The 106,143-nt window shown below is 37.3% G+C and overlaps 6 protein-coding genes and 1 long non-coding RNA gene across 7 annotated transcripts; 4 read left to right on the forward strand and 3 right to left on the reverse strand.

Moving 5' to 3' along the window:
* Nucleotides 1-8,471: 8,471 nt before the first annotated feature.
* LOC133847009 (uncharacterized) lies at nucleotides 8,472-22,141 on the reverse strand. The gene is given in 11 exon segments (XM_062281709.1): nucleotides 8,472-9,207; nucleotides 11,283-11,402; nucleotides 11,484-11,849; nucleotides 16,453-16,497; nucleotides 16,500-16,640; nucleotides 16,917-17,001; nucleotides 17,803-18,126; nucleotides 18,212-18,304; nucleotides 20,600-20,646; nucleotides 21,979-22,046; nucleotides 22,126-22,141. Coding segments are annotated over 9 exon segments (1,389 nt in total). The 5' UTR covers nucleotides 20,618-20,646; nucleotides 21,979-22,046; nucleotides 22,126-22,141; the 3' UTR covers nucleotides 8,472-9,010.
* Nucleotides 22,142-22,861: 720 nt separating this feature from the next.
* Nucleotides 22,862-24,605, forward strand: LOC133846941 (ADP-ribosylation factor-like protein 4C; the record flags this gene model as incomplete). The annotated part of the gene is made up of 5 exons (XM_062281653.1): nucleotides 22,862-22,924; nucleotides 22,987-23,106; nucleotides 23,168-23,265; nucleotides 23,521-23,623; nucleotides 24,287-24,605. Coding segments are annotated over 5 exons (633 nt in total), but the record flags the coding sequence as incomplete, so codon positions are not given.
* A 13-nt stretch (nucleotides 24,606-24,618) lies between these two features.
* Nucleotides 24,619-37,686, reverse strand: LOC133847010 (glutamate receptor ionotropic, kainate 2). Its single transcript, XM_062281711.1, is given in 18 exon segments — nucleotides 24,619-25,389; nucleotides 25,462-25,830; nucleotides 25,833-25,879; nucleotides 25,911-26,025; nucleotides 26,028-26,066; nucleotides 26,069-26,105; nucleotides 26,804-26,832; nucleotides 26,835-27,060; nucleotides 28,007-28,111; nucleotides 28,170-28,373; nucleotides 28,432-28,635; nucleotides 28,724-28,876; nucleotides 28,938-29,102; nucleotides 34,156-34,211; nucleotides 34,874-34,969; nucleotides 34,972-35,046; nucleotides 35,102-35,514; nucleotides 37,304-37,686. Coding segments are annotated over 17 exon segments (2,325 nt in total). The 5' UTR covers nucleotides 35,226-35,514; nucleotides 37,304-37,686; the 3' UTR covers nucleotides 24,619-25,108.
* A 1,823-nt stretch (nucleotides 37,687-39,509) lies between these two features.
* Nucleotides 39,510-52,950, forward strand: LOC133847008 (osmotic avoidance abnormal protein 3). The gene is given in 11 exon segments (XM_062281708.1): nucleotides 39,510-39,975; nucleotides 40,047-40,221; nucleotides 40,224-40,270; nucleotides 40,340-40,972; nucleotides 45,852-45,867; nucleotides 45,870-46,252; nucleotides 46,255-46,360; nucleotides 46,363-46,668; nucleotides 52,303-52,492; nucleotides 52,541-52,664; nucleotides 52,726-52,950. Coding segments are annotated over 9 exon segments (1,785 nt in total). The 5' UTR covers nucleotides 39,510-39,903; the 3' UTR covers nucleotides 52,350-52,492; nucleotides 52,541-52,664; nucleotides 52,726-52,950.
* An 8,266-nt stretch (nucleotides 52,951-61,216) lies between these two features.
* Nucleotides 61,217-63,513, reverse strand: LOC133846950 (polycomb protein PHO). Its single transcript, XM_062281659.1, has 6 exons — nucleotides 63,249-63,513; nucleotides 62,954-63,119; nucleotides 62,160-62,893; nucleotides 61,792-62,089; nucleotides 61,611-61,730; nucleotides 61,217-61,544 (listed from the first exon to the last, which is right to left on the reverse strand). The coding sequence occupies exons 2-6, from the start codon at nucleotides 63,082-63,084 to the stop codon at nucleotides 61,397-61,399; spliced, it is 1,431 nt and encodes a 476-aa protein (XP_062137643.1). The 5' UTR covers nucleotides 63,085-63,119; nucleotides 63,249-63,513; the 3' UTR covers nucleotides 61,217-61,396.
* A 3,597-nt stretch (nucleotides 63,514-67,110) lies between these two features.
* On the forward strand, nucleotides 67,111-68,090 carry LOC133846900 (small ribosomal subunit protein eS1). Its single transcript, XM_062281612.1, has 2 exons — nucleotides 67,111-67,485; nucleotides 67,558-68,090. Exons 1-2 carry the CDS (start codon nucleotides 67,145-67,147, stop codon nucleotides 68,021-68,023), a joined length of 807 nt encoding a protein of 268 aa, XP_062137596.1. The 5' UTR covers nucleotides 67,111-67,144; the 3' UTR covers nucleotides 68,024-68,090.
* Nucleotides 68,091-73,023: 4,933 nt separating this feature from the next.
* LOC133846966 (uncharacterized) lies at nucleotides 73,024-76,608 on the forward strand. Its single transcript, XR_009895099.1, has 3 exons — nucleotides 73,024-73,097; nucleotides 75,835-76,011; nucleotides 76,304-76,608. It is a non-coding gene; the product is annotated as an uncharacterized LOC133846966 (long non-coding RNA).
* Nucleotides 76,609-106,143: the final 29,535 nt, after the last annotated feature.

Here is a 106,143-nt window from a genome sequence, read left to right on the forward strand (position 1 = left end):
CGCCTTCGGCATGGACGGAATATTATTCCTGTCCACCATGTCCAGCTTGGCCCCTCCCACAGTCCTTCCAGTTTGGGTGCGGTCGCTTGCAGCCACTGCAATGTTGGGTCGTCCTTGCACGTCAGGATCTTGACACCATTCATCCAGCCAGTGCCTTCGAATGTAGGCATTGGACTGTCTGGGACATTCTCCATCCTGTCAAACAGTGCGTCGACCAGCTTACTATGGGTCAACCGCCACCGCTCTGCAGACATTTTCCCGTTAGGGTCCCCTCAGTCTATGAAAGCAACGGCGAGATGCCGCCTGGCAGTTTCAGCAACCGTTGCTCTCTGTCTCGTTTTGTTCGTGTTCGTGTTGGTGGAGCCAGGTGCTCGCAGCCTCTTGCTCACTGGGGCCCCTTGCTTGGGGCTCTCAGCGGACCGTTGGCGCTTGCTTGCCATGGACTCCACCTTATTGTTGGCAGGGCCGGTAGAACCGGTCTGCACTTTAGTGTCTTTTGAAAGGGGCTAATTTGGTTTTCTCGCATCCACGTGTTGGCCCAGGCAAGCCTTTCCTGATCCTTGACGGACAGGTTTGCTACGCCACTGAGTCTTGCGTGAATACGGGTCGTCGCCTTATTTTTGGCCTTCTCCTTCAGCCCCCCCCCGTGCCCCGCTGCACAACCATGGAGGTTCTGGCGATAGGCTGAGGTGACTGAAGAGGAAGACGTTCCCCTCCACCGTAGAGATTGGCGCAGCGCTCTTTTGGTCTGAATCGGTTAAGACCACAGCACCCGCGTGCACCAACCTCGAGTTTTTGTTGGTGGCAGTGTTGTTACAACTGATTCGGCCTGCTCCCAGAGGTGTGACCGCTGGCGACACGCAGAGAGGATCTCTCCCCCCCCGTGCCCACCGGTGGTAGCAGTCACGTCTTCCACCGACGTTTAAGCTGACATCCCAGCTCGAGTTGAATTTGTTATATGCTCCATTCTGAGACATATTGGCTAATTTTATTCATGGAAGCCCCCCATAGCGTTTTCAGTCTGACCGCCAGACACCTCGTACCATGGATTCTGCTACATACTTATCCCTAGACAAATGCCCGAAAGATAAGGAGCAGAGTCCGCAGCTAGGATCTGCAGTACCTGAAACATCGACGTATAGTAGAGATCTGCAACCCGTTGACAATGTGGTAATACAGATCCTACCCAGCCAGCACCCTCGGGGAGGGTTCAGTAGAGGATTTTGCCAGCCCTTGTATAACTTCTAATGAAATTTTGAATGTTGTATCTAGTCTAAGATATATCAATGTATTTATCATTCTGGAAACACACAACTTGAATTCTTGGATGTCTACAATATGGGTTAAGGTTCTATGGTTCTGTGTTATATGAGCATTTCCCAGATGGCTTAGTATGAGAGGAGGATCCGTTGAGTTTCTCCAAGGAGAAAAACTGTGTGGTAGAATGGGTTGTTCTGGAATGAAGTAGGTTTATTGGACGTAATTGTTTTTCCTGATTAACTTATTTGTTCTATTCTATTTGGTTCCCTTTCTTGGTTTAACTTGGGTAACCTTTGTTCTGTTTTATTACCTAGTTGTTCTTGGATTTGGGGGTACAGTTTCCTTCTAAATTCGTTCAATTTGGTTAAGTCGTCGTGGTGATTTTCAAACTTCACTGTTTTTCGAATTTTTGAGTTCTACCACGTTGTTGTATGTTGTCAATACTTCCGAAAGTATATCTGCATGGTCGCATTGGAGATGGAGTTCCTCCTTGGGGTTAAAAATTATTCTGTACAGTTTTGAGATTGTTGAATGGAGTCTTTCAACAGGTGCATTTTCTGATGATTGTTGGAATGATGTCGTATGGGTGATAATGCTATACTGACTCAGAAAGTCGCTGAAAAGGTTTCCTGAAAAGTCTGCGCCTTGGTCAAAGACCGATTTCTTTAGTAAGCCGAAGATACTAAAAAAATTTTGACAGTGCTGCGATGACTCTGATTGAATTCCTATTGGCTGATGGATATGGTTGTGCAAATTTTGAGAACTTATCGATGACTGTTAATTGTTCGTATTGTCGATTGTATAAATGTCAATGTGAATAACATCTAAAGGTTCTGCTGGTGAAGGTGGGCTTGCATGAAAGGTTTGTAGGGTTGTCTATCGTATTTAAGTGTTAAACATATGTATGTCGCAGTCGTTTATTATTTGTATGATAATCATTTTCATGGGTGGGAAGTAGACATCTCTATTGAGATGGTTAAGGGTCTCGTCGATTCCTCTGTGATTGCTATTAAGATGGTACGATTTTTTGTAATGTTTTTTGTTAGTCAGGTCGACTAAAAGTGATTTGTAACGACAGACGTTATATAAGTTGTTCTCTGTGAAGTAATTGTTGAATGCTTCTTCGATTATACAAAAGTGCCAGAATGGCATGCGTTTTGTTTGGTTTGAGAATGGTCTGGAGTATATTGGTGAGTCAAAACTAGGGTTCTGGAGTATATTGGTAATCGAGTTAAAAGTGTACACAGGTTCTGAGAAGATACGCCTTATTTTACGAGGCAATGGTGTTATTAACTGCACTGGGGCCGTTGGCTCGATTTGAAAAATCGATTGGATATTAAAATGATTCAGTGGTTTCTGAACAAGTGTTATTATTGTGGATCTTCATTTACATTTAAAGTTGGTTTTGGGTTTTGACCCTTCACGTTTTCAAACCAGATTAAATGTTTGTGATGTGTGACTATTTTAAATCTGCGGCCAAAAACATATGGTCTAAAGTGACCTACGGACCGGATGATCGCTAACATTTCTTTCTCTATAGTCGAATCTGACTTTCGTGTCTGAGAGTGTTCGGCTGGCGAACGAAATAGGCCTGTCGATGGTGTTCGGTCCTTGCCATAGTACCGCAACAATAATGAAATACTTGCGTCTGTGGCAGGGTTGCCAATGCAAATTTATACATTTCCCCAAAAATCGGGATAAAATTCCCCAAATTTGGGGACAAAACTCCGCTGATTCCCCATATAGTTTTTTTTAAATGAAACCATAAAACGCTGAGTATAACTCATATTAGTATTCTTAATTAATTAAAATAAAAACTCAAACAGTTAACATTCATATTCTTTTCCATATTTTTGTGGATAGCATTTTGTTTGACGGTTTGAACTTGACGCTGCCGCCTAGTTTTTTAATTCCTTCTCTTGCAGCCATAAATGATACAACAGTATCTGTATTCAGTCGATTACGGTTTTCAGTTTTCAAATTCTTAAGAACACTAAATTTGCGCTCGGCCGATGCATTTGAAAAAGGCAGTATCAGCAACAACGAAATAACAATTTTTATATTTGGAAACAGGTATTCTCCCGCAGCGTTTTTCAGACGAAATACTTTACCCCAGTAACATTCAGCATCAATGTTATTTTGAACTTCAAGCCCATGTTGACAAAAATCCAGAATTGCGTGATCTCGCCATTCATCGTCTAATTTTGTGCTGTCACAAATTTATAAAGGACAGGAAATCAAAAATGTAAAATCCCAGCATTTTCCCCACATAATGCCAATCCCCAATAAATCCCCAATCAACTTAAAATTCCCCGCAATTTGGGGAATTCCCCAAAGTTCGAAAGCTTTTTCTATAGACTCTGGGTTTCGGGATCTGATAATATTTTGCGTTTTGATTACGTGGTCCCGGTATCTTGTCAATGACTGATGGACACATACACGGTCTTGAATCCTTGAATCTTTGTTCTTTTATTTTAAAGATTTTATATTTGCGTTTTGATTACGTGGTCCCGGTGTCTTATCAACGATTGATGGACACATACATATACGGTCACATACTTGCAATTTCAGTTATTCTTTTAGAGGTTTAAATGCATACTCCAGTTGCGCGGTACACTATCAGCGATTGATGTGCACAGTCAAGTCATTGCTAATTCACCCGAGCAACGTAAACACAGTGATGGAGTAGCTACGGTTTTGGTATGACCGACCTGAACAGCCAGTTGCAAAGCGTGCGAGATCTGTTCTCACTAGCAGCACTTGGCATAGCACGTGGCCAGCCATGTGAGTAACCTGGCAGCATTTGCACAATCCTTACCAAATGGAGAAATGCATTTGAGGAGAGGTGCTTGACACGCAATTGCACATATTTGTGAATGTGAGTTAATCTGCCTTTGTCGGCGCGGCAGGCAAAGACAATGATTTTGTACATTTTGCGTGAGCAAATATAAAATGTGCTTCGATGTGCACGAAGTCCATACCATTCCGTCTGGAGCTACAAACATCTGTTCTGGGTACGAATTTGATGAACACTGTCAGGCAAAAGCACAGCATCGCCACAAGTGAGACCATTCTCAGATCCGATTACAAAACAATGCTGCATTGGATAAGCAGCGCAAACCGCCGATGCAACCAATTTGTCGGTAAGCGTGTGGCAGAGATTTTGAGTCCCTCAATGGTGCTGGTTACCAACGGCCGACAAAACTGCTGTCGACGCAACGCGGGCGCAATCAAACGTGGACTTAAGTCAGTGGTTGAACGCAAATTCCTGCGAGATCCCATTGTTCTTCACATTTCCCGAACTTGTTTTGCGCAACGAAAATGAAGACGACAACAATTGTTCGTGTCTTAGATGTTTGCAATTAAATGCAGTGTTGGCATCCCTTTGTGGTCATTTATAGTAGTAACTTTGAAATTAATCTCTAATCTGAAACAAACTTGATCCGTATACCGTTTATATTCACTCATATTCTTAGATAAAACGCCAGTTTTATAATTAAATATTATTATTTAAAAGACGCTTATAAACAATAACAAACAATCATGTATCTGCACCTGTTTATGTTCAAAAAAAGTACATTTTAAAAATAGAATATAGGAGATTAACGTATCGCAAATCAAAATCGTGTAACAAATTGTATAGGTTTTTAATATTACTAAACTGTTTAAAAGTCAGAATACGGAATGCGGAAACTTGACCTTTTGGACTGAATACCAAATTTTGTTGATCGCCAGAGCTTACGCTCCAGCCACGTGCACAGTTGTTAAAGCTTTGACTTGGGAAGCTTGTTACTAGTGCATTGTGCACTCGCTTATTTTTGTAAACCGATGATTGTGGAGGATAATTGCGATTCTCAAGCTCTGTCCCGAATGGAGCGGGTGTTACATTCCGTACGTTATTATATCCGTTCAGTTCAGTTGCAAAGCGTGCGAGATCTGTTCTCAATAGCAGCACTTGGCAAAGCACGTGGCCAGCCATGTGAGTAACCTGGCAGCATTTGCACAATTCTTACCAAATGGAGAAATGCATTTGAGCAACCCGACGCTAATGGAGGAACTGGTCGCAAAGCTGAAGGTGAGTCGAGTGGGCAAGGTATGCCAGCACTCTGCAAGTTTATCCAACTGCTACGTATTTCAGAAGATGGCTCATTGAATTTTCAAATGTTGTGTGCACAATAACTGACGTCGAGATAAAGGACACGAAACATCGGCTGCTTCATGTAAATACAGACCGACAGGAGCAACGTTGGAGCAAGCAATGCTCAATATGCGATGGGCAACATGAAGTTTCAAATTGTAAGGAATTCTAGAAGGCCTCTTCATCGACTCAATGGATTGTAAAAGTGCATCGTCTATGTTTCTCGCCCCAAAGGGATGACGTCATGACCAAGAGTTGCCGTGCAGACAACAAGTGTCAGGTGGAGAACACCGCCACCAGTGAAGGAAAACAGAATTGAGAATGAGCCGCGGCCAGCGAGCTCAAGCAGGAATACGGCTCATACTGTCCAAGAGGCCATGGAGCGGATTCTGAGCTGCGTCGACCCAAAGCAGCAAAGATTACTCTTTGGTATACTGTCAGTCACGCTATACGGAGTCGGCAGTCGAAGGGTAAATACGTATGCACTTTTCGACGAAGGTTCATCCGTCTCGATGATCGACCACGAATTAAGGAGAGAGATGAACCTAACTGGAGAGCGACGGCAGCTAAATAAATAAATAGTGGGGAGCAAAAGTGAGTACATGTTTGCATTAAGCGCATACAGATGTGAATAAAACAGAAAGTAGTAAAGCAAACACAATAATGTGTTTACACCCCTTACCCATAGGGTAGAAGGGTATTATAACTTTGTGCCGGCAGGAAATGTATGTAACAGGTGGAAGAGGCATCTCCGACTCTATAAAATATAAAGCACACTCGACTGTAGCTTTCTTTCTTGATTTCACTCATTCTACATTTAATATACTACAAAATAACATAAAGCAATTAACGGTTAGAATAGCAGAAAAAAACAAGTAAGAAAGTTACAGTCGAGTGTGCTCGACTGTGAGATACCCGCTACCCATTTTAATAAAGGCAAAATATTGCGGTATCATTTTCAAAATATACTGAAAATACTAAAAAATACTAAAAATATACCAAATGATATGTTTGGTATATCGATATAGTACACCATTCAAAATATACCATAGACGGCACAATGTACCAGATTGTCGGCCAAAGCTACTCAGACCCATAGGCGTTTTTGCCCATACAAAAGTATTTCTTTAATAACTTCCACAATTTTTATCTTATCGCAACCAAATTTTCAGGAAGCATAACTACTATAGTAATTATTGTATATCCCCAAAATTTGCTTGTTATTCGATTTTTGATTTGCGGGGCCGAAGTGGGCGTGGCAAAAATTTGAAACAAACTTGATCTGCGTGCAAACATAACAAATGTTGTCGTTATAGCTCTATCTCTCTTATAGTCTCTGAGATCCAGTGTTTCATACGGACGGACGGACAAACACACAGACGGACATGGCTATATCGTCTCGGTTGTTGACGCTGATCAAGAATATATATACTTTATAGGGTCGGAGATGCCTCCTTCTACCTGTTACATACATTTCCTGCCGGCACAAAGTTATAATACCCTTTTACACTATGGGTAGCGGGTATAAAAACGTAAAAACAAAAAAAAAAACCTTTGGCACTTCAATTTCCTTTTCAAATTTTAATTTTACAATTCACAATAACATTAATATGTAGTCCCCTAGAATCCTATTTTATATGAGCTTTTCGACTCGTTTTGGCATATTTTCAAACAAATTTGTTTAAATTTGATTGGGTATGAGGTTCTATTCATTTGTATCCCTTGTGTCAAATCTTCCATGTCCATGCCGTCTTTTCACAATTGACCATAAATTCCCAACTGGATTGAGGTGGTCATTGAGCTGGTCACTTCATTATGTTACAATTTTAAACAGCACGATTTTTGAGGTGCATTGGATCTCAATCCCGCTGAGATACTATTTCAGTTTATTTAAGGAAAAATTCAAAATCGGTCAAATTTTAAATATTGAAAAAAATTAAAAATGCGCTAAAATTTTCAAATAAAAAATTAAAAATCGTCAAAAATTTTAATATTTAAAATATCAAAAATGTGCCAAAACTTTAAAAATAAGTTATTTTAAAAATCTGCAAAAATGTTAAGTATTGAAAAAACCTAAAAATCTATCGAAACTTAAAAATACAAAAATTGTAAAAATCGTCCATTTGCATCCACTTTGCCAGCCGTAGCCGTTGAGAAGATACTCGGCATATACTGGCAGCCAGCAACGGGCGACTTCAAGTTCAACGCAAGATTCCACAAGGTTCCGAAGAGCGTGATGACTGGCAAAAGAACTCCTACAAAATGGGAGTTTCTCTGAATGCTTATGTCAACATTCGATCCTGTGTGTTTCCTGCGCTTCTTTATGATTACCGCCACTTGGATGAATGTCTACCGGATGGAATCAACGTCGCCTTTGAGAAGTGCAAGATATCGCAATCATGAAGCAATTTCGATGTCCACGATACTACTTTGAACCAGGAGAGGTGCTTGACACGCAATTGCACATATTTGTGAATGTGAGTTAATCTGCCTTTGTCGGCGCGGCAGGCAAAGACAATGATTTTGTACATTTTGCGTGAGCAAATATAAAATGTGCACGAAGTCCATACCATTCCGTCTGGAGCTACAAACATCTGTTCTGGGTACGAATTTGATGAACCCTGTCAGGCAAGGGCACAGCATCGCCACAAGTGAGACCATTCTCAGATCCGATTACAAAACAATGCTGCATTGGATAAGCAGCGCAAACCGCAGATACAACCAATTTGTCGGTAACCGTGTGGCAGAGATTTTGGGTCCCTCAATGGTGCTGGGTACCAACGGCCGACAAAACTGCTGTCGACGCAACGCGGGCGCAATCAAACGTGGACTTAAGTCAGTGGTTGAACGCAAATTCCTGCGAGATCCCATTGTTCTTCACATTTCCCGAACTTGTCCAACAACAAATTTTCATTTGGATTTTCATTCTTAATTATGTTTTGCGCAACGAAAATGAAGACGACAACAATTGTTCGTGTCTTAGATGTTTGCAATTAAATGCAGTGTTGGCATCTGAAACAAACTTGATCCGTATACCGTTTATATTCACTCATATTCTTAGATAAAACGCCAGTTTTATAATTAAATATTATTATTTAAAAGACGCATATAAACAATAACAAACAATCATGTATCTGCACCTGTTTACGTTCAAAAAGTACATTTTAAAAATAGAATATAGGAGATTAACGTATCGCAAATCAAAATCGTGTAACAAATTGTATAGGTTTTTAATATTACTAAACTGTTTAAAAGTCAGAATACGGCAGTCTATTTGCGGAAACTTGACCTTTGGACTGAATACCAAATTTTGTTGATCGCCAGAGCTTACGCTCCAGCCACGTGCACAGTTGTTAAAGCTTTGACTTGGGAAGCTTGTTACTAGTGTATTGTGCACTCGCTTATTTTTGTAAACCGATGATTGTGGAGGATAATTGCGATTCTCAAGCTCTGTCCCGAATGGAGCGGGTGTTACATTCCGTACGTTATTATATCCGTTCAGTTTATCAACGTTTATAAAGCTTTGGTTTGATGATCTTTGATTAGACGTCTCCTCAAACTTTGACAACTTTTCGTATGGTATTGGTGAGGGATTAAAACTGGTGGGCCCCTTCACGTAACTCTGTTGCCCATAAAGTTGTTGTTTAGGGGCTGTGGTGAATATAATCCTGTATTGCTTATTGGAAACCCTTTGAGTGTTTCCCCAATTCCAGTTGAACATCCTTTAGCATAATTAGCTATTGATGAACCTTGTTGAACCGGAGGTGGTGCGTAGCTAGTCAGCGAAATCTCCTTAGGTACATAAAGACCTAAAGGAAAATATGTAAATAATTAAAAATATTACTTATCATCATAATAATACAATTGTCTAGTACTCGCATAAAACATGTATATTCAAATTAATCAAGTAGGTTGATGCAGTTGCTTAAATTAAATTCACCATATTTTTATAAAAGGGCAAAAGACGACTTAACATAAAAGACTGCACACGCAGTATCTGCCTGCTAAGCTTATATTCTAGTCTGAATCTAAGTTGATATGTGATGGATATGTGATATGTACATATATGATGTAAGACAAATGTGGTATAATAGTTAGTATGTATAGTCGTAATTTGGATTAGATAACCGGTATCAGTATGTAAATTGAAACGAAAATAGTCCTAAAAATTAAAATAAATTGGAAACTGAAAAAATCGTTATATTTAATTTTATGTCGAAAAAATCATACCAAATTGAACGCGACAATTAAATTGATGTAGTTTTGTATCCACTACATATAGGATAAATGGCTAAATGAGTTTTGATTAGCAGGAAATGTATATAACAGCGAGAAAAAATATATCCGACACTATGAATGAAGTGTATATTTGCTATATTTACATTAACACTTATTTACCGCAGCACACTCAGCTATAGTTTAATTTAATAATTTTCTAAATTTGTCAATATGGTCGTTTCGCCATATAAAAAAAATTTATATACAAAAAAATATATATATATATATATATATATATATTTATATATTTTTAGATTTTTAATATCTCCTCCCAATTTTATAATACTCCATAATAGTAATTCTGCATTTCTGGATTCAAACCATTAGTTTTGCTGTATAAACATGTAGGACAATTTTCTGGTTTTCATATTCATTTTAGCACGCGCATATCCGACCCGAAAATCGACAAAAAAAGCGTGGAAGTTGTGATATTTGGAAGATACAATAATAACTACAGTTTTATGATTCCTGAAAATTTGGTTGCGGACAGATAAAAAAAGTTATTTATTACTATTATTACTGCAAATATTTCTTGTTTTGTCGACAGCGGCTTTCTTACTTGATTTAGCTGCAGTAATTCGAAATAAATTAAATGCTTTAGTCTATGTATGTATTTGAGAAATTGATTATAAAATTGATTCAAGAATATTCATTAATTCCTACGTAAATACAGTGAAAACCAGTTTTCCGTAAACAAATAAGATGTACAATCTCATGGTTATTTACTGACAGCGGACTAAATGGAAAAAAACTACAAACACACACATATAGGGATTTATTTATTTATCTAAGTAGTAACAATTCAAATACATTTAAATTGAATCAAAAGTAACTAAATAAAAATAAAAAAATAACATGCCTTCGATTACAGAAGTGTCGCCCATTTCCAATACTGATACGTTTTTATTAGCTGTTAATTCGTAATTGCCATTTATAATTGATTTGAAATTCTTCGCATCATGATCTCGTAATGATTGTTTCTCAAATGAGCAAATTAACTCCCGTACATTAGCAAATTCACTATTTTCTTCATAGTTTTTGCTAATTCACAGTTTTACTCTCTGCTGGAATATTTGACATAATTGTACTCATATTTTGAGAGAAATTATGTTGGCCTGAGTTTTTATTGACACTGTCTGTTGTGACGACTAATTTTTGACTACCAGACAACATTTTAGATTGTATTTTATTATTTTCAAGTTCAAGCCCAAATCCAAGAGTTAATCTTTTCTGGAATAACTCCAATTGGTAGAGTCGTTGTAGCACTTCATCATTTGAATCGATAAAAACGGGATTTGTAGTATTATTTGTGTACAAATTATTTGAATTATGTTGTTGACTATTCGTATGATTAAGATTTAGATTTTAAGCACCAAAATATTATTCCTGCCACTAAGATAGTTCGTCAGATCGTCACTATTATTATTGTACCCAATTTTTTCATCAAAATATTCTGAAATATTTAATTAATTATTTAATGACAGAGGAACGAATATTCATTCGTTGAATATTGAAAACGATATACATATATATTTACATATATTAACATATTAATTAAAAAATTTTCTTTCTGTAGAAAATAATTTCTTATTTCAAAAACACTTACCTTTTGGCAACTCAACATTGCGACCTCCCCAGCCTTGAGCCACACTTGGTTTATAAGCTAGTTCTCTTTGAGGATTGCATGGCAAATTGCGTTGATTGAGAAGACGAGTATCATTGATCTTGTAAATATTTGTAAATATACAATATACTTGTTATTATTTAAATTTTTTAAATCTTTAATTTAAACGGTAAAGTACATACCTTTTATTCGATTCTTCGACAATAGTATTTGATAAAATGCTATTAGAAAAGGTTGGTGGTCGTGAATATGAATGAGTCAGTTCAGAGCAATCATTTACATCTTGTTTAAAATGTACTGGGGATCCAAATGAAGAAGTGGCCGTCTGTTTGTTACTATATGTTGGATCTTGCAGAAATGCTGTGCTTGCTGATCCAGTTTGAAGAGCAGCTTCCCAAGGCGATTTAACAACGGTAACGCCAGGCTTTGAGTATTTCTCAATTAGATGATCCTGATGTAAATTCAGTTGAACCCGATGCTTACCAGCATCGGAATATGCTGGTAAAATACTTGGTGATAAAGGTGGTTTTGCAGGGTATTGTTGAAAATCTGGAATACCAGATGGACTGTGAGTACCGGCATTAGTCTCGTCGACTACCCAATTATCAGCCTTTCGACGACGTTTTGCAAAGAGCTCAGCTCCTTTTTAGGCGATAGTAGTAGTAGGCAAGCGCAAAGCAATTTTGTTGTTGATTGTCCATGTTTGAAAAAGAAATGGTTAATTATTTTATGTAATATTATTATCTGTGTAGTTACTGTACTGTATAAAAAGTATAAAACAGTATTCAATTTTATTGGTTTGACTCATTAAAAAACAATAAACAAACCCTAAAAAGGCTTTTAATAAATTTGAAAAAAATTTTTAAATTAAAATTTCGTTTATTTCAAAAATTATAACGCCTAAGGTTTTTGCTTGAATGTAATCCAAATAACGCGAACGACATTTATTTTTCAAAGTCGCGGTTTGAAGTATTGAAAACAAATAAGAAAATTAAAAACTTTTGTTATCGATTTTTTATATTAAGTGTAAAGAAAAAATAACAAATAAATTTTTTTTATCAAATACATGTGCAAAAAAATAATATTTACTGATTCTTATACATGAAATACACAAATATATATAACATAAGCGAATAAATGATTACCTCGACCTTTATGCAGTTGTAACGCGGTTATTAGCTCAGCACAATTTTCAGGTGATAAAAGCCCTGTTTCAATATTTATAGAATCTTTTAGTGAATTATAGTCGCGCATTTGACCACGCGGATTCATAATAAGTTTTAATGGTAATTTGTCCAACTGGGTTAGTTCCTTGCTCGTGGTTACTTCAGCATTTTCTTTAATTGCAATGTCGCCTTCCCCTATTCAGATAACACAGGCATATTACATTTTGTTTTAATATTATTATAAATTAATTTTAATGAATTGTAAATTGAAATACTATAATATAACAATAAACAATAGTAGGTATTTATATTTTCGAAATATCAACCTCGTCTAAGTTAGATTGGCGATTTAATATGTATGTACATATGTCTGTGCCGTCTTGCATTTTATTTTATTTCGAATAAAAATTGATAACAATATAAATATTCATACTTAAAAGAGACAGTAGCATTAGTATTTGCTGATTTAAGTATTAAAGGCACTGGTCACATGCTTTTAGGAAGTGGTGAAATATTAAACATTAATGTTAAAAACTAATTAACCCCAAACCAACAGTTTTGTGTGCTAATTGTGGAAGCTGCAAGCATAAAGTATTTATGTTGAAATTGTGATGTAGTTAATAAATCTATATATATAGTGATAAAAATGTCGATTTTAAATCTATATACAGTAGAATCTAGTTATACCGACTCCGCTTATAGTTTCCGTCCGGTTATTGCGACGAAAACTCGCTGGTTGGTCCCCATACAAACTTATATGTAAGGACCTCCACATAGTACGTTTCCGCTTTTAGCAACAAACCGCTTGCTTATACCGACGAAATTTTTCACAATTCAACCGGATATTATTGCGACGAAAAAAATACAGCGTATTAATACCAACAAATTTAAGCATCAAAAGGCCCTGATAGTAATGTATGTATTTCTCAGTAATCCGGCAAGTTTTCTTTTTCAAATGTTTTCCACGCCCACTTCCGCCCCGCAAATCGACAAAAATCGTATAACAATTTTAATTGTAATTTTAGAGCTAGAATTTTGATAATCACAATAATAACTACAGTAATTGTGATTCTTAAAAATTTGGTTGCGATCAGATTAAAATTGTCGAAGTCATTAAATAAATACTTATGTATAGGCAAAAACGCCTACTTATTAGTGGTCTTAGTTGCTTTGGCTGACAATCTGGTATATTGTGCCGTCTATGGTATGTTTTGAATGCGGTACTATATCGATATACCACATATACCATTTGGTATATTTGTAGTATTTATGCAGTATATTTGGTATAATTTGAGAATACCGCAAAATATATTGTTTTTATTCAAAATGGGTAGTGGGTATCTCACAGTCGAGTACACTCGACTGTAGCTTTCTTACTTGTTTTATATAAAATATACATATATTCTTGATTAAAGCGAAAAGTTGGGGTTATGGGGACATGGGGTTAATTTCTCCGCACTTAGATTTGAGAAATTATAACGAAGACAAATTATTGAAGACTTTTTTCGGTGACTTTTTCAGTCAATCGGTCTGTTAATGAGTCTCTCTGAAAACCAAAACAAAAGAAACAAAGTCAAAGCTCAGAGAGAAACCGAAACGGCATGCTTTTTATACCCGCTACCCATAAAGCAGAAGGGTATTATAACTTTGTGCCGGCAGGAAATGTATGTAACAGGTAGAAGGAGGCATCTCCGACCCTATAAGGTATATATATTCTTGATCAGCGTCAACAGCCGAGACGATCTAGCCATGTCCGTCGGTCTGTCTGCCCGTCCGACCGTATGAAACACTGGATCTCACAGACTATTAGAGATAGAGCTTTATTTTTTCGACAGCATTTGTTATGTTTGCACGCAGATCAAGTTTGTTTTAAATTTTTGCCACGACCTCTCCGCCCCCGCAAATCGACAAAAATCGAATAACAAGCGTAATTTTAAAGCTAGAGCTTTCGGTATATACCACAAAAACAATAGTAATTATGATTCCTGAAAATTTGAATGCGATCAGATAAAAATTGTGGAAGTTATTAAAGAATTACTTTTGTATGAGAAAAACGCCTACTTACTAGGGTCTTAGTTGCTTTGGCTGACAATCTTGTATATTGTATCGTCTATGGTATATTTTGAATGTGGTACTATATCGATATACCAAAAATACCATTTGGTATATTTTTAGTATTTTGTAGTTTTCTTTCGCAATATTTTGCTTTTATTCAAAATGGGTAGCGGGTATCTCACAGTCGAGCACACTCGATTGTAGCTTTCTTACTTGTTTCGGTTGTTCTCGCGAACAGAGCGTAAGGAAAAAAGCGGTTAACAGTTATTTTTAAGTTATGATTATAAGGCATCATTTGTGATTGTTGCTCGCAGATCAAAAAATTATAACAACAGTCGTAAAGTTTACTGAAATTTTTCCAGTTTTATAGCTAATTATGGAAGAATAATATTTTGAACTCTGCGGTATACAGTTAAATTAATGGTATTTCATTACATCAAGGCCAACTACACTCGATTGAAGCTTTCTTACTTACTTACATTAATATACCACAAAAATACTTAATTATACCGGCTATATTTGGTATATTGATATAGTACTAGCACTACTCATATAATACATAGATACTTCATCTCTTGAAGCACTATCGCAACTTTGAGCTTTCTGTGCTTTCGTTTGTATGCATGCGTCTACGTATATACATGCTCGCTTATATGTGTATGCATGTGAAGTTTTGCAACGCGCATTTACCGCGCAGACTAGCAGCTCGTGTGCGTCAATTTTAATTTGTCGCGACGAAAGAAGCCTCAAAAATGGCTTGCTTTTTATTTTGGATTCTCGGGGCGGACGTGGGCGTGGCAAAAATTGAACACAAACTTTATCTGTGTGCACCTAGCTCTTGTTCATATCACATCAGCTATCGTATAAAAAGTTCTGTTATATGATAATATTAATTGTGTTGACTTGCATATGCGAATTCAATTCTCGATTAAATCTATTGGGAGACTGAAAAACTGCAGCGGGAGCTACATTGATTACTCAATCATACCCGCTTAATTAACGGATTCTGGGAATGCCACAGAAATCTTTAGACAAATCGCCTTAGGGAGATTTGTTAGTCTCGCAATATTTATCGTCAATGTTCGAAGTTTTTGAGGCAAGAAAAATATAAATAAATAATAAATATTTGCCTTTGCTTTTAGTGCAATATCCAGCCATAAGCGTTATATTTTATAAATTGGAATATAATAAACACTTTTATAAAAAGCGCTCGTTGTTTAAATAATGAAAAATTAATTAGTTTGCTCTTTAACTAAAGTTTAATATTTGTCAAGCTCTATCAGCTTTTTGTACATTTTTGATTGATTTTATGTGTGATTTGTGTTTGTATTCAAATCAAATAAATTATTTAAAATCGATTATGCGTTTTGCGAGACTGCTGGAAATTTATATCTTTCGTTAGTTTGAATTTTAGAAACGCATCGGATCCACTAGTTACTTTTATAGTATATGAAGCCATATGTAGTATGCACATTGTTCATTCATATGTGTGTTTTATTTCGTTATTCTTTTTATTTACGGGTGTTCCTTGTTTTAATAGATTTCGGTAAAAGTAATAATAATTATAATTAGTTAATTATTACCAAACTAGAATCAATATAAAGTATTGAAGATTTTAAGTCATCTCGGCTTTGTGTTGGTTATCGGCTTTAATTTGCTCAGTTTGGATTTCTCTAGAACCCTTTATTGATCGTAATTATTATGTTTTATATTTAAGGAACGCAAATAAATCTCTGGATCAATCTGACTAGTATAAATAAAGTCTATGTAAGAATATTCTTGGGTAGGCTGTTCAAAGTTTTTTACTAATTCAATTTGCATATAAAACATTAGCAAGTATCGAAAAGTCATTGCAGGTCCGTATGAATATTATTTAACACAACAAAAATGTAGATAATTTCCTTATTAATGGAAATCGAGAAATCTGTTACCTTGGAAGGAACCTTCGTGAACCCATTTGACTGAACGTTTTTTCGATTGACAAACATTGATTGTCCTTTAGACTTTTGATTGCTTATATCACTCAATGAATGTGAGATTCGGCGGGCAAGCTCAACCTGGTCCTCCACAGTAGGATGCAATGTTGGAGAATAAAATGCTGATGAGGCATATAGCTTTCCTATATAGTGTTTAACGAAGTTTATGTCAATTTTATTATATTGCCAAGTAATATATATTTAAGAAAAAGGCGATACGTAATTGAAATTCAGCAATCTTAACTTAATACAAAAAATTATTAATTGTTATCAGTAAGCAGAAAAATCAGGGTGATAATAATAACACATGGACATGCACGCAAAGCAATGTGTAGGCATTTTGATATTGGGCGGTCACCGAAAGATTTGAAATAATTATTTTACGTATCACCTTTTACACAATGGGGAGCATTACTTACGATTCTTGGGTAATATTTGAGGAGCATCTGTAGCTGGAGTAAATATTTTGCGCAAATCAACTGTCCTTGATAGATTTGAAGATTCCTATTTTAATTTATACACAAAATAATTTGATACTTATTCGGAAGCTAAGTACATACGTACATTTCTGCTTTGCCATATTTTTGAACTCAATTCAAGTAAAATTTTCTTTTTACGTTCATCGTAACGATCGGTAGGGCGAAAGCCTCGTTTTCTTTCTATTGTGCAAGTCTCTTGCATATTAATTTAAACTAACTACTTTATTATACAAACATATAGATTTTGAACTATTTTACAGAAATCGTAAAGTCTATTGCTTAAGACAGATACGAATTCATTAACATGCTCACATAAATATTGCATGAGTTTCTCTATAAATACAGCATTCACACATGTGTACAAATTTATATTCGAGAGAGCTCTCTTTTCAATGCTAATTATAGTGGTATTCACAGAGAACGGAGCAAAGCACAGAACAAGAGAGTTTCATATAACTGAAAATATGAGTGAAAGTAGTATATCTATATCCATATATATCTATATACATATATATATATATATATAGATATACATATATATCTATATACGCATCAATTTGTGAAAGGAAATTATTTTGGTAAATGATGAAGAACGTATACATGTATCAGTATAATTGAATACAAACTTAAACATAAAATGTATATATTATTTATATATCAATAAGTACAGAGCAAAAAATCAAATTAGTAAGGGTAATTGATATAAATCATATATTCAATTTTATCCTTGTTCAAGAAGCATAACGGATCACACCAGCTTTTAAAACAAATACTTAATTTTGATAATTTAAAATTGATCATAGTTATAATAATATTCCGTACTTACTTTTGTCTTGTAGATGTCATCCTGTATTTGATTATAATTATTTGCATATGTTTCTAACACTGATTCATCCCTATATTGGTTGAGGTTTTCGTTTTGCACTTTTTGTTGTTGAATCTCTTGTGAGCGTTTGAGTTCATTCTCTTTAATTTGATTTTGTGCAATTAGTTTTTGTGCTAATAACTGCTGTTGATGAATTTGGTTAGTTAATTGCTTTTGTTTCTCAATTAGTTCAAGCTCTTGCTCCTTAAGGTGTGCGATTTTTTCTTGTGCCTTTATATTTATATCAATATCAGATATAATGTTCTCAATCTGGTTGCTAATATCCTTTAAAAATGAAAATATTAATCGAAGGATTTTAAAGCTTGAGGTGCTGTGAAATCGTTATCAAAGTAATATAAATAGTACTTACGTTTGTGTTGACATTTTTTACCTCCTCTTTAGCTTCCTCGTTCTGCACAACATTTCCAGAGTCTGAAGGCTTTGAAATATTAGAATCCTCCACCTAATAAAAGATTTAAACGACTTACATATGTACATTTTCCATAAAATAATTTTCAATGATAATGCAGTCATTCTGAGATTTTTATAGAGTTAAAACATATAGTCCGTCTGTCAAGCTTAACAGTAACTTTTTATGAAAATATAGAAACACTAAACCAAATTCCATTAACATTTTCATGCAGTATTTTCAATAGGAAATATATTTTGTATACTTTTTCTGTTTTTATTGGTGTCTGCTACTGGCATTTCATCTTCAGAAGAAGTTTCACTATCTTCCGAGTCTTCTTCCTCTACGTCTTCCTCTATATCTTGTGTAGATATTTCAGTTGTAGCGCATTTTGGTTCAATCTGTTCATTGTTGGATGTAACTGGACTATCAACGATATCTGCCTTAACTAAACTTTCAGTATTTTTTTTTGTTCGTTTTCGTCTGAAACTTCGCGACTCTCGGTTACTTCAATTGACAGTACCGTATCGATTTTCTTCTCTTCTGAACTTTCGACATTTTAATATCGTCGACAATGACAGCACTTATGGCGTCCGCTTCAGTTTCGACATGTCTCTTTTCGTTTTTCTTGTCAGTACAAATTATATTGATTTTTTCAGGAGTTTCATTTTCCTTGTCATCTGCGAAATTATCTTTACTTATTGATGATTGGTCAGTAGCAGTAGCGGTATCCTGGATATCCTTTTTAATTTCAGCACCTTCTTCATCCTTGCTCGTTATATCAGCCGTGGATGGGACATTTTCATTTGAGTTTGAAATTTCAGTTTCATGAATTTCGGTCTTAACAAAAAAAAATAAGAATTGAATAATTAAGTATAGTCTTAAATTGTGCTTATGTATCGAAGCAATCATTAAGCGATTGAACATATACCAGTAGAAGCGAATATTCTATCCAGTTGCTATTTTTTAATATGTTGTGACATTTGTTTTACGTTTGTTTGTTATATTATACTTAAACTATTATTTCCATTTCACTCATTTTTTTTTCGTTATCCATATTTTATTAATATTTATAGCCGCTACCTTTACCATATACAATGCCAAAAGTAACAATCAGAAGAAATGCGATTTATATATGCATATAGACCGTATGTTTATAGATGCGAACTTGTCGAATAGGATTAAAACTATATATCGACATAATATTAGCAAAGGGCGCTATCGTTATTCATAAGTCAACTCATAGGCACGTATATACAAGTTGTCAAGTGGCCTGCACGTTGCTATGTCTGGATGTTCGCCGAAACAGGTCACCAACAATTGAATAATTGAGGAGTTTAAAATGGTAGTGCATGTTAAAATGCTGGAGCTATGGAGATCGAGTGCCAACAAAACTTGCTCCGGATCAGTAATTGGACTAGGATTCGTGGTGGCTGTGGTTATGTCCAAGCAGACAACCTATTTAAACGCAGTTCAAACAATTGGATTTAACTGCGAAAAGGTACAACACACACTAAATTTTTTGATTGGTTGACAATCTGAATTAATTTTAATTGCATCGTTATTTCAAATATATGGTACAATTTAAGATTTTCCTGTATATCAGAAAGGATACCGGGTAACTCACATGTCAAAGATTGTTAAGTTTTACTTCGGTATATTAATTGGGTATATTTTATTGAAAATGGTTAGCGGGTATCGAGCACACTCAACTGTAGCTTTCTTATCTCGTTTAATTTTCCCATTACTAATTCAATTAAAAATTGTAAGTCATAATATCATTAAATAATTTAAGCAATACAAGATTTTTGTTCTGTTGCTGGATGTACTTTTAAAATAAAATAATGTTTTTGAGTTAGTGTTAGTGTGTCGAAAATACTCTACGCCACACACTGCGTTCTTCATTGATTTGATATCATAACTTTCACAGTACAAAGTGTGTACCACTGTAAATATTATTTCTACTGCTTAGGTAAAGTAAGAGAAAAATGTAAGTTATTCAAATTTGAATATATGTTATTAAATTAATTAGTACTTATGTTATCATTATCCTTGAGATCGAAGAACTTACAAGAACCGAGAGTTTTTACTTTTGTTGCTATCAAGCAAACACTCCGTTCATTAATTATTTATATATTTATATATGAAATTACAATTCTTACAATCTTATTATATTACTACAATTGTATTTTCCTTTAAATATTCGTAAGTACTATGTTTGCTAAATATTAAAACCCTTCAATGTATTGTTAAATAGCCTGTTTATATAAATAATTTACTGCGCAAGCCAGTAATGCAATGTTATTTTTGCATAAATGTCATACTAATGTCCTGGTCTTGAATTCTTACCATAATTTCGGAATCCATAATTAATTGTATTCAGAATGCTCCACAGGCTAAAAAAACATATTAATTAATACTATTGAAGAAACAGAAATACAGGCTAAATCAAATTATCTCAGTTCTAAATATGTGACCTATAAACGTCAAGACCATGAAACAATTCGCGCAATAGGCTAATCTTAATACACCTGGCCCTCGCTTAACTCGGACTCTTTTAGCACGAACTCGGTCTTACACGGTTACAAATTTGTTCCCATCCCCTTTTAACACGCTAAAAACCTCGTTCTTACACGATTTTTTGATAAGGAGCCACCAAAATGAGAAAACATTTTGAAGCAAACTGGCTTAAGCTATAAATGCCACCAAATGCATTTCAAATTTGATATGAATTGAAACATATGATCTCCTTACTTTTTACCATTTTTAAGTTTCTATAAAGATTAACCTGTTAAATTATTATAAGCAACTTTTTCAACTAAATGCCAGCTTTTAGTTTTGAAAATACTAATGTTATGCATTTATTAAAGGCATATGCATAATAACTTTTGGTTAATTTTGAACAAATTTGAACAATAAAACAATTTTTTTGCTGCCAATTTTGAATTTTGCGAAAGGTAACCCCTTATTTTGTACTGAATCCATGTTTCGCTTAACACGAAGATTTCTACGAACGTAACCCCAGTGTTAAGCGAGGGCCAGGGTATTACAAATTTTGCATTATCTAATTTATGTACATACATATGTACATATGTACATATGCTTATATGCATTTGCATAAGTCTACACATTACGCTTATAAAGACATAATACCGTTTATCGACTGTAAGCTGAAGAAGTAATTACACTCGATAATTACACAAAGCATAATGAGGTTATCTTCTATAAGCAATTAAAATAAATAGTTTTGGTTTATTTTTATTTTAAACGGATGCACACCTACAAGTGTACGTAAGTATATATGTATATCAGCATGTACATATGTGTATATGACAGTTACAACAATATTTTTGCTGGAGGGATAACATGCTTCTAAAATTATGCATTTATGTGTATATTGAAGACAAAAACTTCGTTCAGTGAACTACATTTTACACTTATTTTGAATATACAGTGTAATGTAGAAGCAATTATATTGTGTATGTACATATACATATGTATATGTACACGTTAGTATGTCCTCAAAATTCATAGTAGAATATCATATGTACATACATATTTTTAAGCTGTTCATTGGGTTTGAATACAAACACATTATATAATTTATAGTTAAAGGTAGATATATATGTACATATGTATGTGTATATAAAAATACTTTTATTATGTACATTATTTTTTCCCAATTTTTGAATTATTTTGTAGAAACTTATAACAATCTTAACACTCACCAACTTTATCGAATTTTTAATAATTACAACCGAAGAAAGCTGTACGATCAATCTTAGAATAACGGACTCTACTTGTGAAAGATAACAAAAAATTAAATGCCAACTGAGCTAGAAAAATGACCTCGAAGGAAAGAAATATATACATACATATGTGGTTGAAATCCATATACATAAATATGTATATATGTAGATATATATACAAATGTATATATGTGTGTGTGGGTCTCGTTTGAATTATAGTATGCGAGTGCACATGGGACACAGCATCCACACTGTCCACATTCTATTTATTTACTATAAAACAAGCCGCACAACCACATTATAGAATGGATGCATACATACATATATACACATGTGCAGATACCTATTTGTATCGTTTGTGTTTTGTATAACGTAAATTTATATGTACATACATACATATGTATGTATAAATGTTTTAACGGAAACGCAAATCTCTCTCTATAACGAACAGTTCATAGTCTTATTTAAAATATAGTTTTATTAAAAAATTAAAACCGAAATAAAATAAATAAAAAAAAGGCATGCATACCTACAAATTTTCATACCTAGATACACAAATGTTTTACTAATTAAACAAATTACCAAAACAGATAGATATATCCATTAATTCCGAGGAAAAATTAAAAAATGTTTCTAGAATCAGTTACAACTAGAACAGTTAAATAATTCAAATCACAAATTTAAAAAGTCATTGAAGTCATCATATACTTTTAAGTCGATAATTATAATTTTTATTATCGGAGACACTGAAAATATCAAGTTTGTTATCGATTTGTCAAGAATATCGATATTGTATGAGCATCCCTAAATGCAATTATAGAAAACTAAAATGTAAGAAAAACAAAACTAAATATAAAACGTCACAAATATAAAATGGGGCTACAATGACAAAAATGGAAATCTATTGGAGTCCTTACCATCACAGGTGACTTTATTTAAAGGTCAATATGCTTAAATGTAATAATTATGTGCTACCCTTAATTATAGGGAACTCTTCATGTAGTTATGCTAGGCTTGGATTCTGCTGGAAAAACAACAGCGCTTTATAGACTTAAGTTTGATCAGTATTTAAACACAGTTCCAACAATTGGATTTAACTGCGAAAAGGTACAACATTAGTATTAAATGTAAATTGCAATAATATAAATTTTGTCTTTGGATTTTGTAGGTACAAGGGACGATAGGAAAGGCAAAGGGTGTTCATTTTCTTGTCTGGGACGTAGGAGGACAAGAAAAACTTCGGCCGTTGTGGCGAAGTTACACTCGGTAAGTTCATACTCTCATATCTACCTACATAGGTAAAAAGACATATTTATATAAATGAAAGGATGTAATGAATGAATGTAAATAATACGGACATAAAATTAAGTCTTTAAATTATGTTCATGCATATACAAGTTTATATACACATTAATTGATCGAGAAGCGAGCGAGATTACCTTTTTAGTTTTTTTACGATTTGCTACTATTCGGACAAAGGTTTCATATATTATCGTGTTTCAAAAATTTTCTTATTTTCAGATGTACAGATGGAATTTTATTCGTTGTAGATTCTGTAGACACTGAACGCATGGAAGAAGCCAAAATGGAATTAATGCGAACAGCGAAATGTCCAGATAATCAGGTGTGCTGTCCCGCAAGAGTTAAACTCTTGTGTTTTTAAAATTGTTTCAGCATTTTTATACCCGCTACCCATAGGGTAGAAGGGTATTATAACTTTGTGCCTCCAGGAAATGAATGTCTGATTCTATAAAGTGTATATATTCTTGATCATGGTCAACCGCCATGTCCGTCCATCCGTCCGTATGAACACCTAGATCTCAGAGACTATAAAAGATGGAGGTATTATGCACGCAAATTATGTTTTTTTTAATTTTTCACCCCCACTTTCGCCCCTGGAATAACAGGCCTAATTTTTAATCTAGAGTCGCGAAAATTTGGTTCAAACAATAATAACTATATTCTTTATGATTCATGAAATTTCTGAATTTGCTTGCGATCAGATATAAAATGTAGGAGTTACTTAAGAAATTATTTTCTATGAGAAAAACGCTTAGTTACTAAGGGGCTTAATTGCTTTCGCATTCTGGTATATTTTCAATATAGTACGATATCAATATTCCAATTTTAGCATTTTGTATATTTTTGCGGTACATTTGATATACATATATTAAGAATAATACCGCACAGTTTCAAATGGGTAGCAGGTATCTATTTCACAGTCGAGCACACTCGGCTGTAGCTTTCTTACATTTTATAATATCATATTTATATCTATGTCTTTTAGGGTGTCCCTGTACTTATTTTAGCTAATAAACAAGATTTACCTAACGCATGTTGTCCTAAAGAGCTTGAAAAGCTATTAGGACTACATGAATTGCAAAATCCAATAGGGAATGTATTGAGCCCAACAGGTACAGGGAGCACTGCCTGTCATAGCAAACCGCAAGACAAAAGTTCTATGGATAATGATGCATTAAACCAATTCAATTTACACCATGTCAATATGATAACTGATCTTGACAAAAAAACATGAATACAAAGCAAATAAGACATTTTCTGAAAATTTACAGGATGAATCACGAAGTAAAACTAAAGGTCCAAGCTTGCAAGTTTCAATATCGCCTAAAACAGAAAACACCAGCTCGCAATTTGTAATAAATCACAATAGATTAAATCCATCTTCTGCGTCAATTTATCTAAAAGGATGGTACATTCAGCCCGCATGTGCTATAACCGGTGAAGGTCTACAAGAAGGGTTAAATGCATTATACGATATGATTTTAAAACGTCGTAAAATCAATAAGTCGCATAAAAAAAATAAACGGTAATATTTACATTTAAACACACAATTTAGAAAATAAAAACTTAGAAAAATTAAAAAAATGCTTTATGCTTTATAAAATGCATTAAATTAAATATATCTATACTTAAATTTTTACCACTTTACTTCGATTTTCCGCCAATACAATTTATTATTCTTTTTTTTTGCATTTTTTAAAGTTGGGATACAAAAATATGTTGTAGGTATTTAAGAACAATTTTTTTTTTCATTACATATATATGTATATATATATATATATATTGCTTCAAGTTTTCGGCAGCAATCTTAATTAAAGTAGTTGTAATGTACGCCCAAATTTTGTAAATTTACATTAGTCGGAACATATGTCGAAGGTGGAACACACTTTAAACAATCACGTTTTAGTGATGGCTTTTGTTTGGACTTGGACCCTTGGCAGTGCATAGCGAAACGCAGTTCTTCGGCCATTTCCGAACATAGAGATTGATTATCGGTATGTAAGTTTTTCTTCGAGTTCCAACAAAATTCAAATATAGCAACAACAACAGCAAGTGCAAGACCACAGAGAAGAACAACAAACACACCACCTTTAATATAATAATATATATATATATAATTAGTATTTGATATATATTTTTTTGTAAAAGATGTCCACATACCAATATTTTCAACACCCAAAGCATTTGCTTTAGATTCTTTACTTTTGTCATCTCTATTACATACATCTCCAGTATTTTTCCACCATTTATCGTATAGGATTTGAATAATACCCTTCTCTTGAAGTTCCAAAATAGCTAATGAAATTTTATCCCTCCATGGCGACCCTTTAGGTGTTGCAATACCATAACCTTTAGAATCGAGTAGTCCTCCAATCTGTGTCAAATTACAATCCCGCTGCACAGCATAATCTAACATTGTTGACTCCATAAGAAAAGCATAATTGCCCTCCATAACGCGTTTGATTCCATCTTCATATGTTTTTACAAACACAGATGATTTTCTGTTTTCCATATATCTCCACATTTTTGATAAATACCAATTTTAGAATCCTTAAGCAAAATAAAAATTTGTATGGCGCTTTAAAGACAACAAGCAACGGCATAATTACCCGAAAAATGTCATTGTAGATCCACCTTCCAAGGTTCCATATGATATTTCAGTTTGATCTGCTAAGTCAGATGCACTCTCTATTGGAGTTATCATCCGTTCAACTGTTAAAAAGCTGCCAAGTTGGCTGTATAGGACGATATAATAATCAAACAAAGAAAAACCAACATCCGCCGACAATTCGTGTTGATGTCGCCTGCAAAAATTGTTTATATTTTTACATAATAGTTCAGATACTTTATGTTAGTAATATGAAAGAATATAAAATATATATATATAAAGTTGTCTTATACTACCCTTGGATATAAATCGGCCCCTTGTTGCATAAGAGCACCAATAGCAAACCAAAAGCTGTTTTTCAAAGTAAAATCATTTTGGACGCTTACTAACTCCAAAGTATCGTCGGCCTCAATTCCATCTTCACCACTATATAGAGTACTAATATTATTACAATCTGAAGCAAAATTTTCCAACGTGATGACATCTATATTGTCTTGAATAAAATCTCGATTTCTTAAGGATTCAAGTCCCAATGGTTCTTTGATATAATTCGACATTCGAATTCGTTGATCACATGCCATAGAACAAGATGGTTTTGAGTGAACCCATTCGAATGGTGACACTCTGGCTACTATCCAAATACATATCGATACAAGAACGTAGCCAAAAGCTATATAAAACCATATTTCAATTGCAAGTGGATTCATGAAAGAGAAAACTTCGATTGAGCCCGATCTGATATCTGAAAGTCAATACAACTTCAATTTTAAAATACTTAACATTTGTTTTAAAAAAATAAAAATAGTTAATGGTCATTTAGAGGTAGTTTTCAATTGATAACACTTAGCATCATACATATATATATATATCATCAATATAAAGACTTATACATACCTTTGGGTTCAGCCCAGATCCTTGTCGTAAAAAGTGCCAGTTATAAACCAAAAACTGTTTGATATTGAAAACTGATTTTCAACAATATCAGTTTCTTTATAGCATGGATGTGGGTTTTTCCATTCATAAGGCGAAAATCGAGCCATCACAAATAGGGCAAATGATACTAATATGTAAGCAGCTAGCACATAAAGCCATATCTCAATTGCCAATGGGTTCATAAAAGAAAACAGGCGTGTCGGTTGACTTGTAGGAACCTAAACGATTTAGCAATATAAAATTTTTGATTAAAGCGAACATGTACATATAAACTATCCAATCAGTGAGTTTATTCTTAAAGGTGTGGCAATACTCTAATGGGATCTGTTTGCAATTGTTTTGAAATGCAGTCCTATTACACTCAAATATCATGATTTTTTTAATGGGTGGAAAAAGCAATGGCAGACTACAAATTTAGTGGAACACACTCGGTACTTTGCGTCTGTTCTGGTACATGTCTTACATGGGGCGTGTCTGTTGAAGTTGAATCACGTCGGAGAAAATTATAAGAAAATATTTCCTTTAAACTTAAAAGAAGAAACAGTTCTTATAGAAATTATTTTAAGAAACTGCAAATATACCTATTTACACACAAATTTTTAGTCTTTTCAAAGAAGAGACTTTCAAGTGTAAAATAAAATCAATCCGCGAACCGAGTTGACAGAAATAGTTTCCATCAAGAAAAGAGGTAAGCAGCAACAGCATTCACCCGGGTGATTTTAAGAGTTAAACGCAAACACTTTCAAGGCACAAGCGATCATGGATATACGAAATACAATCACCCGGACCCCAACATCAAGAATATTTACTTGCCGAATGTGAAAATGATCCGAGACTTGTAGCACGACAAGTACTAATGATATAGTCATAGAGGTCTGATATTTTCAAAAGCAAACTTCAATCAAACATTTGGTTATTTCGTTTTTGGCTCACTAGTGCTAATTGAAATGGTTAGGCTATAAGCTTTAGAAACTATGAATTGCAAGTCTTAGTGTTTGCCACTTAAGTAAATAATATGTTCGACTAAACAATTAAAAACTCATTCTACTAGCAATACTGTTGTTTCTTTTTTTTTTTTTTTTATATAATCTATAAAAGAATCGAAGTTCTCATGAAATTATATTCCGTTTTTATGATTTAACAAAATTTAATAAAAATGTGTACCTTGAAAAGAATTCCTATTCCCAAATTCATAAATGGTTTAGTAAAGTCAATTACACTTTCACGGGCATAGTTAATTGTCATGGAGGCGACAGCTAAGTCAGCGCGCTAAATTAAAAATAAATGTAATTTAAATTGTGAACACATTTTTTTTTGTTATACTTGCCCTTTCCATTAACTCTTGTACAATCCCATTCCACGAATTTGTTTCCGGTATGTACACACCATACATGTTATCGGGAACTAATTCAATTTTATATTGAAAACCAACCTGCTGTGCTATCGCTTTTAGTAAATCTATGCAAAATCCCTCGAATCGAGCATTTCCTGTTAAATTTGCATCATCTTTAACCATTACATATGGACGTTCCTGAATGTAAACAATTTACATATATAGTCATGTCCTGTTATTCGTAGCTTAAACAAACCTCTCGTGTCATGACTATCAAAGTAATGTTTGCAATATTCGAGTCATAAAATGCTGTTGGATCTGAAATGTTTACTCCGACATCTGGTTGCCAATAACCAACCTTTTGTATTATTTCTTGCTTTAATTTAAGTATATCAATTTTAAATTTATTCCGTCGACCTTCCATAAAATTGACTTTTCCTGTTAGGCCATCAACTGCAGCCTGTAAACAAAAATGTATTTTATATATATGTATACAAACGTTATGAATTAGTATATGTATTGATATATATATATATATATATTCTTACCGAATTAATATAATTATATAGCGAAAGTCCATCACCCCAAGTCGTATCAGAGTTGCATGAAATATTTGTGAAAGTTAACGTGTGACTGCTATCCAATCTTTTCAAGCCGTAGGCAAACGCATATACTGAATCGAACATTAGTGCGGAGTCCGCCTGCGATTATAGTGAAAAGCACTTTGTATTGTCTATGAATCCGTAGAAAATGCTCTTTTACTTGAATATACGGCATCCCATTGATCACGTTTAATCCACTATGCTGAATATTTTGCATTTGATTTATAACCTCCTGATAGCGTTTGCTTCCCACGTCAACTAAGCGGAAAGCTGTAATATTGACACTGTTATATCTGAAATCCTCAAGGTCATATGTCTCCAAGTCCTAAAATAAATAAATGATTTTTGTATATTATACTCTGGAGGAAACGAAATTTAACCGAGATCTTTTTCATCCTCAATCGTTAATTACAATTGTCTTAGTAGTAAAATGCAAATGTGAAACAATTTTATTTATATATATATAAACAAAAGTAATATTTAATAGTAATATTTTAAATAATAAAAGGAAATGATAAGAATAGTAAGAAACTGGAAATAAATAAAAAAATAATAATAAAAATATAACTTAAAGCAAAAAAGATCAATGTTGTGCAAAGTATTATCGCATTAGCTATATTTTAAAGAAGTTTAAAAGTTTACATCAAGGACTATTCAAGGACTATATCAATAACCGTCGTCGCATGCAGACGTGTATTTATTGTGCTCCGGGAAAAATATTCAATAAGATCACATAAGTGCAGTGACTGGTTTAAAAATCTACAATATCGCGAAAAGACGCTCTTTGCGATGAAATCGCTAATGTTTATATTGATTGATTAATTAATTAATATAAATCATAACAATTAAAACTCTTATTAATCAATCTCGATTACAATGAGTCAAAACGACATTCGTGCACAACGTCACCGTGAGCAAGACGAGAGACGGCTCTCACAACAACGAAACAACGCGTACTTCTCTTTTAAAGCGACCGAATATAATGCAAGCTCTGATCAAGTGCGGTCAATTACCCCAACTCGACCGAATTCTTAAACGTAGAGAGTAATAGAGCGCGCTCATGCTCTCCCTCGCTACCATCGATGTCTCTGCAGCCTAAGAGCGCAGTAACCAGCACCGCAATTTCGCTGACAACGTCAACCGTAACAACAACAACAACCGCAACTGTATCGACAGCGCGTTTAACGACATCATCAGCTAGCAGCGCAAACATTACTACGTCTGTCGCTGCGCTGCCCGAAAAAGAACAAAACAATGAACCTATTAAGCCGGCTGTGCAGACTGGTATGGATCGCTACATTCAAATTAAAAGAAAGATGAGCCCTCTAAATTCTCAACGCAAAATAACCCGTGGCAATGCTAGCCTAGCTGCAATAGAAACGGACATGAACTCGAACCGATTCAAAATCTTGGCAGACGCCTATGAGGTTGAGGCGGCCGAATCTACTGAAGTCGAGAAAAGGAAGCCTAAGCCTCCGCCTATTTATATACGAGAAAAAGTTCCAATGTTCTCGTCAACAAAATTATTGAGCTTATTGGCAAGGATAACTTCCACATAATACCCCTTGTAAAGGGCAACATTCACGAAACAAAAGTTCAAATGAAGTCTGAAGATAATTACAGAGTATTATCGAAATATCTTACCGATAATAAAAAGAACTTTTACACGTATCAGCTTAAAAGCAGCAAGGGTTTGCAAGTCGTACTCAAGGGTATAGAATCTGAAGTAACGCCTGCAGAGATAACAAAGGCACTACAAGAGAAGGGATTTAGCGCAAAGACAGTCTTCAATATCCTTAACAGGGATAGAAAGCCGCAGCCACTCTTTAAGGTTGAGCTCGAGCCAGACAATAAGCCCCTGAAGAAATACGAAGTGCACCCTATATACAATCTTCAGTTCCTGCTGCATCGCCGAATTACAGTTGAGGAACCGCACAAACGCAATGGTCCGGTACAATGTGCGAACTGCCAAGAATATGGTCATACAAGGTCATACTGTAAACTGCGCCCGGTGTGTGTAGTTTGTGGAGAGCTTCATGACTCCGCACACTGCCCAGCGAGCAAAGATGACTGCAACTCGAAAAGTGCGGCAACTGCGGTGGCAATCACACTGCTAACTATAGAGGTTGCCCAGTTTATAAGGATCTGAAAAGCCGCATTCATCAAAAGGAATTACCGCCCGCACCCAAAATAAAACGTTGAAAGTCTCCAGATCAAACCCTGAAGTCTTCTTCTCGACTGCAGCCAGATCCTCACTAGGACCTATTAACTCTGACAAAAGTGTGACATACGCAAGCGCTTTAAAATCAGGACCGGCTATCCCTGCCTCAAAAAGTTCATTTCTGCAATCAGCATACCAAGAACCAAACATGGCTCAGCAACATCAATCGCCGGAGCAGTCAAAAGCAACTTCGAAGCTATGATATGCAGCTTACAACAAAGCCTTACAGAATTTATGTCATTTATGCGCACAACTATGCAAGATTTAATGCGAAACCAAAATCTATTGATTGAAATGCTGGTTTCACAACAATCCAAATAATGACTCCCCTACGGATCTCTACGTGGAACGCTAACGGCGTTTCACAGCATAAACTTGAGTTAGCTCAATTCCTACTCGACAATCAAATCGACGTAATGCTGCTTTCAGAAACACACCTTACAAACAAATACAATTTTCATCTTCGAGGATATACTTTCTACGGAACAAATCATCCAGACGGTAAAGCACATGGTGGGACTGGAATTCTAATCAGAAGCCGTATTAAGCACTACTATCATAACAAATTTGCTAAAACTACCTACAGGCCACATCTATAAATATAAAACTAAATACCGGCAACGAACTTACACTAGCCGCCGTATACTGCCCCCTCGCTTCACTATAGCTGAAGATGAGTTTATGCAGTTTTTCAACTCACTAGGAGACCACTTCATAGCAGCAGGAGACTACAATGCCAAGCACACACACTGGGGATCTCGTCTCGTGACTCCAAAAGGAAAGCAGCTCTACAATGCCATTATCAACGCCAAGAACAAGCTCGACTATGTATCTCCTGGCACACCAACATACTGGCCGGCAGACCCAAAGAAACTGCCCGATTTAATAGACTTTGCGATTACCAAAAACATTCCAAAAATCTGATAAGCGCCGAATGCCTTTCGGATCTTTCATCTGACCACTCGCCTATACTGTTTATTCTACTCCGGCATCCAGGAACATTGGAACAATCACTAAAATTGACCTCACAGAAAACTAATTGGATTAAGTACAGAAAGTATATAAGCTCACACATTGAGCTAAGTCCCCATCTCAATAATGAAGCCGACGTAGACAGCTTTGTTAATTCACTGGAGTCTGTACTTGTCTCTGCAGCCCAAGCTTCAACACCTCAAACCATAAATACACAAAGCAATCGAAAGAAGACAAATCTACAAATCGAGCAGCTCGTCCTCGAAAAGCGACGCTTACGTCGAGAGTGGCAATTCCACAGATCGCCATCTTCTAAGCAACGTTTAAGACATGCCTCACGTGAACTTACTAAAGCTCTACAGCAAGAAGAAGCATATGTCCAACGCCACTACATAGAGCAATTGTGTACTTCTAGTACGAAAAACTCACTATGGAGAGCTCACCCTACTCTGAGCTCACCGAAAGAAGCCGTGATGCCTATAAGAAATCCCACAGGAGGCTGGGCGCGTAGCGATGCAGACAGAGCCAGCACGTTTGCCAACCACCTTAAAAATGTATTCCAACCAAATCCTGCCACGAGTGCGTTTACTCTGCCGACTTTATCAAATGAGCCTCAGCTTCAACGTGAGCCAATCGAATTTCGCCCAAATGAAATCGTTAGCATCATCAAAAATCAACTGAATCCGAAAAAATCCCCGGGATGCGACCTCATAACTCCCAAAATGATCATCGAGCTCCCATATTGCGCCGTTTGCACTATCACCCAGCTTTTCAACACCATCGCAAAACTTGGCTACTATCCAATGAGATGGAAGAAGTCAATTATAATAATGATAGCAAAGCCGGGAAAAGACCACACAGTCCCCACGTCGTATAGACCTATAAGCCTACTTTCATGCTTATCTAAACTCTTTGAAAAATGCGTTTTGATTCGGATAAACACGTACCTAAGACTCCAGGAAGGAATCCCGTCACATCAATTTGGGTTTCGTGAAAAGCACGGAACAATTGAGCAGGTCAACCGGATAACATCAGAAATTCGGAACGCGTTCGAAAAACGAGAGTACTGTACTGCCATATTTTTAGATGTCTCTCAAGCATTTGACAGAGTCTGGCTAGAAGGTCTAATGTACAAGATCAAGACAATGCTCCCCAGCAACACCCATAAGCTTTTAGAGTCTTACCTTTACGACAGAAAATTTGTTGTGAGATGCAACTCTGCTATATCTGATGTTTTCACTGTTGGAGCTGGAGTTCCTCAAGGTAGTGTGCTAGGGCCAACACTATACGTCCTCTACACAGCAGACATCCCGACAAGCACACGAATAACAACATCTACGTTTGCTGATGATACAGCTATTCTTAGCCGCTCAAAATGCCCGAGGCAAGCAACTGCGCAGCTAGCTCTTCATATGGTCGATGTTGAAAAATGGCTATCAGATTGGCGAATTAGAGTGAACGAACAAAAATGCAAGCACGTTACATTCACCCTGAACAGACAAAACTGCCCGCCGCTAACGTTAAACAACACTCCACTCCCGCAAGCAAACGAAGTGACATATCTAGGAGTACACCTCGACAGAAGACTCACATGGCGCCGGCACATTGAAGCCAAAAGAACACACCTAAAGCTAAAAGCCAGCAGCCTTCATTGGCTTATCAACGCTCGGTCTCCCCTTAGCCTTGAATATAAAGTCCTGCTGTATAACTCGGTACTAAAACCTATATGGATGTACGGCTCCCAATTATGGGGAGTGCCAGCAATAGTAATATTGACATAGTCCAGCGAGCTCAGTCGAAGATCTTGAGAACCATCACCGGGGCACCGTGGTACGTTCGCAACGAAAACATACAACGCGACTTAAACATCCTACCAGTCAAAGAAGTGATCGCAGAACAGAAGGAAAAGTACTTTACCAAGCTACTGTTGCACCTAACCACCTGGCGAGAGGTCTAACAAGGTTGAGCAACCAATCACGTCTTCGTCGTAATGACTTACCTACCCAGCGACCGACCTGAGGGACGCGCAACCAGAATGCAGTTTTAACACACTGTTAGCTAAATTTTAATGTTAAGATTCGTAAACTTATTGTTAGTCTCAAAATCTAGAGAAGATTCAATAAATAAAAGCAAAGTCCTCAAAAAAAAAACTATTCGTAGCCAAATCAAAATTTGTTATACTTACAAAGGTTGTAAACATATAATGATATCGATGATCGTTCATTTGCAGCTGTAATATCTATAAAAAATCACGAGTAATGATATTGTGTTCGGCATTAGACTTTGTAAGAAGTAATATACATATATGGTCGGCGAAATTGTGTGAAGTAACAAATTAGATTCATAGGCATAAACATTTAATTTCACTCACGTATGGATTCTAATAATTTAAAAACCAATTTGTGGATCTTTCGATGATCTATTCTTTTAAATTTGTCTTGAAATAGACGACCGATCATTTATTCAGGTTTAAAAAATTCTAGGTCCTCTTTGTGATGTATTTAAATGGCAGAGATAGGGAGTTGTCAAAGAAATCATCGAAGATATACATATACATATACATATACATATACATATACATATACATATACATATACATATACATATACATATACATATACATATACATATACATATACATATACATATACATATACATATACATATACATATACATATACATATACATATACATATACATATACATATACATATACATATACATATACATATACATATACACATACATATGCAACACATATACATATATGTACATATAATAACTGTTCTCCGACATATTTTTCAGTCCCTATGGGTAGTGCACCGATAATTGTATAATTACAATACAACATATAAATAATAGTAATGCAAATAATAGTAAGTATATAGTCATCGCTCGTACTGATCGAAAAAAGTTTTGATATTAGTTGGATTTGTATCAACAACGATTTTATAAATTTCCTTTTGTCGAATTGCCCGTAGGACTTGGCGATAGGTCTCGGATTTGCTTGCCTTATATACATTTCCGTTTTCATCTCTGCAGATGAGTGAATTAGGTCCTGTTGCTTAAAGAGACCTAAAACATATAATGTGATAGGTGAAAATTAGATCAATAATACATTGATATTTACCATAATCGTCTTCATAGATAAGTGCAACTTTTGTCCAGTTTAAATACATCATAAAGTCTCGATAGGCCAAATTCATAATGTGTTGAGATGGATACAAATTAATAGCAAACTCTTTGACGTTCATTTCTAAATCAAGGCGAGCTTCAATATGCGGTATATCAAAAGCTTCACAAATTGATTGCACATGAGCAGCTAGAAGTGGATCTGTTGGTCCAAAAATCGCTTGAACTCCAGTTTCCAAATGTCGGCAAACTTTTTTGTTGTCCTGAAGGAATCATCACGAGGCACATGCTCAATATCATATACGAGTTGAGTATTAGGTAGCAGCGATTTGTCCTTATTGATGCGATAAATTGCATATTTAAAAGCTGATTCAATGTTACTATCGCGTTCATCTTCAGTAAATATAGCGCCTTAGACATGAAAACAACAAAAATAAATAAACAAACGTGTATATATTAACACAAGAAAAACTAAGAAAGCTGCAGTCACTTTTTATAGGTGCTTTCCGTTGTAATGTGGAAGCATCATGTTTTGATTTATAACACATAAAATACTTATATCTAGAAGAATACAATTTACGAGTTGTACTTATTTTTAATATAGATTTCGGAGTAGACATATGTTTGTCTGTACACTATTTTTTCGTATGAGACTATAAGATATAGTTTTATATTTTTGCATTTTTTGATCCCAATTTAGGATCCGGTTATAACTACTCCGCTTATAGTGCCCGTCCGGTTATTGCGACGAAAACACGATGTCTTTGTTGGTTCCCATACAAACTTATATAAAAGGGCCTCCGCTTAGTACGTTTCAGCGAAATAATGCCAACAAATTTAAGCATCAAATAACGCTGTTCGATCATCAGTGATCGGCACCCTTGCTCGTGTGCGTGGCAGCGAAACGAAGATTTTACAATCTCACTGTTCTCTCTGCGCTGTCGCCTTAGCTTGTGCTTATGAATAGGCATGTATACGACTTATTATGAAAAAATCATATTAAATTTATTACATTGTTTGTTTTGATTCAAAAATTAATTCGTTGTATTTTAAAACCTTATTACGAACATAAAAATCATAAAACAAAAACAAAACAATTTTTTGCTCCTTTTGGTACGTCTTCCGAATATAACGACGTAAAATCGTCGATCCCTTGAAAGTCGATATAACTGGATTCTACTGTAGCTCCTTTCAATAGATCAGAGTGCATCACTTAAAACCGAAATGTCTTAGAATCCATTTTATTTCTAATCTTAAAAGTAGTTTCAATTGTATATTCAGATAACTTTTAACAAGTTCTACATAATTTCAGATGCAAATTGGTCCTTGATACAGAAATTTAACAAGTTTAACAAGTAAGAAAGTTACAGTCGAGTGTGCTCGACTGTGATATACCCGCTACCTATTTTGAATAAACGAAAAATATTGCGGTATTTTTTCTAAATAGACAAAAATACTAAAAATATGCCAATTTGTAACATATACCAAAAATATCGATATAGCACCACATTCAAAATATACCATAGACGGCATAATATACCAAATTGTCGGCCAAAGCAACTAAAACCCCTAGTAATTAGGTGTTTTTGCCCATGCAAAAGTATTTCTTTAATAACTTCCGCAATTTTTATCTGATCGCAAACCAAAGTTTCAGGAATCACAATTACTATAGTATTGTATATACCAAAATTCGCAGCTCTAGCTCTAAAGCTAAGCGGGGGCGGAAGTGGGCGTGGCATAAATGTAAAACAAACATAACAAATGCTGTCGAATAAAAGTTATAGCTCTATCTCTTATAGTCTCGGAGATCCAGTGTTTCATACGGTAGGACACACAGACGGACATGGCTAGATCGTCTCGGCTGTTGACGCTGATCAAGAATATATATAGTTTATAGGGTCGGAGATGCCTCGTTCTACCTGTTACATACATTTCCTGCCGGCACAAAGTTATACCCTTCTACCCCATGGGTAGCGGGTATAAAAATGTTCCTGCGGCTAACATACATATGTAGGGGAACAGTACTTCGACGAAATCAGAGTCAACGAACGAATTATCGTGCTTCTATATTAGAGAAAGGGAATCGAAGATGCGTAATAAAAATCAGCTACTTAAAACTATTGGACCTTATTGACAAAAACAATAACGGTAGTCTATAATTAGCGAGTGGAATTTTGGTATTTTTAATTAGTTAACTCACCAACTCGAATAACTGGAGGCAACGCATTGGCTAATAATAACATTGACAGTAAAATAAGATATCCAAAAATCCCGTAGGATGCGTTAAGTTCTAATAAACCTTTTCTCATAAAGTTAGTTCTTTTTTAACGGACGATCGTAGAAGTGACACCAATCATCAATATTACAAAATTGCTAATATGTTGTGGCATTGAATATTTTTATTTATTATTTTTGTTCATGAACATTAAATCCATTGACTTTTTTATTTTATTTCCACTTAAGTATTATCAACTTTTTATAATGTAACCTAATTTAATGTACAGATTGTTATTCATATATTTAATAATTATTTAAAGCGTAGTAGCAGCCACAAAACTGTATGACATGCTTCATTGCAGCTTTTCATTTTAAGCTTTCATCCACATTCCAACGCATGCGCCTTAAAAAGGTGCCTGCTGAGATTACAATTATGTAAAATGTATGTCAACAAAAGTCAATTCCTTTATTAAAATAATTAAGAAATTAAACCATTTATTCAAACCTTATAATATACTTAAAAATTTGCACGAAAAACCCCAGTATCGCCAGTAACCTTTTTGTACCTGTTTACTTTTTAAACAGTGAAAAATGTGTATAGGGCTTTCGATATCAACATGTGCGGCACAAGATTAAAATTTTGATTCTAGATAATTCCATAATTATAATAATAAGAAAATTTTATACCACTCCCCATTTTAATCGAAACAAAACCGAAATTACCATTTTAGCATACAGAAAATATATTAAAATATAACAGCCGATATATTTTATATATCGATATACTACACATAAAAAATACAAAAACATTCAAAATATTTGCGGGGAGAAGTGGCCATATAAAAAAATAAACCAAACGTTATCTGCATGCAACATTATTCTTGCTGTATTAGTCTTACAATATACCAAGTAAATATTCTTAAAAATACTTGAATATACCAAAGGCTATATTTGCTCTATTGGTATGGTACACATTCGAAATATATCATACCATAATACTCTATTTAGACCAAGTGCATCTGCTTCAATGATGTAGTTCTATGATGCAAGTGCTTACACCAAAACTGCATCACGCGAACAGCTGTTTAAGGGTGAAAAAGTAAAGAAACTTAGACAAAAAGAAAAAGAATAAATAAGGCAATAGAAACCGAAAATTCGCAATTCAATATATTTTCTTGTCCTTCTGTCTATTAATTACTTTTTTTTCGACATATTTATTTTTTTTTTAAAGAATTGCTAAAAATTTCAATAATTTGAAGGCGTCAAAATTGAAACTGTAAGTGAAATAATCACCTGATTTCCATTGATATCGCTCTTTTTTCGATGCGGCTCCGTTAGCCGTCCCTTTCTGTTGCGACGGAAGGTTCTTCTTGAATTTCAATGATGCAGTTCACTCTAAGCAGCCTGTAAAATACAAAATACACAGAAAAACTATTCCCATATTTCTTCAAAATAAATAAAAATATGGGAAAAACTTCAAAGACTGTTATACATCTCAAGAGATAGAAATTTAAGAAAAAACTACCAGTTAATTATCAAAGAAAAAAACACAGTTCAATTTTTACCATTGCCACATGTCATGAATACATTGTTTTTCATAAGAAAATGAATTTAATTTGGAAGGACCTGATGGGACTAATTATCATTTTCATGATCTCCGTAAGTGCGTCCATCACTTAAACCGACTGCACAGCCGGGAGTCACAACAATGCTACAATTCAGCCTGATCTGTGCAGACGTGGATAATCTGGAAAATGTCCGAAAAACTATATATTACTAAAGATGAATTAATCGAAGCAATAAAATACGCTTGGTCAACTATTTCTTTAAATTATCTCAATCAACTATTCCCAATCGAATTTATGAAGTGATTTCAAATAGAGGCGGATCCTCACATTATAAATTATTCTTAAGTTTGTTTAAAAACTAGTATTTAAATATTAAGTAGGGTTTCAAATTAACTCATATGGCGGCGCATTAGGTTTCGCCCACGCGTTAGTTAGAGGTGGAGCTAACCTGATGAAGCGCAGTGTACATTGTTGGATATAAAAGCCTTCCACCCTATGGATAGGGAGTATATAAACTGCAGTTTTATCTGTTTTAGTTTTTGACGTGTTTATACGGACAGGCAGACAGACGTTTATGGCTGTGGGTAACGTTATTGAGGTATTTTTAATGAAACATATGTATATTAACTTAACAGACGATTAAACATAATTTATTATATATATGCATCTATGTGATTCTAAACAACATATACGATATTGAATAATAAAAGTCAATTAAGAAATGGATGCATATTATCACCAGGAGCCATGATCTACACATATCAATATCTATGTACATATGCATATATATTTGTGGTCACCTAGGTTTTTTTACAAATTAACTAATAAAAAATTTAAATCATAGGTTGTAATTAAAAGTGATTTTACAACTGATATCTATGAAATTTGAAGATAGTAAACATTCGAGTGTGCGTTCAAGTTCAAGCAATTAGTTAAAAATCAATACACTGAGCAACGGTGCACGACCAACTAAAAAGTTAGTTTAGTGAAAGTAGTTTTTAAATTATAATACATCATGGGTGAACATGTGAAGGTTATTATACGCTGTCGACCAATGAATCTAAAAGAAATTCATGAAAAATGTGATGTAAGTGTTTAATAAAAGAAAATTCGCACCATCATGTATCTTATTTCGTTGACAATGCCTTTATTTTCAAGAACATTGTGGAAACTTCTGATTACGATGTTTCTGTGTTAAATCCCTCGGCACGATGTGCACCAAGAAAATCGTTTAGATTTGATAGCGTCTATAATACATTTTCGAAGACCGAGACTATCTACAATGATATGTGTTATGCATTGGTGGAGAGCACATTAGAAGGGTATAATGGAACCATTTTGCTTATGGCCAAACAGGTTGCGGCAAAACTCATACAATGCAGGTAATTACTTACAATTTATATATATAATATAACCACGATGACTTTAATGATAAGTTGTTATTTCTTAAGGGCGATGGATCGATAAAGGATGCGCCAAATAAGGGCATCATACCAAGATGCTTTGATCACATATTTGAGAAAATTTCGATAGCAAACAACGTCAGGTACCTCGCATTAGTAAGCTATTTGGAGATTTACAACGAGACTATCAAAGATCTTTTGAGTGAATCGGACTCATCATCGCACACAATTAATCATTCATTAAAGGATGTACCAGGTATCGGCGTTACAGTTCCTTCCTTAACTACACAGCCGGTGAAAAATGCAGAAGAATGTTATAATTGGTTGAAGTTGGGTAATAAGAATCGGATTACAGCAGCCACATTGATGAACGAGACAAGTTCACGATCACATACTATATTTACAATAAGTTTGGAGCAGATTGAAAGTTCTGTTACCCAATCATCAGATTTGAATAATATGTCGCCCATAATTGGATGCATTCGAAGAGGCAAATTGAATCTTGTCGACCTTGCCGGCTCTGAAAGACAATCCAAGACAGGAGCTATTGGAGAACGTCTAAAAGAAGCTACAAAAATTAACTTATCGCTTTCGGCTTTGGGTAATGTTATATCAGCGTTAGTTGATGGCAAAACAAAGCATGTACCGTATAGGGATTCAAAACTGACGAGATTGCTTCAGGTAGATATAAAATCCCCATGTACTAACTTGTTAATTATCGTTCAAAGTCTAAGTTTTTGCACTGGTAAACAAACAATTTACAATTGAAATGAGAAAACAAATATGAAATTTTTTGTTTTGTCCGCGCGTCGACAAGCCAAGTGATTGGTATCGCTGAGCGGCTTGTTGATACGTCAATATGTCAACGTCCAACAAAAAATCTTTAGTCAAACCTTTTTGTCATACCGAAACCCATTTTCAATAAAATCGTTGTTGAGCTACTAAGCTTTTTAGTAGCTTTATTTGCACGTCTATTGTTAATAAATAAAACACGCGAATTTCAAACTAATTGTTTATTGAATGGTACATATGTACATATATGTAACCACTTTATATTCTTTTGGCTGTGACTTGCGTAGGTACAAGCTTCGCCACCGATACGATTGCAAGCGTTTTTACAATTCAATATTTCAAACAAGAGTGAAAAGCAATTAGCCGATCGAACTGCAAGCGATCGCTAACAGAGAGCATACAGCGCTGCTGGCAGACGCTGTCACAGCATTGCATTAACATGCGCTGTCTGCTGCTCCTGACATATTCCCGCCGTTGAAAGCCTATCTTTCAACATCATCCTTCAGGGGCAGTAGACAGAGTTTGTTTATGGCTCTCCGGGTGCTGCCACACGTCGTCTTTAACTAGGCAACTCGACACTCGCCGTCCTTGCCAGGGATGAGCGCCATGACACGGGCTAGCGGCCACCGAAGAGGAGGCAAATTTTCGTCCTTCACCAAGACCACGTCGTTGACTTGGAGACGACGATCAGGAGTGCGCCACTTGGATCTTTGCTGGAGAAGAGTGAGATGCTCCTCACGCCATCTAATCCAGAAGACCTGCTGCAGCTGAGTGACACGCTGCCAACCATCCAACCGATTGTAGTCCAGCGTAGTTAGATCGGGCTCAAGAATCACGGTTGGAGAACCACCAAACAGTATATGAGCGGGAGTCAGCGCGTCCAAATCGTCAGGATTCTCTGAAAATGATAGCAATGAATGATTATTAAGTATTGCCGCTATTTGGCAAATCAACGTGCGAAGCTCATCGTAATTGAGAAAGAAGCGATCAACAGAGCGATACAGATGGTGCAGAAGAGTGACACGATAGCGTTCTCACGCTGCAGCTCTGCGTTCTGCTTGGACAGCGTCGGGATATCGGCCTGTTTCAGCTCCAGCACACAGCGCAAACTCTCCATATCGGTGGTCATACGGCCCAGCTCACCGCTGCTATCGTTGAGACTGTTGCTGTGGTTGCCGGGACTGCGACGTTGCGACGAAGTGCGCATCGCGCTGACCTCATCCTGGAACAACGCAAGACGATCGCGCAGATCACGCTCCTTCATCTCGGTGCTGGTACGCAGCGATTTCAGCTCCTTGCCTAGCTCCTTTATCCGCTCCAACGCTTCCTGATCGCGAATGCGTGTCTGCAGCTGCAGCACTTGCTGCTCGGCGGCATTCAGCTGATCCTGCTTGTGACGCAAATGATGCTCCAACTCCTGCTGACGCTGCGTCCATTCCACATCCCTGTCGTGCAACTGCTGTTGCAGCTCTTCGTAATTGCGCTGCATCTGCTGCAGCACGGCATTTGTCTCGGAAGCGTTGTCTGTGACTTCTCCTGACAGCTCAACTTGTCCATCTGCTTGGACATGCACCGCACAACACTGGCGAGTCCCATCCGTTGGCATTGCTGCTGCTCGTCACTATCATCAGAAACCTTTTCCGCTGCCATCAATGCTGTCTGCTGTCTGCTGTCTCCACCACCAGCAACGATCCAACCAAGGCGGGTCTTCTGAAGGATAGGCAATCCATCTCCAAGGTCAATCTGTCCGTCACATAACAAGCCGTAGAATAGACTTGCACCAATCAGCAGGTCCACGCGCTGCGGACGATTGAAGGCTGGATCAGCTAACTGAATGTTAGATGGAATCGCCCAACCGTCGATGTCAATGGCAAAATTCGGATGGCTGTTAGTGATTGTAGACGTCACAACAGCTTGAAGATTGACAGAATAGTCGGAGATGCAAGAACGCATACAAACATTGACTGTGCATCCTTCAACAGAAACGTCTGTATCCCCGAGCCCAGAAACTATAGCATCTGATCGTGTCCGCTTTAACTCTAGCTGTTGGGCTAAATGGGACGTCATCATGTGGATTTGCGAGCCAGAATCCAACAGAGCACGACAATGAATGAACGACCCAGCACGACTCTTAAGCAAAACACCAACAGTACCCACGAGTGCAGCATAAAACAACGAGATTGGGCAGCAAGAGACGTAGAAGCTGGAGGCTGCAGAGCGGCAGACGAATCAGCTGACGAGGCTCGTTGCGATGTCTCGAAATGCAACAACGAATGATGCCGTCCACCACAGTTACGGCAAGCGCCAGATGTGCAGGATCGAGTTTGGTGTCCTTTCTTTAGACAATTTAAGCAGAGAGCGAGCTTCTTCACTTCTTTCTGCCTCAAGAAGGGAGACAAATTTGCAAAGATGGGACAGGAATATATGCCGTGACCAGGCGCGTCACAAAACACACAAACATTTGCCCTGCTGGGGCTAGTTTGGGCCACAAACGCCTTCCTGCTGCCGTTATGGCTAAAGTTCCTTCCCACCTGTGAGCCTGCTGTGTGACTACCCATAGCGTATTGCACAGTATCGAGCTTCCGGCATCTTTCGTCCAGAAACGTGAAGAACTCATTAGCTGTCGGCACTTTATCGGCGGCAGGGTTGTCCAATGCCCTGCTATCCTCCCACGCCGCCTGGGTTTCCACATCCAGCTTTTGCAGCAGCACGTAAATAAGAATGCTGTTCGCAATTTCCTCTGGACGGCCAAGAGTCTTTAATGCCCCCATGTGAACATTTATCTTATCGCTAAACTCACGAAGTTTAGTAGCCACGGATGCTCCTGCCTCCACCTTCTTGGTACCGAAAAGATCCTTGATGTGAGACTGGAACATAAGCCGGTTCTTGTTGAACGGATTATCCAATATATCCAGAGCCACACGATAATTGGGCCTCGATATCTCCAACGACCGAACTGCATCCAGCGCTGGACCAGTTAAACACGATAGCAGATGCTGAAACTTTTCAACATCCTCTAAGTCGTTGTCCTTGTCAATGACAGACTCGAACATTGACCAAAAACTCGCGTACTCCGTATAACCTCCACCGAACGTGGGAAGTTTGAGCTCGGGTAGTCGACGTCTATTAGCGCGGGCACCGGGCCATTAGCCGAAGGATCGATGGTCTCATCACGCCGCAATGTGGACGACCGAATCAACTGACGCTCACGACTGTCAAAATGCGCCCGAACACGCGATTTCACTTCAAGAAACCGTTCATCAAAATTGTCTCGCGTTTCACTACCGATCTCATTATAGTCGATCTCCTCTATCGCATTCTGGGCTAAGTCAAATGAAGCTTGAGCACGTTCTAATAGCTCCAACCGTACTGCTAATTCAGAAGAATTAAATGCAGCTAGCTTAACTTCGGAAAGCGACGCATCGAGTCTCACAAGGCTATCATAAAGCGATAAAACCTTCCGCTTGAAAAACCGCGCGCGATTTTCGACAGGAGTCGCTTGCTCGTTTATCGAGTTTTCCATTGTTAGCAGTTAACCGCACTTTTGCTAACTGGCAATTGCTCACTTTGTATGCCAAATTTACTGTGCAGCGCAGCAAGAAAAACGCGTCAAACCGCGATTATAAACGCGCGTGGTTTGCTTAAGCACAGCAGCAGTTCAAAGCAAGAGAAAACGCACCAAAATCGCGATCACAGACGCGCGCTAGTTGCTTAAGCACAGCAGTAACTTAAAGTGAAGCGCACCACGGAAAACGCGTCCAAACCTCGATCACAAACGCGCGCGAGTTGCTTACGCACAGCAGCTGTTCAAAGTTAATCAGTTGATTAGCTGATTTAGATCACACAAACCGAGAGCATAAGAGAGCAGCAAGATTGAAGGGCAATGCACGCAGCTGCGACAGCGGAGTAGCGGAGAGCATAGACAACCGACGGAGAGCGGAGAGGGTGCGCAAGCCACGGAGCAACGGCGAACATGCGCAAACAACGGAGAATGCAAGAATAGAAATGCACCGCTTGTTAAATATATATGTATATAGTATGTACATATATATATCTCTTCGCACTTGCACTTTGAATGTTTTACTAATAGTTATTGTTTAGTAGACACTTCACTAATTATTTATGCAAATCAATTGCATTCACAACACTTAGCGAGAGTAAATTGAATCTCGCCGGGGCCTCCAAATGTTGAGCTACTAAGCTTTTTAGTAGCTTTATTTGCACGTCTATCGTTAATAAATAAAACACGCGAATTTCAAACTAATTTTTTATTGAATGGTACATATGTACATATATGTAACCACTTTATATTCTTTTGGCTGTGACTTGCGTAGGTACAAGCTTCGCCACCGACACGTTTACAAGCGTTTTACAAATCAATAGCTCAAACAAGAGTGAAAGGCAATTAGCCGATCGAACTGCAAGCGATCGCTAACAGAGAGCATCCAGCGCTGCCGGCAGATGCAGCGCTGCTGGCAGACGCTGTCACAGCATTGCATTAACATGCGCTGTCTGCTGCTCCCGATAATCGTATTCTTACTTAAGCTTTTAAATTACGCTGTCTTATTCTGTCTGTTACATACTTTTCCTGTATAAAAATGAGTATTTAAAAAAAGAAATTAAGCCCCCATTGACAAAGTCTGTTGTACATATGTACATGGGCATATAAAAAATTTGCAAAATAATACATTTTTGTCGCAAAGTGAAAGGGCGTGTAGATTATTTCCAGAGTCGATTGCAATATTGATATTTATTGTCACTTTTATAGGATTCCCTGGGAGGCAATACAAAACCATTATGATATCATGCATTTCGCCAGCTGACAGTAACTATGATGAAACATTGTCAACTTTACGGTACGCGAGCCGAGCGAAAAATATATCCAACATTCCCAAAATCAACGAAGACCCAAAAGATGCCAAACTGCGTCAATATCAAGAGGAGATAGTCAAATTACGAAAAAAGCTTGAAGAAAGTAATCAGACCGAAAATGAAATATTTCAAAAAATTTCTAGGGATAATGAAAAATTGCGAAAATTATGGCTGAATGAGAAAAATCTAAAATGCTTACACAGGAGATGAAGAATAATAAGAGCAATAAGCGAACAGGTCAACCCCTCAATAAAGATGTATCAATTGAATTTCAACCTGATGATGGAGAAGGAAGGGAATGCGTTCAATTAAATGCACGTCGGCATATTGATCTGATTAAGCATGCTCTTATTGGTGGTGAAAAAGTTAATGACATGCAACTTCGAGAACGTCATAGACAACGCAAAAGGAAGCTCAGAAACACTTGAGTGCGATCGCTCAGGCATTAAGCCGCATTGAAAGTAATGATCGTAACCTATTGCAAGTTCATTATGCAAATATTCAACACGAAATTTATACCAAAAATGATCGTATTAAGATGTTCAATCAAAAGATTAGGATGCTTGAGCGGGAGATTGAAGATTTAAATTCGGAGTTTCAATTGGACCGCGAAGATTATTTAGATGAAATTCGACAGCTTGGTCGTCATCTGAAATTCTATCAACTACTGTTTGAAAAAATGTGTCGTATTCTTCGTAAAATGGAAAGAATTGGTAATTTTTGAAGAACCTGCTAGAACTGTTATATAACTATATATATGGTTAATTCCATGTGCGAAATTTGTCCCGTGCGAGACTTCTTACAGTGCACTGCAGTGAAAATAACATAAACTGAAACAATTTTAAAAATAAATTAATGTTATTCTTAAAGCTCTAGATAAGCACTATATTTAGAGCTAAGATTGATTTTAGGAACTTGATCTATTTTCCGATAAAATATATAATTTCGATCATCTTTTGGTTTTGCGTACGAATTGGTTAATTTTTGTAATTATCACAACAGAAAACAAAACAGAACGAAAATTCCAAAACCATTTTTAGCTCTAATTAAAGTACTTATCTAGAGCTATAAAAATAAACTATTCTTATTTTCAAAATTGTTTCAGTTTATGTTATTTTGAATGTAAAGAGTCTCGCACAGGACAAATTCCGTTTTGGTATTACCCATATATGGAATTATTTGTGTGTGTTTTCATCTTATTTGCCAACTCTAAACAATATCCTGTCTTGTTGGTTTGATATTCCTTGCCACTCAGGAGGGTTGCTTCCGGCCTAGTTTTCTTTTTTCTCGAATATAATTGATCATCTGATGCTGGATAACAGAAGCAGTCGAGATTATACACGGTTTTACGTGCGATTAAATTAAACAGGGCTCGACTAACTGTCTAAAACTCGTCCACAACTGTACGTTTCAGCTCAGAGAAGTTTGATCCAGTGAAGTGAGCTATTTAAAAATAAAAATTAGCTTCAATATTACGACAAATTTTTTTTAATATTTGGGAAAACATGTTTTTCAAAAGTTGTTTACGGAAATTGCAAAAAAAATCGTTTAGAATTTTTAAATTGATTGCAAACGATAGTCTACACCACAGAATTTAAAAAGTAAAGCTCTCAGATTCTCAAAATTTTGAAAAATATGAAGTCTATCAGGCATGCTCCGGTTTTCACTTTTGGTTTTCGTTTTCGTTTTGGGACCAAAACCGAGATTTTCGTTTTTAGGTGCTCCGGTTTTCACACGTTTTTGGTCATCGTTTTGCTATCGGAACGTTTCATTTTTACTGCTAAAACAGCTGACTTGTGTTTTGGTTAAAAGTAAACAAAGAGAAAAAATGTCTTTTGTATGTCAATTTCGTGCGTGGATTCATTTTATTTCCCTTGAATGAAATATATTTGCCTTTGGTATTTTTGCAAAGAAAGATTTGAAACTTTCTTTAAAAAATTAGTTGAACGCCAATCAGCTGTTTCCCACAAAAATGGGGATGCCACCTTTTTAATGCATTTCATTCCGGTTATTCCAACAATTTTCTTTATAAAATTTTAACCCATAAGTAATTAAATAACATAAATTAATTTTTAAAAAACATATTTTACCCAACTTCAACAAATTTATCGCCATCCGTTTGATTATACAAGTATTTTTAACTTGCTTTTTATTCTATCAAAAGTATGACAGCTTAGGCGATAACTCATGGCGTCGGACTTATCGGTCGCTCACCAAAACGAAAATTGTTGTTGCCGACGGCAAAATTTGATATCAAATTTGAGGTGGGGTCAGATATTAGTCGTTTTAAAAATAATTACAAGCCTAATTGATCTGCTGGCGGTCTTAAAAGAACGACAATAAACCAATGAGTCAACTACTTTTTTTGCTTTTGCAAATAAGATCCGATTTAATATAGAAAAAGGCATTTACTTTTCATTTCGGCAAGTCAAATTTTCTCGTTTTGCTATTCGAAAAAATCTTGTGAAAGTGAAAACAGGAGCACCAATTTTTCGCTTTCAAAACGAAAACCGAAAGTGAAAACCGGAGCATGCCTGTATGTCCAGTGTTGCAGTTTAGCTTATTATAAGCTAGTTCTAGCATATTTGAAAATTGAAAAGTTTCTAAAATTTGTATCTAGCTATAGCTTGAAATATAGTTTTTTTTTAAATTCATCTAGCAGATTCCAGTTTTAAATGTATTTGCGACATAAACGGTTTGTTTTGTAAAAAATGTGCATTATGGCATTAAAATATAGGAGCTTGTACTTTTTGCCGATGGTTATGTGCATTTCATATGATCGTGAATTTACTTCTAATCGATAGTGTCATCGAGGATCGATAAGTTGCAGCGCTCGCAAATAACTGTCGACCGTTTCTCGTTGTCTGTTTCTTTTCCTGACCTTACGAAAAGACTCAGTGAGCAACCGATTTATGGGTTCTTGAATGAGACCGCTTGCGCTCAGAGCAAGGAATTCAGGAATCATAACTACTATAGATATTATTGTACACACCGAAATTCGAAGCTGTAGGTTGAAAATTCCGATTGTTATTCGAATTTATTGATTTGTCGGCGCGGAGGTGGGCGTGGCAAAATTTGAAACAAACTTGATCTGCATGCAAACATAACAAATGCAGTCGAAAAAGATTATAGCTCTATCTCTTATAGTATCTGAGATCTAGGTGTTCATGCGGACAGACGGACAGACAGTCAGATACACAGACGGACATGGCTAGATCGTTTCGGCTGTTGATGCTGATCAAGAATATATATACTTTATAGGGTCGGAGATGCCTCCTTCTACCTGTTACATACATTTCCTGCCGGCACAAAGTTATAATACCCTTCTACCCTATGGGTAGCGGGTATAAAACTAACATCATCTTTACTTCTTTGCTATCCGAATGCAAGAGGCATTTGCAGTAAACTTGCTGACCTATGTATATTTAAATAGTATATCTTTCCATTTCAATATCATTGCCTTTACTGAAACATGGTTAAAGAATCACATTCTTGATACTGAAATTTTTCTAGTAGATTTTCCTTATACAGACGTGATCGCAAGCTACGTCGTGGTGGTGGGGTTTTAAATGCAGTAGATGCTCAATTTGCTTCAGAATTGATTTATCACACTTCTGATATTAAGCTAGTGGCTGTAAAATTATCCTTTGGTAGTTTTAACATTTTTATTTCTTGCTCGTATATCCCCTTCTTCAGATGATGCTTTGTATTTAGCTAATTTTTCTATAATTAATAACATTTGTAACATGCTTTCTGATCGTGATTACTTTATAGCCCTTGGTGATTTCTATATTGCTGGTATCTCATGGCATTCCGCCAATAGTTTGCATGGACTGTGCCCCTCTACATCCCATGTTATTATTTATAGTCTTTACGGAGTATCATTGTCTCAGATTAATGGTTCTCCAAATTGTTTAAACAGGTCTCTAAACCTTATTTTTGTTCTAGACCCAGATTCCTGTTTTCTATCGAGAACATCGCCTATATCCTCTCCTGAAGACCCTTACCATCCAACTCTAGAAATTATGCTGGAACTCCCATATATTGCGTCAGAGTCTAGTGTACGTTGTGGTGAGCGTTCTCGTTGTTTTCGAAACTTGCCCTGCTTATATGTTAGCTGGCTGGTCGCAACTTTCTTGATGCTTGTGTTCCATCAAGAATTCTAAATTTGTCTGATAAACCCTTATGGTTTATTAAGAAATTATCGAACCTAAAAGTCGTATTCGAGACTTTACAAAAATTCAAGGAAATTGTCTCTTTTCTTGATTTTTCCGCTATTCTGTTGCTCAAGCTGCTTTCCGCAGTCATAACAATGAGTGTTACAATAATTATTTGAGTAGGCACAGAATAAGATTTCAGCGTGATCCAAAACGATTTTACGACTTTGTTAACTCGAATCTACGCGGATCTAGGCGTAACCGAAAGCATTTATGTCTTTGGAGATTATGACAGTATCTAATGGTCCTGATATTCATAAAGCGCTGATCAAAAGAATTCAACGATCCCTACATCACTAAAACTTTATACGTTTCATTGGTTCGCCCCATCCTTGAGTATGGATCTCTTGTCTGGAATACCCAGTATAGGGTTTATCAAGATGGGATTGAGTCGGTGCAGAAACAATTTTTGATAATTGCTCTTTGTGTTTTAAATTGGAACCCTAATATTAGATTACCACCCTATCCCAGTAGACTTTTATTACTAAACCTTCCTTCTATTTCTGACCGTACAACTATGCAAGGTGCTGTTTTCATTCGGAGACTAATTAATGATGAAGCAGTTAGTTTTTCGGTTCCGGTCAGAATCACGAGGAATCTTCTTCCTCTTCTCATTTCACGTAGATCTACTAATTTTGCTTGCCATAATCCCTTCCGTATTCTATGTGTGTATGTAAATCTATTCCTCTGCTCAAAACCTTATTATTAGCATATTTGTCGAGTATGTAATTGTTTTTTATCTTATACATATACCCTAACATATTTTGCTTCCCTATTAATATAGTATTATTATTGTATTTAATTAGCGTCCAGCGTCTTTTAATATTTATTGGCGCCTTTCGATTATTGCGTGCTGTTCACAAATTTATTTTGTTTTGTTCGCGCGTCAAAAAGCCCGTGTATTGTATTGCTGGGCCACTTAATATTAATGCCATTAGTACGTCAACGTCCAAATAAGAATAACAATAGCAGGCATAATACTAAATATAATAACGTAAAAATAATAAACTTAACGAGAGCGGAGGCGACGATGCGGGCTTAACTGTGTAGAATATATATAATCTTCACAGTAACGTGTGGTATGTGTACATATGTTTTATCTAGAACATAAAAACCTAAGTCCTGTCACCACTTGTAGCAAAAATATTTGTGCGTACCTGTCGGAATTATTTAAATTCAGTTGTTCCTTTTATATTTTTTAGCTTTTAAGCCCATTCAATCCAACGAAAAGCTTTCGAAACTGTCGAAAATGTATTAAAAAAGTATCTAAGACACTTAAAAATATAAATATACAGGCGTGGTAAAGTTTTCAATTTCCGTTAGTATGTTTTCGATTTTAGACATACGGACATCGTTTTGAATTTCTTATTTCTTTCTGCTGAAAAAGCTGAATTGTGTTTTGGTCAAAAGTGAAGAACTGCATAGATCTTTCATGATTTCCTTTTCTCTTTTACGCAAATAAAGTCATATAACTTACATTTTCAAGAAACAGTTCAACGGCAATAAACTCATTACCACCTTTTTAACCAATTTCATTGCTGTGATTTAAACTAATTTTTTCATTCACTTCTAGCATTTAGGTAATTAAATTAAACATATTAATTTACAAAATATATATTTACCACAAATTCAACTATATTGATATCATCCATTTCATTATATATCAATTTGTAACTACAGTAGAATCCGGTTATAACGACGCCGCTTATAGCGTCCGTCCGGTTTTGAGACGAAAATTCGATGACTTGGTGGGTCCCCATACAAATTAAATTGATTAAAACATTAATTAGTTGCATTTTAAAAACCAATGGCAACCATAAAATAAACAAAATTTTATTTTTCAACTTTTGGTTTGTAGGTGTTCCGGATATAACGACGGTCCCTTGAAAGTCGCTATAACCGGATTCTACTGTAGTTTTTAATTCCACGAAATATACGGAAGCGATAACTCAGGGAGACAGATATAACAACAGATAATTGTTGTTACCAACGGCAACATTTTATTTCCGAATTCGAGCTGGAGTCAGAAATAAGTTGGTTTAAAAATAATTACAAGTTTCATTGAACTTCTGTCGAACAAGTACTATTCATAATAAGTACAAACTTTTTTTTATAATAAATTTACATTAGGAATCCTGAAGAAATTATGGAAAATTCCGTTTGGAATGATGACTTAAAAACATGGAGATTACCAACCGCATTAGGAAATACTATAAAGTTACCTATAACAAATCCTGGATCATCTTTTCAAATAGCCAAAAACAATATATTCGATGCGAATGATAATAAATTTAATTTGAGGGATTCGGAGGACAGCGATGTGAGTATTGCAAAATACGTTTTTGGCCTCATATAAAATTATAATTAGTTAAGCTTGACCGGATCTCCAGAAAACTATAAAATCAATATATTAAAGAACTATTTTCGGCCAAATCGGAAAAACATAGATCAACATGCTCAAAGGACAAATAAATCACAAGACTATATGCGTGGTAAATAAGATAAAAAATAATTTTGCGAATAATTTGTATATTTATAGAATTCATATTGTAGAATTTACAGCTCATAAAAGGGCATCGATGCCTGTTCGAGAGTTGCAAGCGACAGCTCTAAATAAAATTGAGACTTTTAATCAAACTTTTGAAGAAGTAGACAATTCAAGCGGTTATATGGACAAGAAAAATCCGACACCGATTACTTAAATTTACTACTGACATATGTACAAATTGACAGTGCAGTTATTTTCTCCTTTTTTCATCGCCCCGCTGCTCATTACAAGCGTTTTCGGAATATCCGCTTACAGCCAAACGAACTATGTACGTGCTAAGTACCTGAGAGAGCTCTCAAAATATCAGCTGTGATACAACGTCAATAAGTTCGTTGCCAGCAGCAAACCCCCGATCAGTATCAAAGAGCTTTAGCATCAACAGTGCACGAGGCTCCTTCAAGAATCAAGAGAGCTAGCGACAGCAGACTCAACCTGACAAAAGTAATGTATTCGAAAAATTAGAAACTCAATTACTATACTTTAATATACAAAATATGAGTTAACTGAATTCAACGTTCTCTGAAATATTGAACTGAAAACGACACCAGCAACAAATGCTGGCCGCTATGTTACGATTGCGAAACCATAAGTTTCACATTCGAAGAAGCTTTTATAATCACAAAATTGTATCCCTTAGTTTAGTATTGGAATTGTCTTGCGTATCGCTTTATTTCATTAATAAAAACTAAATTTCAATTCTCAATAGTTCTTTTATTCTCGATCAAAGTTCCAGAGTTTGATCGGTATTCATGTACATAGATTACAGTAAGAAGCTAATTTATATCGTTGTGCATTCTTAACAGCGCATCTACCAAGGAATTGTGTTTAAGGTTGCGACCGACAGATCGCCAAAACTCGGTTCTAATCTTTTGTTTAATTAAATTAATTATCGGTTTTCGTAAATACAACTCTGCTGGTAATCACTACATCTATTTAAATTACTCATGCGCTAACTAAAACTGTCTTTTCCAAGTTAAGCGCTGTTCCCAGATGAGCAAAATTTTCAATATGTGGAAAAGAAATATATTTCGCAAGTTCCACAAATTTTAGAGTGTTCGTTATTGGTAACACCTATGACCCTAAATTTGGCACTGAAATGGTAAAAACAAAAGTTTATGGCCATACCCGTGTGAAATATCTGGACTTGCATCTCGACCCCTTAATTAACATAAAAACCACATTAAAGCAAAATGTCTTAAAACACTAAAAATATCCTGGTTGATAAAGTCGAAAATCAGAAACCACGTTGGGAAACAAAGTTCGCCGCTACAAATCCATAGTGAAGCCTGCTTGGACCTACGCTGTACAGCTCTTTGGGACTGCTAGCAATTCAAATATTAAGATATTTAAGCGTTACCAATCAAAAACTGCTACCAATTATTTGTATCTAATGCAAATATTCACAAAGATCTTAATATTCCAACCAAAAATGAAGAAATAAAAAAATGTAATAAGAAATACATCGATAGACTCCATAGCCATGAAAATAATTTAGTCTTAAATCTAGTATACAACAATTTAACAGTAAGAAGACTGAAAAGATACCACATACTCGATCTCCCCGATACATAAATCCAGCCAACTGAAAATATGTTACATATAATAGCCGGGCTCATTGGAAAACTGCTATTTCTGTTAATTTAATATTAATTATACAATTTACTTATTGTTTAAACAGACAGATTGTAAATAAAAGAAATGGCGAAAAAAAAAACATATTATTGCAACTTGTTGCGATATATTTTTTTATTTTAAGTTAAACTGATTGCAATTCTTAAAAAAGAAACCAAAGTTGAAAAAATAAACGGAAATACATATAGGCATAAGAAAATATTTAAAGAATTGGTAATTGGGTGAAATAGCGGTTTGTTGGCATGTAAGCCTTTTTCATCTATGTTGTATGGCAAAAAGCACTCTTCCTTCAAATTTGTGCTATTACTAAAATCATATTGAAACATAATTATTCGTATTTAAAATCTTCAATTTTAGAATAGTAAAGGTTGTTTTCATCAATTGCAAAATCCGTACCCTGTGGTGGCACGTTAAGAGCTCATTTAGTTCCGCAGTTCCCAGAACAAGCAAATATTTAAGCGTATCGATTCTCTGATACTCGAATGTATGTGGATGCCAATTTAATAGTTCCACATAATATAAAATAAACAACCTATTATTGGACACAAACATAAACCCACGAAGAACAGCGCTTTAATTTAAAAAAAACAATTTTAATTGCGAATTTCGCATTATTCCTTCTAATACCCAAGAGTGCCTCAAGGCACTTATTATATAATTTGTATTATCTAAAAACGAAACACTTTTTAATAATTTGAATTATATTTGTCAGTTCACAATAAAATGTGAGCTTATGAGTGGAAGCTTTGAAAGCTCTCCGAAGCTTTAAAACTGGACTTTTTCCCTGTTGTTTAAATGCATTATGCATTCGCGCGCAAAAATTGCTGTGTGATGCGTAGTGTGTTTGTGTTAATTAATAAAAGTGAAATAACTTCAAAATCAGCCAAATAAAAATTATTGTTCTTGAAGGTAAGAGATTATATTATACAAATCAAGTTGTATATATGCAACTTTATACAAATAATGCGTTGCAGCGGTGAAATTGTGATAAGTGCCTTGAGGCACTGTTGGGATACCACGCGACCTTTTACAAACACCGCTTATTTTACAACTGCATGCAATTTTTGTGTTTGTTTCTGTTTATTAAATGGTTTCTCATTGAAGACAAACCAAAATGGTAGGTCGAATGCGTAGACGGTTTAAATTATCCGAGTTGACCGATGAACAGTTGTTGGATTTGTTCAATGATGTTGAAACAGACGAGGAACTCTTGGGTAACTCTAGTGATGACGGTGAAGACAGCTTGGATTTAGTAGAAGCACTTAACTTTAGAGGACGCCGAAACTATTTCATTTATAGACAATAGCGGTGATAATGACAAAGAAAACATACAGCAGCTGGAAAATTCCCAAAATCCTGTAAAGAGACCTCGTTCATCACTGCCGACAATTGAATACTCAGTGTGTACATCTGAGCCTTCTTCTGGTGGTTTTAATTGTGCCGGTAAGAAATCTAAGTTATAAAGTGGTATTCAAATAAGTAATTATTTTATGAACAGGTGTTGAATTAATAAACAAGGTGCCAACTAAGGTAACATGGAGGCAGCAGTCGATGCAGTTACATGTCAACGACATAGCTTTTCGGGGAGATTCTTCACTTCCAGATTGTATAAAGGAACTTGGAACACCTTTGCAGATTTTCTGTTACTTTTTCGATTCACAGATTATGAATATGATTGTTGAAGAAACCACTCGGTCAACACTAACGCAAAACATAACCAATCAATTCAAATACAGCATTGACGATATCCATCACTACATTGGAATTTTAATTTACATGTCAATTTATTGATACCCGAATATACCCCTACTGGGGTAAAAATGCATTTGGACCTGTAAAACACACCATGTCGCGAAACAAGTTGGAAGAAATAAAAAATACTTCTCACTGCGGGATGAGAGTAAGAATCCAGAAAGGTGAGCCAGGATACGATTCACTGTATCGCACGCGTACGTTTTAGATCACCTTAACCAGAGGTTTGACTCCGTTCCAAGGCAAGCACGACTCTGTATCGATGAACAAATGTGCACCACCTTCTGCAGTAGATGCCCAATAAGCCTCATAAGTGGGGTATTAAGCTGTTTGTGCTGTGCGACTCATTTGGTTATGTCTACCGGTTTGAAATTTATAGTGGTGCAGGTGACAACGTTATTTTGCCTGCTCATCCAGATCTTGGAGCTTCGGCAAACATTGTTGTACGCCTGACAAAAAGGTAGAAAGTTTAAAAACTACATAATTTATTTTGACAACTTTTATACTTCTTTACCGTTGATGGTATCTGCGTGCTAAAGGGATATATAGCCTAGGAACAGTGCGTGTTAATCGCATTCCAAATTGCAAGCTTCTGAATGACATTACGATCAGGAAACAGCCGAGAGGTTTTTCGACTGAGTATGACGGTTCGGGGGTAACGACATATCTCCGCGCGACAGTTAAGTCGCATTAAAACGTCATATCTCCGCGTGGAGATATGTCGTTTTTTGTTCAGCGGAGACATGTCGTTTAAAAGCGACATAACTTCACGCGAAGATGTGACGTTTTGAAAACGTCGACAGTGTGCATATGGATTCTAATTTGTCGGGAATGTCATCTGAAATAAAGGCATCAATATCATCGCTTTCGTCGAGTGACTCAAACACTAGTCAAATATCCGATTCATCTATATTTCAAATGAATCCCTGCAATGTATGTCTCATCGAATGAAAATCGGTTTTATTGCGCCCATGTAATCATGTGAATATTTGTGCAGCATGTTGGGATCAAATTCTGGCTCATAATCAAGAACATCCTGACAGTGGTGAACCAAAATGTCCAACGTGTCAACAAGTTGTTAAAGAAGCTATCCGTAATGTTTATATATATAATTAAAAATTAAAATTATAAACTAAGTTTCATGCACATTAAATAAATGTATGTAATATGGACAATTCTCTGACAGAATTTGTACGACCGTCTTTACAGTGAAAAAACATAAACTAAACCATTTTTTAAAATAAGTGAAGGTTATTCTTACTAATCTAGAGCTATAAAAATAACCTTTCCTTATTTTTAAAATGTGAATAGTTTATGTTTTTCACTGTAATGACGGTCACACAAATTCTGTCAGAGAATTGTCCATATGTATAATATATAAGTTGAACTGATTTATGTAAAAATTAATAAAATAATAATACTATACTAAATAAAGACTTGTGGGAAACTGCGTTTTTAAGGGATTGATTATATTATCGTTAAATTATTAAGATTTTCCATTCAACTTTCTGTATGAAATTACATAATTAAAAACATTAAATATATTCTATTGGAAGATGAGTTGCTAATAAATCTGCGGAGATGTAGCTTTCCATAGCGACATAACTCCGCGCGGAGATATGTCTCTTTTGTTCAGCGGAGATATGTCGTTTTAAAAGCGACATAACTCCGCGCGGAGATGTGTCATTTGAAAACGACATAGCTCCGCCAAAAACGACATAATTCCGCTCGAAAATTGTACCGAGCGGAGATATGTCGTGCGGTTGTCGCTATGCCGAAATCTAAAAGACGCAAGGAAAACAAGAGTACAGACAAATTGTTGGAGCTTCCGGAGTTTCGGGTATCAATTGCTGCTGGTTTAGTGGCATATCAAAGCAAGCGTAAGTGCGGTCGCACATTCCGTGATTATGATCGGAAATTTCCGTCACCATCATCCCCGCGAACTGCACAACCAGGTTGGACAATGCAATCCCCATCCTTGCGGAGATCTTCAAAGCCATCGCTCACAGTTGGTGAAAAGTCAAAGCATCCAGTTTCGGATGTACGGTTTGATGAAGTCAACCATTTTCCTGTTTGGATAAGTCGAGACAGTGGCAAAAGATGGCGTAAGCACTGCAAAAATCCCAAACACAATGTATGTGCACAAAATATAATTTGCACTTATGCTGTACGGCAAATAAAAATTGTTTCTTTGTGTACCATAATCAAAAATTTGAATAAAATCATATATGAAACAAGTAAGAAAGTTACAGTCGAGTGTGCTCGATACCCGCTACCCATTTTAATATAGGCAAAATATTGCGGTATTATTTTCAAAATATACCGAAAATACTAAAAATCGTATATAGTATATCGATATAGCACACCATTCAAAATATACCATAGACGGCACAATATACCAGATTGTCATCTAAAGCAACTAAGACCCCTAGTAAGTAGGCGTGTTTTCCCATACAAAAGTATTTCGCAACTCTAGTTTTAAAAGTACGCATGTTATTCGATTTTTTGATTTGCGAGGGCGGAAGTGGGCGTGGCAAAATTTTAAACAAACTTGATCTGCTTGCAAACATAACAAGTGCTGTCAAAAATTATAGCTCTATCTCTTATAGTCTCTTATCTCTTATAGTCTCTGAGATCCAGTGTTTCATACGGACAGACACACAGACGGATATGGCTATATCGTATCGGCTGTTGACGCTGATCAAGAATATATATACTTTATAGGGTCGGAGATGCCTCCTTCTACCTGTTACGTACATTTCCTGCCGGCACAAAGTTATAATACCCTTCTACCCTATGGTTAGCGGTTATAAAATTGACTTAAAGCCCCAAGAGTGCCTTAAGGCACTTATTTACCTTTGTTCGATTTACAGGTAAACTAAGATTAGTAAACACTTCTTGAGGTCATATTTTAAATTAAAAGCTATCATTTACCCTAAAAAATATTATCCAACATATTTTTTTTAATATTTCTACAATTGGGGCTTAGAGGGTTAAGAGAAGGAATGATTCTGAAAAGGTTGGTATACTTTGTGCGATATCTATGGAAATCATATGATTATTCACTTGCCAATTTTGGCGGCTTAAAAGTATTTCAAACTGCTTTGCAATTCTTTGAAAAAAGTAAAAGTCAAAAATGAAATGAAATAAACAGAGAGATACGAAAATAAATAAAGAAGACCATCCGCGATAAAATATCAAGTGGCAGAGCGAGTTGCTTATTATGATGTAAATCGGAAAGAAGTAGACCCATTTGATGAATAATAAATAAAATGTATATATACTTATACTTTTTGAATGCTCTCAGAAGAGCATAATTTATTTAATAGCCTATTTTCGATGGATTTTTTTTATTGCTATTAATATTCTTCTTTTATCTGGATAAATTTGTTCATGTTTTCACCCATAAGCAGCAGTATTGGTATTAACACTTGCAACGTAGAACTGCGTCATTGAAGCAGATTTCACTTGGTCTAAATAGAGTATTATAGCCTATTTCCAGTGCCACTCAGTTATTTTACGTTTTGAACCAACCTTTTTCCTTATGGGTTTTTACATGGGGCGAACGTAACATTCGACCTGAACGGAAAAGAACCGAGTTTTTTGGTGCAGTGGAAATAGGCTATTGTCTAAATTGATGGTTAAGTCGATCGGGACAATAGAGCTGGGATACTATCGATGGTCGCGCCATTCGATAGTTTCGATGTTTTCAAAGCAAAAATTCGAGTGTATCGATAGTATAGTCATATCTACTTCATTTTTCCCATACATAGGTTTTTGTTTTTAAGCTATATACATTATAAAAAAGAGAAAAAAAGATCAAAATTATTCTATCTTATCATTAACATAAATTATAAGGTAACTTCAACAGAGATCATAAAAAATGCAGGTCATTTTTGATATAAAATTAAAACAAAAAATTATTTTATCCAGGAATTTTTCTGCAAAAATAACAAAATGTCCACATTATTCGCTTTAAGCGAAGCTCTGCCGCTATTTTTGACGAATCCAGCCGCGCTGAACATACGTTCCGACTCAGTCGAGGTTGCGGGAGCCCATAGAAATTTCGGCACAAAGTTTTTTAAATTAGATTCATTATGCTGAAATAAAAGAAACGATATTTATGTTTTTCCTTATGTTTAGTGAAAACTGGAACACTTACCTTCCAGAATTCTAGGGGATCTACATTTTCTTCACAGTGCTTTAACCTTTACCTTTTCTCTTGAGATTCACAAACTTGTCCATGTTTAGAGCCACCACCTCCTTTCAATTTAAGTTAAGCTAAAATGCACTTTTATTAGAAAAGATATAATATCCAATTTTTAATTTCTCTTACCCAAATTCCGCAACCAAACCTCATGTCTTATTGAAATGTCAGTGATGTGAAAAATGCCCAGCACCATCGATAGTGTCAAAAACTATCGATGGTGGCTCAGAAAGTCAAAAATTCGATATATCGATAGTGGCATCGATATTATCCCAGCTCTATGGGACAAATGGTTTTCCATATGGACACTTCCAGACTTTGGAAACTGTATTTTGATTAATTCAGAAGGTGATTTATGGTTTACGTGTACCCAGCAACATTTCACTCAAAATTTTTGTAATATATCACCAAATGAGATACAAAATAATGAATAAGTATAAAGAACTACGGATCTCTCAAATTCATACAAAACAAATGTTAGCCAGTTTGGAATTTAGCGATTTAGCGAGTGAGCGCGAGAAGCCAGCTGCATTACTCTGTACCCTCTGAGTTGAAGCGAGAAAATTGTATGCAAACTGTTTTCTCGCCTTGCAGTCGATCGCTTCGCTCTCACTCTGACATCTCTCGACTCGAGAGTCTCGAGCAATTGCACATGAAAAAATATGCAGTGAGTTATCGCTCTCTCTCGCCCATTATTATGGCATCGCTTCTCGCGCGAAATCAGCCTTACTTTGAATCGATTCACTTAATTTCCACCAAAATATTTTTTAATTTTGTGCATGCGATAGTCGTTATTTTTGTAATATTCTGTCGTAAATAACGTAGCGCCAATTTGGAAATTCCCATATATGTATACATGTTTCTTTTAATTGAATTGTTGGTTCTTAATGAATTAATAATGGAAACTCAATTCACTGATTTTTATTAAATCTATAATTAGTCAAACAGACAAACTACGTGTATAATGTAAATAAAAATATTGGTCTTAAATTACGCTTAAGCACTATTTGAATAACTAAAATGTATTCACCATAAAACGTATATATACATTTGAAATAGTTCTCACACTAAAATATGCATATATTTTAATCAGCATACATTACAAAAGACGCTTGGTTAACCGACATAGTATCACGTAACTCGACTTTAATTACATTTGTAGAACTTTCTTCATTGGTACAAAGCTCATTCGTACTAGGACAGGTGGCAAAACGTGGATTATTTGGGTTTCGTCTGAAAATAGTAGTATCATAATTATTAATACTTTACTTTATTTGGGCTCAAAATAAATTAACATACTTAGCTTTTGCATGTGTTAGAATATGTGACTTCAAGTTTGTAGACTGAGCGAACTTTTTATTGCAGGCATCGAAAGGGCATACAAATGGTCTGTCTCCGGTGTGTATTCTTACATGGGTTCTGTTTGTGAAATTATATTTAATGTTAGTGATAAATAAAATAATAAAACAAGAAAAATTACCTTAAGTTGAAGTCTAATGAAAAACGTTTCCCACAGCCTTCAAAAGTACATTGGAATGGTTTCTCTCCCGTATGAACTAACTGGTGCCTCTTTAGTTTGGAGCTCTCAACAAAAGCTTTTCCGCATTCCGCACAGACATGAACGCGAGGTCCATGTGTATGCAAGTGCTTGCGCATTGCAGATGAATCCCGAAAGAATTTATGACAGCCCTTATGGGGACAGGCAATTTTCTTATCGTTGACGTATAGCGGAAAATCAGAAGCATCTGTATCATTTGCAATATTTTCAACTGGCGTTGCTAAATGAATTAAAAATGCATTCTTTAAGTTTCTATACAATCATCGTTACATATTGGTATATAAGTTTACCTATGGGTAATGATCCCGACATAGCGACTTCTGACAATCGCTCACAGTTCTTATCTCTTTGTTTGACGCCTTGATGTTTATCTATCACGGAAACCGTTTGTTCATTAATAACAAACTCACATTCGTGAGAAATATGTCCATTCGAATTTGAATGCGATTCACTTTCTTCACTTAATTTAGAATTGCGATCGACGATTTTGTCAGTTGTATACGTTGCCAACTGAGCAGCCATCTGTTGGTGCATCTGCAGAAAATTCTCTTGTTGATGTTGATAGAGCAAATGCTCATGTTCATGTAATACTATGTCCTTATTTTCATGAATATTTTCATCGCTTGCTGTTATTTTGTTTGTAGGTGGCATCAGTAATGTTGACACAGCGGTGGTGGAAACATTTTCATTAAGGCTACTGTACTCGTCATCCGACATTCCAGATGCCCACATTGTAACACTAAATTCCCCTTCCATTGTTTTGATTTGTACCAATTTTTGCTCCCAGCGCCGAGACTTGCCATTAACTGATTGTACCAACGCTATATTTTTTCTATTCATTGCTTCTGTACATCTGGTTCGACTTTTTATGCTTTCATGTGCTCGTAATTGATGCATATAATTCATAAGGTCATGCGGAGGAACATCCTCTATTACATCTTCGATAGATGCTTTTGAAGCCTTCAACATCATCATAACTTCATTGTCTTGCATCTGCAAATTACTTTCGCTTGACTTCGATTCCCTATTTTAAAATGGAAACTAATGAAATATTCATAAAAATAATCATTTAAAAGTGACTTACTCTTTTGCTGAGGACAAACAAACATTTGTAGCTATCTTTAATAAGGATTTCTCTCCATAGTTGTTAATAGCATTGTGCTGATCCGACTGAACATACGTGAAAACTTTGTCATTTTGTGATTCAAGAAACATGTTAGCATTCTGACAAATGGCATCTGTACCCAAGACTATTACATTGAAATATGATGAAAACAATTAAATAGGAAGGAAGGAATTTTTGTTTTATTTGCTTTTGTGTATTAATGGATGGACCATAAAGTGTAACGTCAAATGACTATAATAATATTCAAGCTCACCATCGTTTATACTGGAAACGTTGATAGCCTGCTCATCGGGGATTTGGCAACATCATCTTCATCATTATGAACAAGAATCCCGAAATGTTCATACGTAAAGTTACTTGGATCCATTACTTATATATATATATACTTTTTTTCCTAATGTAATTTTAAAAATCACTGCATAAATGTACTTCAATATTTATTTGTTTTAGGCAAATTCCTGAGCGAAATTGAGCGATGATGGTATAAAAGTCCGTTTTTATATATTTTATATATGTATATTTTTCTTATCTGCAATACACAATAAATAAGAGCATTCACATTATTTGTTTATATGTTCACATATTATAAATATGGATATTTTGAACTTATACACCATTGCTTGCCAAAATATCAAGAACAAATAGTAGTAGGCATTGTTCAATCCGTACCCATCAGTAACATTTCAAAATGACGAATACTCTTGTCACTATAAATAATTTAACACGTGGCACTATAAAGTATGTTAAAAGAATGATACCTTTCAAAATAATTGTATTTTTTGTATCCATCGAATTCTATCCATTTTATGTAAAACCTTGTTTGTCTGCAAACACAATTTAAAACGAACCAAGTAAAACTGAAATGGATGCGATTAGTAATCTACAATGTGACCAAACTTTTTAGCACAATATATCAAAATTAATATTACAATAATGAAAATATAGAATGGAACGAAAACAATATTAACCGATGTTACTAAGTTTTAATATAAGGCGCCATTTTGCGATTCCCACTCAAAATAAATATTCTTATTTTGTCTAAAACAAATATTTTTATTGGCCCCTTTCAAGCAATATTTAGAGAACGCAGATAGCCTTTTGTTGCATCATCGAAATTACAATTTATGGCAATGGAAAAGACAGATTTTTATTTTGTTGTAGTTTTCTACTTATTCTTAAAATTTGTGTAATTAAAAAAGGCAATAAATATTTTTAAGCTCTTTTATTTATATTATTGACTTTTTAATATTTAATTCTACAGATATGGCCATGTGAAATGTGTAATAGCCTTTTTCCACTGCATTCAGTTTTTTACGTTCGTCCAAGTCCCGTTTTGGTGTTTCCATTGCACAGTGGTTGGGCTTGTATGGAGCCGCGGCCATAAATATTTCCCGTAGAGATATCGCTATGAAATTTTCCCCAAAAATCTAAAAAATATTTTGTATATATAGTAAAAAATTGTCTAGATCGGAATACTATATCCTATAGCTCCCATACAACCTTAGTATGGCTTATATGCAGATAATGCGCCAAAATACTTCCGGTGGAGTTACAGTGCTAAAATTTGATTATTAGCATCCAAGATATATAAAAGAGTATTTAAATTATCTTTCTGCTTTCTTCTACCAAACTAATTACTCTTCCGAGTTTTTCGGCATTCGTGCCCTCTTCTGCGCACCAAAGATCAAAGATGTACATGCGTAAAAGCTCATAGTTATAAGAAGCGCCAATAAAAATGATAATATAAAAATAAGCGTAAAAAGAATATATAAAATTGTCCACAAACACAAAAAAACATCACAAAGAAAGGCAAAGAAGGAGCAGCAGATTGCGTCGCAAATTTGACCTTGAAAGAGTAAGATAGCTTGAGTTTATTAATGAGTATATATACATAGGCAAAAATCGGCAGCTGAATGTAAAATTTTCTTAAATTGCAAGATTTTGATGAGGATTTTTACGAAGTGGAGGAAGTATAGGCCATTGCCAATAGTAAGTATGTAAGTAGAATTGCGGGCAGCAACGTAAGATTTACATAAATACATTTACTTTTAGCAACGGCATAACTCGAAGAACAAAGCTTTGGGCATGCCACTCCTCGATATTGACGGCTTGCGGGTTGTTTATAGCTCATCTAATAAATAATTTGCTTTAAAAAGAAAAAAAATTTTTTTTCTTTTTTCATACCTTAAATGTCAGCTGTTAAGTGGTCAGCTCTTTTCGTTGTCATATCGATAAGATCTCGCGTGATAACCCAAAAGAGCGTTCGCTATTTCTACGTAGCTCGCGAACGTAGAAAAACCGACTTTTTCATATGGGTTTTACATGGGGCGAACGAAAGATTCGACCTGAACGGAAAAACCGAGGTTTTGGGTGCAGTGGAAATAGGCTATAAGGCAATAGCTAACAGTACATTTTTAGGGAATGTTGGTAAACATTAATAGCACAACAATATTTAATATAAGGCATATCGATACTGTATTTCCGCGCTTACAGGCATGCTCCGGTATTCACTTTTCGTTTTCGTTTTGGGACCATAACCGATATTTTCGTTTTTAGGTGCTACGGTTTTCATAAGTTTTTGGTCATCGTTTTCCTATCGTTTCATTTTATACTGCTGAGACAGCTGACTTGTGTCTTGGTCAGAAGTAAACAACGCGAAAAAATCCTTTCGTATGTTCAATTTCCTGCGTGAATAGAACTCACATAAGGATAATTTTATCCTGTATAATTAATTTATGCTTCTCTTGAAAGAAATATATTTGCCTTTTTCTTTTTGCAAATAAGGATTCTTTAAAAAACCAGTTGAACGGCATTTAGCTGTATCTCACAAAAATGGGGATACCACCTTTTTATGAATTTCATTCCGGTGATTTCAACAATTTTTTTAAATAAAATTTTAGCACTTAAGTAATTAAATTAAATAAATTAATTTTTATAAAACATATTTTACCCAACTTTGACAAACTTAATGCCATCCGTTTCATTATACAAGTATTTTTAACTTGCTTTTCATTCCACCAAAAGTATGGCAGCTTAGGCGATAACTCATTGTGTCGGACTAATCGGTCGCTCACCAATTCGAAAATTGTTGTTGCCGACGACAAAATTTTATTTCTAAATTTGAGGTGGGGTCAGAAATTAGTCGTTTTAAAAATAATTACAAGCCTAATTGATCTTGTGGCGGTCTTAAAAGATCGACAATAAACCAATGAGTCATTATTTTCCTTTGCAATAAGATCCGATTTAATGAAAAACAGGCATTTACTTTTCATTTCGGCAAGACAAATTTTCTCGATTTGCAATTCGAAAGAATCTTGTGAAAGTGAAAACGGGAGCACCAATTTTTTCGTTTTCAAAACGATTATTATAATAGAATATTATTATTATTATTATTATTATTATTATTATTATTATTATTATTATTATTATTATTATTATTATTATTATTATTATTATTATTATTATTAATAATGTTATTACTATATACATATAGTATATATATATATATACTTTTATATTGAAAGGGATGACATTAATTTTGTTGTCTTATATAAATTAATATGTTTGCTTATGTTTGAAAATATAAGTAAATAAATAAATAAGTAAACTTATAACTTTACTTGTGTAAATGAGAGAAAGGCGAAAGCAGGTCGAAATCATACTTATGTGAGTAATTGCTCCGTTTCCACTCGCACTCAGTTCTGTCACATTTTATCAAGTCTTATTTTTGCTTTTTCACAGCTACAAATCGAAAATAATAAACTGTAGTGTGTGGCCGGTCTGACGAAAAAAAAGTTAACAAAGTTTTACCTTCAAATTTCAAATAGGGAGCGAAAATCAACAAAAATCATCAAAAATTAAAGCAGAACGATTTTTAAAATCAGTGTATTGCGCATGCATTTTTATTATTAATTATTATAATCGATAAAATACAGCGTGCCTGAAAATATATATGTCTATTAATTAAATTAAACCGAATGATATCATTTTACGGTCTATTCCACAGTTCCAAAAAGTTAATTTTATAGTTATTTGGTGTAAGTGTGCCTTGTGATATCGATGTGAAACGAAGCAACCCTGACGATAGTTAGTAAGACGCCTGAGATTTCATTCAACGTGTTTCGACCTTTTCCGGTTTAGGCGTATACCATGGCGGTCGGTAAAAATAAGGGTCTCTCGAAAGGTGGAAAGAAAGGTGGTAAAAAGAAGGTGGTGGATCCATTCTCTCGCAAAGATTGGTACGATGTTAAGGCTCCAAACATGTTCCAAACCAGGCAGATTGGTAAAACTTTGGTTAATCGTACGCAAGGACAACGCATTGCTTCTGACTATTTGAAAGGTCGCGTTTTTGAAGTGTCGTTGGCCGACTTGCAAAAAGATATTGATCCCGAGAGATCTTTTCGCAAGTTCCGTCTTATCGCTGAAGATGTGCAGGACCGCAATGTGCTGTGCAATTTCCATGGCATGGATTTAACTACAGACAAGTACAGGTTAGTTTAATATATTTTTTTGTATGTCTTTATGTTAAACATAAAATATTTGTATGGTTATACTGAAAACAGATCGATGGTCAAGAAATGGCAAACCCTCATCGAGGCTATCGTTGAGGCCAAGACCATCGATGGATATCTATTGCGCGTGTTTTGCATTGGCTTCACTTCCAAGGATCAGCAGTCCCAGCGCAAAACGTGCTATGCCCAACAATCGCAGGTCCGTAAGATTCGCGGTCGTATGACGGACATTATCAACAATGAAGTGAGCAGTGCCGATCTTAAGCAACTGGTTAATAAGCTAGCACTCGACTCGATCGCCAAGGATATAGAGAAGAGCTGTCAGCGCATTTATCCCTTGCATGATGTGTATATCCGTAAGGTCAAAGTGCTCAAGAAGCCCCGCTTCGATGTGTCTAAGCTGCTGGAGCTGCATGGCGACGGTGGTGGCAAGACATCTGAAGCTGTGGTATCCGCTGAGGGAGCCGTCATTGATCGTCCAGAAGGTTATGAGCCACCTGTGCAAGAGGCCGTTTAAATTGGAGTGCTATTGTAAATTTCCAATGCATTCAAACCATTGAATAAAATATACAATGATAAAACAATCGTTCGCGTATGGGATTTGGGTATTTTATTTCTTTGCAGTTTTGACTACGCTTTCCGATTATAGAAGGTTAGTAAATAATAATAACACAATATGTATTACAATATGATGATTTATTTTTCGTCTCTGCCATTTAATTGATGAAACAATAATTTCCTGAAATTTAATGACAAAGAATTATTTCATTTATTGATGGGCCATTTAAATAATTCAGTTCAATAATTTCAGAATGATCCGTGATGGAAAGTGCCTCTCCATGTCGAATTACAGGTAAGTTGTATACGTTAATATTCTCAAATTTCTAAAAATAAAATGATGATTTTATATTTGCTACTCTTGAACATTTGCAATTGATGAGACTTCACCTAAGTTACTGAGAGACATCATTTATATACGATTCAGTTGTAATTGTTAATTCTTCAATTGATAAACTTTACTCTTTACTTTTCAGGCGTCTTAAATGTCACAAGATTTCTAATGAAGTGGTAAGGCATATTGCATTTTGTATATTTTTTATAGAATATTGTTAAATTCAAAGTGATGTCTTTTATTTGCTACTCTTGAACTATAATACAATGTTGAAAACATACACCTGTTCAACTGATCCTATTTAATATAGTTTTGATATGTAGAAAACTTCAATTCTCAATTAATGCTTATACATTTTAATTTCATTTCAGAATTCTTTCTCTGGTTAACTGAAGGAGTAGTAGTAGACTTAAACTTATAAATGTTAATACAATTAGATTCTACATAAACTCAAATGAATATGAGGTTTTGTTCAAAAAGTTTTTTCCTGCGTACTAGTACTATTTTTTCCTGCTATACTGGTTCGATACTTGGTAAAGAAAATTAAATTAAAAAATTAAGCTCTACAACCATGATGTCAAACTTACTCAATTCACTTCTAGAGGCCATGAAGAGAACTGTTAAGGAACGCATAAAAATATATTTCTTATATAATTTAATTATGTTGTAATTAGAATAAATCGTAACATGTTAACATTTCGTACAGTTTCAGTCTCGGAAGCGAATGTATTCGATCATTGGATCTCCCGTTATACAAGGTTAGTTATTGAATGTCAATTGTAACATATTCTAATATTATATATATATGATGAAATATCTACGGATTCCCCATCATTTACAAAATAAATGAATACTAGATACTCTGAGCTTTATTTTTATTGCAGAGTTAAATTTTGTTGTTTTAGTTATTAATGACAAATATTTTCTTTTGCAGACCGTAATTTACAACTGTAATGGCAGGTGAGACTTCCTAAAACAATTTGAAACATACATTTTTAATAAATATTTACCTTAATATTATAATTAACTGGATCTGGTGTTAGTTATGAACATCAATTCACAAAAGTACAATATACAGTGAAACACAGCTTATTTCAACCAGCACTATTCCCAAATTTAAATCATTATACTAGCCAAACTAAGCGATATTTTAAATTTATTTAAACGCCGAATTTTACTTTAATGTTTTAACTTAAAAAATATTACTTCATTTATTTTCTTACTTTTTGTTTTCTGTATAAATTCTCCACAAAAAGAAATCATACAACAAAAGTGCCATAGCTTATTACAATCAACAACTTTGCAACTGTGCAACGGTCAGTTCCTAGGAAAAAAAAGGTTCTTCATTGATGAATTGCTTTGTGCACAGTATTCGAAATGAAGTAATATATTTTGGGTTAAGCCATTAAACAAAAATTCGGCGTTTAAATAAATTTAATATATCACTTAGTTTGGCCAGTATGATTTAAAATCAGTCAGTGCTAGTTGAAATTAGCTGTGATCCACTGCATAGGTTCACAATTTCCACATCCAACAGAAAAATGTATGTGTCAGCGATACAATTTCTCCAATTGCAGTCTTTTCTCTAGATGCCAGATTCCTAAGCTTCAATAATAGTCTTGAATCTACATATATTATTTTACTCAACGAAGGTGTCAAAGGCAAAGGTGAGTAATCATTTAGATTTGCTTGAGATAATAATTAAGATATGCATGATGATAAACTTACCCAGCTCGCTTCGATAAGCCATGAAGAGAACTGTTCCTTAACCAACGCATAAAATACATTGCTGATATAATCACATTTGTTATTGATCATCAAGTTTAACGATACGTTAAAATGTTGTAATTCCCATTTGTTTTTTTTTTCAGTCTATAATAAGGATTTACGAAATGTACCCCGTTTTGTATATATGCCAGATGTCCAAGCTACAACTATCACATGTATTGAATTTGTATTACTTTAGCAAAGGAATTTTTATACAAAGGTGATCAATCATTTAAGTTTGCTTGACATAATTATTAAGATGTGCAACTATGATGACAAACTTACCCAGCTCGCTTCGACAAGCCATGAAGAGAACTGTTCCTTAACCAACGCATAAAATACATTGCTGATATAACCACATTTTTATATTGATTATTAAGTTTAACCATTCGTTAAATGTTCTAATTCCCATTTGTTTTCTTTTTTACAGCCTATATTAAGGATTTACGAAATGTACCCCGTTTTGTATATATGCCAGATGTCCAAGCTACAACTATCACATGTACTGAATTTGTATCACTTTAGCAAAGGAATTTTTATACAAAGGTGATCAATCATTTAAGTTTGCTTGACATAATTATTAAGATGTGCAACTATGATGACAAACTTACCCAGCTCGCTTCGACAAGCCATGAAGAGAACTGTTCCTTAACCAACGCAAAAATACATTGCTGATATAATCACATTTTTATATTGATTATTAAGTTTAACTATACGTTAAATGTTCTAATTCCCATTTGTTTTCTTTTTTTACAGCCTATATTAAGGATTTACGGAATGTACCCCGTTTTGTATATATGCCAGATGTCCAAGCTACAACTATCACATGTATTGAATTTGTATCACTTTAGCAAAGGAATTTTTATACAAAGGTGATCAATCATTTAAGTTTGCTTGACATAATTATTAAGATGTGCAACTATGATGACAAACTTACCCAGCTCGCTTCGACAAGCCATGAAGAGAACTGTTCCTTAACCAACGCATAAAATACATTGCTGATATAATCACATTTTTATATTGATTATTAAGTTTAACTATACGTTAAATGTTCTAATTCCCATTTGTTTTCTTTTTTACAGCCTATATTAAGGATTTACGAAATGTACCCCGTTTTGTATATATGCCAGATGTCCAAGCTACAACTATCACATGTATTGAATTTGTATCACTTTAGCAAAGGAATTTTTATACAAAGGTGATCAATCATTTAAGTTTGTTTGACGTATTAATTAAGATCTGAAACTGTGATGACAAACGTACCCAGCTCACTTCGACAAGCCATGAAGAGAACTGTACTGTACCTAACGTATAAAATAAATTGCTTATTAAAATTTGTCTAAATACTACGGCTTTTTCAGAGTGTATAAATATTGAAAATTGTATTTGAAAAATTTTTGGAAGTGAATAAAATATTTAAAACTAAAATAAAATTCATAATGTTTTTCCTGTTTGTCTAAACAATTACAATCTTTCAGTTTATTTAACGTACCCCCTACATAGTTTTATAATATTTCCAATTAGTGCCGATTTTTCAATGTCATAAGTCTTTTCGTCCGTCTAGCTAAACTAGTTTCGTTTTGTCAATACTAACAAATGTATCTGTGTTTCTATGGAGTGTAACTTTTGAGCCTGGGCCAGTCGAGAAAATTTTAAAGCTAAAATGTCAACAATCAAATAGTGGGCATAGCGACATATCTCCGCTCGGTACAATTTTCGAGCGGAGCTATGTCGATTTTAAAACGTATAACTCCGCACGGAGTTATGGCGCTTTAAAACGACATATCTCCGCCGAACACAAAACGATATAGCTCCGCTTGACGTTTAGTGAGGCAGGACTAAAGTTAAAGTGAAAATTAGCATTTGAACTAGTCAATGCAACAGAAAATTCAATGCCAGTGTAGCTGCATGTCGTTTTGAAAAATGTTTATATAATTTTAATTGCTAATAATGCCTTCCATATTAAAACTTAAAGTAGGTATATTATGAGTGGTATCCGACTTTGTATAAAGTATTGGTACAAGGGCCCCAAATTATGGAAACCTCCGTACTTCCTCTAGGAGTTCTCGGTGAAAACGCGTCAGAAGCGCGAAATAAATTGTACAAACGCGATAGGCGTTGTCATGCAAGGAAAAACCGCCTCCTGAATAAAACTAAATTTAAGCAGCTTTTTCTTTAGTTTACTTTTACTCAAATTTCAGTGATGTTTAAATTGAATTTAACAGCTGAAATGTTAAAAATATATTTCTATCGACACAATATCGATATTTACTTGTATCGAATGACTTCCCTCAAAAGTTTGCACCTAAATTGGAGCGACTGGCGACTTGCATTGTGAAATTCGCTTGCGCTAAAACAAATTGACGATGCCAAAGGAAGTCTACAAGCTACGAATGGTTTTGGGATTTTTTTTTTGGTTTTTATCTGATAATTGCAAAAATTACCAAATTCGTACGCAAACCAAAAATAAACGAATTACATATTTAAATTTACAATTCAAAATTGTTTCAGTTTATGTTTTTTCACTGTAAAGATGGTCGCACGTGACATTTGTCAGAGAATTACCAATTATATTTTATATTACCTATTGAACTGAGGGTTTATAAATGAAAAACATACACCACATTGCTTTATAAATTTAAGCTTTTTTCCTAACTTTTTCCTCTGGTATTCCGCTTTTTTAGCTTTTTAATTTCGCTGATCCAGCTTATTTTGCTTAGAAAAATGACACCACTGCAGCTAAGACCCCATCTAAGTAGGCGTTTTTGCCCATACAAAAGTATTTCTTTAATAACTTGGATAATTTTTATCTGATCGCAACCGAATCACAGACTATAGATATTATTATTCGCTCGCAGTCGCAGTCGGACGTGTTTTTTTTCTTCTCTCTTAAACTTTGTGATTTACATACAATTTCATCTCTATATTACTTGTGCGTAACTATCTACTTACTTGTGTTTAAATACTGATTGTTAAATCGCTGTGTGTTTTCCTGTGTTAATTATATTATTTTAATTTTTCCGAAAATATAATAACAAACTGTGTGGTCAAGCTTAGCTTTGCTTTGTTAGCAAAACAATTGTTTTCGTTGCCGCTGCACTTTGTTTTTGTATTTTTAGTTGCTTTCGCGCTCTTTGTTTTCACTTGCTATTCTTTTGCGCTCAACGCTATTACAATAGTTAACTCTCCCTCCCTTGGTGTTGTTGTTGGCTATCGTCTATCTTGCGTCTCGCTCGATCCGCGCTTTACTCTCTGTGCTTGTGCTTTGTGCTTTTCACAATCACGGTTGCCACTTTTGTACCAAAAGTTTTGGTACAAATGTAAAAAAAAACTGGTATATTTTTTATGCGTTGGTACATTGGATCCACGGTTGCCATTCCAAAAAAAATTTTTGTACCAAAATTTTGAAAAAATGTACCAATTTTAGCAAAAATGTACCACAAATTTTTTCACGAAAACGTAGTGATAGACCTTAGATTGGCGCATACATATTTTCTTAATTGACCCAATACGTCGCAAATCGATTGTATGCGATATTTTCCAGCCTTAGTCATGGTTCATTTCTAACTGTTACAAAATTTGTGTCTGGTGGAATAGAGCCATTTGTTAAAATAATATGTGTGAACATAAAAGGCAGGCATATTGAAAATGTACCAAAATGAAAAAAAGTGATCCAATGTACCAACGCATAAAAAATGTACCAGTTTTGGTACATTTGTACCAAAAGTGGCAACCGTGATTGGATCCCTATTTTTCATATTGGTACATTTTCAATATGCGTGTATTCGTATTTAAAGTGTTCATAAAATTTTATATTCACACATATTATTTTAACAAATGGCTTTGTTCCACCAGACACAAATTTTGTATCAGTAGGAAATCGAAAAGTATAATTGATTAAATGAAAGTTCTGTTTTTGGTTTCCTTTTTATACTGTATTCTATACTATAATTTGAAGAAAAAATGAAATATGAAATAATAAAAGATAATTTTAAAAAATACCGAAAAAATTTGTAGTACATTTTGCTAAAATTGGTAAATTTTTTCAAAATATTGGTACAAAAATCTTTTGGAATGGCAACCGTGCTCACAATATCGTGCTCTCAACACTCTTTAGAATAGTAACTCTCCCTCTCTTGGTGTTGTAGTTGGCTACCCAATTGAGTTTTAGTAGTAGACAATATACAAGTTTTCTTCCAGTCACGTCATGTGTAGACACAAGACGAGAAAAGGTGTCGGCTGAGATGGAGACGGTTGAAGAAACTCCACCACCACAATCTTCAGTCGATATCATCAGTGCTGTAACGATTGAAGTATCGCCTCCAGCTCCTGCTGTAGCTGTCCACAACACGTTAGTTGCGGTTCCACAGCTTAAACAGATTTTTGTCTCAAGGATTGCCCCTGAAACGACATCTGATAATGTTCGGGCTTATATTAAGTCCAAATCTCAAGCCAGTGTTAAAGTGGACAAATTTAATTTCTCGTACGAACGAGAGATTTCATCTTTTAAAATACGTGTTCCCGCTGAACAATTTAGCATGATGTGCAGTAAAGAGTTTTGGTCGGAGCACCTATTAGTTAAAGAATTTGTTGCTAAAAAGAAAAATCGGTCTCCGGTTTCTCTTCCTAATAGTAGCAAGAATTCTACTTCAAGGGAAATACCGCAATGGGAAGGCTACTTTTCAATAATGTAAGGGCAGTCTGCAAAGCAAACTTAGTCCTGCATGATGTGGTTGTCAGATGGCCCGGATCACACATGACAGCAACATTTTCAATAAAAGCCGCTTGAAATTCCACGTTGAAAATTGAAAATTTAAAAACAGCTTTCTGTTAAATGACAGTGGCTATACAGTTTCAGGTTAATGATATTTTCTCTTCTGATTGCACAAAAACAGAAAGATTCTATAAGCTGTTTTGAACACGAAATTTGTTTGAAATGTGGTAACGACGTTTCCAGGTTTTTTTTGTTATTCGTACCAATGCTGCATCCTCCTAATTTACGAAAAGAACGCACTGCCGCTTATCGAATTGGAGTTATTCACTCAAGGTGCCAAAGAAAAAAAACTTCAATTCCAGAAGTTTCCGTCTTATCTTTAGCACTGCCACTTTAGCGACACTTTTATTTCCTGCTCATGCTTTTCCTTGACCCTCGCATTTTGATCGTCAGAAGACTGTTTCTAATAGGGTTGTTGGATTTTGAAAAATATCCTATTAATGATATTTGCTATGTAAAAATATCACTCGATGATATTAGGAAACATAAAAAAATCGATATATCGAGTAGTTTTGATATTTTTTAATGTTCAGCTAAAATTGAATAAAGGTTTCCTGTTGCTGTAAATTTGTATAATCAAAAAAACGTTTTCATATTTGATTTTATCTGCCATGAACTGCAAATAAGAGCTATTTGAAGCAATAGACTATTTGTTATTTAAAAGTCAATTGGAAAAACAACAAATATTTATACCCACTGTCAAGCAACTCTTATTTACGGTCTTTGCAATAAAAATAATCAAAATGATTAAGGACATGGTATAGACTACGGCCCATTGTGTTCAATTTTATTCATGAAATACGTACCTAATGTTTTTAATTATTAATTAGAAAAAAATCAATTAATTAACAAATCAATTAATTAATTAAAACAAATCTATATTTAACAATTTTAGAAAAGCTCGTTCTGTCATAAGACTACGGGAGTCACAGACAACACATTTCATTTTATGGCAGAAGCTAATCGTTCAGATGGAACCGAACTTCCAGCTGCATTTCCTTTCTCTCGCAACCTTGGGCTGCAGAGTCTCGCAGTTCTATGCTCCTTATGTGCAGGTCTATAAAACTTTCCGGTATGTTTGATGAGACCATGTCCAATTCTCCGCAATTTATTTCTTCAGTTGAAGGCAGCATTTCGCTTTGTTTATTTTCGACCATCTGCTTAATGATTTCCTCGGTGGCCTTTTTACACGAAAAGGCATATCGAAGTACATTTTTATAAACGTGGCTTTTATCAGTATGCTATTCTGTAGCAAACCACTTAATCGCTTCTCTGATATTTTTAGCAGAGTATCTTTTGCTTCGATAACCTAAGCGTTAACCACATTAGCTTCTTTTATTTTGTATTTATCATGGAAATCATAGGAAAACACTAAGCTAACGGTCACATCAGAGTCTCCGCTCACATTTTTAGTGGCTTCTTTAAAAGGTTGGAGAACATGGCACAAATCGCGACAAATATTCAGCTCCTCCACTGAGAGCATTTCTAGTGAGTTACGGAGGGTTCGTCTACTCAAAATTACAAATGCAACTTCGTCAGCTAGCGCAACGAACGAGTTTAGCATATCCAAGCACGAGTTCCATCGAGTATTCACCTTTTGAATCAATACACCTGGCCCTCGCTTAACTCGGACTCTTTTAGCACGAACTCGGATACAAATTTGCTCCCATCCCCTTTTAACACGCTAAAAACCTCGTTCTTTGACGATTTTTTTGATAAGGATCCACAAAAATGAGAAAACATGTTGAAACAAACTGGCTTAAACTATAAATGCCACCAAATGCATTTCAAATTTGATATGAATTGAAACATATGATTAATTAATTAATTAATTAATTATATGAAGCAACTTTTTAATTTAATACCAACTTTTAATTATGAAAATATAAATGTTAAAGGCATATGCATAATAACTTTTGGTTAATTTTGAACAAATGAAACTTTAATAAAAACAGACCAAATTTGAACAATAAAACATTTTTTACTGCCAATTTTGAATTTTGCGAACGTAACCCCATATTTTGTACTGAATCTATGTTTCGCTTAACACTATTTCGCTTAATACGAGGATTGAGGTTGAGGCGGATCTCGGTCTTGAGAGCGTGACCGACATCACCCTGCACCTCAGCTTGACTGACAAGACGGAGGAGGTGGGGAGGAACTGCCCATGCAGACGACCCCCGCGAGTTTGCAAACCTCTAATGACTGTGCTGCAACTCAACCTCCATAAGTCCAAAACGGCTTCGGCGGAGCTATTTCTCGCCCTGGAGAAAGTGTCCGCCTACGCGGCTTTGGTCCAAGAACCGTGAAAGGCGTCGGGCCACACGGTTGCTGGGCTGAAGTTGCCTAATTACGATTTTTGCGTCCCGACATTAGTAAGTAGATCGAGAACTACCATCCTTGTGGAAAAAGGGGCTAAAAGCTCATCTACTACCTAATTACAGCAATGATGATCTAACCGTGGTGGTGCTGGAGAGCTGTGAAGGGTGTATGCTGCTGGCATCTTGCTACATGGCCAACGACGTACTGGCTCCACCTGAAAAGCTGCGGAGACTGGTGGGCATGGTCTGCTCCTCCAACAAATAACTAATAATCGGAACGGACGTCAACGCCCACCATAGCGTTTGGGGAAGTCCCGACATAAACGAAAGGGGTGAGTCAGTTCTTGACTTTATCCTAAATTATAAGCTTAGACTAGCCAACAGAGGTGAGGAATCTACCTATGTAGGTCCTACCTCTCGTAACGAGCTGGACTTAACTATTGCGACTGAGTGCACTAATGTAGAAGAGTGGAGAGTCCTGGATAGACCTTCCTTCTCTGATAAGAAGTACATTCAGTTTACCATTCCATTAAACAGGGTACCTGCGGCTGAGCCGTTCAGAAATCCCCGTAATACGAACTGGGCGAAATTCTCTGGACTTGTTTCCAAGTCTCTTGGTCCGCCGTGCACCATCAACTCGGTACAGGACCTAGAAACAACTGTTAATGTCCTCGCAGAAGGACTACTTTCCGCGTTTCGCCAATCCTGTAGGCTTTCAAAACCGACAAGAAGATCGAAGCCACCCTGTTGGAACCCAGATATCTCATCGCTACGTGGGGAGCTACCTAGAATGTTTCAACTTGCTAAGAAGGCGGACAACGTATATGTCTGGAACGAGTACAGGTCTCTCCTGAAGTCCTACAAGAAGATGATCCGATCATCTAAAGCGTCTTCGTGGAGAACCTTTTGCTCAGACCTGGAGCTATTGAAGACACCTCCAGACTGAGGAAGCTGCTGTCCAAGCAGGCTTCCAGTTCTAGTCTGCTCAAGTCGGGCGATGGTGTGTGGACGGAGAGCAGTGCTAAAACTCTTGAAGCATTGCTCTCACTTCATTTCCCGGGATGTATTGAAATAGAGAACAGTGACTGGCAGCTCTTTCCTAGTCTCCCAGCTCTGAGACCCCCTGCCGGTCTAATTACAGACAATAAAATAATTTAGGCTATCGACTCCTTTGCGAAGGTCGGTCGCCTTGCAAGCCAGCAAACCTACGATTGTTGCTTGGCTATCGGGAATCTATTCGGCGTGCCTCGCATGGTGTCATATCCCCACTTTTTGGAGGACCTCAAAAGTAATTTTCCTGCCCAAGGCGGGCAAATGCAGTCATGTGGTCCCAAATGACTGCACATCAGAAGAAACTAATTGCATCTGTTGTCCCCAAATCAGCATGCATATACTAAGGGAAAGTCCATTGAGACGGCTCTCCATGCTCTAATACCCTCCATTGAAAAAGCAGACCACTTTAAAGATATTATATTTATATATTTCTAGATATTTTAGGCGCCTTCAATAACGTCACCACTGACGCTATTATGAAAGGCCTTACCTCAGTAGGCACGGCTCCAGCGATCCACAGGTGGATCAACCGCCTTCTTTGCGACAGGCGGGTGGTGGCTACGTGGGGTGATGCGGCCATTATAAAGAAAGTGCGAGGTGGCACTCCCAAGGGTGGGGTTCTCTCGCCTTTCCTTTGGAACTTGGTCGTAAACAGCCTACTTGAAAAATTCATTAGACGGGCCCAAGTTAATTGCCTATGCCGATGACATAAATCACCCTCAGTTCCGTAATGGAACTTACTTTATGGGAAGTTAAAGCATGGGCCGAATCTGCCGGGCTCAGCATTAACGCTGACAAAACGGACCTTATCCTCTTCACGAAAAGTTATAAGGTACCTGTGTGGTCCCTCCAAAAATAAGGCTGCACTACGCTAAAGCCGAGCCAAGCAGTAAAATATCTGAGGGTGGTCCTGGACAGCAAACTGTGATGGAAGCTCAACGTGATAGAAAGGGTGAAGAAGGCCACCGGAGCCTTGTACATGGCGAAAAGATGCATAGCTGCACCTAAGGTCTCTCTCCTAATCTTATGCGGTGGATATACATCTCTGTTGTTCGCTCTATCCTCACGTATGATATTCAAGTGTAGTGGCAGGCTACGGAAAAAGGACGTACCTATTCATCAATGAAAGAACACAGCGTCAAGCGCTACTGCGTATCACAGGCGCACTCAGGTCGACGCCAACTCGAGGTAATAGCTGGCGTCGAACCGCTAAACACATACGCCCAATCCATAGCCGCAAAATCGGCCCTTAGGATTGCTGCAACAGGCAATCTGGGTCTACTAGGCTATCGTCACAGCGCCATTGGTAGGGAGACTAGTTCAGACTTTGACTATACTATCCCCTTACCAGTACCGACCACATTACCACAATATATATGGAACCGGACTGCTGGCGAGAAGGGTTATGCATTCCCGAAGCCTTCAACCTCTTCACCGTCGGGTCGAAGATGGACGAAGGAGTCGGTGCGGCCGTAACCTGCCCAGATCCGGTATCCAAACACTCCTATAAACTGCCAGATCATTGCAGCATCTTCCAGGCGGAAGATACAGATACAACAAGGCTGGAGAAGTGGCTCGGGGTTTACATCCCAATTACAACTCGATTAATATCTTTGTTGACAGCCAGGCTGCAATAAGATCAATGTATTCTGATGTGGTCAAGTCCAAAGTTGTCCTGGACAGTAGAAGAGCAATAGAGTCGCTGAACGCATCTGTGGTCGTGCGTATCTATTGGATCCCAAGCCACCAGGGCATCGATGACCACGAGATCGCAGACACTCTCGCCAAAGAGAGTGTTGGGCTCGACGTCAGTAACATGTACAATGTTCCGATATCCCTGCGAACTCTAGGCCGAGAAATTGAAGTGCGCTCAAGACTTCAGTGGGACGCGAGCTGGCGCAATACCAACTCGTGTAAAACTGCAAGGCTGATGTGTGCTTCAATAAACAATAACCTAACCAATTACGTCATGCAGCTTTCGAGGAAAGACTGCAGACTAATGCTCGGCATTTTAACTGGCCACTGTCTGCCGGCTGTCCATGCTGTTAAGATGGGCGTTGCGAGCAGTGACCAGTGTAGGAAATGAAACGAGTTCGGAGTCAAGGAAACACTTCAACATCTTCTCTGTAGATGTCCAGCGTTATCCAGGCTCCGGATGAAATACCTTGTTTCATAACGAACTTTGTGATGTTTCCCGGCTACCACCTAGGACGCTGCTGGCCTTTGCCAAAAAGCATCCATACTGTGCGACTTCTGAGACGAAGACACCCTCCACCGGTTCAGCTATAGACCTCTACTAGTCTATGCTTCGCCCCTAGAAGGTGCGGCCGGTCTAACCTAACCTAACCTAAGCATTAGTCATTTAAAAGTAGGACGACATTTAGTTAAAAATCACGAAAACAAATGTAAAATGTTAATTGTCATTATCAAATACACAATTGATCGAACCTGGCTCATCCTAGCAGCCTGCAGACAAACAGATCGAAACTGATTTTCATGTAAAAATGCACAGTTATTGTTAAAAATGACATAGTTGAATTCGTGATGGTTACAGCATCACATATAAAGGCAAGGCTTCTTTAAAACCCCTTTTCACCCTCTCTACACAATCTGTGTACTTCTCGGATATCAAATTTGTAACCTAAAACAAATTACAATTTTTTCAATCTTATTGAAGCATTCAGGTAGCAAGATCTTTATCTCATCTATTTCTACACAAAAACATTTAAATAGATATGCTATAGCAGAAAATAAAAACAGTTTGTTTAGAACTAGACTGACAAATGGTCATGCCTTTATATACATACTTAAAGATGCGATTTTGAAGACATAAATAATTAACACTGACTTGGAATTTCTACCAGCACAAGACAACAAATATGAATATAAAAATACATACAGAAATAAACCTTCCATCGACTTGGTAATTTGCAGTCCCTCTTTTTCCATACATCTAACTGGCATATTATCTTTGCATATCACATAAATTAACGAATCCGTTATTATTTTGGGTTTTTCCTGAAAATTTGTCAAAATTTTTTTAAAAAAATTAGCCTTAAATTTAGTTTGAGTCATTGAGCCATTATTTTCCGTATACGGAAACCGTATTTATTTGCTGCAACCAAAAAGTTCCTTGTACGCTTAGCGGTTATACCCGCTACCCATAGGGCAGAAGGGTATTATAACTTTGTGCCGGCAGGAAATGTATGTATAGGGTCTCTGACCCTATAAAGTATATATACTCATGATCACGGCTGAGAATAACAACAACAATAATAACAACAGTAGTTGTGATTCCTGCAAATTTGGTTGCGATAAGATAAAAATTGTGGAAGTTATTAAAGAAGTACTTTTGTATGGGCAAAAACGCCTATTTACTTGGGCTCTTAGTTGTAGTAGTACATTGTGCCGTCTATGGTATATTTTGAATGTGGTATTCTATCGATATACTAAACATACCATTTGGTATATTTTTAGTATTTTCGGTATATTTTGAAAATAATACCGCAATATTTTGATTTTATTCAAAATGGGTAGCGGGTATCTCACAGTCGAGCACACTCAACTGTAACTTTCTTACTTGTTCTACTTGGCCACCTTCACTTTTAGTGGTTTTCTGAAATATACAATGCATTACATTTTTAATTTTTATTGTAATAACAAAAATTAAGTCTTCTTTTTACACATATAAGCATTTCATACACCGGTAAATTTCGCGGGAAAGAACGCACACACATACAGATATTTACATTCAGGCATATTGCATTTACTTACCTTTGAACATTTTATGAAAGCTGCTTGGTGCTTATTTTTGAGATGGAATAATAAAATTGTGGTGTTTCCGCTTGTTTTATTACTTTCATGTACAATGTGCACTTTGCTGAAGTAGCTTTCACCTCCTTGTAAAACTCTTTTGCCGAACTGATTTTCTTCTTCTCACTTTCTGGCTTAAGAGTGACCAAACATAAAATATCGGAAATATCAACTCAAAAATATCAATATCGACTATTTTTGCCCAAAAATATCACGACAATATTTTTTAAGAGGAAAAATATCTATTTTGATATTTTGATTTATTTCCGACATCCCTAATATACACATACACAAACAAGTGCTATTGTTGGCTTGGAAACTTTGTAAACCAACAATAGCACTTGTTTGTGTGCACTCCTCAAATTCTAACAAGTAAGAAAGTTACAGTCAAGTGTGCTCGACTGTGAGATACCCGCTACCCAAATTTAATAAAGCGAAAATATTGCGGTATCATTTTCAAAATATACCGAAAATACTAAAAAAAATACTAAAAATATACCAAATGATATGTTTGGTATATCGATATAGTTCACCATTCAAAATATACCATAGACGGCACAATGTACCAGATTGTCGGCCAAAGCAACTCAGACCCCTAGTAAGTAGGCGTTTTTGTCCATACAAAACTATTTCTTTAATAACTTCCACAAATTTTATCTGATCGCAACCAAATTTTCAGGAATCATAACTACTATAGTAATTATTGTATAAACCAAAATTCGCAACTCTAGCTTTAAAATTAAGCTTGTTATTCGATTTTTTGATTTGCGGGGGCGGAAGTGGGCGTGGCAAAATTTGAAACAAACTTGATCTGCGTGCAAACATAACAAATGCTGTCGAAAAAATTATAGCTCTATCTCTTATAGTCTCTGAGATCTAGGTGTTCATACGGACGGACGGACAGACACACAGACGGACAGACGGACAGACGGACAGACGGACAGACGGACATGGTTATATCGTCTCGGGTGTTGACGCTGATCAAGAATATATATACTTTATTGGGTCGGAGATGCCTCCTTCTACCTGTTACATACATTTCCTGCCGGCACAAAGTTATAATACCCTTCTACCCTATGGGTAGCGGGTATAAAACTCGATTTTAAATTTCAGCAGGAGTCCACTTACTGACAAATGAGTAGCAGCTCGGATCTTTACGTTGGTCTACTGCATCACTTTCTATATTCTCTAGTAGGGTTATCGTCTCATCGAATATCTATAACATAATAGGTAGGTAGGTAGGAACGGCTTGCCCTGCTCGGGCGAAGCATAATCCAGTGGAGGTCCGTAGTTGTGCCGGTGAGATGTGAGATTTGGATATGGATGCATTTTTAGCAAAATCCAGTAGCAGCCTGGGTGGTAGCCGTGAAACATCACGAATATCGTTAAGGCACCTCGAATCAACGTATTTCATCCGGAGCCAGGATAACGCTGAAACACAGAAAATATGCTCAAGAGTTTCCTTGACTCTGGACTTGTTGCATTTCCTGTACTGATCACTATTCGTAATGCCCAGCTTTACGGCATGGGCAGCCGACAAACAGTGACCAGTTATGCATGATGTATTTGGTTAAGTTAGTGTTCATTGAAGCACACATCAGCCTTGCAGTTTTGCAAGAGTTGGTATTGTGCCAGCTCTCATTCCACTGAAGCCAGAGCGTATTTCAATTTCTTTGCCTTGAGATCTCAGGGATATCGGCATTGCACATGTTGCCGACATCGAGCCTACCTCCACTTTGACAAGGGTGTCTGCGATGTCGTTACCATCGATGCCTTGGGATCCAGTAGATGCGCACAACAGCAGATGCGTTCAGTGACTTTGTTGCTCTTCTCCTTTCCAGGACAGCTTTGGACTTGACCATATAGATCTTATAGCAGCCTCGTTGCCAACAAAGATGTTAATTGAGTTGTAGTTGCATTGTATACCCCGAGCCACTTCTGCAGCCTAGCCAATGGCAAAGACTTCCTAGTCTAATAGACCCAGATTCCCTGTTGCAGCAATCCTAAGGACCGATTTTGAGTCCATGGTATGCGCGTATAAGATCAAAGGCTCGACGCCAGTTTTACCTCGAGGGCTTTAGTAGGCGTCGACCTGATATACTGTGATACTCAACACTTGATGCTGTGTCCGTTCCATGATGGGTAGGTACGTTCTTTTTCGGTGGCATGCCACCACACTAGAAAACCAAATGTAAGAAAAGAGCAAAGAACAGAGGTATATATTTATCGCATGAGAAAAGGAGAGAGGCCCCAAGTATAGCTAAGCATCTTTTTCGCCATATACAAAGCTCTGGTCGTCTTCTTCACACTTTCTAGCACATTAAGCTTTCATGTCAGTTTGCTGTCCAGGACCACCCTCAGATATTTTACTGCTTGGCTCGGATTTAACGTAGTGCAGCCAATTTTGGGAAGGACCACATACCTTATACCTATTCGAGAAGAAGATAAGGTCCGTTTTGTCCGCATTAATTCTGAGCCCGGCTGCTTCGGCCCATGACTTAACTTTCCACAAATTAAGTTTCATTACGGAACTGAGGTGGTTGGGCATTTCCCAGTTATCAATATGCTTATGTCGTTGAAAGAGGCAATTAACTTGGGAGCCCATCTAGTAAATTTTATAGCACGGCATTTACAACCTGATTCCAAAGCAGAGTCGAGCGAACCCCACCATGGGGAGTGCCACCTTGCACTTCCTTTGTAATACTCGAATCGCTCCACGTGGCTACCACCTACCTGTCGTTAAGAAGAGGGTTAACCTATTATTGGATCGCTGGAGCCGTGGTCACTGAGGTAAGGCTCTTCATGATAGCGTCAGTAATGATATTTTGAAGGCTCCTGTGGTCTACAAGAGCATGGAGAGCCGTCTCGATGGAGTTGTCCTTTAGTAGCTGATTGGGAGGCAAAAGATGCAATTGCTTTTGATGTGCATATCAAGTAGCTTTTTCAAAATTTTTAGCAGCAAAGATGTTAGACTGATTGGCCGGAAGTCATTGGAGACCACGTGGCTGCATTTGCCCGCCTTCGGAAGGAAAGTGATTTTAGAGGTCCTCCAAAGAGTATGAATAGGACACCATGCGAGACACGCGAATAAATTTCCAATAGCCATGGAACAAGCGCAGTTTTGCTGTCGTGCAGCATTGCTGGCAATAGTCCGGCAGACGGTTTCATAACTGGGAGACTAGGAAATAGCTGTCAATTACTATTCTTTAGATTTGAGCAACGGCTTAAGAGTTTCAACACTGCTGTTCGTCCAGACTCCGTCGCCCGTTTAGAATACTTCAGCCAGTTCGTGTTAGAGGGGTTTCCGAACGGCTTAGCCGCTGAGATTCTCAAGATCAAAGTTCGGTCTCGCAATAGAGATGAAACTGTAATTCTCAAAGAAATATCTTTGAGGCACTGCAAATATTGCTAACTTAAAATACTGGTTACTTTGAAATAACACAAAACTGGCAACAACTTACACTTGCTAGTTCTGCAATTATGTCAATAATTCAAGATTCCGAACATTTTTAAACAAGTAAAAAGCTACAGTCGACTGTGAGATACCCGCTACCCATTTTGAATAAAAACAAAATATTACGGTAATAATCTCAAAATATTAAAAATAAATATGCATGTATTCTCGATCGCGATTTGAACTCGAGCTCACCGACCGGGTGGTTAGAAAAAGAAAATTGTACCTCGAGCGGGCTCGAACCCGAGCACCACAACATGCTCGGCTTGCACTCTACCACCTGAGCTATCGCATTGCTTATGAACCCTCTATGCATGCAGATACTAATATAGACGAGCATGTATATACGTATACGCATACATACAATACATACTTAGCTGGCGGTTTTGCTCATACAAAAATATTTCTTTAATAAAATCCACTATTTTTATTTATAATTGATGTAAATACGATTAAAAAAAGAGTTTGTGTACCCCAAGCGGGCTCGAACCCGAGTTCCCCGAGTACCACAACTTTAATAACTTAAACAATTTTTATCTGATCGCAACCAAATTTTCAGGAAACACCATTGTTATTATTGTAGATACCAAAATTCACACGTCTAGCTTTAATATTACTCTTTTTATTATTGATTTGCAGGAGCGGGAGTGGGCGTGGCAAAAATTTGAAACAAACTTGATCTCCGTGCAAACATAACAAATACTGTCGAAAAAAATATTGCTCTATCTCTTATAGTCTCTGAGATCTAGGTGTTCATACGGACAGACGGACATGGCTAGATCGTCTCGGATGTTGACGCTGATCAAGAATATATATACTTTATAGGGTCGGAGATGCCTCCTTCTACCTGTTACATATATTTCCTGCCGACACAAAGTTATAATACCCTTCTACCCAATGGGTAGCGGGTATAATTAGAGTTTTAGATAGAGACTTAGTATATACACAAGTTATGAATTAAACAAGTAAAGAAAGTTACAGTCAAGTGTGCTTCAAAAATTTTAAACAAACTTGATCTGCATGCAAACATAACAAATGCTGCTATATCTATCTCTTATAATCTCTGAGATCCAGTATTTCATACGGACGGACAGACACACGGACATGGCTAGATCGTCTCGGCTGTTGACGCTGATCAATAATATATATACTTTATATGGTCGGAGATGCATCCTCTACCTGTTACATACATTTCCTGGCGGCACAAAGTTATAATACCCTTCTACCCTACGGGTAGCGGGTATAAAAATGTGTATGTGTATGTGTGAGTATGTGTGAGTCTTGCGGAAGCGTAATAATGGAAACAATTAAGAAAGGTTATATATTTTATTTTTACAATATTAATCTGCGGCTGGCAAAAATCCTCTGCTGAACCCTCCCCGAGGGTGCTGGCTGGGTAGGATCTGTATTACCTCAGTGTCAACGGGTAGCAGATCTCTACTATACGTCGATATTTCAGGAACTGCAGATCCTAGCTGAGGACTCTGTTCCTTATCTTTCGGGCATCTGCCTGAAGATAAGTAGCAGAATCCATGGTACGAGGTGTCTGGCGGTAAGACTGAAAACGCTATGGGGGGCTCCCAAGAACAAAATTAGCCAACTATGGTCTCGGAATGGACTCAGTAAACTATTCAACCCGGGCTGGGATGTCAGCCCAAACGTCGGTGGAAGGCGTGACTGCTACCACCGGCGGGCACGGGGGGGAGAGATCCTCTCTGCGTGTCGCCAGCGGTCACACCTCTGAGGCGGCGGGAGCAGGCCGTACCAGTTGTAACAACACTGCCACAAAAATTCGAGGTTGGTGCGCGCGGGTGCTGTGGTCTTAACCGACACGGACCAAAGAGCGCTGCGCCAACTTCTACGGTGGAGGGGAACGTCTTCCTCTTCAGTCACCCCTGCCTATCGCCAGCACCTCCAAGGTTGCGCAGCGGGGCACGGGGGGGCTGAAGGAGAAGGCCAAAAATAGGGCGGCGACCCGTATTCACGCAAGGCTTAGTGGCGTAGCTAACCTGTCCGTCAAGGACCAGGAGAGGCTTGCCTGGGCCAACACGTGGTTGCGGGAAAACCAACTTAGCCCCTCCCAAAAGACACTAAAGTGCAGACCGGTTCTACCGGCCCTGCCAACAACAAGGTGGAGTCCATGGCAAGCAAGCGCCAACGGTCCGCTGAGAGTCCCAAGCAAGGGGCTCCAGTGAGCAAGAAGCTGCGAGCACCTGGCTCCACCAACACGGACTCGAACAAGACGAAACAGAGAGCAACGGTTGCTGAAACTGCCAGGCGGCATCTCGCCGTTGCTCTCATAGACAGAGGGACCCTAACGGGAAAATGTCTGCAGAGCGGTGGCGGTTGACCCATAGCAAGCTGGTCGACGCACTGTTTGTCAGGATGGAGAATGTTCCAGACAGTCCAATGCCTACGTTCGAAGGCACTGGCTGGCTGAATGGTGTCAAGATCCTGACATGCAAGGACGACCCAACATTGCAGTGGCTGCAAGCGACCGTACCCAAACTGGACGGGCTGTGGGAGGGGCCAAGCTGGACGTGGTGGACAGGAATAATATTCCGTCCATGCCGAAGGCGAAAGTCCTTTTCCCAATAGTTGTTCAGGGAGAACGGGCGCTTCAGCTGCTTAAAAGCAGAACCCGGCCATACCGACGAGTGATTGGTCCGTGCTGAAGGTTGATGAACCTTTACCCAGTGGTGGGCAGCACGTGATCATTCAGATCAACAAGGAGGCCGAGGATCTGCTATACAAGCGCAATGGGAAGATGGCGTGAGGCTTAGGGAGCGTGTACCTTCGCCTCAAAAACGTCATCCCAACGACCAGGACACACACACGCTGAGGTTAGGGGAGGTTGAGGCAGATCTCGGTCTCGAGAGCGTGACCGACGCCACCCAGAACCTCAGCCTGACTGACAAGACGGAGGAGGTGGGGAGGAACTGTCCATGCAGACGGGCCCCCGCGAGTTTGCTAACCTCTAATGAGTGTGCTGCAACTCAACCTCCATAAATCCAAAACGGCTTCGGCGGAGCTACTCCTTGCCCTGGAGGAAGTGTCCGCCTACGCGGCTTTGGTCCAAGAACCGTGGATAGCGTCGGGCAACACGGTGGCTGGACTGAAGTCGCCTAACTATGATTTATACGTCCCGACATTGGTAAGCAGATCGAGAACTGCCATCCTTGTAAAGAAGGGGCTAAAAGCTCATCTACTACCTAATTACAGCAATGACGATCTAACCGTGGTGGTGCTGGAGAGCCGTGAAGGATGTTTGCTGCTGGCATCCTGTTATATGGCCCACGACAAGCCGGCTCCACCTGACGAGCTGCGGAGGCTGGTGGACATGGTCTGCTCCTCCAAGAAGCATATTATTATCGGAACGGACGCCAACGCCCACCATAGCGTCTGGGGAAGTCCCGACATCAATGACAGGGGTGAGTCAGTTCTTGATTTTATCCTTAACCATAAGCTTAGACTAGCCAACAGGGGTGAGGTATCTACCTATGTAGGTCCCACCTCCAGTAATGTGCTGGACCTAACGATTTCAACTGAATGTACCAATGTTGAAGAGTGGAGGGTCCTGGATAGACCCTCCTTCTCGGACCATAAGTACATTCAATTTACCATTCCTTTTAACAGGGTACCTGCGGCTCAGCCGTTCAGAAATCCCCGTAACACGAACTGGGCGAAATTCTCTAGCCTTGTTTCCAAGTCTCTTGGTTCGCCGGGTAACATCAACTCGGTACAGGACCTAGAAACTACTGTCAATGTCCTTTCAGCAGGACTACTTTCAGCGTTTCGCCAATCTTGTAGACTCTCAAGACCGACGAGAAGATCGAAGCCACCCTGGTGGAACCCAGATCTCTCATCGCTACGTGGGGAGCTTACTAGCATGTTTCAACTTGCTAAGAAGGCGGACAACGAATATGTCCGGGACGAGTATAGGTCTCTCCTGAAGTCGTACAAGAAGATGATCCGATCATCCAAAAGGTCTTCATGGAGAACCTTTTGCTCGGACCTGGATAACATCAAAGACACCTCCAGACTGAGGAAGCTGCTGTCCAAGCAGGCTTCCAGTCCCAGTCTGCTCAAGTCGGGCGATGGAGCGTGGACGGAGAGCAGTGCTGAAACTCTGGAAGCACTGCTCTCAACTCATTTCCCGGGATGTATTGGAATAGGGAACAGTGACTGGCAGCTCTTTCCTAGTCTCCCAGCTATGAGACCCCCTGCCGGTCTAATTACAGACAACAAAATAATTTGGGCTATCGACTCCTTTGCGAAGGTCAGGTCGCCCGGTCTCGATGGACTTTCGCCAGCAATGCTGCAAGCCAGCAAGCCCACGATTGTTCCGTGGCTATCGGGTATCTATTCGGCGTGCCTCGCATGGGGTCATATCCCCACTCTTTGGAGGACCTCGAAAGTCATTTTCCTGCCCAAGGCGGGCAAATGCAGTCATGTGGTCCCAAATGACTTTCGGCCTATCAGCCTAACCTCTTTCTTGCTAAAAACATTGGAAAAGCTACTTGATTTGCACATCAGAAGCAACTCAATGCATCTGTTGTCCCCAAATCAGCATGCGTATACAAAGGGCAAGTCCATTGAGACTGCTCTCCATGCTCTAGTAGCCTCCATCGAAAAAGCAGACCACTATAAAGAATATGCCTTGGGTGCATTTCTTGACATTTCAGGCGCCTTCAATAACGTCACCACTGATGCTATTATGAAGGGCCTTACCTCAATTAACACGGCACCAGCGATCCACAGATGGGTCAACCGCCTTCTTTGTGACAGGCGGGTGGTGGCTACGTGGGGCGATGCGGCCATTACAAAGGTAGTGCGAGGTGGCACTCCCCAGGGTGGGGTTCTCTCGCCTCTCCTTTGGAATTTGGTCGTAAATAGCCTACTTCTTAAATTTACTAGACGGGCCCCAAGTTAATTGCCTATGCTGACGACATAAGCATTTTGATAACTGGGAAATGCCCAACCACCCTTAGTTCCGTAATGGAACTTACTTTGCGGGAAGTTAAAGCATGGGCCGAATCAGCCGGGCTCAGCATTAACGCGGATAAAACGGACCTTATCCTCTTCACGAAGAGGTATAAGGTACCTGCGTGGTCCCCCCCAAAAATAGGCTGCACTATGCTAAAGCCGAGCCTAGCAGTAAAATACCTAGGTGTGGTCCTCGACAGCAAACTGACATGGAAGCTCAATGTGTTAGAAAGGGTGAAGAAGGCCACCGGAGCCTTGTACATGGCGAAAAAATGCTTAGCTGCACTTGGGGCCTCTCTCCTAATATAATGCGGTGGATATACATCTCAGTTGTTCGCCCTATCCTCACCTACGGTGTTCTAGTGTGGTGGCAGGCCACTGAAAAAGGACGTACCTATCCATCATGGAAAGGACACAGCGTCAAGCGCTACTGTGTATCACAGGCGCTCTCAGGTCGACGCCAACTAAAGCCCTCGAGGTAATAGCTGGTGTCGAACCACTAAACCTATACGCGCAATCCATAGCCGCAAAATCGTCCCTACGGATTGCCGCAACTGGCAATTTGGGTCTGCTAGGCTATGGTCACAGCGCCATTGGTAGGGAGACTAGTAGAGACTTGGACTATACTATCCCCTTACCAGTACTGACCATATTAACACTATATTCTTGGAACCGGAGTGCTGGCGGGAAGGGTTATGCATTCCCGAAGCCCTCAACCTCTTCACCGACGGTTCGAAGATGGATGATGGTGTCGGAGCGGCCGTATACTGCCCGGACCCGGTCTCCAAACAATCCTATAAACTCCCAGACCATTGCAGCATCTTCCAGGCGGAAGTTTTTGCCATTGGAAAGGCTGCCGAATTGGCTCGGGGTTTACAGCGTGATCACACCTCTATTAACATCTTTGTTGACAGCCAGGCTGCAATAAGATCAATGCACTCTGATGTGGTCAAGTCCAAAGTTGTCCTGGACAGCAGAAGAGCAATAGAGTCGCTGAACGCATCTGCGGTCGTGCGTATCTATTGGATCCCAAGCCACCAGGGCATCGATGGCAACGAGATCGCAGACACTCTCGCCAAAGAGGGAGTAGGGCTCGATGTCGGTAACATGTGCAATGTTCCGATACCCCTGCGAACTCTAGGCAATGAAATTGAGGTGCGCTCTAGACTTCAGTGGGACGCGAGCTGGCGTAATGCCAACTCGTGCAAAACTGCAAGGCTGATGTGTGCCTCTACTAACAAAAACTTAACCAAATTCGTCATGCAGCTTTCAAGGAAAGACTGCAGGCTAATGCTAGGCATTTTAACTGGCCACTGTCTGTCAGCTGTCCATGCGGTAAAGCTGGGCATCACGAACAGTGATCAGTGCAGGAAATGCAACGAACCCGGGGTTAAGGAAACACTTGAGCATCTTCTCTGTAGATGCCCAGCGTTATCCCGACTCCGGTTGAAATACCTTAATTCGCCGTGCCACAACGATCTTCGGGACGTCTCACGGCTATCTCCTAGGATGCTGCTGGCTTTTGCCAAAAATGCATCCATACTGCGCGATTTCTGAGACGTAGATAAGCTACCGGTACAGCTACGGACCTCCACTGGTCTATGCTTTGCCCCGTACAGGGGCAGCCGGTCCTACCTAACCTAACCTAATATTAATCTGCATTATGTACCAGCAATTAAAAAACTAAATCATGTGGAAAGCAATCGTGCTTGCGAAGAGATCATTTAATATGCGTGGGTGGTTATAATTGACTTTGTTTTCAGCCCAATACAAAAACTGAGAGGTAAGATTAATTGGAAACTGTAAGAGAAGGATCATAAAAACTATAGAAATTTTAATATATATAGAAATTCCAATATATTAAAAAGGCAAAAAACATGATTTAATAAAATTTTAAGTTATGAAAAGCATGCCTCTAAACATAATATACGATCCGTCAGATCATTCGTCGTTGCTTTTTCAAATGCACCAACACCCACTAAGCGTATCAAATTGATTCAGAATGGCATCGAGAAGAACTAATTGGCTCTCATGCAAAAAGTATGTATAAGTTCTCACTTAGAGCTGGCCCCGTGACTGGATGATGAAGCTGATATGAACCTGTCTATAAACTTAGATAAGCCCGTTTTGGTTTGCAGCATCTCGTATGCTGACTCCATATGCCACAGGCAACTCGATAGTCAAGGCGAGAATAACAATCCCAAAGATTCCCATCTACAAAATACCTAGTTACATGTGTGGACTATAGTAATACTTGCTTTCGGATCATTGTCTACCTATAATTTGTTTTTGTTTTGATTTCCTTGTGCATGCCAAATTTCGATTTAAACAATCTTATTGGTTTTAAGCTTCTCCGCTGGATTCGCATTACCACTGTGAGTGTTGGTGGTGCCGGGCTGTCATTTCGTTGACCACACTCTCGTTTTGTTGACGGCGCTCTAGCTTTGTTTATCGCTCTCTCTCTCTCTCTATCTTTCTCTCATTTTAGTATTTAAGTATTAGGTAGCGTCAACGACATTTAACCCTAGAGTGAGTTATATATTTTAAAATTTGTTTTAATTTTAGATCCCAAGTTTTTCTAGTAGTGGTTCGTAATGGTAATGGTTATATCAATATTATCCAAGAAAGCCTTGTTAAAAATCATAGCATGTTAGGCTCAGTGAAAGATAACATACAATAAATAAACAAGTAAGGAAGCTACAGTCGAATGTTGTCGACTGCGGTATTATTCTGAAAATATACCACATTAATATTATAATTAATATACCACATAATACTAAATATGTCAATCGTTATATTTACAATATTTATATACTAATATAGAGTAAGCAATATACCAGATTGTCAGCCAGAGAAACTAAAACCCTATTGCAGTAGGCGACTATAGAATTTCTCACAAACCGAAACCATGGCCATGAGTCGCACATATGCGAAGTCAGTTGGTTCGAAAAGAGGCGAGGCCAAGAATATCGGTAAAGTGCGATTGGAAGAAAAACGTTTATTGTTGAAAATGATCGTAACCGTCGTCGCATGCAGACGTGTATTTTTGTGCTCCGGGAAAAATATTCAATAAGATCACATAAGTGCAGTGACTGGTTTAAAAATCTACAATAACGCGAAAAGACGCTCTTTACGATGAAATCGCTAATGTTTATATTGATTGATTAATTAATTAATATAAATCATAACAATTAAAACTCTAATTAATCAATCTCGATTACAATGAGTCAAAACGACATTCGTGCACAACGTCACCGTGTAAGACGAGTAAGACGAGAGACGGCTCTCACAACAACGAAACAACGCTTTTAAAGCGACCGAATATAATGCAAGCTCTGATCAAGTGCGGTCAATTACCCCAACTCGACCGAATTCTTAAACGTAGAGAGTAATAGAGCGCGCTCATGCTCTCCCTCGCTACCATCGATGTCTCTGCAGCCTAAGAGCGCAGTAACCAGCACCGCAATTACGCTGACAACGTCAACCGTAACAACAACAACAACCGCAACTGTATCGACAGCGCGTTTAACGACATCATCAGCTAGCAGCGCAAACATTACTACGTCTGTCGCTGCGCTGCCCGAAAAAGAACAAAACAAGGAACCTATTAAGCCGGCTGTGCAGACTGGTATGGATCGCTACATTCAAATTAAAAGAAAGATGAGCCCTCTAAATTCGCAACGCAAAATAACCCGTGGCAATGCTAGCCTAGCTGCAATAGAAACGGACATGAACTCGAACCGATTCAAAATCTTGGCAGACGCCTATGAGGTTGAGGCGGCCGAATCTACTGAAGTCGAGAAAAGGAAGCCAAAGCCTCCGCCTATTTATATACGAGAAAAAGTTCCAATGTTCTCGTCAACAAAATTATTGAGCTTATTGGCAAGGATAACTTCCACATAATACCCCTTGTAAAGGGCAACATTCACGAAACAAAAGTTCAAATGAAGTCTGAAGATAATTACAGAGTATTATCAAAATATCTTACCGATAATAAAAGAACTTTTACACGTATCAGCTTAAAAGCAGCAAGGGTTTGCAAGTCGTACTCAAGGGTATAGAATCTGAAGTAACGCCTGCAGAGATAACAAAGGCACTACAAGAGAAGGGATTTAGCGCAAAGACAGTCTTCAATATCCTTAACAGGGATAGAAAGCCGCAGCCACTCTTTAAGGTTGAGCTCGAGCCAGACAATAAGCCCCTGAAGAAATACGAAGTGTACCCTATATACAATCTTCAGTTCCTGCTGCATCGCCGAATTACAGTTGAGGAACCGCACAAACGCAATGGTCCGGTACAATGTGCGAACTGCCAAGAATATGGTCATACAAGGTCATACTGTAAACTGCGCCCGGTGTGTGTAGTTTGTGGAGAGCTTACTGACTCCGCACACTGCCCAGCGAGCAAAGATGACTGCAACTCGAAAAGTGCGGCAACTGCGGTGGCAATCACACTGCTAACTATAGAGGTTGCCCAGTTTATAAGGATCTGAAAAGCCGCATTCATCAAAAGGAATTACCGCCCGCACCCAAAATAAAACGTTGAAAGTCTCCAGATCAAACCCTGAAGTCTCTGACAAAAGTGTGACATACGCAAGCGCTTTAAAATCAGGACCGGCTATCCCTGCCTCAAAAGTTCATTTCTGCAATCAGCATACCAAGAACCGAACATGGCTCAGCAACATCAATCGAAGGAGCAGTCAAAAGCAACTTCGAAGCTATGATATGCAGCTTACAACAAAGCCTTACAGAATTTATGTCATTTATGCGCACAACAATGCAAGATTTAATGCGAAACCAAAATCTATTGATTAAAATGCTGGTTTCACAACAATCCAAATAATGACTCCCCTACGGATCTCTACGTGGAACGCTAACGGCGTTTCACAGCATAAACTTGAATTAGCTCAATTCCTACTCGACAATCAAATCGACGTAATGCTACTTTCAGAAACACACCTTACAAACAAATACAATTTTCATCTTCGAGGATATACTTTCTACGGAACAAATCATCCAGACGGTAAAGCACATGGTGGGACTGGAATTCTAATCAGAAGCCGTATTAAGCACTACTATCATAACAAATTTGCTAAAACTACCTACAGGCCACATCTATAAATATAAAACTAAATACCGGCAACGAACTTACACTAGCCGCCGTATACTGCCCCCTCGCTTCACTATAGCTGAAGATGAGTTTATGCAGTTTTTAACTCACTAGGAGACCACTTCATAGCAGCAGGAGACTACAATGCCAAGCACACACACTGGGGATCTCGTCTCGTGACTCCAAAAGGAAAGCAGCTCTACAATGCCATTATCAACGCCAAGAACAAGCTCGACTATGTTTCTCCTGGCACACCAACATACTGGCCGGCAGACCCAAAGAAACTGCCCGATTTAATAGACTTTGCGATTACCAAAAACATTCCAAAAATCTGATAAGCGCCGAATGCCTTTCGGATCTTTCATCTGACCACTCGCCTATACTGTTTATTCTACTCCGGCATCCAGGAACATTGGAACAATCACTAAAATTGACCTCACAGAAAACTAATTGGATTAAGTACAGAAAGTATATAAGCTCACACATTGAGCTAAGTCCCCATCTCAATAATGAAGCCGACGTAGACAGCTTTGTTAATTCACTGGAGTCTGTACTTGTCTCTGCAGCCCAAGCTTCAACACCTCAAACCATAAATACACAAAGCAATCGAAAGAAGACAAATCTACAAATCGAGCAGCTCGTCCTCGAAAAGCGACGCTTACGTCGAGAGTGGCAATTCCACAGATCGCCATCTTCTAAGCAACGTTTAAGACATGCCTCACGTGAACTTACTAAAGCTCTACAGCAAGAAGAAGCATACGTCCAACGCCACTACATAGAGCAATTGTGTACTTCTAGTACGAAAAACTCACTATGGAGAGCTCACCCTACTCTGAGCTCACCGAAAGAAACCGTGATGCCTATAAGAAATCCCACAGGAGGCTGGGCGCGTAGCGATGCAGACAGAGCCAGCACGTTTGCCAACCACCTTAAAAATGTATTCCAACCAAATCCTGCCACGAGTGCGTTTACTCTGCCGACTTTATCAAACGAGCCTCAGCTTCAACGTGAGCCAATCGAATTTCGCCCAAATGAAATCGTTAGCATCATCAAAAATCAACTGAATCCGAAAAAATCCCCGGGATGCGACCTCATAACTCCCAAAATGATCATCGAGCTCCCATATTGCGCCGTTTGCACTATCACCCAGCTTTTCAACACCATCGCAAAACTTGGCTACTATCCAGTGAGATGGAAGAAGTCAATTATAATAATGATAGCAAAGCCGGGAAAAGACCACACAGTCCCCACGTCGTATAGACCTATAAGCCTACTTTCATGCTTATCTAAACTCTTTGAAAAATGCGTTTTGATTCGGATAAACACGTACCTAAGACTCCAGGAAGGAATCCCGTCACATCAATTTGGGTTTCGTGAAAAGCACGGAACAATTGAGCAGGTCAACCGGATAACATCAGAAATTCGGAACGCGATCGAAAAACGAGAGTACTGTACTGCCATATTTTTAGATGTCTCTCAAGCAATTGACAGAGTCTGGCTAGAAGGTCTAATGTACAAGATCAAGACAATGCTCCCCAGCAACACCCATAAGCTTTTAGAGTCTTACCTTTACGACAGAAAATTTGTTGTGAGATGCAACTCTGCTATATCTGATGTTTTCACTGTTGAAGCTGGAGTTCCTCAAGGTAGTGTGCTAGGGCCAACACTATACGTCCTCTACACAGCAGACATCCCGACAAGCACACGAATAACAACATCTACGTTTGCTATGATACAGCTATTCTTAGCCGCTCAAAATGCCCGAGGCAAGCAACTGCGCAGCTAGCTCGATGTTGAAAAATGGCTATCAGATTGGCGAATTAGAGTGAACGAACAAAAATGCAAGCACGTTACATTCACCCTGAACAGACAAAACTGCCCGCCGCTAACGTTAAACAACACTCTACTCCCGCAAGCAAACGAAGTGACATATCTAGGAGTACACCTCGACAGAAGACTCACATGGCGCCGGCACATTGAAGCCAAAAGAACACACCTAAAGCTAAAAGCCAGCAGCCTTCATTGGCTTATCAACGCTCGGTCTCCCCTTAGCCTTGAATATAAAGTCCTGCTGTATAACTCGGTACTAAAACCTATATGGATGTACGGCTCCCAATTATGGGGAGTGCCAGCAATAGTAATATTGACATAGTCCAGCGAGCTCAGTCGAAGATCTTGAGAACCATCACCGGGGCACCGTGGTACGTTCGTAACGAAAACATACAACGCGACTTAAACATCCTACCAGTCAAAGAAGTGATCGCAGAACAGAAGGAAAAGTACTTTACCAAGCTACTGTTGCACCCTAACCACCTGGCGAGAGGTCTAACAAGGTTGAGCAACCAATCACGTCTACGTCGTAATGACTTACCTACCCAGCGACCGACCTGAGGGACGCGCAACCAGAATGCAGTTTTAACACACTGTTAGCTAAATTTTAATGTTAAGATTCGTAAACTTATTGTTAGTCTCAAAATCTAGAGAAGATTCAATAAATAAAAGCAAAGTCCTCAAAAAAAAAAAAAAAAATTGTTGAAAATGATTTTGCATTGTGAATTATCAGTTTGGCAAGAAGCCCGGTTGCAGAGTCATAGATGGATTTGACTTTAAGAGTCAAAAACTCACCCAGCTTTTCGTTGTAGATTCACTTTGCTTATTGCTGAAACTAACGCGAACTTGGTAGCAACAACACTAAGAATGCAACGAATGTAGCAAAGCAGCGAAGTTAAGGCATAAACGAGAGCTCGAAGAGCAAGATACTTCATCTCTTAAAGTAAAATTAGTTCACTTTCAACACCTAGAAAAGCCGAAGGCTGTGATTAGAACACCAGAGTTTCTTCGTCTCATTTCGAACGCAGCGCACAGCACTCAGTTAAGTTGCAAATTTCATGCGGAACGATGAGCATGGGCGTATTTTATTGCGCTGTACTTTCGTTTATATTTATGCATATATCTACATGATCGCATATATTCGTATGTGTATGCATATGAAGTTTTGCAACTGCGCGGGTAGCAGCTAGTGCAAGTTAATTTTATTTTGCGTGTCGAAAGTGTCTAGAATGAAAACTACAGCATTGCTCTGCAGCGCAACATATCGTGGCGTTGGAATTTCAAAAAGACCGAAGAGGCTTTGGTGGTTCTAATCGCAGCGCTCCATAGTGGGCGATTTGGTCTCGCTAGCGGCATTTAATTCAAATTTTTAAATTTAAAAGCGTTGATATTTTTTCACAAGTCGACAACAGATGCTTTGATTAGATTTATCAAACCGTTTTAAAAGCTCTACGATCAACTGATCATCAGCTGTGAACGGTCAAGCACACCATATGATTTTGCAAAGAGCTCTAGAAAATTCTTTCTTTTTCGCGCATTGATTTCGAGTTCCTCGGAAATTTAAAATTTTATTGAATTTGAAAAAGTTTGGCTTTTTTATCTTAAAGGTATGTATGTATTACAAAAAAATCAATGTTTGTGTCCGGTCTATAAATGTGTAGCTCATAAAACATAGTGTTAATTCAGTGTATTAACAACGAGTCCGGATTAGCGTACACCTGTCTTTCGTGGAGTCGAACTTACTGGATTCAAGTGGATTCAGTCTAACTGTTTTATTAGCCGAAAGTGTGAGTCAGTGGCGACCAAAATTTGTAATATGAACTGCTATTACCTGCTAGCCTTCAAACTATGCTACTTTTTAGGCACAGTGCTAGTACCAAAAGGGATCTTTTTATAGTATTGCACTCAGAAGTTATCCCATTTTTTCCATCATCCCATAATTTTTTAGATAAAGTTTATATATGAAATTTGTTAATTGAAGTTTAATAAAAATAAAAGTAAAACAAAATTTTATATTTAACAAAAATTTTTTAATTAAAAAAATAAAAAATATTTAAAAAATTTTTGTTTTAACTTAAAAAAATCTATGACTTTTCTCTGATCAGTGGAAAAAACCTACTGACGACATCTATTTTAGTATAGAAGTTATTAATTAATTGCCGCTAGCGAGACCAAATCGCCCACTGTGCGCTCGGCTGTTGAAAGTCAGCACACTATGATTCAACAGATGAAGTATTTTTGTATTATATAGTTAGTGAAACACTGCTTGACAAATAACTCACGCACAACCGAAAATGCGCTAGCTAGCGCCGCTTCGTATTTATGGAGGTACCGAACTTTCAACACAATTACAACATTCAAACTTCACCAAACTGCATTGGCCAACGAAAGCAGCGAAAAGGGCTGACAAATTAAGAGCGCGGTGTGCTTTACAATCTCTTTTCATTTACGTTGTCTCATAATTGTTTTACGGCTACTGCTACCCGAGTCGCTAATTTGCTCTTGATGAGATCGGTTGTGTCGGGATTAAGCAAACACAAAGCAAGTGTAATTCTCGTTTATTTTTTATTATTCGAGTTTCTCTTTGCGCACTCTTCGTGTGCCAATTGTAAAATTTCGGACGCTGGCTTCTGCAGTCGTCAGCTGAACAACAACAAAAACATAACTGTAGTGGGATTCCGTGTCTGTTAGGGCAGTACGTAACCCCTCACTAGGTGCGCAGCCGCACAAGAAAGGTAATTAAATCTGCGCTTATCTGTTTAGCCTTCTGACTTACTTTTGTCCTTGACAAAACTAAGCAGAAACTTTTGCTGCAAACTCCAACTAATAAGTTATATTTAATTAGTTAAATATTTGGTAATGGACGGACCATAACGCTTACATTTACTACTGCTACTAGTAACACAATTTTCACTATGGAAACTGCATCAACTACGCCAATCAGCAGTGTTTGCTCTGCAGTGAGCATGGATAAAAATTATGCGAATCTCACGCAATGCGCACTTGCTTTCCCAATACTCAGTGGAGGTGCTACAATTGTCTCTCCAACTGTCAATAAAACTTCTGCATTTTCATTTACTCCATTTAATGATGCTGCTACCAAGTTGAAGGTTAGCCAAAACCATCTGCCGAGGAAGAGGAAGAATATACTTTCACCAATTATTAACTCTAGGAAGGTGCACAGAGAATTGCCATTTGGATCGCCCTCATCATCAACCAAGGCAAGGCGAGCTCTAGGAATAGGTTTGCCTTACTAGACATGGAAGTCGACTTACACAGTGACAGACATATTGAAGATAGAAGTAGTAGAAAAATTGTTGCCAATTTTAAAGCATTAGGCTTTGAAGCCCTTCAAGTGCATAACCCAAGATCAAGGTCTAGCCGAGATGAGAAACTTACATATTTTTGCCGCCAACGAGTAAGGATAGAAAGGATGCGAAAAACATCGGAAATCTAAATACTGCCGTCGTCATCCCACTTTACAACGCAGTGTGTACGTCCACAAGATCAACCGCCTACATGTATGCACTGTAGAAGGAATCATACGGCAAGCTACAAGGGTTGCCAGTGGTATCAAGATTACCTAAGGCGATCTATGGGTTCGAAGAAACAACCACAACAAAAACAAAACCAACAACAGTCAACTAACCCTTCTGTCTGCAATAGTATAGGCTTATCTTATGCCTCAATTGCAAAAATGGAAATGGACAGGCTCAGCGCCGTCTACAAGTACATAACTCAAAGGAAATTACTGCACAACGCCAACAACAGCAGCAGCAGCAATTCTTGTTGTGGCTACAGCAACAGCAGCAGGAAAAACAAATGCAAAACAAGCAGAACAGTTTACAACTTAAACGGCTCGAAAATATGGTTGTTTAAATGGTCAACTCTATCAAGCAGTGGGCTGGGCATGATTCAGTTGTCCAGATCCACAACAGTGCTTCCGCCTTAAAATAAACACACTCAAGATCGTCATCTGGAATGTCAATGGCATTTCAGGAAAAGCCTGAGAAGTTGAATTCCTTGCGCACAACAATCGAGGTGAAGTTGTTAAAATATTCGGATATTTCTTCTATCCAGCGTTTAAACCATCCCGGCATAATCACGGTAACGGAGGAGCTGCGGTATTGGTGAGGAGCTTTCTTAGTCATTTCCCACAACGTGTTATTGAAACACAAACTATTCAAATGTCTTCCAAAAAGTTGCGACAGGTTTGGGATATATGGAAGTAAGCGCAATATACTGTCCTCCAAGGCACAAAATTGAAGAAAGACATTTTACTGAAATACTGGCTTCTTGTGGCCAGAGGTTTCTGGTTGGAGATGACTGGAATGGTCGACAATGGATGTGGGGCGACACATATAATTTGACGAGAGGGCGTGAGCTAGTCGAATCGATTTCAGTTAGTAGGGCTAAAATACTGGCCACTGGTTCACCAACGAGATACCCATATGTACCTAAGCACACAGCTACTTCCATTGATTTCGCATTATACCATGGAATACTGGATTCTCAAATAAATATATGGCAAAGCTGGGACCTGTAGTCTGATCACATAGCCCTTATTGTTAATCTGCTAACAAATGGTACTAATGTCAGACCAAGTCCTCGGTTAATCACAAGTCGTACTGATCTCATCACTTTTAAACATTCTTCTTTCTTTATAACTCTTTATAACTAAATTCAACTCTGGACATTGATAATATACATAGAGCTGCTTCTGCTTCAACGCCACCTCATCCTGATTTTCGTCCCATAAGCTATGGTATTGTTCTCACAAGGTAACCCTTTTGAGGGAACTCCGAAGCGATTTTTTCGAGCAAAAATTGTCCTCCATGGACTATACAGTTGACGCAAATTATTCACTATAGAAGTGCACAAAATCGCTTAAACGACAACCTCTTAGACAGGTTCCCGTTCGATGTCCTAGTGGTGAACTTGCAAAAATGAAGTGGAGCAGGGCAATGCTTTCGGTCAACTTTTAGAGGATCGCTTCACTCCCCATAACTTTGCTTCAATAGAACAAAGTAGAGAGACCCATCAAAGTTTGGATACTCCACTGCAGATGTCATTGCCCATTAAGCCTATATGGATTGAGGAAATATCTGAAGTCATTCAATTTTTGCCAAAAATAAAGCGCCAGGTATTGATAGGATTTGTAACGCAACGTTGAAGGCTTTGCCTACAAGAGCAATTCTATAAATAGCATTAATTTTAATGCTATTATTAGGATCCAAGCATTCCCAAAGCAATGGAAATTAGCTGCGATTCTGATGATTCACAAGCCTGGTAAACCAGAGGTTCATCCTGAGTCATACCAATAAGCCTCTTATTCTCCTTATCTAAGTTGTGGGAGAGACTCGTCGCAAACAGAATTATAGTGATTTTGACTGAAAGCAATATCTTGCCAGACCATCAATTTGGCTTTCGAGGAGGACACGGCACTGTAGAACAAGTCCTCAGATTGGAAAAGCATATATTGCATGATGGCATGATGGCTTTTTGTCCAAAATTAAAACCTCCTACCTGCTCCCTACTATGGAATTTTAAGATCATATCTGGATGGACATGAGTTCAATACTCTAATAACCGTATGAGAGCAGGAGTACCATAGGGCAGTGTGCTTGGACCGCTGCTCTATTCATTGTACACTGCTGATATACCCACCCAAACAGCCAACATATGGTAGCTCCTTCCAAAGCTCTTATTGCGACCTATGCAGATGACATTGCAGTAATCTATAAGTCCAGTTGCCGTAGAGAATCTGCTAATGGAATACAGGAATACCTCAAAACTCTTGGTGCAAACGGTGGAACTTGAAAATAAATTCGATAAAACAACGAACCCCTGTTTCGCAAGCCAAGTATCTTGAAATGCACTGGACAAGCGGCTTTCTTTTGGGCCACGTTTAAAAGCCACAATTAAGAAATGTAACCTAAGGTTCCAGCAACTGCGTTAGCTTATACAAAGACAAAGCACTTTGCCGCTAAGATGCAAAATGGCAGTGTATGCGCATTGCATTCTGCAAATTTGGCTTTATGGTATTGAGATCTGGGGATCGCAACCAAATCCAACTATAAACGGATTCAGGTGTTGCAGAATCGGATACTACGAAGCATAACAGACTGTCCCTGGTTCTTGCGTGGCCGTTATAGTGATATACTTCGAAGACGCCACAGCCTACTAGCCAGGAAGTTACTTCCAGCGAGACCACTGAGGCGTCTTAAACGGCAAGGCTATGCCAAAACAATTAGGCGCCAATAACGCTGATACATATGTATGTAATCCTCATATTTGTGTTGAGGTTTGGTTTACTTTAATACCCGCTATCCATAGGGTAGAAGGGTATTATAACTTTGTGCCGGCAGGAAATGTATGTAACAAGAAAAAGGAAGCATCTTCGACCCTATAAAATATATATATTCTTGATCAGCAACAACAGCCGAGACGATCTAGCAATGTCCGTCTGTGTGTCTTTCCGTATGAACACCTAGATCTCAGAGACTAAAAAAGATAGAGCTATATTTTTTTTCAACAGCATTTGTTATGTTTGCACGCAGATCAAGTTAGTTTCAAATTTTTGCCACGCCCATTTTCGCCCCCGCTAATCAATAAAATCGAATAACAAGCGTAATTTTCAAGCTACAGCTGCGATTTATGATTTCTGAAAATTTGATTGCGATAGGCAAAAATGCCTACTTAGTTGCTTTGGCCGACAATCTGGTATATTGCGCCGTCTATGGTATATTTGGAATGTGCTACTATATAGATGTAACAAATATACCGTCTGGTATATTTTTAGTATATTTATATTTTGGTATATTTTGAAAAACCGCAATATTTTGCTTTTATTCAAAATATGTAGCGGGTATCTCACATTCGAGCACACTCGACTGTAACTTTCTTACTTGTTTATATTTGATACCCCTGTGTTGTTAAGGTACTTTAAATTCGCTGTACAGATTCTTCACTTAATAAAATGAAAACCCAAAAAACTGCTGAACCCAACAGTATAGCATAATTTAATTACCTAATTTTTGTTTGATGTACCTTTGATAGTCTTCATTTTCCTGTCGGAGTTCGTTTACTTTTGCATCCTAAAACAGCTGTTTAAATGATGCGGTCTTAGAGTTACACTTGAATCGCATATTGAAAGTAGATGCACTTGGTCTAATAATGACCCATTTCCACGTCACTCAATTTTTTCCCATTTGATCAAGTAGATTCAGTAGTGCAATGTTTTATAGTGCATATGTATTTGTATTATTAATATGAATTTGCTGTTGTGAGCTCCGTTTCGACTTTATGTCGATAAAATAACGCTTGACTGAAGAAATATACCGAAAATGGGTGTCTGATATTTTACGATTGTGTGTGAAGTCAAAAAAGATAAAAACCGAGCATGTGGTGCTGTGTATTTTAGGGTAAACTCAATTCGGGATATTTTAACGCTTTCAAATTTTCTATTGAATATAGGAAGCGGAAAGAAATTTGTGCATTTAAATTGTTTCTTTGAGGTCGGTTTGTAAATGAACTAAATCATTCTATTTCTCGTGAACTCCAAAATAATTTCCTCTGAGAAATAGCCTATTTCCACTGCTCCAAAAAACTCGCTTTTTTTCGATCAGGTCGAATGTTACGTGTGCTCCATCTAGGTTTTACCTATAAGTAAAAACCTGTTTCTTTTACTATCGCGAGCTAAATGAAAAAATCGATAACGAACGTAGAAATATCGAACACACTTGTTGGGTGACCACGTGATATCTTATCGATGTAACAACGATATAGAGCTCACCACTCAACAAACAGCTGACAATTAAGTGCGCCAAGGTATGCAAATATAAATAAAAATGTATTTTGCTTTTTAGAACAAATCTTCAGCAATCTCGTTGAGTAGCATTCACGAAAAATATTTTTTGAGTTGTGGAAGGAAAATTTGACGGCATTGAGGTCTGCGCAAAAACTCACACACATATGTATATCAATATGTGAAAAGTAAAAGTATATGTTTTTATTTAAGCCGCCAGCACTTATACTTACAAATGGCCTATCTTAAATAAGATCTTCCTCCGAATTCCTATTTAAATTTAAAGAAATCAACAGCTGGCATTTCAGAGCGGTCATATTAAGAAATTTACGAGTTGGTTCGTGGCGGTGGAAGCGCAAAAACGGGACTTGGACAAACGTAAAAGAACTGAGTGGCAGTGGAAACGGGGCATTAGGTACACGTTCCTTCAGTCTCAGCACAGCATCGATTTTATCGATAGTGGAAGGTGTGTGATCCTGTTTTAAAAATTTGCTGTTTTATTGTTAATATAGAAGACGAGAAATAATACGATTTCGTTCATCCGCGAACTGAGCTTTAAAATTAAATTAACTTTTGGGAACATATACATATAAGTAAGTTTTCAAGACCAAAATAATCGTTCGGGAAAAAATTGATTTTTGTTGTATTTTTGGTAAATATTGTTGAGTGATTTTTTTTGTAACAGTTTGTATGCGAAATATTTACGAATTACACGTACTGACGTAGTGTCAATAAAAATTGTAGTTGATGTAACCCAGTGTCAATGAAAAAGTTTATGTTTGATTAAAACTGGGTCACGTTTTTATTTTAATTACTCAATGGCGGTTGATT

The sequence above is a fragment of the Drosophila sulfurigaster genome, chromosome 4, assembly GCF_023558435.1.
Source record: "Drosophila sulfurigaster albostrigata strain 15112-1811.04 chromosome 4, ASM2355843v2, whole genome shotgun sequence".
NCBI classification, from domain to species: domain Eukaryota; kingdom Metazoa; phylum Arthropoda; class Insecta; order Diptera; family Drosophilidae; genus Drosophila; species Drosophila sulfurigaster.

What these genes read in the sequence shown, in the direction of transcription:
- LOC133846900 (XM_062281612.1), top strand. Translation starts at nt 67,145, where the DNA reads ATGGCGGTCGGTAAAAATAAGGGTCTCTCGAAAGGTGGAAAGAAAGGT. An exon ending in TTAACTACAGACAAGTACAG is followed by an intron (nt 67,486 to 67,557) that starts GTTAGTTTAATA and finishes TACTGAAAACAG; the next exon opens with ATCGATGGTCAAGAAATGGC.
- LOC133846950 (XM_062281659.1), bottom strand. Translation starts at nt 63,084, where the DNA reads ATGTTTCTTGAATCACAAAATGACAAAGTTTTCACGTATGTTCAGTCG. An exon ending in TGTTTGTCCTCAGCAAAAGA is followed by an intron (nt 62,894 to 62,953) that starts GTAAGTCACTTT and finishes ATTTTAAAATAG; the next exon opens with GGAATCGAAGTCAAGCGAAA. An exon ending in TCATTAGACTTCAACTTAAG is followed by an intron (nt 61,731 to 61,791) that starts GTAATTTTTCTT and finishes TTTCACAAACAG; the next exon opens with AACCCATGTAAGAATACACA.